This window comes from Taudactylus pleione, unplaced genomic scaffold (assembly GCF_031769625.1).
Source record: "Taudactylus pleione unplaced genomic scaffold, aTauple2 ptg000435l, whole genome shotgun sequence".
Lineage (NCBI taxonomy): Eukaryota > Metazoa > Chordata > Amphibia > Anura > Myobatrachidae > Taudactylus > Taudactylus pleione.
In genome coordinates this window covers 2,537,836-2,654,265 of record NW_028284837.1, presented here as the reverse complement: position 1 = coordinate 2,654,265, position 116,430 = coordinate 2,537,836, and the positions used below count along the sequence as shown (strand labels likewise).

Below are 116,430 nucleotides of genomic sequence, written 5' to 3'. Positions count from 1 at the left end.
CAGTCGTGGCTGTCCTTGTGTGTTTTTTTCCTCAGTAGCATCTGTGACACTGCCATAAGACTCGACATCCATGTGTGCCTATTTACCCACCGCCTGTTACTTCTCAGTCGCTGCCCAGGAACCACCCAATATATTTCACGTTGCTGCGCAAGAACCCTGTAGGCACTCAAATGTTCACACAGTAATTCCAAATTAATTAAAAATAGTAATTCCAAATTAATTAAAAAAATGTTTTATTTAAATTTGAAGTGGATTTTTTTCTCATTAAACTCATAAGGCACTACTTCAGTTATAATAAAGAGCAAAAATTGTTTTCTTACAAGTGTCCCTTTTAATGCTCAAAGAAAGAGAAAAAAAGTATTCCTGTAATTGGGCCATACTACTGCTATAATGATTAAATTAATTTAAATAAGTAATTCCAAATTAATAAAAAAAATGTTTTATGTAAATTTAAAGTGGATTTGCTTCTCATTAAACTCATTATAAGACACTACTTCAGTTATAATAAAGAGCAAAAATAGTTTTCTTACAAATGTCCCTTTTTATGCTCAAAGAAAGAGAAAAAAAGTACTCCTGTAATTGGGGCACACTACTGCTATAATGATTAAATTAATTTAAAAAAGTAATTCCAAATTAATAAAAAAAATATTTTATGTAAATTCAAAGTGGATTTTTTTCTCATTAAACTCATTATAAGGCACTACTTCAGTTATAATAATTAGCAAAAAAATTTTCTTACAAGTGTTCCTTTTTATGCACAAAGAGAAAAAAAAGTACTTTTGTAATTGGGGCCCACTACTGCTATAATGATAAAAAAAATGACCTTTATTCATTTAAAAAAAAAACAGATGTACACATGAGCACAGAAATTAATTACAAATATGTGAAACATCCCCCTAAGCTTATGCCATATATAATTGGCTATTTGATACCTGATTCATGTTAGTAAAGAAAGACACAGGGCCAAATGTAATAGGGTGTGAGTTTAATCGCACATATGGAATCGCACCTCCTCGTGCCTTTAAAAGTTTCGAGCATGACTCTAAATTCACATATGTAACAGGTTGCGATATTTCAGCTACCTACGCAGTTCGCATGTGGCAAACTCACAGGAAAAGGCGCAAATTTTAGACCAACTGGAATGCGATTTGCATTTCTCCAAGCATACTGACACAAACAGATTCACCCATTGGCTGGGCAAAGTCCCATGACTTAAATATCCTGCACACATACTATATAAGCCCCTGACACACCATTTTGGGCTTTGATAGGGAGTAAGGAGCTGGATGCATGACAGGAGACAGGAGGAATTGTGATACATTATATGCAGCATGGCAGGCAGGAGAGCTGGGGGAGCTCAGCAGAGGCTGGAGGAGGAGGAGGATCATGAGGTGATTGTCATGCAGAGTCACAGTCAGGAGCTGGGGCACCGAGAGAGGGGGGAGCGGGTACTATTTACCCGGGTCTGGGCTTCCTGAGTTGCCCAGCGGGGGCCTGAGTCCGGCGCCAACCCCCCCTCCCTCACAGCAGCCCAGCACACAGCGCACACTGTACCACCCTGGCCAGAAAAAAACAAATGTGGCATGGCATCACGGATGCTGTTAATGCTGCCAGTAGCTGCAAACGTGACATTTACAATGTGAAGAAGCTTTTCAACAATAGAAAATGTGTGTTAAAGGGCAAAATGGCAGATGAAGTGAAGCAGTCCCGCATGACCGGTGGTGGGCATCACATCACCATACACTACACATCTTACGAACAAGAGTTCAAACAAATCATTCCCACAGAGATCCTTTCCGGGACCAGGGCCGAAACTAGGATTTTTGTCACCAGGGGCAAGACAGTAATTTGGCGCCCCCCATGTAATTCCCCCTGCAGTAGTGCCCATATTGTAATGCCCCCATAGTAATGCCCATATGTTAATACCCCCATAGTAATGCCCCTGTAGTGCCCACCATACAGTAATGCCCCTGTAGTGCCCATGCTCCCATATTAATGCCCCTGTAGTGCCCATGCTTTCATAGTAATGCCCCTGTAGTGCCCATGCTCTCATAGTAATGCCCCTGTATTGTCCATGCCCCCATAGTAATATCCCTGTAGTGCCCTTACAGTAATGCCCCTGTAGTGCTCATGCCCCCACAGTAATGCCCCTGTGGTAATGCCCCTGTAGTGCCCATGCCCCAATAGTAATGCCCCTGTAGTGCTCATGCCCCATTAGTAATGCCCCTTATTGCCTATGCCCCCATAGTAATGCCCCTGTGGTAATGCCCCTGCCCCCATAATAATGCCCCTGTAGTGCAGCTTATTAAAAAAAAAATACTTACCTTGAACCCCGCTCCTGCATCCAGCGTTGCGTCCGGTCCGCCGGCTGCTCCTTGGAACTATGGGGGAGATGTCATGACGTCTCCCCCATAGTGCCCGTGGGGAGAGCCGGAAGCTGGAGTTCGGGAGAGAACTCCAGCCTCCGGCTCCAGCTACACCGCGTCGCTGCAGAGAAGGAGCCGGGCGCCCGCTGGTAATAAATATTACCAGCGGACGTCCGGCTTGGAGCCTCTCTGCAGCGCCGGGCTGGAGGTCACTGGCACCAGGTACAGCGGCTCACCCGGTGCACGTGCACCTCCAGCCCCCCCCCTAGTTGCGGCCCTGCCGGGACTCATATTGAGGATACAGACAGACCTCCAAACCCGGCCCCTATTGGTGAGTAACATAACAATACTCATATTACATACTTGTACATGCTTATTTTTCTTTGCTCTTTGTACTGCTCTATCTCTGTACAATCATCTGCTGAAATAGAACAGCACATAGCAGTATGCTGTTTAGAATGTAAGCTCTTATGAGCAGGGCCCTCTACCCTCTTCTTCTTCTTATCCCCCCACTAGGGCACCTAACACTTGGTTACTTTGCTTTGTTGCTTATCCGGGTGTTATGGTCGCTAATGTAGCAATGTATATTATTTCATGTTCCTTGTCCTGTACTGTATAGTACTATAAGTCACTGGTCAACCTATTTGTTTATGTACTATGTAAGGCGCTGCAGAATACTTGTGGCGCCATATAAATAAATAATAATAATAATAGATTGCACTGAGTACAAATGTTGGAATGTTTGGCCATGCTGGGATGTGTTGTGCAACATTTTTTATTTTTTAATAAATAAAGTAAAAAATTGTAACATTTGCAACAATATTGCTAGGAAGTGTAAATAGTTTGTAACTTAGTATTAATATGTTTGTGAGATTAGTTAGCTCAGAAGGGCCATTGCAATCTATCATTCAAAACCAGAGTTTTTTTAGTGTCCTTCCCTTTTGTTGGGTTCAGTGTTGTCAAAATTTAAGATGTACATGATATTGTCCAAATAATAATGTCTTAAATTGTTCCACAGGTGCTCCAGGGAGGAAACATTCGTCTTCAAAAAGGCCTCATGCATGTGTGGAAGAACATGCTGCAGGTATGTGCTGAAATAGAAATGCAGGAAAGCCAACACATTAGTATGTACCTTAGTATGTATTGAGGAATTAGCCCCAAAGCAAAACACACTTTCTACAGGCGACTAGAATAAGATGTAAATCATCTAAACATTACACATGTACCTCATGTCGCCACAATCAGAACCTAATTCTGGAGCGAAAAAGCTGTGTAGCCCCCAACCAAAATTTCAAACAGTAAAATAATAATCCTTACCTTTATTTTAGGTCCATCACGTCCACATCCACCAACTTCTCAACAACATCGTCTAGAGGAAGATGATGATCACGAAATTGTTTTAGTCACAGAAGATCCCGTCATGGTGGATGAAAATACAGAAGTGGTTAATAACAACAACCAGCAAATTACCGGTACAACAACAGAGGCTACACCTCCACCTCCAAAACCCCCTTCTGTTGATGAGATAGCTTTGTCCATTGACAGTTTTAGAACAAAGCAGGTTTTTTTTATGGACAGACAAACAGAACAAATGGAAACTATTAAATATGTGCTTAAAAAATGTCAAATGCTAACAGAGTGGCAGAGGGCACACGCATTTAAGGCTTCTTGACCTTACTTAGGTGGGTTCGGTATGAATGACCACCGGACCTATGTCCAGTGGTTCCAATCCAGATGCCGGAAGATCGGCACCACTGAAAATCCCAATCAGTAAGTACACTAACTACCCTAACCCTCTCCCCCCCTAACCCTCCCTTAGGGGTGCCTAACCCTAACCTCCCCCCCTAGTGCCTAACCCTACTCCCCCTATGTGCCTAAACCTAACCCTCCCATCCCCGCAGCCTAAACCTAACCCTCCCAGGGGGGTGCCTAACCTTACCTGCCCCCGGGGGTGACTAACCTTAACCCACTCTTCCCCTAGCCTAGCCCTAACCCTTCCAGGGGGTGCCTAACCCTAAGATCTCAGGGAGCCCCTAACTTAACCCTCCCCCCCGTGGCTTTCCATGCCCACCACCCGTCTTACCTTCATCTAGTATGCCGGGCGTCAGGCTCCCGGCGAAGGGATAATGATAGGCATTGGGATTTTGATGCCTATCATTTGTCCCCTGTCAGGATTGCACAGTCAAGAAGCCGGCAGTCGGCATTTCGACCGTCGGCTTCCTGACTGCATACCACTCAGGCTATTCGGCCACAGACTGAGGCACTTATAAACCTTCACACAGAATTAGTAGCACAGAGGGCCCTAATGAAGCCTACATCAGGTTCCACTATTAGTAGTGTGTGTACGACTTCACTAAGCCCATCACCTACCACTCCACCCAGGCGCAGTCTACACACATGTGGTTGTGTAGTTAAAGGTAAAGTTAGGTGCAGTTTGTTCAGTGGACAAAAAGTACATTTTTACTTATGTTACACTATGTTTACAAATCAGGTTTTGCGCTTTTGACTGTAATTGACAATTTGTTTATATTAAAAAATAAATAAATAAATATATATATGAAGATTTGATTGAAAATGTCAATGTTCACAGTGATCCGAGTTGAAAAATATTATTGCAATGTTGCAATATTGTTGTATCTGCAAATAAAAACATGTTATAGTACATTACCTGTGACAGAGGCTACTATTTTGGATCCCCTAATCCTAAACAAAAAAACCCCAACAATATTGTAATGTTGTTTGAAACTTTAAAACAAAAACACTTACCAGACACTCATGGGCAAAAAAGAAGGTATGTCATGCGGCTTTTCCACCGGCTCCAGCTCAGACCCCTGTGTAATGTACATACATTTGAATTAATGTGTTTGTAGGCATACAACTTTTACACATCTATACACATACACATTCTCTTACACTGTGTCCTCAAAAACTTATGTGAAAAATACTGCTGTATGATCCTCTGTCGAACCTCATTCCCGCCCTCTGTATTGACAATGCCCTCTGATGGGAAAGGGTGTCCGGCTCCTCCACAACTGCTGCAATGTCCCCAAGGTCATCATGGCCTTCCCCAAGGGCCATGTTATGGAGCATGCAGCACGACTGGATGATGTCACTCACTTTACGCACATCGTAAAGGAGGATGCCAGCCGACTGGCCCAAACAGCTAAACCTGCTTTTCAACACCCCAAAGGTACGCTCTATTACTGACCTTGTAGCAATGTGTACATTGTACCGGTACTGTGAAGGGCCTTGTGGTGGTCATGAGCCAAGTTTGACACCCATATCCTGAGTCACCTAAATGAAGAAAGAGGGAGTAAAATTACTTAATTTCAACATAAAAAAATAGTATTGTAACAAGACAAACACTTTGAATACATGTAAAGTAAAACACAGTAATAATTGCATTACTGGCCTTTTTGGGATCAAAAACCCATGCTAACACATACTATGAGTACAGCAATAGAGAGAAACACGCACCAATTCCAAATTTTGTGTAAAGTAATAGTAACTTGACAAATAACATACCAAGTAGCCAGCCCTCCGGCATGTGTCATTTTTGAAACCTCTCTCACAGGGCTGACTGGAGCAGGATATAGGTATCATGGCAAGACCCAGGGTAACCTGTAACCACACTGAGAATCGTGAGGTTAGCATCACAGACCACCTGCACATTAAAGGAGTGGTAGCCATGTTTATTTACATAGAGATACCCCCTCAAGTGCGGCGATCTGATGCCAATGTGGGTGCAGTCTATGGCTCCCGGCAATGCTGAGAGCCAATAGAAAGCTACCTTAAGGTCCAGCCACTCTGACTCACAATGTGGTAATGAGATATATGTGCGCCACAACTTCTTCAGGGCAGATAATACTTGAGATAAATGTCTAGAGAAAGTGGCTTGTGTAATCCCAAGCACTGACCGATATGAGCCAGTGCCAAAAAAATGCAGGGCATTAATTTATGCAGCCCAGGCACCGCATAGTTGCTACCAGCCAAAGGCTCCAAATCATCTCTCACCTGCTCATATAGAGGTTTGTGCGGTTCAATCTAAATAACTGAACCACCTCATGATCTGAGAGGGAGTCCAGGTCCATCCTTAGTCAATAATCAGTGGTTCAGGTCCATCCTTAGTCAATAATCAGTGGTTCAGGTCCATCCTTAGTCAATAATCAGTGGTTCAGGTCCATCCTTAGTCAGTCCAGGTCCATCCTTAGTCAATAATCTCACCTGGCACAAAGCACGATGGGGACCTGGATCTGGTGATGCTCCTGCGCCCTCCTCCTGTGCAGCTCCTCCATAGAAAGCAGCCCACAAGCAAACAGCTCCAAAGAAGACAGTACAAACTTCATTTCTCTAACCCTCACGGGCGCAATGGCTGTAGGTGTGGTTTATATAGACATGTGATGATGATTTATTGTCTTCACACGGGTTAATTAGCCACTTATTTTTTTTGGGGGGGGGGGAATGTCATTAAACTCGCCTATCTGTACCTGGTCTAAAGTTCTGGTGAAGTTTAGTCAAGTTTGGGTTGCGAGTTTGAAAATCCGAACTTATTACATTTGGAGAGCTGTAAGTTTAGAACTGGAAAACATCTGGATACGACTTTGAAATTTATGTTTTGGGGGGAAAAGTGAAAAATGAGAAAAAGTCTGTTCTTACACTCTATTACATTTGTGATTAGCCAAAACATGGGAATTTACTGTCAAACGCGCAAAAAAAAATTGTGACCTATTACATTTGGCGCACAGTGTGATAGACTGGTATAGTATGGACCATCATTTGTCATCATAGTCTGCAGGTGAGTACACAGATGAAAATAGTTTGGAGTCATTGTAAACAAACCTAGGGTAATATTATTTTTTAGCCTTCCTTTATATTAAAGGATACATAGCACAGCACTTTATATTGACTTGGGCACAATAGCCTTAGCACTGTATTTATACTTGTTTTATTTTTTTATTATTTTCTTTCATTTTTTTACAGTTTCGTAATTGATTAATATAAATATTCAGAGCCCAGTGTTAAAAAACATAAGCCAATGCTATTATCACTTTTTCATTGATATAAAATATGACCTACATTATTATGTCTAGTCCAGTATTCCAGTGTGTTTTTCCAAGAATATATAAGTGGTGTCATACACTATACATAATCACAAACATTCAGTAAAGGATAACTAGTAGCATTGATACTCTAGTGTTAAAAATAAAATAGGTGGTAGGACATGTATTGTACAGTAAAAAAGCTGTTAGAACAGTACTTAGATAATTAACACTAAAATATTATTTTAAAGGCGCACACACAACGATTTAGCAAATTAATGATTTTAGTAAACGATTTTTGATAATTTTTTCAAGGGAATATTTGGCATATTTAAAAAACAAAATAATTGCTTTCCAAAATCATTGAATACAGTCAAACAATATAAAAGGAAAATAAACCTAAATTCTATAATATTATCACATACATCTATTCTCAATACTCCATGCAGTGCGACATGCCTGGCGTGAGTGAGCCGCAAGCAACTCTGATAGTGTTGGGCATTTTTTTTTCTTCTGCAAATGCGTCTAATGGTGCGTACACATGGGGACGATCGACAACGATAACGATATCGTTGTACGATCTCCTGGGTGTGCTGGATAATCGATATTCATCATCTAGCACACCACCAACTCACCAGTGACTGTATCGACCAGGTTGGCCTGCATACACTGGTCTACATTCACCGTGCATCGCAGGTCATTGGGCACCGAAAAATGCACAATATGAACGATAACGATATGATCGATATCGTTATCGTTCATATCATCCATTTTATTTGTACCGTGTGTACGCACCTTTAGGCCCGTATTCAATTTGAGCTGAGCCACGATACTTTTTTGCCTCCCGGACTTTTCGCTTACTTCGCCTTTTTGGCAGGTGGAAAAGTATAGCGCGCATGCCCGCGTATCGCCGCATTCAATTTGAAAGTAGGCGGAAACGGGACCCGGCGAAACTTAAACAAGTGGAAAGTACTGTCAGATTTGGAGAAATCAGCCTGACACCCCCCAAAAGATGCTCTGACATGGGGGTGGGGGTTAGCTATGGTACCCCCCCCCCCCCCGATTTGGCTTGCTGATTGTATTTGGTGTTTCTAAATGGGCACAATAGCTGCTAAATAGCATTTTGTATAAGTGATGCAGAATAGTAGTCAGGAGTTTATTTTGCAGAAAATAACTTATCCCAGCAAATTTGGGGTACTTGAAAATGGGGGTCAGCATATTTTAAAGTTGCTAAAGTTAAGTTGAAAAAATCATGAAAAATCCACCTGCCGCAAGCACCGGCAATGAAAAAAACATCTGAGGCATACTTGGGGACCCCCCCAGAGTCAAGTTCACTAGTTTTTAACTTTGTCCCCCAACATTTTTTTTTTTTCGCCCCCAAATTCCAAGTGATTTTTTTGGGTGTTCTTAAGTCTTTTTTTAAATTTTTTGACACAGTTTACCTTTGGGGGACAGTCTGAAGGCTGCACGGGGGTTCCGGCAACGTTGCACCCCAAAACCCCAATTCTGCACTTTTTTCCGCCTCCCATTCATAGGCGAAACTTTTCTGCCTAGGTGAACAGTATTCCAAATTGAATATGGAGTAAAATCAAAACAGGCGAAAATTACATCATCGGCGAAAACTTTTTGCCAAAAACACGCGAAAACTGCTTTTTGGTCCAAATTGAATACAGGCAATGCAATGCAACTACTGTAGGATGCACCAGGAGACTGTGCTGATTAATTTGATATGTGACACTTGTAAATCTGTGTACTACTGAGTCTGTATACGAAACTCGGCGTGGAAAAAACCCGCAGCCGCTGCATTGTATCATTTCTCTAATTCAGACACTTAGTCGCACACAGATATACCTGTACAAGTTTTGCAATATCAAATTAATCAGCACTGTCCGCTGGTGCGTCCTAGTCATATCACATTGTGACTTGGGGCATATTTGAGGCGAAAAGTCCAAGAGGACGGACATTTCGCCATCATCGCCGTTTTTTCCTGGGATAAAATATCGGGCGCGTGCCCGCTTGTCCCCATATTCAATTAGGAATCAGCGAAAACGGGACCCGGCGGATAGGTAAGTTTCGAAAAGTCCTGTCACTTTTGGGGAAATCAGCCTGTCACCCCCTAGAAGATGGTCTGACATGGGGGAATCACTATGGGTACCCCTGATTTGGCCTGCTGAAGGTAATTGGGGTTTTTAAACAGCCGCAGGCAGGTGCATAAATGCAGCTTTGAAGAAGTGGTGAAGAATAGCGTTTTTTTTTGGAAAAAATAACTAGTCCCATCAAATTTGGGGTACATGAAAATGGGTGCAAGCATAATTTTAAGTCCCTAAAGTGATTTATTTAAAATTCTTCAAAAATCCACCTGCCGCAACTATCCGCATTCTAGAAAACACCAGCTGCATTCTAGGGAACCCCTCCGGAATCAATTTCCTAGATTAGAAGTTTGTCCCCCATTTTATTTATCGCCCCCAAAAAGAAAGTCCCTTTTTTGGGGTGTCCAGAAGAAAGTTTTACAAAGTTTTTACAAAATACCATTGGGGGACATTCCAAGGGGTGTAGGCTACATTTTTAAAGTCTGCACCCCAAAACCCCAATTCTGCACTTTTTTTCGCCACCTATTCAATGGTGAAAACTTATCCCTGTTTTTTTACAAAGACTTTTCGCACCTGTGAAAAGTTTTTGTAATTGAATATGGGGATAAGTGAAACAGGCGAAAATGACGTCATCGGCGAACTGACTTTTCGCCTCTAATTAAATATGGCCCTAAGATGCAATTTCGGCAAAAAAAGATGCAAAAAAGGCACCTGGAGCTAGCACGGTCGCATGGGAAATGGTGCACCGAGAGGGGCTGTTGGGCATGATTGCAGCAAATTTGTGCAAGGACACATCGGTATGAGTTTTCTTTTCTGCAATTATATATTCCTAATCTGGTTAGAGTAATGTTAATATAATTAAATAAATACAGTAGTAGTAATAATAACATAATTCAATTATGTAATTAAGTATTTAAAGTGAGTTAAATAAATAGTTTATTGATGTAATAAACACAAAGGATGTAGTTGGGATGTACACATTTGTGGCCATAATAAGTATAATAATATGGCATAATAAGGATACAGAGCTCTGTGTAAAACATATAATATATATATATATATATACTGTGATAGTGTAGAGTCTACGTTTGCCATAATCAGTCGCATACCAGTTACCAGCATCTCATACTTACCATGCCACAATTTGTCTTAATTACGTACAGTGCTGAATTTCCATTTTATAAAGGGATCACTGGGTAATTCACAGTATAAATTAACTATATATAGCCTTTGTCCTTCCATTCCAGAGCACTTTGTGGATATTTTGTTTACTTCTATGAAAGAGTTAAAAATAATTCTCTATGGGCTATTCATTTTAAACATAAGATCTGTCACCACTGTTTTCCTGGGAGTAAAATTATTTTCTTCCTGGTACAGATGAGGGCCTCCCAGTTGCATAATTCATAATAAATATTTTACGTCCGCTGGAGAGCACATGTACATAATGTATTTCCAGTCAGGGATCTAAATGAGATGAGTCAAAGAAAGTAAATTATTTTATTCTTTATTCAACTTTCAGACAATGATTTATTATTATTAATGCCTGGTCCTGTTACAATTCTCACATGTGTGCTGTAGATTATTGTACTACAGTATGAGAAAGAATAGTAAAGCATATTTGTGTTTCCTGCAAATACTGTGTTATTGTGATATCTAATCGTTGTCTGATCGCTCCATGTGTCCGGAGCTTAACAGTTGATACAGAAGTAAGAAAATAAATTAATACATAAATATGAAAAGACTTGCATCCTCTCCATCCTTTATGTATTTATTAAAACATCAAGGCCAGAATCAAATTAACCGGCCCAAAATTTTTAAGTGGGAAAAACAAGAGTTTTTTGCGATTTTGCTCAACGTTTTTTTTTTTAGGCTACCCAATTACTGTGGCTTCCATTTTTCTAGCCTGGAAAATGTCTAATTTTGGCCCAAAACACATAGATTTTGTGATAAGTTCACTGCATGCACTGGTTCCTATTTTTTGCAATAATAGCTGCCAGATGGGTGACTGTGCTGTAAGTAGATTTTTACACTTCCCATTAAGTTCTCAGTGCAGTGAAAAAATCAGTAACCACATTGAGCATGGTCAGGAAGCATGTAAAAAAATATCACAATGTGTTGTAGGAGGACTTAGGGCCTCATTCATGAATGAGTTTATCACTCACAACAAGTGATAAAACTCACTGCATATGATAGATGGTGCTCAAGCCAATCAGCTTCCAACTGTCATTTTTCAAACAGATGGCAGTTGGGAGCCGATTGACTTGAATAACATTTATCAAATGCAGCAAGTTTTATCACTTGTTGTGAGTGACAGGGCTGTAACTAGGGTGGTGTGACCAGGGCACTGCAGGGCAGGGGGCGCTGTTTGGGCCTGTCAGTTTTCTGTTTATTATCATTCCCTCATGTAGCTTCCTCTTCTTTTATCCCCAGCATCTCCTGGCCTCTACTATCTCTTCCCTGGTTTTCCCCATGAGGCCATGGCCCTTTTTCGGTTGGTTGTGCATCTTATGTCCCTATTTCAAAAATGAGGAGGGGGATGCCAATTCTTTTTCTGGCACAGGGCACCAAAAAGTCTAGTTACGGCTCTGGTAAGTGATATAACTCATTGATAAATGAGGCCCTTATACTGGTATTACAAGTAAACATAATAATGTTTTAGGGTGAGATAAATCAAATGTAAAGAAAAAATGCAGTAAATCCTCAGAAAATGTCAGTTTTCTAAGATTTACAGCATATATACAGCACTGTGCAAAAGTTTCAGGCAGGTGTGGAAAAAATGCTGTAAAGTGAGAATGCTTTAAAAAATTGAAGTGTTAATAGTTTAGTTTTATCAATTTACAAAATGCAAAGTGAATGAACAGAAGATAAATCTAAATCAAATCAATATGTGGTGTGGCCACCCTTTGCCTTCAAAACAGCATCAATTCTTCTAGGTACACTTGCACACAGATCTTGAAGGAACTCAGCAGGGAGGTTGTTCCAAACGGGTGTAGTAGGTATTAGGTTCAAATCCTGATAGCGGAAGCTTGGCATGGGTGAAGATCCTGATCGCTAATTTAGGTAGGTACCGCTAACCTAATTCCCTACCCTAACCCTCTTTAAGGGTGTCTAACCTGACCCCTAGTGCCTAACCCTAACCCCCTTCCCCACAGCCTAAACTTAAGTCTCCCAAGCTGGTGCCTAAACCAAACCTCCCCCCGGTTGTGCCTAACCCTAACCATCCCTTCCCCTAGCCTAACCCTAACCCTCCCGGGTGGTTACTAACCCTAAGTACCCCCCAGGAGCCCTAAAACCTAACCCTCCCCCCCGTGGCTGTCTGTGCCCAGCGCTCGGCTTACCTTCATTCGTTATGCTGGGCGTCGGGCACTCGGCGTAGGTCTAATGACAGGCGTCAGGATTTCAACGCCTGTCATTAGTACCTTCCAGGGATTAGACAGTCGGCAAGCCGGCGGTTGGCATTTAGACCATCGGCTTCCTGACTACATCCCACTCCAAACATCTTGGAGAACTAACTACAGATCTTCTGTGGATGTAGGCTTGCTCAAATCCTTTTGTCTCCTTATGTAATCCCAGACAGACTCAATGATGATGAGATCAGGGCTCTGTGGGGGCCATATTATCACTTCCAGGACTCCTTGTTCTTCTTTACACTGAAGAATGTTCTTAATGACATTGGTTGTATGTTTGAGGTTGTTGTCCTGCTGCAGAATAAATTTGAAGCCAATCAGACGCCTCCCTGATGGTATTGTATGATTGATAAGTACCTGCCTGTATTTCTCAGCATTGAGGACACCATTAATCCTGACAAATTCCCAATTCCATTTGCTGAAATGTTATTCTGATAAGCAAATGTACTGATGAATTAGTAAACATGACCAAAATACATAAATGTATATGTTTAAATGTTTTAACTACAGTACACGGCTAAATACTATTTTTTAATTATGTGTTGTTGTATTGTATACTGGGTTGAGTATGAAATCCTGGCAGCTGAATAGCCCAATGCTGCAAGCCGGAACAAGCAAGATACGGACAAGGGCGATATTTATTATTATTACACACAAGAAAAACAGTTAATAGTAATACAAAACAATGCAGGACAAGGTATATAAACATAGCTGCATAGCACAAGCAGGGCATCAGCAACCAAGTGCCAATTGGGGAGTTAGGAGTAAATAATAGTATAAGTAGGGAGAAGAGAAGCACATGAGGGCCGAGGGCCCTGCTCGTGAGAGCTTACATTCTAAAGGGGAGGGGCAGACAGACAGGGGTGACACAAATGGGGTAGATAGTGAGGAAGGAGCATGGAGCAGTGGGTTAGGATATGTGCTGCAGAATGTGTGTGTGACCTGATGTTATGTCAAAATTAAGGGCCTGATTCAGAGCCAGACGCAATTAGCGCTCGCTCGTCCCGAAAATAGGGGTGGCTATTCAAATGAACCGTTCGCTCTTTGCGGTCTGTTCACGCCTCTAGGTCTGAACGAGCGAACAAAACTTGTGGTCGTTTTTTTGAAAAATATGCCCCCTGGCTGCTCGCATCCTACGTCATGTCCGCTATTTATTAGATTAATCGAGTACATCGACCAGTGTATAAACTGCTCGCTATTCTTGTGGTTGGTTTTTGCTACCACAATCTTGCAAGCAGTTCTGGCTATAAAATAACCCAGTGACGTGGTCAATGACGCTGCTGTTTTAATTATGCACACCCATAAAACGCCCGTTTTGACCTTTAAGCACGCCTGCGTTTTCAAGCACCTTCCCCTGTTACCACCCACATACGCCTCATTCTGTCACTCATATTAGCAGGCATTCGCTATTTTGCGAGCACATGAATTTCGACCGCACTGACTGGTTCGCGCATGCGTATAACGATCCGTACGCATGCGCAGTTGGGCAAACATCACTCGGAGCGAACGAGAGGCCGCTTACGAGCGGCTCTGAATCAGGCCCTAAGTCCTTTGTTCATCTGTCTCTATGACAAAAATTAGATTTTGTTTATGTGTTATTTACATGAGAGATGTACAAAATAAAGTTGTAGCACTTTAATTTTTGTCTGTTACATTTTAGCATCTAATTACAGTGCATCCAGCTGAAAATGCAGCAATTATGGGACTGTCCCACCATCCTAATAGTGAATACTTTAGTCCAAGCTGCTGGGTGCTATGCCATGCTCCTGTGAGTGGGTGCTATGCCACGCTCCAGTGAGCGGGTGCTTCTCACATGCTAGACCCACCCACAAATGGGTGCAGCCATGCCCAACATGCTGTAGTCCCACAGTATGTTGCTATAGCTGGACCCAGAATTTCTCATGGCAGCCCTGGAGATGACAGGCAGAACCAGGAGGGAATGGGGCTTAGTGATGGGGTAACAAGGCCATGGAGGGAGGGAGGGAGGTGAGAGTGGAGGAACAGGAAAGGCGGGGGATAGAAGCAGAGGGCTGGAAGGGAAACTGATGAGAGAAAATAGGGGGAACAGCAAGTGGAGAAGACAAGAGTGGGAGGATAGGGATGGATAAAGTAGGGGATTATGTGGACACTGAATATGTGTTTGAAGTAAGGGTGTTCATGCTGTGGATGAGGTAATAAGTGAGATGAAAACTGGAGTGGAGGCTGTGTGATGTGGAGACAGTGTGATGTGGAGGCTGTGTGATGTGGAGACTGTGTGATGTAGAGACAGTGTGATGTGGAGGCAGTGTGATGTGGAGGCTGTGTGATGTAGAGACAGTGTGATATGGAGGCTGTGTGATGTAGAGACAGTGTGATGTAGGGACAGTGTGATGTGGAGGCTGTGTGATGTAGGGACAGTGTGATGTGGAGACAGTGTGATATAGAGACAGTGTGATGTAGAGACAGTGTGATGTGGAGGCTGTGTGATGTAGAGACAGTGTGATGTAGGGACAGTGTGATGTAGGGACAGTGTGATGTGGAGACAGTGTGATATAGAGACAGTGTGATGTAGAGACATTGTGATATAGAGACAGTGTGATGTAGGGACAGTGTGATGAAGAGACAGTGTGATGTAGAGACAGTGTGATGTAGAGACAGTGTGATGTGGAGGCTGTGTGATGTAGGGACAGTGTGATGTGGAGGCTGTGTGATGTAGAGACACAGTGATGTAGAGACAGTGTGATGTGGAGGCTGTGTGATGTAGAGACAGTGTGATGTAGAGACAGTGTGATGTGGAGGCTGTGTGATGTAGAGACAGTGTGATGTGGAGGCTGTGTGATGTAGAGACAGTGTGATGTGGAGGCTGTGTGATGTAGAGACAGTGTGATATAGAGACAGTGTGATGTAGAGATAGTGTGATGTGGAGGCTGTGTGATGTAGGGACAGTGTGATATAGAGACGGTGTGATGTAGAGACAGTGTGATGTGGAGGCTATGTGATGTAGAGACAGTGTGATATACAGGACAGTTTCTAGGGTCTGAGGCTCCCAGTGCGAGCAGTCAAAATGCAGTAATATTGTGGAGTGGACGTGTCATCATCGTGAGGGGGTGTGGTATCACAGTAAGGGAGCGTGATCTAGAAAGACCACAGAATGACAGCCACCGTGACTACTGAATACTGGGGTGTCTAACCTGTCAGAGGCAAAGTGCTGAAAAATATATGTAGCTAAACAAAAGATAGACAGCATGCGTGTGATGTGGAGGCTGTGTGATGTGGAGACTGTGTGATGTAGAGACAGTGTGATGTGGAGGCTGTGTGATGTGGAGGCTGTGTGATGTAGAGACAGTGTGATATGGAGGCTGTGTGATGTAGAGACAGTGTGATGTAGGGACAGTGTGATGTGGAGGCTGTGTGATGTAGGGACAGTGTGATGTGGAGACAGTGTGATATAGAGACAGTGTGATGTAGAGACAGTGTGATGTGGAGGCTGTGTGATGTAGAGACAGTGTGATGTAGGAACAGTGTGATGTAGGGACAGTGTGATGTGGAGACTGTGATATTGAGACAGTGTGATGTAGAGACATTGTGATATAGAGACAGTGTGATGTAGGGACAGTGTGATGAAGAGACAGTGTGATGTAGAGACAGTGTGATGTAGAGACAGTGTGATGTGGAGGCTGTGTGATGTAGGGACAGTGTGATGTGGAGGCTGTGTGATGTAGAGACACAGTGATGTAGAGACAGTGTGATGTGGAGGCTGTGTGATGTAGAGACAGTGTGATGTAGAGACAGTGTGATGTGGAGGCTGTGTGATGTAGAGACAGTGTGATGTGGAGGCTGTGTGATGTAGTGACAGTGTGATATAGAGACAGTGTGATGTAGAGATAGTGTGATGTGGAGGCTGTGTGATGTAGGGACAGTGTGATATAGAGACAGTGTGATGTAGAGACAGTGTGTTGTGGAGGCTGTGTGATGTAGAGACAGTGTGATATACAGGGCAGTTTCTAGGGTCTGAGGCTCCCAGTGCGAGCAGTCAAAATGCAGTAATATTGTGGAGTGGACGTGTCATCATCGTGAGGAGGTGTGGTATCACAGTAAGGGAGCGTGATCTAGAAAGACCACAGAATGACAGCCACCGTGACTACTGAGTACTGGGGTGTCTAACCTGTCAGAGGCAAAGCGCTGAAAAATATATGTAGCTAAACAAAAGATAGACAGCATGCGTGTGATGTGGAGGCTGTGTGATGTGGAGACTGTGTGATGTAGAGACAGTGTGATGTGGAGGCTGTGTGATGTGGAGGCTGTGTGATGTAGAGACAGTGTGATATGGAGGCTGTGTGATGTAGAGACAGTGTGATGTAGGGACAGTGTGATGTGGAGGCTGTGTGATGTAGGGACAGTGTGATGTGGAGACAGTGTGATATAGAGACAGTGTGATGTAGAGACAGTGTGATGTGGAGGCTGTGTGATGTAGAGACAGTGTGATGTAGGAACAGTGTGATGTAGGGACAGTGTGATGTGGAGACAGTGTGATATTGAGACAGTGTGATGTAGAGACATTGTTATATAGAGACAGTGTGATGTAGGGACAGTGTGATGAAGAGACAGTGTGATGTAGAGACAGTGTGATGTAGAGACAGTGTGATGTGGAGGCTGTGTGATGTAGGGACAGTGTGATGTGGAGGCTGTGTGATGTAGAGACACAGTGATGTAGAGACAGTGTGATGTGGAGGCTGTGTGATGTAGAGACAGTGTGATGTAGAGACAGTGTGATGTGGAGGCTGTGTGATGTAGAGACAGTGTGATGTGGAGGCTGTGTGATGTAGTGACAGTGTGATATAGAGACAGTGTGATGTAGAGATAGTGTGATGTGGAGGCTGTGTGATGTAGGGACAGTGTGATATAGAGACAGTGTGATGTAGAGACAGTGTGTTGTGGAGGCTGTGTGATGTAGAGACAGTGTGATATACAGGGCAGTTTCTAGGGTCTGAGGCTCCCAGTGCGAGCAGTCAAAATGCAGTAATATTGTGGAGTGGACGTGTCATCATCGTGAGGGGGTGTGGTATCACAGTAAGGGAGCGTGATCTAGAAAGACCACAGAATGACAGCCACCGTGACTACTGAGTACTGGGGTGTCTAACCTGTCAGAGGCAAAGCGTTGAAAAATATATGTAGCTAAACAAAAGATAGACAGCATGCGCGCGCCTCTGGCGCGCGCTCAAAAAATGGGGTGTGGCCTAGCTGTCACAAGCCCACGCCGCATTTCTGTGTGCATGCCTTTGGTGTGACATTTGCAGAAGTATGACCTTGCATCACACCCGGTTTTAGTCGCGTTGGGAGCGAGCCCAGCACATTGAAAATAAAAGCCAGATCCACATATAATACACTGCAACAAATGACTGCCACATAAAATATATGGGAAAAGCCAGAGGCACATAAACTACGTTTTAAAACCACATCCACCTCAAATACATTATTAAATCCAGAACCACATAAAACACATTGAAAAAACAAGATTCACATAATACCCACTTCATTCCAGCCCCCTCCCTTACCATTCCAGCCCCCTCCCTTACCATTCCAGCCCCCTCCCTTACCATTCCAACCCCCTCCCTTACCATTCCAGCCCCCTCCCTTACCATTCCAACCCCCTCCCTTACCATTCCAACCCCCTCCCTTACCATTCCAGCCCCCTCCCTTGCCATTCCATCCTGACAGGTCTTAGGCTCCCCCCCACTGGCTCTCAGGCAAATGTGCCCATTATGCAGTGCCCCCTGTAGTTGTCCCCATATGCAGTGTCCCCTGTATTTATGCCCCTTATGCAGTGCCCACAGTGGTAGTGTAACTTATGCAGAGCCCCCATTAGTAGTGCCCCCTGTAGTCATGTCCCCTGTAGTCATGCCCCCATCAGTAATGCCCCCAATAGTAATGGTCCCTGTTGTAGTGCCCCAGTAGTAGTGTCCCCAGTTGTATTGCCCCCAATAGTAATGCCCCCTGTAGTAGTGTCCCCTTTATAAATTTCCCAGTATTAATGCCCCTGTATTAGTGCCCCCAATAGTAATGCTCCCTTTGTAGTAGTGCCCCAAGTAGAAAAGCCCCAAGTAGTGCCCCCAGTAGAAGTGACCCTGGCCCCTGAGTAATGCACCCAGTAGTGGTGCCTCCTAAGCAATAACCCCAGTAGAAGTGCCCCCCGAGTAATGTCCCCAGTAGAAGTGCCCGGGTGCCCCCAGTAGTGGTGTCTCCCCCAGTAGAAGTGCCCCCTGAGTAATGTCCCTAGTAGAAGTGCCCGGGTGCCCCCAGTAGTGGTGTCTCCCCCAGTAGAAGTGCCCCTGGCCCCTGAGTAATGCACCCAGTAGTGGTGCCTCCTAAGCAATAACCCCAGTAGAAGTGCCCCCCGAGTAATGTCCCCAGTAGAAGTGCCCGGGTGCCCCCAGTAGTGGTGTCTCCCCCAGTAGAAGTGCCCCCAGAGTAATGTCCCTAGTAGCTGTGCCCAGGTGCCCCCAGTAGTGGTGGTTCCCCCAGCAGAAGTACCCCCAGTAGTAGTGCCTCCCCCCAAGTAATGTCCAGGCTGCCTGCACACACAAAAAAAAAAAACCAGTAACACTTACCTTCAGCCCCGCTCTGGCCCCCGCTCTGGCGTATGCTCCGCTCGGCTGCTCCTCTCTCTGCACTATGGGAAAGACGTCATGACGTCCTCCCATAGTGCACATTGTGGGAGTCGGAAGCCGGAAGCAGGAGCCTCCGTCTCCGGCTGCTCTGCTCTGCCGGGCATCCGCTGGTAACTAAATCTCAGTGGGCGCCCGGCAGTTAACATGCTGTTTTTACAGCAGGGGTAGGAGGCAGCACGCCCCGTGCGATTGCACGGGTCGCCTGCCCCTAGAAACGGCCCTGGTGATATAGAGACAGTGTGATGTGGAGGATGTGTGATGTAGGGACAGTGTGATGTAGGGACAGTGTGATGTGGAGACAGTGTGATGTAGAGACAGTGTGATGTGGAGGCTGTGTGATGTAGGGACAGTGTGATGTAGAGGCAGTGTGATATAGAGACAGTGTGATGTGGAGGCAGTGTGATATAGAGACAGTGTAATGTGGAGACAGTGTGATGTAGAGACAGTGTGATGTAGAGACAGTGTGATGTAGGGAAAGTGTGATGTAGGGACAGTGTGATGTAGAGACAGTGTGATGTAGAGACAGTGTGATGTAGAGACAGTGTGATGTAGAGACAGTGAGATATGGAGACAGTGTGATGTGGAGACAGTGTGATGTAGGGACAGTGTGATGTAGGGACAGTGCGATGTGGAGATAGTGTGATGTAGAGACAGTGTGATGTAGAGACACTGTGATATAGAGAAAGTGTGATGTAGAGACAGTGTGATGTAGAGACAGTGTGATGTAGAGACAGTGTGATGTACAGGCAGTGTGATATAGAGACAGTGTGATGTGGAGACAGTGTGATGTAGGGACAGTGTGATGTGGAGACAGTGTGATGTAGAGACAGTGTGATGTAGAGAGTGTGATATAGAGACAGTGTGATGTAAGGACAGTGTGATATAGGGACAGTGTGATGTAGGGACAGTGTGATGTAGAGACAGTGTGATGTAGAGACAGTGTGATGTAGGGACAGTGTGATGTGGAGACAGTGTGATGTAGAGACAGTGTGATGTAGAGACAGTGTGATGTAGAGACAGTGTGATGTAGGGACAGTGTGATGTAGGGACAGTGTGATGTAGAGACAGTGTGATGTAGAGACAGTGTGATGTAGAGACAGTGAGATATAGAGACAGTGTGATGTAGAGACAGTGTGATGTAGGGACAGTGTGATATAGAGACAGTGTGATGTAGAGACAGTGTGATGTAGAGACAGTGAGATATAGAGACAGTGTGATGTAGAGACAGTGTGATGTAGGGACAGTGTGATATAGAGACAGTGTGATATAGAGACAGTGTGATGTAGAGACAGTGTGATATAGAGACAGTGTGATGTAGGGACAGTGTGATGTAGGGACAGTGTGATATAGAGACAGTGTGATGTAGAGACAGTGTGATATAGAGACAGTGTGATGTAGAGACAGTGTGATGTAGGGACAGTGTGATGTAGAGACAGTGTGATATAGAGACAGTGTGATGTAGAGACAGTGTGATGTAGAGACAGTGTGATGTAGAGACAGTGTGATGTAGGGACAGTGTGATGTAGAGACAGTGTGATGTAGGGACAGTGTGATGTAGAGACAGTGTGATGTAGAGACAGTGTGATATGGAGACAGTGTGATGTGGAGACAGTGTGATGTAGGGACAGTGTGATGTAGAGACAGTGTGATGTGGAGACAGTGTGATGTAGGGACAGTGTAATATAGAGACAGTGTGATGTAGAGACAGTGTGATGTGGAGACAGTGTGATGTAGAGACAGTGTGATGTAGGGACAGTGTGATGTAGGGACAGTGTGAAGTAGGGACAGTGTGATATAGAGACAGTGTGATGTAGGGACAGTGTGATGTGGCGACTGTGTGATGTAGGGACAGTGTGATGTAGGGACAGTGTGATGTAGGGACAGTGTGATATAGAGACAGTGTGATGTAGGGACAGTGTGATGTGGCGACTGTGTGATGTAGGGACAGTGTGATGTAGGGACAGTGTGATGTGGAGACTGTTTGATGTAGGGATAGTGTGATATAGAGACAGTGTGATGTAGAGACAATGTGATGTAGAGACAGTGTGATGTAGGGACAGTGTGATATAGAGACAGTGCGATGTGGAGGCTGTGTGATGTGGAGACAGTGTGATGTAGGGACAGTGTGATGTAGGGACAGTGCGATGTAGAGACAGTGCGATGTGGAGGCTGTGTGATGTGGAGACAGTGTGATGTAGAGACAGTGTGATGTAGGGACAGTGTGATGTAGAGACAGTGTGATGTAGAGACAGTGTGATGTAGGGACAGTGTGATGTAGAGACAATGTGATGTGGAGGCTGTGTGATATAAAAACAGTGTCGTTAAAAGTTGTTAAATGTTCAAAAATACAGATAAAAGAATAGTGCTGCTAATGTATGAGCACAGCTCCGAAAGTGAAATATAAAGGAAGTGTGTGAGTAGTGGGTGCAGGAATTAGTTATAAAAATAAAGAATGAATAAAGTGGACAGATGTGATGCAATGGAAAAAGGCAATACAGTAGAAACAGGATTTTCTATAGTATGAAGGCATTACATACAATGTATAGAGCCAATCTAGTCAGAGGTGTTTTGAACAACAAGATCAATCAACAAAAGCAGCAGCAGACAGGGAAGTACTTGTAATGTCCAAGCTGCGAGTGCAGTAAGGAGTTTCCTGGATATGCATATTAGTGACGGTGAATTAGCTAATTCACGTAAGTATAGGCCCCCATACATCTGCGACGGATTGCTGGCCCAGCTACCCGGCACTGCAGGATCGGTGAAATATGATTGTGATTGCCACATCGGTGAAATTTAACATTGTGGACTTCACCTACCCTACGTCAGATCATGGAACATTGGGTCTCATTCAGACCCGCTCGCTAGCGCTGTACGCTCGCAAGCGGGTCGATGTTACCCAAATGCGCATGCGCACAACGGAGGCGCCTCCGTTGGGTGCATGCGCGAGGCCCGGCAAGCGACGGGGAAGCCGTCGCTCGGGGTCTCGCACCAAAGGGGGCATGCTGTCGATGGTGATTGACAGCATGCCCCCTTTGGTGGGCGTGCCGGGGGCATGGCTGCCCAGACGGAGGCATTCCCATGGAAACGCCTACCGTCTGGGTCTGGCCTCACTGACATCACTAGTAATGTCAGTGGGAGTGTTTTTGGCTCTGATAGAGCCAAAAGCACTCCGGACGTGCGGAAGACAAGACCCTACCACAATGGTCTCGTCGCAAGCCCGATGGTTGCAATGGTCGTGACCATCGTGACCATCTTTTTGGCCGCTCGCATAAGCTGTGGGAGGCCGCTCCATTTTAAGCTAGGCCGGTCCTGATTCAGAGCGAGCGCTCTGGTCAGAGCGTCCAGCTCTGAATCAGGCCCATTGATGGCAACTGGTCGGCATTTCTGACCAACAGATCAGCATTTCCGATCTAATTGCAGGATCGCGCAATCCTACAGCAGATGTATGGGGCCTTCCCCCCATGGCTAACACCTTACAGGGCCTTGGTTACCTTCATTTGGGATTTTGGCGTCGACCTAAAGATAGGCATCAGGATTTCAATGCCTATCTTTAGTCCTGGGTCGGTCTTCCACTGTCGGGATTCAGACGACCGGCTTCCTGGCAGCCGGTAAATTCACTACATCCTGGTATACTGCATCTCTTTGCATCTACTTGTTATGTTCTGACTCACTTGTCTCAACTATGGGTAGATATTGCCTCCTAGAGGTTCTTTGATGGTGTGAGGTTCTGAATTTGTTGTGGACCCGGGGTGGTGATAGGAGCAGACGCAAAAGCAGACTTAAATGAAAAAGTGGAGTTTTTAATAAGTGACTGAGAAGACATTGGAATGGCAAATAAAAAGTCCAGGTATAGCACTAAAGTGCACTTGATAACTGTAGTGGGGGTTAATGAGAAAATGTCAAGATAGGGACAGGCAGGAACAGTCCAGTATACAAGTATGGTGAGCTGAAAACAGAATGCAGGTATGGGGAGCTGTAACTGAATGCAGGTATGGGGAGCTGTAACTGATGCAGACAGAGGTAGTGAAGTCCAGCTGGGAGTGAAATGAAGCAAGGTGCAGGGAAACAGCAGGTTCAGGTACTCAGGCAGGTGAGAAGGTATATGGAGGGTGCAGGGTAAGTCCAGCAGGTGGAGCAGGCAAGGTTCAGGCTAGGAATGTATACAAGCAGGCATATAAGGCACAGGTACTCTCTGTCAGCTGCAGCTGACTGGCTGGAATGAGCACATGACCTTCCAGGATTGGGCAGCTGCAATCACAGGGCAGCATGCAAGATGGCGGCGGCCATGCCAATGGAATGGAAACACTACCAGACCTCACCAGGCCTAGTGACAATGTGCCCACACAGAACTACGCGCAGCCAATACCCCTTCGCCAAACACCAGCACCGCTGCCAGAGACCACCCCGCCATAATGACCTCACAGGTAATACCCGGTGACTACCATGCCGAGAAACTCTGGCCGTGACAGTACCCCCCCCTTATGGGTGGCCTCAGGACACTCACCAGGCTTCTCCGGATGGGCAGCATGGAACCTCTTGATGAGTGCAGGAGCATGGACGTTTCGGGCATAAAACCAACAATGTTCCTCTGGGCCATAGCCCCTCCAGTCCAGTAGGTACTGCAAATGTCCTCTGCAGAGATGGGAATCCAAGACCTGGGAGACCTCAAACTCTATGCCCCTTTCAGTCTGGACACGGGGATAAGCAGGCAGGACTGGCACACTGGGAACCCCAAAGACACATTTCTCCAGTTTGCAGTAAAGGTGGTTCTTTCTTAGATGGGACAATACTTCCTTCACATATTCATGATGTTTTATTACAGAAGACGAAAAAATCAATATATCATCCAGGTAAACTATAAACAAGATGTACAACAGGTCCTGGAAAATCTCATTAACAAAGCCCTGAAACACGGCAGGGGCATTGCACAACCCAAAGGGCATCACAAGGTATTCAAAGTGTCCATCTCTAGTATTAAAGGTGGTCTTCCATTCATCGCCAGCACGAATGCGGATGAGATTATAAGCCCCTCTCAGATCCAGCTTTGAGAATATGATGGACCCTTTAACTCTGTCAAACAATTCTGTGATCAAGGGAAGAGGATACCGGTTCTAAATTGTTATATCATTGAGGCCCCGGTAATCTATACAAGGTCTTAGGCCTCTGTCTTTCTTGGCAACGAAAAAGAAGCCGGCTCCAGCGGGAGAGGTGGACCGTCGAATAAATCCTTTTGCTAGGTTGTCCTGGATGTACTTTGACATGGCTTGAGTCTCAGGCATGGATAGAGGATAGGTGCGACCAAGGGGTGGCATCTTGTCAGGCAGCAGCTCGATAGGACAGTCCCATTCTCTGTGGGGAGGTAATACATTCACCTGTTGCTCGGAAAAAACATCAGAGAACATCTGGTACTCCTCAGGTATAGCTGGAGATGGTAACGAAGCTGTCATTCTTACAGGTTGTATTTTGGGAAGACAGGATTTCTGACAGTCAGATCTCCGTGAAAGAATCTGCATTGAGCACCAGTCTATCCTGGGATTATGTTGGCGTAACCAGGGTTGTCCTAAAATGATTTCTTGAGAAGCCTCTGGTATCACTAAGAACTTTAAAGACTCGGAGAGGAGTGCCCAAACTTGAACTAATACTGGTTGAGTTTCCTTGGTGACCACTCTTTTAGCTAGAGGACGTCCATCTACAGAAGTCAGGGAAATTGCTTGCTTGAGAGATGAACAAGAAATCTGTAGTTTATCAACTAGGCTGGAAGTCATGAAGTTTCCGCCTGCTCCAGAGTCTAATAGAGCAGAGACAAAGACAGGGTTGGGCTTGAGATCCAAAGCTAAGGAAATCTTGAAATCTTTAGTATTTTGGGATGGGTAAATAACTCCTAACTTGATGTCCCCAAGGTCAGTTAGGAATGGGCATTTCCCGACTTGCGGGAGCAGGAGGCCACCAGGTGACCCAAATCTCCGCAGTACAGACAGAGGTTTTTTAGCATCCTTCTCTGATGTTAATCTTTGGAGAGATGGGTTTGGTTCACCTGCTTGGGCTCTTCATCTATAGGAGGATGGGGTGGATGAGTAGGCAAGGGAGACATAAATGACCTTTGCCGGTCAGTTCTGTGCTTTTCAGCCAGATGTTCTCTGAAGCATAGGTCAATTTTGTTGCATAGTGAGATCATATCGTTTAATTTGGTAGGAAGCTCACGGGTAATCAGATCATGTTTTGATCGGTCGGACAGACCATGCCAAAAGGCTGAGGTGAGGGCCTCCTCATTCCTCTTAAGCTCTGATGCCAAGATTTGAAACTGTATGGCATATTGGCTGACAGGATGGGTTCCTTGTCTCAGGGTCATGATGCTGGACGATGCTGACACTGTGCATCCAGGTTCATCGAAAATCCTCCTGAATGAAGATACAAAGTCTGTATAGTTATCCAGCAGCAAGTCTGAATGCTCCCAGAGTGGGGAGGCCCAATCCAGAGCCGAGCCGGTCAGCAAGGACACGATGTATGCCACTTTGGTTCTAGTGGTGGAGAATTTATCATGCTGTAACGTAAAGTGTATATCACACTGATTAAAAAACCACAACAGAGCTTAGGATTACCGTCAAATTTGCTTGGCATGGGTAGATGTAGACAAGGTAATATACTGGTCCCTGTATTACCAGGCACAGGAGGAGGTGAAGTTGCTGATACCCCAGGGGTGATTAATGAGGTTTGCAGAGTATCTTGGCGTTTAGACATCTCCTGTTGGAACTGGGCCATTTGATGTTGCATAGCTTCCAGGTTTTCTAAACGACCAGCAATACAGCAAATTAAATCCACTCCAGACTCTTGTTCTGTGGCCGGATCCATGGGGCCAGTGCAAACTGTGAAGTTCTGAATTTGATGTGGAGCTGGGGTGGTGATAGGAGCAGACACAGAAGCAGACTTAAATGAAAAAGTGGAGTTTTTAATAAGTGACTTAGAAAACATGGGAATGGCAAATGAAAAAGTCCAGGTATAGCACTAAAGTGCACTTGATAACTGTAGTGGGGGTTAATGAGAAAATGTCCAGATAGGGACAGGCAGGAACAGTCCAGTGAGCTGAAAACAGAATGCAGGCTTGATAAGCTGTAACTAAATGCAGGCTTGATGAGCTGTAACTGATGCAGGCAGAGATAGTGAAGTCCAGCTGGGAGTGAAATGAAGCAAGGTGCAGGGAAATAACAGGTTCAGGTACTCAGGCAGGTAAGAAGGTATATGGAGGGTGCAGGGTAAGTCCAGCAGGTTGGAGCAGGCAAGGTTCAGGCTAGGAGCATATACAAGCAGGCAGATAAGGCACAGGTACTCTCTCTCAGCCGCAGCTGAGAAACACGTTGCACTGGCAAAGGAAGGAAGGCTCTGGACCTTCCTAAATACTCAGTGCCGCGCTATGACTGGCTGGAATGAGCACATGACCTACCAGGATTGGGCAGCCGGAATCACATGGCCGCAGGCAAGATGGCAGTGCCCATGCCAATGGAACAGAAACACCGCCAGACCTCACCAGGCCTAGTGACAATGTGCCCGCACAGAACCACACGCAGCCAATGCACCTCGCCAAACACCAGCACCGCTGCCAGAGACCCCCTGCCATAATGACCTCACAGGTAATACCCGGTGACTACCATGCCGAGAAACCCTGGCCGTGACAGATGGAATGTTAGTCTGAATGCTCCTTGATTCTTTGACAGCCAGAATGTGTATAGATCAGATCAGATTAGACAGTGTTTTTGTGGTTGGTTGTCTTTGTATTTAGTTATATATTTATATTTATCTATTTAGATAGATACCTATCTCAAGGAGATATGTTATTTAAGTGGAGTTAATATTCATTTTAGAAGACATCCGTCTCAGGGAGATACAGTTATGTCCTCATACACTGTGGCTTCAGTCAAATCCAACAGCCCCTCTCAGTGCACCCTGGGCCTGATTCAGAGCCGGACGCTCTGAATCAGGGCGTTTTTTTTTTTTTTTTTGGTGCATCCTCCTGGACGCTCGCATAGCTGTGGGTTACCACCCACAGCTTATGCGAGCATCCATGATGATGGTCGCGATGGTCAAGACCATCGCGACCATGGAGCTTGTGATGAGACCCTGCAGTAGGGTCTCGGTGACTGCAAGCCCTGGAGTGATTTTGGCTCTATCAGAGCCAAAATCACTCCCACTGACATCACTAGTGATGTCAGTGGGGCCGGACCTAGACGGTAGGCGTTCCCATGGGAACACCTCTGTCTGGCAGCCACGCCCCCGGCACACCCACCAAAGGGGGCGTGCTGTCAATCACCATCGACAGCACGCCCCCTTTGGTGCGAGACCCAGAGCGATAGCTTCCCCGTCGCTAGTCGGGTCTCGCGCATGCCCATGACGGAGCTCCCTCCGTCGTGCGCATGCGCACTAGGGCACCATCGACCCGCTTACGAGCGCTCAGCGCTCGCGAGCGGGTCTGAATCAGGCCCCCAGTCCCAGGCGACTCTGTCCCATTGAGTGTATTTTCTATCAAAACGTGTCTCTTTTTCACACATATCAAACAACTGGAAGTGACAAAACTACTCTGCTGGATTGCACTGATCAATTTGATGTTTGACATTTGTACATCTGTTTGTGAATGAGTCCGAATACGTTTACAAAGTGCTACCAAGCAGCGGCCACAGCTTTTTCTCACGCCAGATTCCATTGTGCATTATCTGCGACTTTGTACATGTTTAAAAAGAATTCCTGTGTCATTAAAGTCGCAGCTCAGGATCTCTAGTACACTGTGAGTGGAGTTTTACTGTATCTGTGATGCAAATAAGATATATAATTTAAAGAAAAAGATGGTGCACTTCTCCTCTCAATGTGTCACAGACCAATTAATATAGAGGCAACCCAGCACAGTCTACTTCTGCGGACAATCCTCTGTGACATAAATACCTGGCAAGAAATTGTCAACACATTATCTTCCTATTGAGTGTTTAATTATATAAGGGCTAAATAAAAACATTTATAGAGGGTTGAAGAACCACAGCAAGAAATTAGTATCTTCCTATTATGTGTCTAACTGGAGTGTAGATGGTAAAATAGCTATTTATTATATTAAATATATCAAAATTATATCCTTGTTTTGTGTGACAGTTAAACTGTTACATTGTATATTTTTTATGAACACAGATCTGCCCTAGGAGTAAAGGTGCCTACACACTAGACGACTTTCAAAAGGTGTAATGTCATCAATGATTTCCCTTGAACTCCCCGGGCAACTCCCCAGCACTCCAGGACAAAAAATATCTTGTATAAACTGTGCAATCTCACAAACAATCTGACCAATGACCTTAATCTCATTAACGAGATTACCAGATTTTACATGCTGTAGGGAAGATCTGAGGATAAGATTGATGATGCACGGTATGCGCATCGGTACCAGTATCATTCATGGACACTACATGATTTGCACAGATTTTCATGATTTATCATTCCGATATGTCAAAATCGGCCAAATCGTGCAACACATCGTCTAGTGTGTAGGCACCATAAGACACACACAATTGGATGAGTTTATTGAACATTTATGAATAACGACAGCACACAGCCTTGTTTTTAATGTTCTTTCTATTACACATAATTTTATTTTCTTTATCACTTTATATTTATACAATTCATTTCATTTTATATTGTGCTTTACAGTACATGACCCTATTTAGGGACAAATGGATATAATTTAATATAATATTGAAAAAAATACAGCAATAAGTAGCATTTTTCTCATCACACAAGAAATCTGTGTTTTAAAGTATACTTAATAAAGATTTGTTTTTTTAATTTATAAGTACTAGTGAGGGATCGAGTGCATCTATAGTGAAACTGATTCCTTTTTCTGTACTGATTTTGTTTGTGTATTTGAATCAGTAGGTTGCATCTACATCATATCTGTAGGACCAAAATTTGTCCTATAGGGAAAATATTAGATGTAATATTCATTTACTGCCATCATTACTTGTTCTAAAAACTTGGTGTGGGGTATCCTCTTTCTAATTTTACATTAGTAAGAGGTCACAAATGGGCATGAGCTTCTCATTACAGGAAACATGGTTTGAATGCAGTCACATTTATGAGAAGGTAGAATAGAAAAACTCAGCTTAGTGTCGCTTTGGACCAAGGTATTTTAGAGTCATTGCGAAATGTGCTGGGCAAAGATGTGAATGAATTGAAAGTATATGTTAGCTGGTTACAAGAAGCACATAATTTGTTCCCCCTCAATATGTGGCCTAAACTGTGGTAGTTATAGAAGAGCAGAAATGAGAGAAAAATCTTAGAATGAGAAACTGTATCTTTCTATACTAAATTCCCCAGAAGAGGATCTTATTCCTGTATTGGCTGCAATAAATTGCCTAATCCTTTTTTTAGGTTATGCCAAGGTGATGTCACAAATGGAACATACAGCAGAAATTGAGCAGGTGGGGCATTCACCAAAAAGAGAGGAATATAGATATTGTATGTTTCCTTAACCCTGTATGTTTAACCAGACCCCGACTCTGTATACACAGTCTCAAGCCTCCAGCCTCACTTTTAAGCCCTGAGTGGCGGAACAATTTGTCTCATACTGTATACCTGAAGTGTATCCCCCTAGCCCCATTTCAAGTCAATTGGATCTTTATCACTCTTATGATGCAGCTAGATTTACATGTCTTAGTATTAACCTTGATGGTACTAAAATAAATCATAGACCGCCTAGGTTTTTTTCACCAAGTCTGACACAAACAGTGAGGAGAATGTTCTGGGATGAGTTTCATCCTAAGTACATTAATCCTTCAACATTGGGCTTCCTGTTAATACCTAGTTATGTGCAGTCACTGAAGCAACAGGAGATGAGTGAGCAAAGGCAGATAAGTGGACTGTACAATACATTTTTTTTGGTCTGCCACTGAACTCTGTGCTATCATGCAGTACTGTCTTTCATACAAGATAGATCCCCTTGGTTGCACTGTATACTTGGATAGAACATATCATATTCACAAGCCTGTTATGTTGATTTACTACAACTCATAGCAGTTTTCACAAAAGTAGATGCAGAAGCAGTGATACAATTGTTAATATGGTCTCCTGATTCTAAAGATGTTATATTAGAAAGGATTTGCATGGGGGATGTGGTTAAGATACTGCCACCCAGAATGCCACCCATTGGAATCCCAATGCCTATCTCAAACCCCACGAAGAAATCCTGATGCCTGGCATCACGAATTAAGGTAAGCCAGGGCTTTCTAGCTGTTAGCCACATGGGGGAGGGTTAGGTTTAGGCACCCCCAGGGGGATGTAAGGTAAGGCACCCCCTGGGGAAGGTTAGGCTAGGAGAAGGTGGGGTTAGGCACTACTTGGGGGAGGTCAGAGTTAGGCGATACCCTGAGAGGGTTAGGTTTAGGGTGCAGGAAGGGGGGTTAGGCACCACTGAGGGAAGGTTAGGGCTAGACACCACTGGGGAGAGGTTAGGGTTAGGCACCATAAAGGGAGGGTTAGGGAGGAGAGGGTAGGGTTAGGGTACTTATCAGGCCTAGTCGGATCTTCACTTTTCGGGCTTCCAGCATCGGTATTTCATCCGCCGGGAATAGATCACACAAGCATTACATACCGATTCCACATGGGGCATGGACAGCATATACATGAGTGAGAAAACATTTATTTCCTTCTAAAAGTAATTGAGTAAAAATAATAATCACACCAAAATATTAATGAGACCATTAATGGGTATTATTCTCATTTTGCAAATTTAGTTGAGGGGTTTTCCAGATGTACAATATTTGGCAAAATGCAACCTTTAATAGTTACAGGCTTTGTGGAGGGATTAAGACCACCAATTAAAAATAGTTTTAAATATTTAAACCCCTGCATGTAAAGTGTTAGATTAAAAAAACTCCTTCTGAAATTGCAAAAAAAATCAGGAGGCTTATGTTGAAACAAAGAAAGAAAACACTACTACTAACATAATGCAAAGGCAGCTTAGGGCAATAGAAGCCACTTGTAATATGTTTCTCACATCTAAAAAAAATCATTAACTGAGGCTCCAACACTATATGGGCATGTCCAATTAACAAATCTCAGTGAGAAAATTATTACTTTTTGGAAAATAGGAAAAAAAAGCTGTTTTTTAAACAGTGGAGTGGAATAGACTGCACCAGTAATTTTGGGAGGGATGGACACTGGTTTGGCAACATTGACAAAATAAGAACTCCCAAGGTAAGAATGGTGCAAACTGTTCTTATGTGCATGGACTTGTTCTCTGGGTGGGTGGAAGCTTACTTTATAGCCTCACAGACAGCTAGTATAACAGCTAAAAAAAACTGAAATAAAAATGTGTGTGCAGATATGAAATACCTCAGGTAATTTCCTCTGACCAAGGTTCACATTTTACTGGACTTGTATTTAAGAAAATTTGTGACCTGTTAGGTATTAGGCAACTGTTGCAGACACCTTACCATCTGCAAGTCAAAGGTAAAGTGAAGAGATTTAATAGAATTAACAAATAAGCTGGCAAAAATTACTCTACAGACTGGCTTGTTGTGGACGGAATCCTTGACCTTGTCTTGCATACCATTAGGACCACCCCAATAAGCCCTTTGCACATTTCCCTTTATGAGATAATGTTTGTAAAACTCCCTAACTTAATGTTGAGTCCTTTAACAGACGTATCTGTTGCTTAGATTGTGACTGTGAACTGTTTGATAAAAATGACTTATCATGTAAAGTTGACACACAATTGGAGCAATTAAAAAGGCAAGTAAAGTGGACCTTGAAGGAAGAAAGGAAGAGAGAAGATTCTGGGGTAGAGTTTTGAAGGAGTAGATGGGAGAGACAGAAGGACTTCCAAGCCACAACCTAGCCAAACATCAGGTCGAGGTTGTGGATAGATGAGAGACTCCTGAGAGAGTAGCAGAATGTGTGATGTAAGCTATGTTTTAGTGAGAGCCAGAATGTTAAAGGAGTTGAAAAAAAACTAGTAATGGATGGGGTTAGTTTGTAACAAACAGATCTGGCATTCAAGATTGCATAGGAGAAAAGCATAAACTGAAGAGCAGGACATGGATGAGGGGAGAGGGTGAGGGAGTAGCAAAGGGTGAGGGAGTAGGTGCAGAAAGCTGGTGGGGTAGTATGGAGAGTGGGTAGAGGGAAGAGAGGCAGGGAACTAGGGGACTGTATCCATTACACAATATATGCTGGGGAGATTTCATATAAAAAAATAACCACATAGTGACAGTGCTCTTAGGAAAGAGGAACCTATCTTAACTAATACCATGGCTAAAATGTAATGTACAAATTTGAAGTTAAATAGTGACTTCCACAGAACTGCTTTTAACATTTGTTATGGTACCCTGTAAGGAAATACATGTGTATGCCCATGTTCAGATCATGGGTGTTCACATTCATGTACAGATGTGTCCTCATACACCTAACATCTATACACCATAGACATCTGGGGTGACAGAGGCAAACCAACTAATTCTTTAAATTTTGCATCTTCTTCGCATTGCAGATGCAGCAAAGGCACTCACAGTGTACCAGAGATGCTGGGCTATAACTGTAAGCACACTGGAATTAGTTTTACACATGTACAAAAGTCACAGATGAAGCCCAATGGAATGCACCATGAGAAAAAGCTGCGGTGTCTAATTCAGAGTCCTTTTCACACAGATTCAGACTCAGTCACACACAGAGGTACAAATGTCACACATCATATTGGTGAGTGTAATCTAGCAATGAAGTTTTATTGCTCCCATTTGTTTCATTTATGCAAATAAGATGGAAATTTCAAACAAGAAAGACTTTCAGCGTGGCTGAGTGGCCCGGGACCTGGCGCACGGAGAAGGGCTGTTTGGTGCAACTAAAGTCTCAGTGTAAGAGGACACATCTGTGAGATACTCTGTACAAATAGGCACATGTTCAATTCTACATCAGCCATTATACATTATTTCCTGCTTCTGTTCTCCATTGTATTTTCCATCTTGCTCTTTTGATTTGTTCTGGACAACTGTACTGCTGAAGTCACACTGTTTCGCACAGTCTGTGCCTCAAGGGAAGAACTAGGTCTTGCTGTCTGGGTAGGTACCATCTAGAATTAATCAAAAACTTCCTAAACTTTTCTTGTTAAATATATTTGCCCCATTCTATATTTAGCTGGATACATTTCACTGGTGGAATTTGGTCCTATGAATTTCCAGTCGTACCCTAACTTCATAACCAAGCAAAATTAATTGACTGTCATCATCTCAGTTCTGTTCATTCCACAAAATATGAATACACATGAGACAGGAATGCAAAAGTGCAATGCAAACACTGTAACATCAGTACTTTTGCCAAACGTGCTTAATGCAATGCCTGTAGAGAGAGGTCATAAAACTGATAATTAGACATTATTTACTGGTTCTTGAAATTCTTTATGTTGACTGTTGAATTATCTGCATTGATTGATGATATTAATGTCATAACCTGCTTTGCAGCAATCCTTACCATAATGTTGGTACTATGGTAGAGAAGCTGCCATACAATCGATATAAACTGTATGAGCAAATGTACAGGGAAATAATTGTATGGAATCATTTGTAAATGTAAAGCTTTGCTATTTTTTGTACAGTACTATTCATCAGTAGTATTAAAATTCTACTTTCTATTTTTGTGTAATCTTATCCTACTGATCTCTTTCTCTGCCCTTAAGATTTGCTTTGGAGTTCAAATTGGGTCTAAATAACATAATAAAACATTTAGGAAGAAACATACAGATCACCAGAGCCCAACTGGAGGCCAAGATGGCAAATATCTCCATGGCCATGGTGTATTTTCCCTGAGCACTGAGGGAGGCTGGGATAAAGGAGACCCAGACACTGAGGAAGGCCAACATGCTGAAAGTGATAAACTGGGCCTCATTGAACCTGTCAGGAAGTCTCCGAGTCAGGAAGGCAACAATGAAACTAATGGTGGCCAAAAGAAACAGATAACCCAGCATAGTCCAGAATGCAATGGTGGAACCCTCATTACACTCAACAATGATGAATACCTGTTTGGTTTGAGTGTTGTATTGTGGGAAAGGAGGGGCGAGTGACAGCCAAGTGACACATAAGACTAATTGTAGAATGAAACAAGTAAAAATGATCATGTAGGACACTCGAGTATTGGTCCATCTCCTAAGACTGCTGCCCGGTCTGGTGGTCATGAAAGCGAACACCACCATGACAGTTTTAGCCAAAATGCAAGAGATGCAGAGGGTAAAAACCAGGCCAAATGTAGCTTGACGGAGCAGACATTTCTCAGGTAGGGGGTAACCAATGAAAGCCAGAGGGCAGAGGAAGCAGAAGGACAGTGACATCAGAAGAAGGCAACTTAGAGAGTAGTTGTTGGCTTTTACTATAGGAGTGGATTTGTATTGAATGAAAAGCCTTAAAATGATGTTTGGAATGAAGAAGGACAAGATGGATGTAGTGGTTAAAGTAGCTCCCAATGGATCATCATAGGAGAGGAACTCCATCTGTTTCTCCAGGCATCTGGACTTCTGTGCATTTGGCCACTGATTCCATGGACACGTGATGCAATCAACAGAATCTGAAATATAATAATAATACAATAACTTCCAAACATATGAGTTGAGTACAGGATGCTGGCACTCAGGATCCCGGTGGTCAGAATCCCAAAGCCGGCACGTATCCTAAACCTGCCCCTCTTCCAACCCTCAACCCTCCTCGCACTCTAAACCTAACCTCCCTCGCTAGTGCCTACACTTAGCCCTCCCCCTATTTCCATACCCTAACCCCTAACTCTATCCCTCTCCCTTACCCCAGTACTTACCATCAGGATACCAGCACCAGCATTCTGAGTGTCAGTATCCCAACAGCCAGCATTTCAACTACCTCCCAAACATACATCGTGTCTTTACTCCATACAGTGTGAGACAACCAACATGACTAAGACATAACGCATCATATTTTGCACCTTTATCGTATCACAGATGCAGTGAAAAGCCGCTCACAGGGTACCAGAAATGCTGGGCTGTGCCTGTAACCGCACAGGAATTGGTGTAACACACTTATAATGAGTGTGAGGAAAAGCTGTGGCCGCTCACATTGGAGCCCTTTTTACCCAGATTCAGGCTCAGTTTCACACAGATATACAAATATTGCAAACCCCAGTGGTCAGTGGGCCTGATTCAGACCCGCTCGCAACCGCTATGCGCTCGCAAGTGGGTCGATAGCCGGGCAGTGCGCACGCGAGCCCTGGAGCGAGAGAGAAATTACTCACTCCCGGGGCTCACAACAAAACGGGGCTGCTGTCGATGTCGATCGACAGCTCGCCCCATTTTGTAGGCAGGGAGGGGGGTGGCTGGCCAAACGGAGGTGTTCCCAAAGGAACACCTGCCATCTGAGGGCGGCCCTACTGACACCACTCGTGATGTCAGTAGTTGAGCTTCCTGCTCTATTAGAGCAGGAAGCTCACTAGGGCTTGCGGGAATGAGACCCTACCACAAGGGTCTCGTCGCAAGCCCAATGGTTGCGATGGTTGTGACCATCGCAACCATCACCTGGCCACTCGCAAAAGGTGTGGGTGGTCACCCACAGTTATGCGAGTGGCAAGGTGGCCGGCTCCAAAAAAAAAAAAAAAATGCCCTGATTCAGAGCGAGCGCTCACAAAGAGCGTCCGGCTCTGAATCAGGGCCTGTGTACACTAGCGGTGCCATTTTGTTGCTTCCTGTCATTATTATTTACGAGCAAGTAACGTGCACAAAAAGATGCACTGAGTGGCCGAGTGGCCCAGGATCTGTCATGCGGGGGTAGGGGGGTTTGGGGACCTGAGCCATAGTGTAAAAGGACACATCTGTACCCTGGGAAAAATCTACAAACAGTAAAACCATTGTATCACTAGTTATCTGATTGTCTCTCAGTCATGGAATGTTAGATGGCCACGTCTCTATGTGATATAAGATCAATGACATGCTATCAAATATTACTTTGATTACACCTCTTACCTGTGTGGTTGGAGATCTCCCCCTGTGGGCAGGGGACACACTGGAAGCAACAAGTGGGTTGTCCTCTCCTAGCTGCCTTTCTGAATCCTGGGGAACAACTCTCAGAGCAAACTGACACTGGCACCTGGGGAGATTGCAGACAGACTAGATAGTATTAATCTCTATTGAAGGTTATTTAGTTTATTAAGTTTAGTTTCTATAACTGAATTGTAATATAAAACACAGGATAAAGTGTGATTAACATGTACAATAAATATTATGATAATAATTGCAATCAATATATACTGTATAACTAGCCATTCACTGGGTAAAAGTGTATGTCTCCATTGCTTAATCTCTCTCACTCTCTCCCTCTCAAATCTTAGCCGCAAATTCGCATGCACCCGGTTGATTGTTTCACACTGCGCATGCCTACGTGATGCAGTGCGCAAACCAGTTGCTGCACTCGGGTAGCGATCGCTGGGAGCACGCAGTCTCATCACACATTGATTGACAGGAAGTGACCATTTGGGTGTGGCGAGGAGGGGTGGTCAGTGAAACGCAGGCGTGACACTGCGTTCGAATGCCGTTACAGGGGAGTGCATAATTAAGTCCCTGTGATGGAAGGCGCAGCCAGAGCTTTAGATGCACACAGGAAGTTTAGCAGTTTGTGAGTGAGGGTCAGCTCAACTACAATTGTGCCTATGGGTCTGACTGTTCTCGATGTTACCGATGTTTTCACAGTCTTGAGAGGTATTGTGTCTGCTTATTGTACTGCGGAGTCATTGCGATTGGGTTCATTAGCATATTTTGGCAGCGGTCGAATGCGTCCGTGTGCAAGCTCGCGATCCGTGCTGAACGAGGCCCTAAGCCTTAAAGAGAGAAAGTGAACGGAGATAAAGTACCAACCAATCAGCTGCTGTCAGACTGTCTCCATCCACTTTATCTCTTTCCAAGCTTTAGTGCAGCACATATATCCCACAGCTTGTAAAATGACATAGGAGCTGATTGGATGGTACTTTTATCTCTCCAAGATTTGACACGCCTCTCTCTCGCTCTCGACTGCATTGCATATAGAAGTTAAATTGTTGTTTCCTCTTACCGCCTGCTTTAAACTACAATTTGTGGGAGTCGGCGCGATTCCAAGGAGATAATCTAGTCGCCATATATAAAGTGGCAGTTAGTTTATACCGGTGGTTCTGAACCCCAGTCATCAAGTTTTCCTAACAGCTCAGGCTTTGAGGATTTCTATCTGGAGAAGCAGGCAGGATAATTATGACCAAGTTAAATGCAGTAACTCAACTGTGCATGATTAAAGAAATACAGAAAACATGGCCTGTTTGTGGTACATGAGGACTGGAGTTGAGATCCTCTGGTTTAAAAGCGAAACCATATCAGTTTTGCCACTTCAGAGCTAGGGCCTATCTCGCCAGAATTGTGCCGGCTCCCACAAATTGCTGGTTATTAACCCAAAAAATCTTGCTTTGTAGTGAGAGCATTTATTTCTAGAGAATGTGACATGTGATGGAATTACTACATAAGAATGCATTTTAGGCAAAGAAAATACCTAATAATGAGTGAGATAGACTAGAGGTTCCCAAAATCTGCCATTGCAGTCCAAGTTTTAAGGATATCCATCCTTGAGTTCAAATGGTTAAATCAAATTGACTGAGGTAATAATTAGGTCACCTGTGCTCAAGCATGGGTATCCTTAAAACATGGACTGTAATGGTGCAGTTTGGGTACCTCTAATGTAGACATTATTAATGGGTCATTCCACAGATGGTGCCCGGAATTATGCACAGTGTGTTTCTGGACGATGACAACTCAAATAATAATTTAACATTAAAACAGAGGGAAGGCTAAATAAACAGCTAGCTCTCCTAATATTCTACATAACAATAGAAAATAGCTACATTATCATTTAAATTGTAAAATGATGCCTTAGTGCCTTTTACTTTTCTTAGGGGTAAATATACTAATATTCGTGTTGGTCCGAGATGTCAATTACGGGTGTGTTTGGCCATTAATTACCACTCGCAAATTTACTAAAGGCAAACTCAGGTGAGAAATCATGTAACTCTCTGCAAAATAAGGGTGAAAACACAAATAAAGCTAAATACACCATTGTCTAAAGATGGCAATACATTCCATAGACAGCAATACAACTTGGGAATTTACCAAGAATCGTGATTATACAGTAGGGGAAATTTAAGCAAACTGGGTCAAAAAATAGAAGTTTTAAATAGACGCCCTCCTGAGCAGTGTGTCTTGCTGAAACATAAGTGTCATCCGTGAATGTTTCTGCCTCAAATTAATTAAATAAAGTATATATAGTTTTTTAAATGGCGTGTGGTTCCCCCACCTAAAGCATAACCAGCCCCAGGCTCTATGAACTGGTCCTGGTTCTAAAAATACGGGGGATAAAACATGGAGGCGTCCTCCATATTTAATGACCCAGGACTGGGTTCTGTGAGCCAGTCATGGTTTTAAAAAAATGGGGTATAAATGGCGTAAGGTTCCCCATATTTTTAAAACCAACACCGGACTCATACTAGCCAGAGTGTAATGCCACAGCCAATGGATCCTTTCACCGGGTCCCCTGGCCAAAGCATTAACACCACAAAATAGTGAGCCCAGGCTGGGTAACTCAGGGGTGTTTGGGACCCCCCCAATAAAGGTTATGTTTTTTGGGGAACACTGCACCATTTTTTTTCTAACAATAACCATTTATTTACACATTAATACACATAGGAATCCTGGATGTATCCAGGGTTGGACTGGCCCACAGGGGTACAGGGGAAATCCCCGGTGGGTCCCACTGTCTGAGGGCCCCATCCCCTCCTCTAAGGGTCAGTAACATGGTAGAGCAGGATCATGGATGAATTTTGGTACTTGTTTTGTTTGTATGGAGACCAAGATTAGTCCTCCTGCCAGTCAATGTAGTTGTCCTGACACACCCCTGTACCCTCCTTTATAAAGGGCCCCTGCTCTTTGAATGTATTATCCAATGGTTATCTAAGTTCCTCTTTGGTGGCTGGCCACACCCTTTAATCTAGGGCCCCTACCACTGCATTTCCCGGTGGGCCCTTCATGCCCCAGTGAGACACTGGATGTATCTTACTGATAAGTGTAAGTTGCATATTTGGGAGTGTTGGGCTAGGGGAACATGGGTAGGAATGATCACATACATACACCATCGGAAAAACAATCCAGTTAAACATGGGAGCTTAGTAAATTCACTGATTTCATTTAAAGAAAACTCCTACCATTTTGAATCGTTCCTACAGTATCTGTTTTTAAACCGGGCAATCTTGGACCAGACGCGATACTTAGTAAATTTACCCTTTATAGTTTACACAAGGGGCTACATACTGCGAAAATATATTCTCTTGTTTCCACCTGTTTGTCTTCGGTAGCCCAAAGCAAAAGACTTGAGTTGATGGTGAAAACTTGACCAAGAGGTGCCGCGGTGTCGTAAGTGCCGACCTTGACTTGCCGTATGGCACCATTTGGACCCAGCTGCCAATTCACAATGTCATAGACTGCAGGTGGGTCTCCATTCTCATCAAAGTAAAGTTCTCTCCCACTATTCAGTTTTACCCTAACCCTCTTAATATAGTGCAGTAGCTGTAGAGGGATAGACATTTAAAACATGAGCTCAGTTTATAAGATGGCTTCAAGTGAAATTTTAAAAACTATTTTTTGTGGGTATATTTTATTCTATCAATTCCATACATTCCCACCACACTGCTTCCGAGACTGGTCTCCTGACTTTTCTATTAATATTGTATATGGTGCAAATTTAGGATGTTCAGGCCAATATACATTATTAGCAGTGGCAGCTGCATAGGTGGGACTGCAGCGAGATCCAAAATTCAAATTGGGGAGCCACACCAACTGCCAGTGATTCCCAGCCATCTATGTTTGGCATTGTTTGAAATGGTTGGTATGGCTCCCCTATTTGAATTTTGGACTGCTCTATAGACCCACCTCTGGATGAAGGTGATGAAGCGGATGGGCAGACAAAATGCATCTCAATTACTACTGACTGACTAGTCGTAACTGGGCTGCAATATGGCATTCTCACATAGACAAAGTTCAGAGAGGGCGTATAGATGGAATTGATCACATATGCATATGAAGAGTTGTGTGTACTTATGATTACACCTTTTTTTAATGGATCTCTAGCACCAAGGATCCAGCTGGTTCAAGGAAGCAGAGATAATGATGATGGTTCTGAAACTGAGCATGTGGATATGAGTCAGTCTGGCCACAGAGATGCATTAAACACTGCATATGGGTGGGATCAATTACAGCCAACTTGCTTTCAACTCTGCATAAGCACCAGAATTTTATTTTGTAATCTTTGAATATTTTTGGAGAGAAACACAGTAGTGCTAAATGTGAAACAAACATTTTGAATACAAATAACCCAGGCAATGATGAGCACATCTGTTGAATGTAAATATAATTTATGAATTGTGTAAACAAATGTCCAGCATGTAGTCTATTGGGGATAGTGAGGCCCCAGCAATGTCCGACTACCGTGACTCCTGTGCCAAGTCCAGATCAAGAATCAGCAATTCCTAGATGACCAAAGTAGCCATATGTCATTATAACAGAGAATCACCTTACTGTGTTTTAGTTGTGAGCTAATTGGTCAATGGATTGCAACTGTAACAAGTACAGATAGCCAATGAATATATAGCATTTTGGGGCTTAAGTTAGAAGTTGGCATGGCAACTAAAACAGAAAATGACATTGCATCCTTCTACTATTACCTGCCTATGATCTCATGTTTTTAATAAAAATCAAGGTAGCATTATGTTATACCACTGTCTAATGTATGACAGTAATAAGTTCACATAGTGCAATCTACTATAATATACAGTACTTCTTTGTGAAATTATGCAGGAAAAATTGTAATATATTTGGGACAAAGTAACAAAACAGTTTACAGTATATAGATGTATTTAATAAACCAATTTTCCTTTGTTCCCCACTTACCAGCCATGGAGTGAAATTCCATGTATGTGGACAGCTATCTTGCGAAAATTGACATTGTCCTTTACCGTATTCTCTAAGATCTTTCAAGCCATTGGCCACCACATAAACAGCAGTGTAGATATTATTGGAAACCCTTAAATTGGAGACATCATTGTAACTGTTCTGGATGCTGTTTACACTTTCTTCTCCTGTACATACTTTGTCCTGGATTGCCAAGCTTTTCTCATTTGGAAATGTACAATTGAAAGCTTCCGTCCAAAATGACTTCACCAAATTTCCTCCTAGAGTCATGTTAGGGTGGATATTATTAAGAAATTCTCCAAATCCAGGAATCAACCCACTGTAAAAAGCTAAACCGACTGTGCCAAGCAGCAGATGAGAGAAGCGATCCATATATTGTAGAGTAGTTGTAGACCACCCTTCACTAGCCACAAATGAGATGCCCTTAATGTTTTGTTTCATCATTTCATCCAAGATAGGGAGCAAATCGAGTCCTGTGGAGAAGACGACCACAGTTCTAGCTGTTGACTCCTTAATGACTTTAATTATGTGTGGAGCATTACGATCTTTTTTGCTAGTTAAAATATTCTCCATGAAGGCTACACATGCTCCAGCCTTGATGATCACTTGTCTGACTACCTGAATTCCCTGTTGCCCATAATCATTATCAGCAGCCAGTAGACCGACCCAGGTCCAACGGAAGTGTAACACCAGCTTTGCAAGCCCTACTGACTGGAATGCATCACTAGGGACAGTCCTGAAGAAAGAGGGAAATCTTATCTTATCACTTAGAATGGAGCTTGTGGAATAATGGCTGACCTGTTGAAAAAATGCAATGATATAGTAAAAGGGAACAACATGTGAAGGACAAGTCACAGTTTTGTCTTTGTGCATGGTGCAAAGTATCTCAGCTCTCACACTACAGAGCAATCCTCCTTGAGCTTTATTTAAGTAATAATGAGCTTTGATGTTCCTGTAGAGCAGGGGTTCTCAACCATAGTTCTCAAGGCACACTAACAGTCCAGGTTTTAAAGACAGCTATACTTCAGTATAGGTGACTTAATTAGTATCTCAGTTATTTTGATTTGCCCATCTGTGCTTGTGAGGATACGGGATTCTCTCAATTACCCAGACACCGAGCAGATGAAACCAAAGTGATGGTTTATTTTTCCACAGCACACAGAAATAGATAATATGTCAGGACAAGTGGTAAATACAGTGAACAGGCAATAAACAGGTAGCAGTCCGGACAGAGGCAGTCCCAGTAGAATATAACGTCCCAGAACAATTCCACAAAATTGCTAGAGACCCTCAGTCCCCACAGTAGAAACTATCACTGATCACACCGCAGTGAATAGTGTATAAGTCCCCTCAAGCATTTCCCCCACACATAGAAACTATCAGATATCACACAGCAGTGATAGTCGCTAGGTCCAACCAAGCGTTTCCAAGATCCTATACTGTAGAAGATAATCACAGAACACTCAGCAGTGAATAGCGTATAGGTCCTTGAAGAATTTCCAAAGTATAAATCCACACAGAACTGGTGATGTGTTCCTTGGCATAGCGAGACCTCTTAGCCAAAGTCAGCGACTATCATGTGGCATTGCCTTCAGTGACCTCTTTTGAAACCTCCAAATTTCCCACAATATTGTGACCACCCAGGGGATTTGCCCAGTTACCTGATTGGTGCGCATCCCTTAACTCCTACCCCCCCAGATATTACTTCCCTGATGAACACCTGCTAGATTGGCTCCGTGGAGTCTGCCAGGCTCCTGTGAAGCACAGAAGCAGGCAAATGCAAGGAGGAGTAAATCCTGAGCGTCCCCTGTGGAGGTGGGAATTAACTTAGAGGGTGAATTGTTCTGGGAGGTGTTATATTGCTCTACTGGTTATTAATAAACAGACATATGGACAATGGGTAGACAAAGGCTAAACATCAAGGGCTAGACAGTAATAAACATTACATTTCCTGCCATTCTTACAGTAAATAATATACCTGCTAATGGAAATGTGTGTCCTGAGAATGATCACACATACACTAGGAGACAGGTGGGGGAACACAAAAAGGCTAAAAAGTTAATAAATCGCTGCAACGACTGAGATGCTGCAAATACATTTTTAATACACATCTCATGTCCTCGCAGTGCTCAAACATGGACATCACTAAAACCTGGACTGTTAATGTGCCTCTAGGACCGAGGTTGGGAAACACTGTAAAGTTTAGAAGCTATAAAACAGGAAATCCAGGTGTCACCTGATTCTTCTGTAGTTACATCTCCTTTGTCAATTCAAGAAGTGTATTAATTAAACCAAGCCTAAAAGATGTATGAAAAGAACAATCAGTAATTCCAGATAATTCTACCTTGACGGTTTCTATTATTTTCTGACTTACAAATGTTTTTTGACCTATAGTAAACCTGAATCACAAAGCTGTCTTTTTTAAAGCTTAAGCTCAATATTAGTCATACAGTACTCATATAGTATGCTATATTATAATACAGTTTATAAGTTTGACACTGTTCACCACAACCTATTCTTCCAAACTCTCTACTCCATTTGGTTTTATGACTCAACTCTTTCATGGTTCACCTCCTACTTGTCCAACCAATCTGTCTCTATCACTACACCCACCTCTTGCTCCACCCTGTTTTCCCTTTCATTGGTGTTCACCAAGGTTCTTTTCTGAGCCTGATTCTCTTCTGCATGTATGTTTTTTTCTTTCCAACTTTATGCTGATCATACCCTTATTTACCTCTCTTCACTTGACCACTCTCTCTTTCTGCCCTCTCCCATTTCACCTCCTCTCTGTCAGCTATCTCATCCTGGATGGCACAATGCATCCTGAAGCTCAACATTTGAAAAACTGAACTCATCTTCTTTCCCTCACTACTATGTTGATAACATCTTCTCCTTGGTTCCCAAAGTACAATGTCTAGGTGTCACCCTTGACTCTGCTAATGTTAATCCTACCATTTTCATCTCAATAATATTTCTAGAATGAACCTACTCAACCTTAATGCTATTGAAACTATTTATTAGTTCTTTATTTGTTATAACTTCCGTATTACAAAAATATATCAGAGAAATTACAATGCAAACTCAAAACCCAACAAATTACTAACATACGACAATCTTAAAAATGTACGGTTACAATCATAGATGGGAAAAAAACTATTCTGTAATCTGCTAGTACGGCACCCAAGACATCTATAATATTTCTTTGATAGCAACAAGGAGAAGAGAGAGAGTCACGGGTGGCCAGAATCAGTGATAATCCTATTTGCTTTTGATAAACACCTTCAACCAAAAATATCCTCCAGCTTTTACAGAGATTGTCCGATGACTCTCAGCTGCTTTAACCACCCTGGCTAAGGATCTATGGTCAGAACATTTAGAGTTTCCATACCACACAGTTATGGAGTAAGTTTGGAGACTTTCAATTACGCAATAGTAAAAGATTTCAAGAATACACCTAGTTAACCCTGTTGCCTGAAGTCTACTTAGGTAAAAAAATTTAATTGCTGAGCCTTTATAACCACAGCTGAGATATGCGAAGACTATTTATTTATGTGGAACAATTTACGAGATTCAGACTATATACGTGTTAATAATTAAAGACATGAGATAACACATCTGTTTTGAAGATTATTTAATTACATATTAAAGACATAGGACCTCATTGAGAGGTGGTCGTTAGATGCAAGCAGTCGCTCTGAATGAATGCGGCCGCTTGCATCTTGTAGTGCCGCCTCTTGGTCGATCGCTAAGCTGTGGGTTACCACCCACAGCTCTAGCGACCGACCAGGGTGATGGTCGTGATGGTGAAGACCATCGCCACCATCGGGGCTTGCGACGAGACCCTAAGGTTGGGTCATGGCACTCGCAAGCCCCAGGGAGCTTCCTGCTCTGATTGAGCAGGAAGCTCCCCACTGACATCACTGCTGATGTCAGTGGGGCCGCCCCCAAATGGCAGGCGCTCCTTCAGGAACGCATCCATTTTTCCGGCCACACCCCCTGCCTGCCTCCCAAATGGGGTGAGCTGTCACTCAACATCGACAGCTCGCCCCCTTTGGTGCGAGACCCCTAGCGACGGAGCGCCCGTCGCTAGCCGGGTCTCACGCATGTGCACTTCGGAGCCAGCTCCGACGTGCGCATGCTCAGTGGGGGAACATCGACCCGGTTGCGAGCTATCAATGCTTGCAACCGGGTCTGAATGACCCCCATAGAGTGAAGGCATTACACACAGTGGGCCTGATTCAGATGCACTCGCTAGTTGCGAACGCTCGCATCCTACGTATGCAAATTTTCCAAATTGACATCATGGGATGCGATCGCTCGCCAAGGCATAAGCACACACACTTTGGCTGTGCGATTGATCGCTCTGCGTATGCAGAGACGCCCACTAGCGCACTTCATCTCCAGGAAGTGTGTTTAAACATTGGTACATCGAGCACCATCGGGAGTGATGACAGCGCTTGTGGTTGCCTTAGCCTACCGCAAGCACTGTGAGGACTTCAAAGTAAAAAATAGGCAAGTGATGTGGACTATAATGCTGCCTGTTAATTATGCACGCCTTAAAAACGGCGTTTAAATACTCAGGAACGCCTGCGTTTGCACCTCCACTCCCCGGTTTTTAATGGACTGCCCATGTTACCACCCGCAAACGGCCTCTCCTGTCACTCACTCTGCTGGGCTGTCTTTGCTGGGCGAGTGAGCAGTATGCGATCGCAATGAGTAGTTCACGCACGCGCATTGCGATGCTTGCACATACGTGTACGCAGACCATCGGGCCGCTTGTGAGAGTACGCATCTAGCGAGTGGGTCTGAATCAAGTCCAGTGTTGTTTAATCATTTATTATTCTTTTCTTTCACTTTTTATTTTACCCACATTTTTGCTTTTGTATCCATGTGTACATATTAAAATGTTTTCATTAAAAGTTATATTTTAACTATTAGTGCACCACAGCACCACATTTCACTCTTCCAATCTTGTTCTATTATCGTTTGCTTATACTTTATCTGTCAGTGGAAGCACCCCCCATTATGATTTGGAGTCATTACTAGATATAGGAGGTTGATGCTATTACTAGTATTCATTAACTTATCATGTGTGACTGGATCCCATTTGATTATATATTTCCAGAAAGACACACTTATTGATGAGCTTAGTTATCCTCATTGTGGTACGCATAATACAGGTTGAGTCTCCCATATCCAAATATTCTGAAATATGGAATATTTCGAAATATGGAATTTTTTTTAGCATTACTGAGAGAGAGAAACCTTTCATTTCTGATGGTTTACTGTACACAAAAGTTTGTTTTAACACAATAATAATTATTAATAATTTTGTGCGTTAATGACCTTCAGGCTGTGTGTATAAGGCGTATATGAAACATACATGATTTTCATGCATGTACACACTCTTTGTTTGATGCACAAAATTATTAAAAATATTGTGTCAAATTACCTACAGGCAGTGTGTATAAGGTGTATTTGAACCATAAATGCATTCTGGGCCAAATGTAATAGGTAGTCTGTTTTGGTAAATTGCGAGTTTGGTGCTAAACTCGCAATTTTTCACAACTCTCCAATGTAATAGGGGGTCTGTTCACTAAAACTCGCATTTTTCAGAGTTACTAAAACACCCCATTCTCAAACTCGCATCCAGATGTTTTCACATTGAAAACAATCAACTCGCCCAATGTAATAGAGTGTCTGTTTCAGACTCGCAAAAAAAAGATAACCAAAACTTCCCAAATAATAGACCTGCTTCAGGCTAGCGAGTATATCCTGAGCAGGTCAGATTAACACAGAAACATGCACATATCCATGAGATATGTACATGTTTCTGTGTGTACTTATGTAAAATGTTATTAAATAAAAAAAAAATGACATGCACCACCTCCCCAAAAGCATAACCAGCCCCGGGCTTTATAAAGCCTGTTCTGGTTCTAAAAATACAGGGGCCAAAATGCGTAGGGGACCCCTGTATATTAAGAACCAGCACAGGGCTTTGTTGAGCTTGTCCTGGTTCTGGAAAATCAGGGGACAAAACGAGTAGGGGTCCCCTGAAAATTCCAGAACCAGCACCGAACTCTTTCTAGCGGGGGGATAATGCCACAGCCAGGGAAAACTTTTCACCGGTTTCCTCGGCCAAAGCATTATCCCTGACCGCTAGTCCGTCAGGCCGGGTATCCCTGGGGAGTTGAGGACCCCCCCAATAAAGGGGCCCCCCTTTCCAGGGCACCCCAAGCCTAGACTGATAGCCCGGGGCTATCCCCGGCACCCTATGCCCATGGGTGCCGGGTTGATAGTGTTAGTGTAAAGTTTTAAAATAAAGTTTCCATATTGTCTTTATTTGTAGAACCACAAGTACCAGCAAGCCTCCCCTGCATGCTGGTATTTGGAGAACCACAAATACCAGCATGCGGGGCATTACGGGCCCGCTGGCACTTGTAGTTCCACAACTAAAGAAATAAACATACACCGTGAATGTAAAATTTTAATAAAACATACATGCACACTCACACATACTCACCTAGTATCCAAAGTAATCCATAGGGGTGTACCTGAAAAAAAAAATCCATACTCACCTCTCCTATGCGTAGATCACATCCACTGGCAATCCAGGGGTTAAAATAAAAAAATGCAAAAACCCAATCCATGCGGACTGAGCAAAGGTATGTGTGTACACATACCTTTGCTCCGCGTAAATGACCGAGGCACACGTGTGCCCCGTCAGTGAAGGGGCCGCCAGCCAATCAGGGAGCATCTCCATCGGAGCAGCTCCCTGATTAGCTGAATGCGACCAGCCTGTGTCTCCCATAGACTTCTATGGTGAGAAATCCCCATAGAAGTCTATGGTGGGAACAACTACATTGTAGCCGCAAGATTAATTGAGGTTAATCTTGTGGTTACATCAATGATACAATGTTTTTTTTAGAGGGAAGGGGCGTTTCTGTGTTTGTAAATTGTGTGGGCTGTAGCCGCACGTTCATCAACAAAGGAGCAGCACCAAGTGTGTGCCTGTGTCATAAGTAAAGGGCCGGCTGGCTCATCTCTTAAAGGGTGGTGTAACCCCCAAAGTGCACTCCAAATTTTTTTTAAAATTCTTCTTTTCTGTGTTGTGAATTGTATGTGCTGTAGCCGCACGTGCATCAACAAAGGAGCAGAGCCAAGCATGCACCTGTGTCATAAGTCTGTTAAAGGGTGGTGTAACGCCCAAAGTGCAATCCAAAAATAAATTAAAAATTCTTCTTTTCTGTGTTTGTGAATTGTGTGGGCTGTAGCCGCACATGCATCAACAAAGGAGCAGTGCCAAGCGTGCGCCTGTGTCATAAGTAAAGGGCTGGCTGGCTCATCTCTTAAAGGGTGGTGTAACCCCCAAAGTGCACTACAAAAAAATTTTAAAAATCTTCTTTTCTGTGTTTGTGTGCGCCTTTGCCGCACGTATATATCAATATAACATAAATGGAGGACCAAACTTTGTCCAATAAAAATAAAATAGGGATAGATCAAGTACCACTTCCTCCTAGTGCTGAAGTTGCTGCCACTAGTCATGACATAGACGATAAAATGCCATCAACGTCGTATGCCAAGACCGATGCCCAATGTAGAGGGCATATAAAATCCCAAATGACAAAGTTCAGGAAAATGTACTTAAATCATCTGAGGGGAAACGTAAACTTGCCAATATGCCATTTACGATACGGAGTGGCAAGGAATGGCTAAGGTCTTTCCCTATGTTAATGACTAGAGGTTCAGCTTCACATGATGATGGAAGCGCTCCTCCTGCTACAAAAATCAAAACAGTTAAGCTGGCAAAAGCAAAGCAAAGAACTGTGCATTCTAAGAAGATATCACAAATCCCCAAGGAGAGTCCAAGCGTGGCGGCGGTTGTGATGCCTGACCTTCCCAACACTGGACAGGAAGAGGTGGTTCTTTCCACCATTTGCATACCCTCTGCAAGTGCTGGAAGGAGCACCCACAGTCCACTTGCTGATATTCAAATTGAAGATGTCACTGTTGAAGTACAACAGGATGAAGATACTGGTGCAGCTGGCACTGAGGAGGAAGTTGATGAGGAGGATTCTGAGGGTGATATGGTTTGTTTAAATCAGGCTCTGGGGGAGACAGTTGTTGTCCGTGGGATGAAAAAGCCCATCACGGTTATGCCTGGGCAGAAGACCAAACATTCCATCTCTTTGGTCTGGCAATAATTCTATCCAAATCCGGGCAAAAACTGTCTTGCCATATGTGCCATATGCAAAGGTGAAATAAGTAGGGGTAGGGACGTTAACCAATTTGGAACATCCTCCCTTATACGTCACCTGCAGTGCGTTCATAAAAAGTTACTGTCAAGTTCAGAAACTTTGGCTAAGACCGTAAGCAGTCCATGGACACCTAAATCCCTTTGTCCTGTTGTATCCAAGCACCTGCAAACCACACCGTCAACTCCCTCCTTGTCAATTTCCTCCTTAGCATGGAGGATGCAGTACGACAGCAGTCATCCTGAAGCAAAACGGTTAACTGAGGCCTTGACTGATGTGTTGGTGTTAGACGTGCATCCCATATCCGCCATTAGTGCAGTGGGATTTAGACAATTGATGGAGGTAGTGTGTCAAAAGTACCAAATCCCATCTAGATTCCATTTCACTAGGCAGGCAATACCAAGAATTTACAGAGACGTCAGAAAAAGTGTCCTCAGTGTCCTAAAAAATGCGGTTTTACCCAATGTCCACTTAACAATGGACATGTGGACAAGTGGAACAGGGCAGACCAAGGACTATATGACTGTGACAGCCCACTGGGTAGATGTATCACCTTACGCAGCAACAACAGCAGCGTCACCAGTTGCATCAGCTCAGAAACGCCAGCTCGTGATAAGGCAGGCTACGCTGTGTATCACCGGTTTCAGTAAGAGGCACACCGCCAACAACCTCTTAGAGAAACAGAGGGAAATCATCGCCCAGTGGCTTACCCCTACTTAGACTCTCCTGGGGATTTGTGATATCTGACAACGCCACCAGTATTGTGCAGGCATTACATCTGGGCAAATTCCAGCATGACCCATGTTTTGCTCACACAATAAATTTGGTGGTGCAGAATTTTCAGAAAAACGACAGGGGCGTGCAGGAGACGCTTTGGGTGGCCCGAAAAATTTCTGCCCACTTTCGCCATTCAGTGACTGCGTGCCGAAGACTGGAGCGCCAGCAAACACTCTTGAACCTGCCCCGCCATCACCTGAAGCAAGAGGTTGTGATGCAGTGGAACTCAACCCTCTATATGCTTCAGAGGATGGAGGAGCAGCAAAAGGCCATTCAAACCTATACATCCACCTATGACATAGGCAAAGGAGGGGGTATGCACCTGACTCAAGCACAGTGGAGAATGATTTCCGTGTTGTGCAAGGTTCTCCAGCTCTTCGAACTTGTCACACGTGAAGTCAGTTCAGACACTGCCAGCTTGAGTCAGGTCATTCCCCTCATCAGACTTTTGCAGAAGCAGCTGGAGAAAGTGAAGGATGAGCTAAGACAGAGCGATTCCGCTCGGCATGTGGGACTTGTGGATGAAGCCCTTCATTCGCTTTGCCAGGATTCGAGGGTGGTCAATCTGTTGAAATCAGACCACAACATTTTGGCCACCATGCTCGATCCTAGGTTTAAAGCCTAGGTGGTGTCTCTCTTTCCAGCTGACACAAGCCTGCAGAGGTGCAAAGACCTGCTGGTGAAAACACTGTCAGCTGAAGCGGAACGTGACACGTCAACAGCTCCTTCTTCACTTTCTCCCGCAACTGGGGCTGCCAGGAAAAAACTTAGGTATCCTAAGCAACCCGCTGGTGGTGATGCAGGGCAGGCAGGACCAAGTTTGGACATCTGACCTGGACAGAAGGACCTGGCAACAATTTCTGACATGTCTTCTGTCACTGCATATGATACTGTCACCATTGACAGAATGGTGGAGGATTACTTCGGTGACAGCATCCAAATAGGCATGTCAGACAGTCCGTACCTGTACTGGCAGGAAAAAGAGGCAATTTGGAGGTCCCTGTACAAACTGGCTCTATTTTCCCTATGTTGCCCCCCCTCCAGTGTAAACTCCGAAAGAGTGTTTAGTGCAGCCGGGAACCTTGTCAGCGAAAGGTGTAGGAGGTTGCTTCCACAAAATGTGGAGAAGATGATGTTCATCAAAATGAAATATCAATTCTTCCAGGGAGACCAGCCTCCAGAACGTACAGAGGGACCTGTGGTGGTGGATTCCAGTGGGGATGAATTAATACTCTGTGAGGATGAGCATGTATACAACACAGAAGAGGGTGAGGAATCGGTGGATGAGGAGGATGAGGACGACATCTTGCCTCCGTAGAGCCAGTTTGTGCAGGGACAGATTAATTGCCAGCTTGTTTTTGCTCAAATGAACCAATCATTTCAGCCACAGTCATGTGGCAGACCCTGGCGCTGAAATGATTGGTTTTTAAAGTGTGCATGTCCTGTTTATACAACATAAGGGTGGGTGTGAGGGCCCAAGGACAACTCCATCTTGCACCTCTTTTTTTTCTTTGCATTATGTACTGTTTGGGGCCTAGTTTTTCAAACTGCCATCCTGTCTGCCACTGCAGTGTCACTCCTAGATGGGTCACGTGTTTGTGCCGCCCACTCGTGTCGCTTAGCATAGTCATCCAGCTACCCCGGTGCAACCTTTTGGACTAAAAACAATATTGTGAGGTGTGAGGTGTTCAGAATAGACTGGAAATGAGTGGAAATTAAGGTTATTGAGGTTAATAATAGCATAGGAGCAGAGAAACCAACAAATTCTGTGATTTTAGCTGTTTTTATGCTTTTTTAAAAAAAAAAAAAGATCCAAAACACAAAACCCGGGAACCCAAAACACGGAAGGGTGGCTTTGGCAAAACCAATCAAGATCCAAAACACGAAGAAAGATCCAGATTCAAAACCAAAACACAAAACATGAAAAGTGGCCGGTGCACACCCCTAATATATATAAATATCTAAATATATATATATATATATATATATATACACAGTATATATATACATATAAATATATATATATATATAAATAGATAGAAATATTAAAGGTATGATGTAGATAGATAGATAGATAGATAGATATGAGATAGATAGATAGACAGACAGACAGATAGATAGAAAGATAGATAGATAGAGAGAGATAGAGAAATATGAGATAGATAGATATGAGATAGAAAGATAAATAGTCAAATAGAGAGAAATGAGATAGATAGATAGATAAATAGATAGATAGATAGATAGATAGAGATATATGAGATAGATAGATAGATATGAGATAGATAGATATGAGATAGATAGATATAATGATAAATAGATAGATAGTTATGATATAGATAGATAGATAGATATATAAATAGATAGATAGATAGATAGATAGATATGAGATAGATAGTTATGATATAGATTGATAGATAGATAGATATGAGATAGATAGATAGATATGAGATATATAGATGAGATAAAAAGATAGATAGATAGATGGATAGATAGATATGAGACAGATATATAGATAGTTAGATAAATATATAGATATGAGATAGATAGATAGATATGAGATATATATATATGAGATAGATAGATAGATAGATAGATAGATAGATAGATAGATAGATATGAGATAGGTAAATATGAGATAGATAGATAAATAAATAGATATGAGATAGATAAATAAATAGATAGGAGATAGATAGATAGATAGATAGATAGATAGATAGATATGAGATAGCTATATAAATAAATAGATAGATATGATATAGATGGATAGATAGATATATAGAGAGACATATAGTTATGAGATAGATAGATAGATAGATATGATATAGATCGATAGATAGATATATAGAGAGACATATAGTTATGAGATAGATAGATAGATAGATAGATAGAAATTAGATAGATATATAGATAGATATGAGATAGATAGATAGATAGATATGAGACAGATAGATAGATAGATAGATAGATAGATATGAGAAAGATAGATATGAGATAGATAGATAGTTAGATATGAGATAGATAGATATGAGATAGATAGCTATATATATATATATATATATATATATGAAAAGCTGATGATGCCCGGCACTCTGTGGTAGCTCCAGTAGTGCTGCGGTGCCCTCTCAGGATGATCACATCCAATGCATAAAAGTACAGGAATGAGCGGCACTCAGCAGACTAAGTTATGTGATGAAATAAAAGTCCTTTATTCCTACGGCGTTACGGGGCTATGCCCCCGTCTTCAGGGACAGACAGTATAAACTACATACACAGACAAGAACATATATATACCATGAAACACTTAACCATGATAAACAATCATTGTACTCACCTGGAAGGCACCGTCCGATCCCGCCAACGCCGCACACGCCAAACAAGCTCTGTACTGTCGCGGTGACGTCACCGGGCGGCGCCAACCCAGGAAGTAAGGTAAAAACTGTGGATGCGTTGTCATGGCAACACCAATGCTGGAAAAGACAAATAAACAAACAAACGGGCATGAGCAAAACTAATAAACATTAAGGAATACCTATGGTACACACAAATGAATAATACTTAGTCAGGTAAGTTCAAAAAACTTTTTCCTAAACATGACTGGCCAAAAGCCTTAGACTGTTCATAAATAGAGGTACAACACTATGAACTAGTATAACAGAATTTACCTTATATCTATATAACAAAAAATGAATAATTCTAGTTGGATATACATAACTGGCAGGACAAACATTAAAGAAAACATTGCAATCCCAACGATTCGTTGAGCCCTTTAGGGGCCAGTGTATTCAATAGATGAATCCATTTACATTCTTTACGTAAAAGTGTCTTATTACGATTGCCACCCCGCATAGAAGAAGGAACATGGTCTATAATAATAGACCGTATGCTAGCAATGCTGTGTTTAGCAGTAAGGCAGTGACGTGCCACTGGCTGATCACTGTGGCCAGATGTCAGTGCGCTACGAATGGCACTACGATGTAGAGCCATGCGTTCGCGGAATTGCCGTTGTGTCTTCCCAATGTAAGACAACCCGCATGGACAAGTTAACATATAGACTACATATGTGGTAGTGCAAGTAACTGCATGTTGAATGAAAAATCTCTTCCCGGTGTGGGGATGACAAAAATATTTCCCCACTGATAAAGAACGGCAGGTGACACATCCCAGACAGCGGTGACATCCTCGTCGGTGACTAAGAAAATGTGAAGGCTGAGAGCTCCCCATGCCTGTAACATCCAATTTTACCACATGGTCCCGTATAATCCATCCTTCTGTAAAAAATGGATCAGTATTTTGAATAAATGCTCAATGGATTTATTACTGCTTGTCATAGAAGAATCCACTAGGGAACTTAACATCTATAAAGAAAAAATATTGGATTTTGAAAAAATCCACAAACCCATTTTGATAGCAGACACCAGTAACCCATGGATTGAAAAATTACAAACCCAGATGGATACTTATAAACGTGAACTGATAGTCTTTAAGAAAGAAAAACTGCGGAAGGTACAGTTGGACTATCAGCAACATCGTGTATACAACTGGATACATCACTCTAATACTAGAGATGCTAGATCATTGCAACCTTATGTATTTACCCGTAAACAGAGAGCCCATTTACGATATCAACACGATTCCAGTACCTCCATGAGTGACCCTGAATCTACTTTATCACTATCTACTACCTCAGTACCCCCTTTAGGGTTACAAACCCGGTCTACTTTTTATCACACTCCCACAGGAGGACGAGGAGGGCGCGGCAGAACAGGAGGCAACAGCCGAAGACCGCCCCGCCAACCAAGGAATTAGTATTTAATTTGTCATCTAAACCTCTCACTGAATTTGAGACACAGGTGCTTTCTAAGGGCCTATCTTTTGTACCTACAGTCCGTATGGATCCCTTTCAATGGAAGGTAGACACTTATCGTCTTAACAGGACATTACGTATTAAGGAATATTTTGATTCATCACCGACTATACCACCTAACCAGGACACTGATGATATTCCTCCTCAACTTAAATCAATTAAACCTAGATCATCGTTTGATCCCACCACACATAATGCCTCGATCAAATCTTTTACCAGATTGTTGAATAATTTAGGACAAGAGCCTTCCCCCAATACAGTTCGCCCTATGAACTTGTCTAAAAATGAAATGATGGCGCTTAAGTCACTCTCGCAACGAACAGACATTGTTATCAGGGGTGCGGACAAGGGGGGTGCCACAGTAGTCCAAGATTTGTCCAAGTATCGTCATGAATGTCAGCGACAGTTGTCAGATACATCCATTTATTGTTTATTATCTCATGATCCTACTAGCACGTTTAAAGTAGAATTGGATGCAGTTATTGGTCAAGCTATTAATGACAAGTTGATCTCTAAAGCATTAGGTCTGTCATTATGTACAGAATTTCCTGTTGTTCCTTTGTTTTATGTGGTACCCAAGATCCACAAATCACTTGTGGACCCACCGGGGCGCCCCATAATTTCATCACGTGGCTCTTTATTTCATCCAGTATCTGTATACTTGGATGCTTTACTGAATCCATGTGTCCAAAATATTCCATCATACGTCAAGGACACTACATCCTTGTTGTTATTATTGGACTCTTTGGGGCCTTTACCTGAAGCTACCCTACTTTGCAGTGCCGATGTCACAAGCCTCTACACAGTCATTCCCCATGATCAGGGTGTGGAGGCTGTGAGATCTTTGATTTCTGATAATCCCCTTTATAAGGGTCCTAGTGTTGAGCTGTTTATCCAATTATTGTTATTAGTGCTTACCAGAAATTACTTTCTGTACGATGGTCGATACTATATTCAATGCTCTGGATGCGCTATGGGGTCAGCCGTGGCCCCCTCCTATGCGAATGCTTTCATGTACCGCATAGAGCAAAATTTACTATATAAAGACGGGAGCTTGTTAAGTGACATAATCCTTTATCGGCGATACATCGATGACCTCCTGATTTTTTGGTCAGGCACTGAATCAGCGCTGTCAGCACTATTGGATAATGTCAATCAGAGTAAGGGAGTAGTTAAATTGACCTTTAATATCAATTCTAAATCTATTCAGTATTTGGATATTGATATTAATTTGTCAAATCACTTTATTACCACCTCATTATATGTTAAAAGTACGGATAGAAATACTATCCTCAGGAATGATAGTTTTCACCCAGCCCCCTTACGTAAGGGTCTTCCTTTCTCACAGCTCCTACGAGTCAGACGCATTACCTCTGATCCTTGTCAGGTTGAACCAGCGCTTGATGATATGGTCAACAAATTTGTGGCTCGGGGCTACAATAGATCTGAGCTGAACATGCTAAAACAGAAAGTAATGAACACCCCGCGAGCTAAGACTCTTGAGCCCAGTCACAAATCCAGAGCCACTTTACCTTTTAACCGTATTCCTTGGGTTAATAAGTTTAATACCAACAGCTTGTATACTAGTAAACTAGCGAAACAATGGTGGCCCATAGTAAACAGTGACCCTGATCTTCCCTCTTTACTCAATAAACGTCTCATGCCTAGCTATACTAGGGGGAGAAACATACGGGACCATGTGGTAAAATTGGATGTTACAGGCATGGGGAGCTCTCAGCCTTCACATTTTCTTAGTCACCGACGAGGATGTCACCGCTGTCTGGGATGTGTCACCTGCCGTTCTTTATCAGTGGGGAAATATTTTTGTCATCCCCACACCGGGAAGAGATTTTTCATTCAACATGCAGTTACTTGCACTACCACATATGTAGTCTATATGTTAACTTGTCCATGCGGGTTGTCTTACATTGGGAAGACACAACGGCAATTCCGCGAACGCATGGCTCTACATCGTAGTGCCATTCGTAGCGCACTGACATCTGGCCACAGTGATCAGCCAGTGGCACGTCACTGCCTTACTGCTAAACACAGCATTGCTAGCATACGGTCTATTATTATAGACCATGTTCCTTCTTCTATGCGGGGTGGCAATCGTAATAAGACACTTTTACGTAAAGAATGTAAATGGATTCATCTATTGAATACACTGGCCCCTAAAGGGCTCAACGAATCGTTGGGATTGCAATGTTTTCTTTAATGTTTGTCCTGCCAGTTATGTATATCCAACTAGAATTATTCATTTTTTGTTATATAGATATAAGGTAAATTCTGTTATACTAGTTCATAGTGTTGTACCTCTATTTATGAACAGTCTAAGGCTTTTGGCCAGTCATGTTTAGGAAAAAGTTTTTTGAACTTACCTGACTAAGTATTATTCATTTGTGTGTACCATAGGTATTCCTTAATGTTTATTAGTTTTGCTCATGCCCGTTTGTTTGTTTATTTGTCTTTTCCAGCATTGGTGTTGCCATGACAACGCATCCACAGTTTTTACCTTACTTCCTGGGTTGGCGCCGCCCGGTGACGTCACCGCGACAGTACAGAGCTTGTTTGGCGTGTGCGGCGTTGGCGGGATCGGACGGTGCCTTCCAGGTGAGTACAATGATTGTTTATCATGGTTAAGTGTTTCATGGTATATATATGTTCTTGTCTGTGTATGTAGTTTATACTGTCTGTCCCTGAAGACGGGGGCATAGCCCCGTAACGCCGTAGGAATAAAGGACTTTTATTTCATCACATAACTTAGTCTGCTGAGTGCCGCTCATTCCTGTACTTTTATATATATATATATATATATATAGACATATAGTTATGAGATAGATAGATAGATATATAGATAGATATGAGATATATATGAGACAGATAGATATGAGATATATAGATATATAGCTATGAGATAGATAAAGAGATTTGAGATAGATAGATATTAGATAGATAGATAGACAGACAGATAGATAGGTATGAGATAAATAGAGAGGTATGATATAGATAGATAGATAGATAGATAGATAGATAGACAGATTGATTGATAGATAGAGATATATGAGATAGAGAGATAGATATGAGATAGAGAGATAGATAGATATGAGATAGAGAGATAGATAGATATGAGATAGATAGATAGATAGATGAATAGATAGATATGAAATAGATAGATAGATAGATAGGTATGATATAGATAGACAGATAGTTAGATAGATATATAGATATGAGATAGATAGATAGATATGAGATAGATATAGATAGATAGATAGATAGATAGATAGATAGATAGATAGATATCAGATAGATATATATGAGATAGATATATATGAGATAGATAGATAGATAGATATGAGATAGATAGATAGATAAATATGAGATAGATAATAAATAGATAGATATGAGATTGATAGATAGATAGATATGAGATAGATTGATAGAGATATGAGATAGATAGATAGATTGATAGAAATGAGATAGATTGATAGATAGATAGATTGATAAATATATATATAGATAGATAGGTAGATAGATAGATCTGAGATAGATAGATAAATAAATAGATATGAGATAGATAGATAAATAGATAGATATGAGATAGGTAGATAGATATGAGATAGCTATATAAATAAATAGATAGAAATGAGATAGATAGATAGTTAGATAGATAGATATATATGATATAGATAGATAGATTGATAGATATAAAGATAGACATATAGTTATGAGATAGATGGATAAATAGATAGATAGAAATGAGAAAGATATATAGATAGATATGAGATAGATAGATATGAGACAGATAGATAGATAGATATGAGAATGATAGATATGAGATAGATAGATAGATAGTTAGATATGAGATAGATAGATATATATAGATAGACATATAGTTATGAGATAGATAGATAGATAGATAGATAGATAGATAGATAGATAGATAGATAGATATGAGATAGATAGATAGATAGATAGATAGATATGAGATAGATATATAGATATGAGATAGATAAAGAGATATGAGATAGATAGAGAGATAGAAATGAGATAGATAGATAGATAGATAGGTAGGTAGATAGATATGAGATAGATAGAGAGGTATGATATAGATAGATAGATAGATAGATGGATAGACAGATAGATAAATTGATAGAGATATATGAGATAGAGAGATAGATAAATATGAGATAGATAGATAGATAGATGAATAGATAGATATGAAATAGATAGACAGATAGATAGGTATGATATAGATAGATAGTTAGATAGATATATAGATATGAGATAGATTGATAGATAGATAGAAAGATAGATAGACAGATATGAGATATATAGATGAGATAGAAAGATAGAGAGATAGAGAGATATGAGATAAATAGATAGATAGACATGAGATAGATAGATATCAGATAGATATATATGAGGTAGATATATATATGAGATAGATAGATAGATAGATAGATAGATATGAGATAGATATGAGATAGATAAATATGAGATAGATAATAAATAGATAGATATGAGATTGATAGATAGATAGATAGATAGATAGAGATATATGAGATAGATAGATTGATAGAAATGAGATAGATTAATAGATAGATTGATAAATATATAGATAGATAGGTAGATAGATAGATAGATAGATCTGAGATAGATAGATTGATATGAGATAGATAGATATGAGATAGATAGATAGATAGATAGATATGAGATATATAGATGACATTGAAAGATAGATAGATAGATAGATAGATATGAGATAGATAGATATGAGATAGATAGATAAACAGATATGAGATAGATAGATAGATAGATAGATAGATAGATAGATACAAATGAGATAGATAGATAGATATGAGATAGATATATATATATATATATATATATATATATATATATATGAGATAGATAGATGTGAGATAGATAGATAAATAGATAGATAGTAGATAGATATGATATAAATAGATAGATAGATAGATAGATAGATCGATAGATAGATATGAGATTGATTGATAGATAGGTATGATATAGATAAATAGATAGTTAGATAGATAGATCAATAGATAGGAGATAGATAGATAGATATGATATAGATAGATAGACAGATAGATAGAATGAAATGAGATAGATAGATAGATAGATAGATAGATAGATAGATAGATAGATAGATATGAGATAGATATATGTGAGATAGATAGATATGAGATAGATAGATATGAGATAGACAGATAGTTATATAGATAGATAGATAGCCATGAGATAGATATGAGATAGATAGATAAATAAATAGATAGATAGATATGAGATAGATAGATAGATAGATAAATATATATATATATATATATATGAGATAGATAGATAGATAGATATGAGATAGATAGATATATATATATATAAATATATATATATATATTAGGGGTGAGCGGGTTCGGATTTCTGAAATCCGAACCCCCCCGAGCCCCCCCGATCCGAGTCCGATCCGAGTCAGGCTCGACTTTTCCCGCCTGACTCGGATTCTGAAATCGAGGCAAAACGTCATCTTCCCGCCTTCCGAGTCTCGCGGGTTTTGGATCCTATATAAGGTACCCACGTCGGCGCCATTTTCTCACTCGGCTGTGGACAGTGAAGAGGGAGGGTGGGAGTTAGGGCTGTGTAGTGTAGTGTAGTGTAGTGCTGCTGTTGTCCACTACTTCAAAGTCCATAGGGGCTGGCTGTGTTGTGCTGTGCTGCTGTTGTTAATAGGGGCTGTGTCCACTACTTCAAAGTCCATAGGGGCTGGCTGGACTGTGTTGTGCAGTCAGTTCTCCATAGGGGCTGTGTCCACTCCAAAGTCCTGTGCAGTGTCCCAGTCCTAAAGGAGTGCTGTAGTGTTGACCAGGGGGTGCTCTGTCCATCAGGGGTGCTCCCCCCAAGTGCTAAAAAAATAATATATTTTCTGTGTTTGTGAATTGTGTGCGCAGTAGCCGCACGTGCATCAACAAAGTAGTGCCAAGCGTGCGCCTGTGTCATAAGTAAAGGGCCGGCTGGCTTGACCGTTAAGGGTGCTGTAACCCCCGAAAGTACACTCCAGTCCAAACCAAAAAAAAAATTATTTTCTGTGTTTGTGAATTGTGTGCGCAGTAGCCGCACGTGCATCAACAAAGTAGTGCCAAGCATGCGCCTGTGTCATAAGTAAAGGGCCGGCTGGCTTGACCATTAAGGGTGCTGTAACCCCCGAAAGTACACTCCAGTCCAAACCAAAAAAAAAATAATTTTCTGTGTTTGTGAATTGTGTGCGCAGTAGCCGCACGTGCATCAACAAAGTAGTGCCAAGCATGCGCCTGTGTCATAAGTAAAGGGCCGGCTGGCTTGACCGTTAAAGGGTGCTGTAACCCCCAAAGTACACTCCAGTCCAAACCAAAAAAAAAATTATTTTCTGTGTTTGTGAATTGTGTGCGCAGTAGCCGCACGTGCATCAACAAAGTAGTGCCAAGCGTGCGCCTGTGTCATAAGTAAAGGGCCGGCTGGCTTGACCGTTAAAGGGTGCTGTAACCCCCGAAAGTACACTCCAGTCCAAACCAAAAAAAAAATTATTTTCTGTGCTTGTGAATTGTGTGCGCAGTAGCCGCACGTGCATCAACAAAGTAGTGCCAAGCGTGCGCCTGTGTCATAAGTAAAGGGCCGGCTGGCTTGACCGTTAAGGGTGCTGTAACCCCCAAAGTACACTCCAGTCCAAACCAAAAAAAAAATTATTTTCTGTGTTTGTGAATTGTGTGCGCAGTAGCCGCACGTGCATCAACAAATTAGTGCCAAGCGTGCGCCTGTGTCGTAAGTAAAGGGCCGGCTGGCTTGACCGTTAAAGGGTGCTGTAACCCCCGAAAGTACACTCCAGTCCAAACCAAAAAAAAAAATATTTTCTGTGTTTGTGAATTGTGTGCGCAGTAGCCGCACGTGCATCAACAAAGTAGTGCCAAGCGTGCGCCTGTGTCATAAGTAAAGGGCCGGCTGGCTTGACCGTTAAGGGTGCTGTAACCCCCGAAAGTACACTCCAGTCCAAACCAAAAAAAAAATAATTTTCTGTGTTTGTGAATTGTGTGCGCAGTAGCCGCACGTGCATCAACAAAGTAGTGCCAAGCGTGCGCCTGTGTCATAAGTAAAGGGCCGGCTGGCTTGACTGTTAAGGGTGCTGTAACCCCCGAAAGTACACTCCAGTCCAAACCAAAAAAAAAATTATTTTCTGTGTTTGTGAATTGTGTGCGCAGTAGCCGCACGTGCATCAACAAAGTAGTGCCAAGCGTGCGCCTGTGTCATAAGTAAAGGGCCGGCTGGCTTGACCGTTAAGGGTGCTGTAACCCCCGAAAGTACACTCCAGTCCAAACCAAAAAAAAAATTATTTTCTGTGTTTGTGAATTGCGTGCGCAGTAGCCGCACGTGCATCAACAAAGTAGTGCCAAGCGTGCGCCTGTGTCATAAGTAAAGGGCCGGCTGGCTTGACCGTTAAGGGTGCTGTAACCCCTGAAAGTACACTCCAGTCCAAACCAAAAAAAAAATTATTTTCTGTGTTTGTGAATTGTGTGCGCAGTAGCCGCACGTGCATCAACAAAGTAGTGCCAAGCATGCGCCTGTGTCATAAGTAAAGGGCCGGCTGGCTTGACCATTAAAGGGTGCTGTAACCCCCGAAAGTACACTCCAGTCCAAACCAAAAAAAAAATTATTTTCTGTGCTTGTGAATTGTGTGCGCAGTAGCCGCACGTGCATCAACAAAGTAGTGCCAAGCGTGCGCCTGTGTCATAAGTAAAGGGCCGGCTGGCTTGACTGTTAAGGGTGCTGTAACCCCCAAAGTACACTCCAGTCCAAACCAAAAAAAAACTTATTTTCTGTGTTTGTGAATTGTGTGCGCAGTAGCCGCACGTGCATCAACAAAGTAGTGCCAAGCGTGCGCCTGTGTCATAAGTAAAGGGCCAGCTGGCTTGACCGTTAAAGGGTGCTGTAACCCCCGAAAGTACACTCCAGTCCAAACCAAAAAAAAAAATATTTTCTGTGTTTGTGAATTGTGTGCGCAGTAGCCGCACGTGCATCAACAAAGTAGTGCCAAGCGTGCGCCTGTGTCATAAGTAAAGGGCCGGCTGGCTTGACCGTTAAGGGTGCTGTAACCCCCGAAAGTACACTCCAGTCCAAACCAAAAAAAAAATTATTTTCTGTGTTTGTGAATTGTGTGCGCAGTAGCCGCACGTGCATCAACAAAGTAGTGCCAAGCGTGCACCTGTGTCATAAGTAAAGGGCCGGCTGGCTTGACCATTAAAGGGTGCTGTAACCCACAAAGTACACTCCAGTCCAAACCAAAAAAAAAATTATTTTCTGTGTTTAGCCGCACGTATATATCAAATCGATATAACATAAATGGAGGACCAAACTTTCTCCGATAAAAATAAAATAGAGAAAGATCAAGAACCACTTCCTCCTAGTGCTGAAGCTGCTGCCACTAGTCATGACATAGACGATAACATGCCATCAACATCGTCTGCCAAGGCCGATGCCCAATGTCATAGTAGAGGGCACATACAATCCCAAATGGCAAAGTTCAGGAAAATGACCTTGAAAAAGACATTTAAATCAGCTGAAGAGAAACGTAAACTTGCCAATATGCCATTTACGACACGGAGTGGCAAGGAACGGCTAAGGTCGATCCCTAGTATGTTCATGACTAGTGGTTCAGCTTCACATGACGATGGAAGCCCTCCTCCCACTAAAAAAATCAAAAGAGTTAAGCTGGCAAAAGCACAGCGAAGAACTGTGCTTTCTAAGAAGATATCACAAATCCCCAAGGAGAGTCCAAGTGTGGTGGTGGTTGCGATGCCTGACCTTCCCAGCACTGGACGGGAAGAGGTGGCTCTTTCCACCATTTTCACGCCCCCTGCAAGTGCTGAAAGGAGCACCCACAGTCCACTTGCTGATATGCAAATTGAAGATGTCACTGTTGAAGTACAACAGGATGAGGATACTGGTGTAGCTGGCGCTGAGGAGGAAGTTGGCGAGGAGGATTCTGATGGTGATGAGGTTTGTTTAAATCAGGCTCTGGGGGAGACAGTTGTTGTCCGTGGGATGAAAAAGCCCATCACGGTCATGCCTGGGCAGAAGACCAAACATTCCACCTCTTTGGTCTGGCAATATTTCTATCCAAATCCGGACAACAACTGTCTTGCCATATGTACCATATGTAAAGGTGAAATAAGTAGGGGTAGGGACGTCAACCACCTAGGAACATCCTCCCTTATACGGCACCTGCAGCGCGTTCATAAAAAGTTACTGTCAAGTTCAGAAACTTTGGCTAAGACCGTAAGCAGTCCAGGGACACCTAAATCCCGTTGTCCTGTTGTATCCAAGAGCCTGCAAACCACACCGTCAACTCCCTCCTCGTCAATTTCCTCCTTAGTCAGGATCGGAAGTAGTCCTGCAGGCCATGTCACTGGCATGACTGACTCTCCTATCCGGGATTCCTCTGGAGGATCCTGCATTGCTACGCCTACTGCTGCCGCTGCTGCTGTTGCTGCTGCTGGGAGTCGTTCATCATCCCAGAGAGGAAGTAGGAACACCACTACTTTTACTAAACAATTGACCCTCCAACAGTCCTTAGCGAGGAGGATGAAGTACGACAGCAGTCATCCTGAAGCAAAACGTATAACTGAGGCCTTGACTGCTATGTTGGTGTTAGACGTGCGTCCGGTATCCGCCATTAGTGCAGTGGGATTTAGACAATTGATGGAGGTAGTGTGTCCCCGGTTCCAAATCCCGTCTAGATTCCACTTCACTAGGCAGGCGATACCGAGACTGTACAGAAACGTCAGAAAAAGTGTCCTCAGTGTCCTGAAAAATGCCGTTGTACACAATGTCCACTTAACCACGGACATGTGGACAAGTGGAACAGGGCAGACTAAGGACTATATGACTGTGACAGCCCACTGGGTAGATGTATCACCTTACGCAGCAACAGCAGCAGCGTCACCAGTAGCAGCATCTCAGAAACGCCAGCTCGTTACAAGGCAGGCTACGCTGTGTATCACCGGTTTCAGTAAGAGGCACACCGCCGACAACCTCTTAGAGAAACTGAGGGAAATCATCGCCCAGTGGCTTACCCCACTTAGACTCTCCTGGGGATTTGTGATATCTGACAACGCCACCAATATTGTGCGGGCATTACATCTGGGCAAATTCCAGCACGTCCCATGTTTTGCTCACACAATAAACTTGGTGGTGCAGAATTTTCTGAAAAGCGACAGGGGCGTGCAGGAGACGCTTTGGGTGGCCCGAAAAATTTCTGGCCACTTTCGCCATTCAGCGACTGCGTGCCGAAGACTGGAGCGCCAGCAAACACTCTTGAACCTGCCCCGCCATCACCTGAAGCAAGAGGTTGTGACGCGGTGGAACTCAACCCTCTATATGCTTCAGAGGATGGAGGAGCAGCAAAAGGCCATACAAGCCTATACATCCACCTATGACATAGGCAAAGGAGGGGGTATGCACCTGACTCAAGCGCAGTGGAGAATGATTTCCGTGTTGTGCAAGGTTCTCCAGCCCTTCGAACTTGCCACACGTGAAGTCAGTTCAGACACAGCCAGCTTGAGTCAGGTCATTCCCCTCATCAGGCTTTTGCAGAAGCAGCTGGAGAAAGTGAAGGAGGAGCTAAGACGGAGCGATTCCGCTCGGCATGTGGGACTTGTGGATGAAGCCCTTCATTCGCTTTGCCAGGATTCCAGGGTGGTCAATCTGTTGAAATCAGACCACTACATTTTGGCCACCGTGCTTGATCCTAGGTTTAAAGCCTATGTGGTGTCTCTCTTTCCGGCCGACACAAGCCTGCAGAGGTGCAAAGACCTGCTGGTGAACACACTGTCAGCTGAAGCGGAACGTGACACGTCAACGGCTCCTTCTTCATTTTCTCCAGCAACTGGGGCTGCCAGGAAAAAACTTAGGTATCCTAAGCAACCCGCTGGCGGTGATGCAGGGCAGGCAGGACCAAGTTTGGACATCTGGTACGGACTGAAGGACCTGGCAACAATTTCTGACATGTCTACTGTCACTGCATATGATACTGTCACCATTGACAGAATGGTGGAGGATTACATCGGTGACAGCATCCAAGTAGGCATGTCAGACAGTCCATACCTGTACTGGCAGGAAAAAGAGGCAATTTGGAGGCCCCTGTACAAGCTGGCTCTATTTTACCTGAGTTGCCCCCCCTCCAGTGTGTACTCCGAAAGAGTGTTTAGTGCAGCCGGGAACCTTGTCAGCGAAAGGCGTAGGAGGTTGCTTCCACAGAATGTGGAGAAGATGATGTTCATCAATATGAATTATCAGCTCTTCCAGGGAGACCAGCCTCCAGAAGGTACAGAGGGACCTGTGGTGGTGGATTCAAGTGGGGACGAGTTAATACTTTGTGAGGATGAGGATGTACACACTGAAGAGGGTGAGGAATCGGTGGATGAGGAGGATGAGGATGACATCTTGCCTCCGTAGAGCCAGTTTGCGCAGGGACACATTAATTGCCAGCTTGTTTTGTGGGGGCCCAAACGAACCAATCATTTCAGCCACAGTTGTGTGGCAGACCCTGGCGCTGAAATGATTGATTTGTTAAAGTGTGCATGTCCTGTTTATACAACATAAGGGTGGGTGGGAGGGCCCAAGGACAATTCCATCTTGCATTTCTTTTTTTTCTTTGCATTATGTACAGTTTGGGGCCTAGTTTTTCTAACTGCCATCCTGTCTGCCACTGCAGTGTCACTCCTAGATGGGTCACGTGTTTGTGCCGCCCACTCGTGTCGCTTAGCATAGTCATCCAGCTACCTCGGTGCAACCTTTTGGACATAAAAACACTATTGTGAGGTGTGAGGTGTTCAGAATAGACTGGAAATGAGTGGAAATTAAGGTTATTGAGGTTAATAATAGCATAGGAGCAGAGAAACCAACAAATTCTGTGATTTTAGCTGTTTTTATGCTTTTTTAAAAAAAAATACAGATCCAAAACACAAAACCCAGAACCCAAAACACGGAAGGGTGGTTTTGGCAAAACCAATCCAGATCCAAAACACGAAGAAAGATCCAGATCCAAAACCAAAACACAAAACACGAAAAGTGGCCGGTGCACACCCCTAATATATATATATATATATATATATATATAGATAGAAATGAGATAGATAGATAGATAGATAGATAGAAAGTTAGATAGATAGATAGATATGAGATAGATAAATAGATAGCTATATATAGATAGACATATAGTTATGAGATAGATAGATAGATTGATAGAAATGAAATAGATATATAGATAGATATGAGATAGATAGATATGAGATAGATAGATAGATATGAGATAGATAGATAGATAGATATGAGATAGATAGATAGATAGAGATAGATCGATATGAGATAGATGGATAGATATGAGATACATAGATATGAGATAGATCGATATGAGATAGATATGAGATAGATAGATAGATAGATAGATAGATATGAGATAGATAGATAGATATGAGATAGATAGATAGATAGATAGATAGATAGATAGATAGATAGATGACATTTTAGATAATGTAGTAGTTTTTAAAAAAATATTCAAAGATTGTACCTGAGGGCATCGGTAGAGTCCCAGAATATTGGCGATAGATATAGAGTGCGTGGAAAATGAGGACCCAATTAAAGCACTGAGGGGAACATTGCGAAGACACCGATAGTTGGGGATGGCCGTACCATGTCCTGATAACACTTGTAGAGTCGCTGCTGTATTCATTGTTATCACCCCACAAGAGTCATACCACTGAGCTCCCAGGGTTAGATTAGGTAATAACCTCCCATCTTTGTTTATCTCATGTACAGCAAATAAGAAAGCTTGAATTTGTTGAAAATAGGCAAAGGGAAACCTTGAGAAGAGATACAATTGTCAATTAATAATTTCTTATATAGGCAGATTATATATATATACACATATATGTGTGGACATTGTACTTCAATCACTTAAAATAATATTTTCTATCACTTCTTTTAATTGATTGGATTATAGAAATGAAAGGAGAAGGATGGCAAAATATGTAGAAGTACTGGATCTAGAGGTATGCATTCAGTCATATATTGTATACTGTAATAATACATTCACAGTGAGAATTTTTGTATGTTAGTCAATATGTGGTAGTACTGTTACTGGTCATTTTGTGCAGGAGTATATCTATATTATAAAATGTTTTTGGTGTAGATGATTATGGCTAAACACTACGTGGGGTTTACCCCTACTAACTAATCAGGAAGGCTTTGTCCAGCTTTGACCATTCTTAGTACAGTATCTCTGTAGGTCACAATGCTATTTACATCGGCCCTTTTGACACAAATGCAGACAGCTTTAAATGTCATTAATATTTACTCACTATTGTTCCATAAATTCACTCTCAGACATAGTGGAGCCCTATAAAGGAGCAGGCAACAGATGTGGCAAGGTGGGTGTTAACAGTAGCAACTGGAAAATCAGTTAGCAACAACAAGCACGCAATAAGGAAACCAGTCCCCAGTGGAGGAGGTGTGGGAAAAAGTCCCAGTTTGAAAATGCAGACTCTGGGAAAACTGGTTTGGGTGGAGAATTATGTTCCCATTAGAATAGGGTTTGTGGTGGCCTTGAAAGAACACAGAGAACAAGTGCTTAGCATTATTCTTGCCAATTGTGTCTGCATTAAGCAATGAGACTCTAGGACTTGGGTTTTGCCTAATTGCTAGTTCCTAATAATGTTCAGGTATCCAATTACCTTATTTTCTAGTCCCTAGCAAGGGGTCTGTATGGGTTGAAGGACCTAATCTCAGTGGTATATTGAGGGTACACCTGTCTAGTAGGAACCCAGGACTGTCCTTTGTCTTTCTTTAAAAAGACCAATAGAGTAAGCAGAACTCAAGACTGTCTTTATTTGTTTGACGATTACACATTTGAAGCATTTCTCAAGCTATAATTAACATTAGAGTATAAATTGTACCTAGATTATATAAAAGATGTCCCATTAAAGGTAATGGCTGATGTTCATGCTCATTCTCTAGAACATGCAGTGACATGCATAAAAATATTCTCATTATACTAGAGCACCCCCTAGACTAAGGGTGGGCAAAAATCTGCCCCTTCAGATGTTGTAAAACTACACATCCCAGCATGCTAAAAATGTTGCGATGCATGCTAGGATTTGTAGTTCATCAACAGCTGGAGGGCCGCTTATTGCCAACCCTTGCCCCAGACTCTCTACACAGTGATTGCTCTTATAGTGCCCTCAGTTTCCCAGTTCCTTATCACAGAAGCATCAAACTTGTTACAGTAACTTCATATCTGTACCCTTGACACTTTAAATGCATACTTCAGACATCACAAATAATAAAATAATTTTTTTTTGATCACACTGTACATTTATTTTTTATTTATTTATTTATTAACAGTTTCTTATATAGCGCAGCATATTCCGTTGCGCTTTACAATTGGAAACAATTGTAAAGCGCAATTTTGAATAGTGGTGAAGACCCATTAATGAATTTCAAGCTGTCTATTAATGATACCTACTGCGGCACCACTTACATTGTACAAGTGGTCAGTGGGGGTCTTTCAGCAAAAGTAGGATACTGGTAAACATCAGCAATGCGAACTGGTAACACAGCCCCTAGTATTACATCTCCAGGCTGTAAAATCCCCTTAAGCTCTGTAGTCTCCAGATGACATGGGTGGTCTACATTATGGAAAGATGAATTGATTGAGGTTAGGAGGAAGATCCACACTGAGAAGTATAAAGTAGCCATCATTGCGAATTACCTGTGAAAGCAAGTAACACTGCACAATTACTTAACATACAAGACAATATTAAATAAATTATACAATAATGTATTATACAAAGTTTGGGTAAAGTTTTTTTTAGTCATGTTGATATTCCATAAGCTTTAAAAATGTTTTACTTTATATAAGGCTTTAAACAACAGTCAACAGTATTTGAACTGTAATTTAGCACCTGCTTCCGGCTCTTGGAGGAACTAGAGCAAGCAATTTGGATAAAAGAGATCTAACTGACGTGGAAGACGTTCGCAGAGATTTATATGCACAAATAAAGTAATCCTAAATTAATAAAAATGGATTGCAGGACACTACTTGATTAAAAAAAAAAATGGAAACATGTCTTAATACTTTTGCTTTTTACTATAATGAATAATTAAATAATTTATTTTTATTATTTATTACATTTAATTAATTATCTTTAAATATTAAAATTAATCTATATTATCTTTATCCTTCCATGGAAATTGTACAAGATTTCTAATACCTTGCCTAGAACAGACCAGTAAATATGCACATTTGTTTATATGAACTGTCCCATGCACATGTGTAGCCACCTACAATTTAATTAGAAATAAAGCAGCTTTGAGGCCTCTGTGCCAAAGTACTTGCAAGTGAAATAGGAGATTGGTCATAAACTGTACTATAACAAAGGCAAAATAACAATTGCTAGACTCTGAAAGACAAATTAAATAGTGCAAAACTTTGAATAGTAGTTAGTATAGTATAAAAAGTTATTATAACATTAATATATAACTTGAAACAATGTTTAACATTGACAACAACTTGTATAAGACTTAAGCTTAAATATATTGAAAAAAATACTAAATATGTAGCAGCATAAAAAAAAATATAACAATTTGATCATCTCCAACAGTGATTATATCCAAAATGTAAATATCTGAAATAAAAAAATTATAATTACAAATTTTACTGTTTGTCTTAATTTAGCTTAATCTTAATGCTAAAATGAAGCATGTCTTTAGTAAGATTGTCATATAGTTTTTTTTCTCTTTTATTTTTTCCCTTCATGTTTCTCAAAACACTTTAAGTTGCATAGACACAAAAATTGATGCAACTAAAATAAATTTAAAGTTCAATAGTTGAAACATGTAGTAAAAATAACATAGCTAATAACAGAATAGGAATATGAATAATGTACAATACTTTTATGTAAAATGCTTATGCTGCATGTAGTTTTAATATTTGCAGTTGTGTTGCATCATGTGAATATGCAGTATCACAAAGAAATGCAATTAATTAAGTAGTGATATTTGGAAGATAACTATGTAATTAAATCTTTAAAGGAACTTAAAAATAAATATTGTATTGATAAAATTATAAACAAATAAATCTGGCAAATTTTTTACTTGAATAATAATGCATGAAAGATGAATATAAGGACATTCGGTGATAATGTGATGTGCACCTACAGTACATGTGACTGTTCGGTACAATAAGTCACAGAACTTTATCCCAGAGTACCATACTTACTGTGCAATAATTTTTTCCTATGTGAGCTGTGCAGAATTGCTGAATTTTCATTTTATAGAGAAACTGTTGGGCAATAAACAGCATTAATTACTAATGTGCATTCTGTTTGCCTTAAGGACTTTTTCCATTGCAAGAAGTTAAGATGTATTTCCTGAAGGGTTATTTCCACATGAGATTTGCTATAATTATTTTCCTTGGAGAAAAATTATAAATATTCTGGGCACAGATGTCGCATGTCTTCCCTGCATAATTCATGATAAATATACTGTATAGTATAAAAATTGTACGGATCACACGCATAGGGCCGTATTCAATTAGCAGCAAAAAGTCTGTTATGATGTCATTTTCGCCATTTTCACTTATCCCCATATTCAGTTACAAAGACTTTTCGCAGGTGCAAAAAGTCTTTGCCAAAAAACGGGAATAAGTTTTCACAATGGAATAGGTGGCGAAAAAAAGCGCAGAATTGGGGTTTTGGGGTGCAGGCTTTAAAAAAGTACCCTGCAACCCTTAATGTCCCCTAATAGTTATCTGTGTCAAATTTTTTTTAAAAAGTAGCATAGGACACCCCCAAAAAAGTGGTTTGGTTTTGGGGGCAAAAAAAAAAAAGTTGGGGGCCAAATTTAAAAACTAGCTAAATAGACTCAGGGGGGGGGTCCCCCAAGTATGCAGCAGGTATTTTCTAGAATGTGTTTGGTTGTGGCAGGTGGATTTTTTAAGAATTTTAAAAGTTCACTTTAGGGACTTCAAAATATGCTTGCACCAATTTTCATGTACCCCAAATTTGATGGGACTAATTGTTTTCCAAAAGAATGTTGCTAAATGCTATTCTTCACTACCTTTACAAAGACGGATAAAAACACCTGGCGGGTGCCTGAGGGATGCACAATGTTAGTGCACTGACAGTTGTCAGAGCTAGCAAATCACTTTTGATTGGATTACTGTTGATTAACCTCTCAAGATGAAAAAGCTTCATTTATTTTATGTCTATATTATATGCTATAGTATAATTGTTAGTGTGCATTTTAGCAGGACTTATATGCAACTTTCCTTTCTACACAATAAGTCCAAAGATCAAATCTCTTAACTTCATACATTGTCAGTAGGCACACACAGAGAAGCTCTCTTTCTTGTAAAACCATTTATGTAATAAACTGGTTTGGATATAACCGCATATAGACATGACAAGTTAACATGAACAATAGCAAAAAATCACCATCTTCTTCTGAAATATGCCTTCAAAAATAAAAACTAGTATAACTTTAATACTGGACATAGTGATAACACGCCAATATATTTTGCAACAGTGCCACCTGCTGTCCCTCCACTGCATTCATCCAAGAATATCCTTCGATCATGTCCACCAGCAGCCCATGTTTTCTCTTCCTGCTTGCAGCCCAACCAGTGTAAATGTCTTGTTGTCATGTATGTATTTCATTTCTTCCTTTGTTGCCTCAATCCATCTGTCTGCCTTCCCTTCTGGCAAGTAAGATACTTTCTCCCAGGATGTGGGTTTATGCATCTTGACTTTATATGAGAGGTGCACAGGTGCTTTACCTTTGCTTTCTCTGGTTGAGAGCTTTACTTCATCTGCCATGCACTCCTGTATATCTTCAGTATATAGTTTGCAGCTGATTTCAATCTCTTACTTAATGGCTGCCTTGCTGGTGCCTTTGAAGTTAGTGTTCTCTTCTTTATCCAGATTTGCTGAGATCATAATTTAATTTCTCAGTTCCTCAATAAATGTCACATTATTGCTTATAACAACTTTTTCTGCAGTGACATCACAAGGGGTCTGCAGGCCGAACCTGGTAGTTACTCGCCGAGGGGTGACACCAAAGTGCCGACTCCTCTTCAGTGACAGGACCCAGGAGCTGCACTGTAGCATTACGTGAAACACTCAGCTCCTGACACAGTGAGGGAGCTGGCACTGCACACAGTGGTCCCCGGGGGCAGTCTGCACTTTGGAACCCCAATAGAGATTACAAAGGGGGTTTGGGCCACAAGGCCATGCCCCCTGTCCAAGAGGCCACACACCAATAGAACAAGACCACTCCCTGTTTAACCTTACATTCCTACCCACAGCAGATGTCACCGTGGGGAGGGACGCCACTATTTTTCTGTTTTTGGATTTATGATTTCGTATCCTTTTCTGCACCCAACAAGAATCCCTTCCACTGCCTGGTTCTGCAGTTTACTGCATCTTTCTGTGGGAATGTATACAGATACTTTACATCTGAAAACTCTTGTATGTTTCATACTGGGTTTCTTGCCATGACATAATTTATATAACAGTTTCTCCACAGTTCTGTAGAATAGTCTATTCTATAAACAAGTGGCTGTCATTGTGGCTTCTCCCCAATATTTTTCAGATAGTCCTGAACCTGTTAACATGCATTTGACCATTTCAGTCAGTGTTATGTTCTTTCTTTCAGCTACCCCATTCTGTTCTGGTGTGTAGAGTACCATCTTGTGGTGTTCTATGCCGAGATGGCTTAGGAAGTGTTCTACTTTGTGTCCCTTGAATTCGCCTCCATTGTCTCTGCAAAATGCAAGTAGGTTTCTTTGAAAGTTGAAACGTATTTCTAGTCTTTGTCACATAATCACGTAAGTTGTACAGTATTTCATTTCTGCTTTGAATCAGGTAAGTGACTGTATCTCTGGAGTAGTCATTAGTGAAGGTCACTATATATCTGTTACCTCCTGGTGTGCACACTTTTATTGGGCTACACATGTACTGTGTATGAGATCAAGTGGTCTCAATTAGAGATGTGTGGTTCGGTTCTCCAGAATTCTGAAGCCACCCGAATTTCGTGAATCCGGTTCTAATATCCTGAGGAAATCCGGGTAAATCCGGGTCGTGGTTCTGATCTCTTTGCGGTTCGGAATTCGGATTTTAAATCCGAATTTTGGGTTTTGGATTGCATAAATTACATGATTTTAGCTCTTTTTAAAACTTTTTATCTATTTTTTATTTAAAAAATCCAGATCCAAAAAACTTGAGGGTGGTTTGCAAAACCAAATCCACATCCAAAACTTTGAAGGAGATACAGATCCAAAAGAAAAAACAAAATACGGAGGTCTTCGCAAACCCCTAGTCTCAAAGCTCTGCTCTCACTTTGTTTTGGGATTGTTATTCTTGTGGCTTTTGCTTTGATACAGGATTCACACCTCATAATTTATTTTTAAAAATTGTGTTATGTTTTTAAAATAAAGAAAATAAACAGCAGCCTATCGCTGCACTTATATAACAGGGCCAAGTCCCCTGCCCCAAAAAATCCAAGAAAATCAAGAAAAAATAAGTGTGCTGTTTAGGAAGCTGTGTATATGTAACAAATTAGTTTATTATATAATACATATCAATGGATCAATAAAGTGCATACACAATTTAAAATAGATAATAAAAAAATGGCTAATCCACATATACCCTAATGCAATCTACAAAGGAACCTATAGCCACAGGATCTTAATATCATCAGCATGCTTTTCAATCATCTGGCAATTAGATATGTAGCAATTAAAAAATAAAAATAAAGTATTTTGTGAAAAGAATCCAGGGAGTCAGTCAAGCAAGATAGCAGCAATAGTTCAATAGCAAGATAAAGTGCAATCTCCAGCAGCCCATCTCTATGCTCTTGCATAATTCTTCTTTGCTAAGTCTCATCTGGTACAGTTTTCTTAGCAGGAATCACTTGCTGTTTAAACTGGTTCATTCATGTAGTTTCTGCAGTGCATCCCACATAGAAACATAGAATTTGACGGCAGATAAGAACCACTTGGCCCATCTAGTCTGCCCCTTTTCATTTATCCTTTTGGCAACTTCTACCTTATTTGTTCCTTAGGTCTCTCTTAAGGATATTCTTATGCCTATTCCAAGCATGTTTAAATTATTTCACAGTCTTAGCTTCAACCACCTCTTATGGGAGGCTATTCCACTTATCCACTACCCTTTCTGTGAAGTAGTAATTTTTCCTTAAATTTCCTCTGAGCCTACCTCCCTCCAGTCTCAGTGCATGTCCTCGTGTTCTTGTACATCTCTTCCTTTGAAGAATGCTTCCCTCCTGTGCCTTATTAATACCCTTGATGTATTTAATTGAAAGTTTCTATCATGTCCCCTCTTTCCCTTCTCTGTTCCAAACTATACATATTAAGATCTTTTAGTCTTTCTGGGTAAGTTCTCTGCTGTAGGCCATGCACCATTTTAGATGCCCTTCTTTGTACCATGTCTATTAAATATATATACTTCTGGAGATATGGCTTCCATAACGGAAAAAGTATTCTAGACGAGGACGTACCAATGATCTATACAGTGGCATTATCACTTCTTTTTTTCCTACCACTTATTCCTCTCCCTAGGTAACCAATCATCTGACTTGCCTTCCTCAATGCTTTGTTGCATTGTCTGCCTGCCTTCAAGTAATCTGAAATGGTTGACTCCTTGAATCCCTTTCCTTATCTGTATTTTGTATCATAGTAGCATTAATGCTGTTTTTCACATACATAGCTACTCCTCCACCAATCCTCCCCATTCTGTCCTTTCAAAATAGAGTATAGCCTGGTACAGCTATATCCCAGTCATGATTTTCATTACACCATGATTCTATAATTGCTACAATATCTAGTTCATCCCTTGTCATTATTGCACTTAGTTCTGAGATTTTATCAGCTATGCTCCTGGCATTTGCACACATAGCTCTAAAGGTGCCTATCCACATGCCAACAATGAAGGACTGAATGATAACGATATCATTATGGTTCAGTCGTTCATTATACTCTGCAGTGCCCACACTGAATGATATATCATTCAGTGCAGGCACCCTTCCTCATCCCTGAACATGCTCAACCTGATGATACTGTCAGGTTGACCGTCATGTTTGGGTGATGAGCAATACCGACAACGACCAGCGGGGAGCGCGCAATGCTGGTCATTGCCGGCATATACACTGCACAATTAATGAATGACTGAACGATAACGATGTCATTATCATTCAATCGTCCAATTATATCGGCAAGTGGAAACGCGTCTTAAGAATTTTGCTTGTGCATCTTTTTATTCTAGACATGATCAGACTGTGTATTAGAAAATGACAATGTTTCAGATGAATTTTGGAATTACCTGGTCTCAGATGTTGTTCAATGTTTGTTCAACTGTTTTTTAACTGTTATTTAAAAAATTTCCTCACTTTCTAATTTCCTCACTTTGTATATTTCCAAACTCAGACAACTGCCCCCTTAACTGAATGCAAATATATAGTAGATCTGATTCAGAAAAGCTACAGCTGAAACAGGGCCAAAACTAGGATTTTTGTAACCCGGGGCAAGAGAGTAATTTGGCGCCCCCCTGGTAATTCCCCCATAGTAATGCCCCCTGCAGCAGTGCCCCTATAGTAATGCCCCCTTCAGCAGTGCACCTATAGTATTGCCCCCTGAGGTATTGCCCCTGTAGTAGTGTCCATATAGTAATGCCCCCATAGTGATGCCCCTGTAGTAGTGCCCATATTGTAATGCCCCTGTAGTAGTGCCCATATAGTAATGCCCCCATAGTAATGCCCCTGTAGTGGTTCCCATATGGTAATGCCCCCATAGTAGTGCCCAAAAAATAATGCCCCTGTAGTAGTGCCCATATAGTAATGCCCCTCTAGTAGTGCCCATATAGTAATGCCCCGATAGTAAGGCCCCTGTATTAGTGCCCATATAGTAATGCCCCTGTAGTAGTTCTGTGCCCATATAGTAATATCCCTGTAGTAGTGCCCATATGTTAATGCCCCTGTAGTGCCGCTTACAGAAAAAATAAAAACATTGCTTACCTTAAACCCCACTCTGACATCCGGTCTGCCTGGTTGCTCCTCAAAACTATGGGAGAGACATCAAGATGTCTCTCCCATAGTGCCCGTGGGGAGAGCCGGAAGCTGGAGCAGAAGAGAACTACAGCCTCTGGCTACCGCGGCGCTGCAGAGATTGAGCCTGGCACCTGCTAGTAATTAAATCTCAGCGGGCATCCGGCTGGGAGCCTCCCGGCGGCACCAGGTTGGAGGATACTGGCTGCGGGTGCAGCGGCGCCCTTGGTGCACGTGCATCTCCAGCCCCCCCTAGTTGCAGCCCTGGCTTAAGCCACATCACCATCTAATCAAAGGCGTTGAATTACCCAGTGTTAAGTAAACACTAGGCCATCAATGACACTTCAATGAACAACATCTTCAAAACAAGCAATACCAATGACAAGCATGTACTAATATTATACACATACTTTTACATACACAGCTGATTTTATATAGATAAGAATTTGTAGTTTGCAGGATAGCAAGGAAATTCACATACTGTACCTGAGATGAAAAGAAACAGATTATAAATCCATATTCACTGAGATTCAGGCAGCACTGACAGTTTTTTTAACTGTTTAAAAATGTTCACACTTTATATCCTCACTTCGTATATTTCCAAACTCAGACAACTGCCCCCTCAAACAACTGCCCCTTCAGACAACTACCACCTCAGACAACTGCCCCCTCAGACAACTGCCACCTCAGACAACTGCCCCCTCAGATATCCAGTGGCAAAAGCAGGATTTCTAGAGGGGGGTTTCAAATGCTTGATTTTAGAGCAGTCGTGGCCAGTCCATGAGGAGGGCAGAATTAGCACTTATCCAGCTTTTATATGTTACATACAAAGTGTATTGTGTGTCATAATTCCAGCATATACAGGACCAGCGATCACAGTGCGCCATTAGATGCGGCAGTAGGTCCATCCTGTCTGAGCAGAATGTTTTTCTTCAGATGTGGGCACCATTCCTGAGCATTGGAGCAAGTCTGGGAGTCTGGGGGAGCAGCAGAAGAACCTAGCACTGCCCTGGACATATATGTACATACTGGACACCTTATGTACTGGATAGTGTATTATTATACAGTATTAATAATTTACCCTATTGATGGTCTATAGCAGTGCACCCGTAACAGTGCATGTTTTCCAGATCTCCTAGTTGGTGCACAGGTTTATTTATTACTAGCTGACACATTTTAAAAGATCCACAGTTGGTGCTGATCATTTCATTTGTGATACTGAGAAGAACATGCAGCGCTAGTAACATTCTATTATATTACTATTTCTATTGTGGTCATGGTGTGTGCTGGGGAGGGGGGTTTCCAGGCAGATGGAAACCCCCCCTGCGTTTGCCTATGGACAACAGCCCCTTCAGACAACTGCCCCCTCAGACAACTGCCCCCTCAGACAACTGTCCCCTTAACTGAAAGCAAATATATAGAAGTATTCTCATATCTTATATGAATTAGCGATAATTTTAAGGAATAAGCTTATGGTAGCACATGCCTGTTGGTTTCTCTTGTCCCATTTTTGATTATTAATCTCTGGACTGATTATAGTTATTAATTCCCACAAATCATCTGTAGACAACAGCACTTCAACATTAAATTTCCAAAGTTTACAGTTATCATTAGCTTGGTTACTGCTTGTATAAGCCCTGTGCTGCTTGCCATTTCTTCTCTTTGTATGTCTTTGGGCCTGATTCAGCATGGTTAGCAATTTTACTCACGCACACACCTGTCCACTGCAAAATGATGCTAATGAATCCCCCCACAGTACAATAAGCTGACACCCAGCACTACATAAGGCCGCTAGAGATGAGTGGGTCGGGTTCTCAGAGAACCGGACCCATACGAACATTGCAATTCTGAGTCAGATCCAAAACCAGCTCAGGGTTTCCCGCATGACTCAGATCCAAAATGGGTCAAAACGCGTCATCCTCCCGCTTTTGTATTCTGGCGGGTTTTACACTTACTGGCTGTGGATAGTGTACAGGGCAGACGTGCTCTGTTCTTCTTGGGTGCAGTCAGTGTTGTGTGTTGTCAGTGACTTGTCACTATTTGTTCAAGGGTGCAGTGTTGTCAGGCTGGGGCTGCAGAACATAAAGTGGGAGGTGCTGCTGTGCCACTCACTGTTGTCCTGTCAATCAAGGGACAGGGGCTGCAGTACATAAACGGCTGCTGCTGTGTTGCCAATAAAGGGGCAGGGGCTGCAGTACATAAACGGCTGCTGCTGTGTTGCCAATAAAGGGGCAGGGGCTGCAGTACATAAAGGGGTGCTGCTATATTGTCCATAAAGGGGCAGCGGCTGCAGTACATAAGGGCTGCTGCTGTGTTGTCCATAAAGGGGCAGGGGCTGCAGTACATAAACGGCTGCTGCTGTGTTGCCAATAAAGGGGTAGGGGCTGCAGTACATAAACGTCTGCTGCTGTGCTGCCAATAAAGGGGCAGGGGCTGCAGTACATAAAGGGGTGCTGCTATGTTGTCCATAAAGGGGCTTGGGCTGCAGTACATAAAGGGCTGCTGCTATGTTGTCCATAAAGGGGCTAGGGCTGCAGTACATAAAGGGGTGCTGCTGTGTTGTCCATAAAGGGGGTTGGGCTGCAGTACATAAAGGGGTGCTGCTGTCTTGTCCTGTCCATCAAGGGGCTAGGGCTGCAGTTCATAGAGGGGTGCTGTGTCATCTAGGGGTGCTCTGTCAATCCAGGGGTGCTCTTCCCCAGTGTAACAAAAATAAAAGTTAAATAAAATTATCATTCCACAAAAAAAGATCTGTTTTGATTATTTTTCGATTTGTTCTACTGTAGCTAGTAGCTATGCTATTATTGTTCAGTGTCACTGCCAGCCATCCACGTATTGTGACACTATAAGTCGTAGCACAGTGTGTTATTATTATTCATAAAAATATTATGACACTGTAAGTGGTAGCGCAGTGTAATATTCAACTTTTCATTTCTTTCCTCAATCGTTAATAAATGATTAGTCTACACGCTGACTACAAGACAACAAAATGCTAAATAACATGCGTAATATATAAAACATAATGGCATCACTGTAAGTGGCAGCGCAGTGTGCTTTTTTCTTCTTATTTATAAATAATGTAGGTCATTGATACCTCAATGTAGTATTTAAACTTGGTACAAATTGACATGTGTGCTGTACTCCACTTCATTCGTGTTTGTTGATATGGAGAACGAACAGTTGAGAGGAGAGCAGGAACCACATACTAGTGCTGGAGCTGCTGCCTGTGCCACCAGTCATGACAATACTAATCCATCTACATCATCTACTGAAGCCAATACCCAAGGGCATACAGGGCTTAAGTCAAGGCATCTAAAATCAAGAACCAATCTTTTACAGTGGTAAAGAAAAAACATCAAAGGGAAAGTTAGCTGCAGAAAGATATTTAAATTTGTCAATATGCCTTTCACCACACGAAGTGGCAAGGAAAGGCTAAGGCCTTGGCCTTTATTTATGACTAGTGGTTCTGCCTCTTATGATAATGTAAGCACAAGTGAATATGCTGACATAGAAATCGAGGATGCTTCTGTGGAAGTGCACCAGGATGAGCAGGATATTTGTGTAGCTGATGCTAATAAGGATGTTGATGATGAGGATGTTGATGATGAGGATGTTGTTGATGAGGATGTTGTTTGTGTAAATCAGGCACAAGTGGAAGAAACAGTAGTTGCCCATGATAAGGAAAAGCCCATTGTCATGCATGGGCACAAGACTAAAAAATGTGTGGTATTATTTCTACCCAAATCAAGACAACAATTGTCAAGCCATCTGTACCCATTGTAAAGCCAGAGTAAGTAGAGGTAGGAACCTTAGCCACCTAGGAACCACCTACCTGTTACCTCATCTGCAGCACATCCATCCAATAAGTTTTTTCAAAATTCAGAAAGTTTTGCTAAAAAAGTACCAACAAGCAGCCCAGCGTCAGCTCGCTCCCTTCCCAAGTACCTGCCATCTTCACCACCATCACCTTCATCAACAATATCAATCATGAAATGATTGGTTAGTTTGGGCCCCATAAAACAAGCTACCAATTGGCAGCTGACATTGCTGGCAATGATCTCTATGTGCACAAACTGGCTTTACAGAGGCAAGATGTTGTTGCCATCATCATCCAATTCCTCACCCTTATCAGTGTGTACATCATCTTCACACAATATTAATTTGTCCTCACTTGAATCCATCATTGCAGGTGCCTCTGTAATTTTTGAATGTTATTGGCATAGAATTTGTAGTTCATTTTGATGGACATCATCTTTTCCACAATTGAGGAAGTAGCCTCCTATGTCAATCACTGACAAGGTTCCTGGCTGTGCTGAAAACTTTCTGAGTACACACTGGAGGGTGGGCAGCTCAAGTAAAGCAAAGCCAGTTTGTGCAAGGGCCTCCAAATTGCCATTTTTTTCCTGCCTGTAGTCAAACGGACTATCTGACATGCCTATTTAAAAGCTACTGTAGGTCAATTTTGGTCGATTCTGGGTTTTTGGTGTATTTATAGGTGATTTTAAGTTAATTTTGCAAATCAGGGATTTATTAAAAGCTAAATTCACTTTAAACTCAAATATACAGTAAAATCAAATCTCTACCTCAATCAACCCTTGACCAAACCTTGGTACTTTCACATATCCTACTACAGGATACCCTCATTTACTAACAGTCAGTTTGGAAATCAGCTAAAAATCAACTACAAAACCAACAGAGAAATCCTTAAAATATAGCTACTAAACACCATTCTATTAGTAGGAACTTAAGTATAATGCCTATGAAAGGAGACACAAGCATGTGGTGCACTGTGGCTATAGGAATTATGGCAATACAAGGCTATGGGATGATGTCCAGCTAACTGTGGTATGCAAATCCCCACCTGACTGAAGAGACACAGGAGGAAGAATTAGAGGTACTGCAGCAGCTTCTTGAGGTACCCCAGAGCCTATACAGGCCTAGATTCTTCCGTGGTTCATTAAACCTCAATACATTGTCTACTGGCGAGGTTATACAGATGTTCTGCATCACACGTTCCAACCTACTGATGCTGTATGACCTTGAACCAGACACTGACGCAAGTTTGCGCTTTAAATGCACAGTCAGTTTCTAATGCAGAGACCTATCTCTCAGATAAAGCCCACTACCAATTGCTGGTCATGAGAAATCACTATAGTTTCCTAGTCTGGGACAGCACCGACATTGATGCAAGTTTGCACTTTAAAGTAGGTACTGTAATACAGACATCCCACTTTCGCTGCGTTTGACTCCTGACCCACTGTGCATGCGCAGTGCTGTGATCTTCCATACGCTATGGCATACTGTAGTGCTACATGGTGTACTGTTTGGCTTGGCTCCAATGGGCATGTGCCAGAAATCCCATTGCAACCCCTCCACTAGGCATGTGCCAGAGATTCAATTTGTAACCCCTCGGAGCTGGCTGACAGCCACCACAGCGCCAATTGTGCAGACATTGACGCAAGTTTGCACTTTAAATGCACAGTCAGTTTGTAATACAGAGACCTCTCTCTCAAACAGAGTCCACTACCAGTTACTTACTGGTCATGAGAAATCACTATAGTGTCCAAGTCTGGGACAGCACCGCCATTGACGCAACTGTGTGCTTTAAACGCAAAGTCAGTATGTACTGTAAAATAGACATCTCACTTTCGCTGTGTTTGACTCCCAACACACTGGGCATGCACAGTAGAAATAGACTCGAAATGTCATACAGTAGCGCGACTAGCTTTGTGCTATGTGGATACTATATTGGAGCACCATAAACCCCTTTCTTGAGCACACAGTGGCATAAAGTAGCATAGAAATGCCAGGTGGTGGGAAGTTGTGGATAATGTATTGAATACTGAATAAGTGAAGATTTAAAAAAAAAAAATTCTATATTTTCAAGGTCTCGAACCCACGGGACAAGAAGATGGGAGAAGCAGTGAGACTAGGCATTAGCCCCCTAGGCCAAATGCCTGATCCCATTACTACAGTAGTTCCTACAGTAATGAAATCATTACAATGTCTAAGTCTGGGACAGTGCCAACAGTACTTACATTGGTGCAAGTGTGCAATTTCAACCGCACAGTCAGTGTGTAATACAGAGCTTAATGATTTCAAACTTTATTAGACATTCTTCTACCGCTTTATTATACATTCCTGATTCCATGTGGAAAATGCTATACTACTGTATAGTGTACCAAATCACCACTTCTGTCAGCCAATCATCAGGCTGTGATGCAGAACATGCATTGGAAATCAGACGCATGCGCTGTGTAGTTTAGGAAAAGTGACACCTGGTCGACAAAAAGTTGTATTACACATTATGACTTTTTCCAGCGCTACGCTACATTACGAAACTTTCTGTGTGGCACGACTCATGGCGTGGTGTGTGGCGCCTTGCGTGGCGCGCTACATAGCGTATGGAGTAACAAACTAGCTGGGCACATCTGTACAAAAGTAAAATTGCCACAATACTGTGCATTTTAAATTGTAATGCAAAGTCAGTGTATTTTAATTTTCATATAGTTTCCACAAGGGGCTACATCATGCTATTGCATGTTAAATCAAGATGTGCACCGACCCCCGTGTTTTGGTTTTGCATCTGGATTAATCTCCATGTTTTGATCTTGCTTTTGCAAAACTACCCTCATGTGTTTTGAGTTTGGATCTGTATTTTAAAAAAAACAGCTACAATTATGTAAATTTGACCTGTTTACAGTACATTACAATCCAAAACCCGAGTTTGGTTTTTAAATCCGAGTTTTGAACCTGCAAAAAGATCCGTACCGGGACTCGGTACGACTCAATACCCCAAAGTGATTCAGAATTCTAACTCGGTTCAACTCGAAACCCCTAATTTTGATTGTTGTCAGTTCTCTAGGAACCGTACTCTCACATCTCTAATTTTAAACTAGGGAATGCCTTGACCTGCTCTATACATAAAGTTTTTATTTTAAGTGCCTATGGCAGTTAATTTGACTGAAATACACTAATGATAAATGTGCCCTGTTTCCAAGCAAACAAATGTCATTGCAAAAATGAATAAAAAAAATATGACAAGCCTATGGAATCAGTTTAACACATATCTGGAAAGTGTATTTGCTAGTGTGGATCCACCCAGAAAACTATAATCTCTTGATTCCAGCTGTTTGTCTTAAGTAGCCCAATGCAACATACTTGAGTTGATAGTGAAAACTTGACCAAGAGGTGCCTTGGTGTCGTAACTGCCGACCTTGACTTACCGTTTGGCACCATTTGGACCCAGCTGCCAATGAACAATGTCATAGACTGCAGGTGGGTCTCCATTCTCATCAAAGTAAAGTTCTCTCCGACTACTGAGTTTTACCTTCACCCTCTTCATATAGTGCAGGAGCTGTGAAGTAAAGGACATTTAACACAAGTTCGGTTTATTAAATGGCATCTGCTGATGGAAATTTATAAAACTTTTTTTTAGAAGCCGACCACACTCCATCAGGGACCGGTCCCCCGTCATTTCTATTAATATTGTATATGGTACAAATTTAGGATGTACATGCCAATATACAGTATTAACACTATTTATGCCTCATTTTTGTGCCTTAGGTCCCATAGCTGCTCATTTGAGTGTATCATGTACGTTTTCACATAACCATGCTCCATAAATAAGCATGTGTGACTTTTGGTGATGGAGACTCATGGGCAGACAAAACTCATCTCACCTGCTTCTGAATGGTTGAAACTAGGCAACAATAAGGCACTCTCACATAGGCAAAGTTCAGAGAGGGCGTGTAAATGGAATTACGGCATATGCAAAGTTATGTGTACTCATATTTACACTTATTTTTTCCAAAGGATCTCTAGAACCAAGGCTCCGGCTGGTGCAAGGGAGCACTGATAATCATGATGGTTCTGATACTGAGTATGCGGATAGGGGTGATCTGGCCGCAGAGATACACAGAATAGAATATGGGTGAGATCCATTATGACCAGCTTGCTTTCAACTACCTAATTCTCAGAAACTATGAAACTACTTTAAACAAACTATTGGGCTTTTGTAACTCCATCAAACACATACAGCTGCTTTCTCCATAACCTGGACCATCCACACTGAAATACCTAAATTGACATTACAAAGAATTACTGCTTTGCTTGCTGGAATTACTGAGGTTTTATGTAATTTACCCCATACAACAAATGATTGTTGAAAATGTTCCTATACCATAGTAATTTACACATCTGCAAATCTTACCTGCATTGCCATTGTTTTTTTTACCATTCATCAATCTCTACTTCTAAATGACTGATTTGATAGAACAAATTTCAGTTAGCAAAATCTCCAAAAACAAACACCTGCTGCCAGCATGACCTGGACACTGTTACACTGAGCTCCCTGCTTGGAAACTTCAAAAATTTACCATGGACCTTGCATCTATATGTGCTGGTTTTTTGTTTTTGTTTTCAAATCATTTCACTGCAGATCTGTATTTGGTACTAATGTCAATTTGCCTTTACACTCTTGAAAGTCCTGTGTAAATTGCCATCACTCTGTAACCTAGCCTCATATCTTCTCACTTCTAATATTGTCTGATTTAGATTTGAATTTCTGCACCCATAAATTCACCAGAGCTCTTAGGCTCAATAACTCACTGTACTTTCACCTACATTGAAGCAAATTGACTGCACTGTCTCATACAGCCTCAATTCCTACTTCCAATTTTCCTCTCCCTATTTCTTTCATCCACACAATGACCACATTATCTTCAACTCCCCCTTCACTCAGTATCCACATGATTCTTTACTCCACCACCTATTCCCACCTCTATCCTCAACCAATAGTCTCCTCCACCTCCTTCTTCTCCACCTTTCCCCCATCCTCTGTCTTTCTGCCACCCCTCTGCTTTCCTCCCCACCTTTCCTGTTCCTCCTTCATTATCTTCTCCCCCACTATGGTCCTACTACCCCACTGTTAAGCCCTGCTTCCTCCCTCCTCTCCCTATCACCCCATTGCACGTCCATCCACACTAAACTCCCTTCCTGCCCACCACCTGCAGCTTCCCTTCCTAGCTCAGCCCTGGGCTGCATAATTAGTAATGAAAAGAAATTCATTGGTGCAGCCCCTGGCTGTAAAATTGCTAATAAATTAATTAAAAAACAATTCATTGGTGCAGCCCCAACCTGAATAATTAATAATTTTATGAAAAAAGTAAAAAACAATTCATTGGGTGCAGCCCCTGGCTGAATAATCCTAGCTGCATAATTAATAACCAGAAATTCATTGGTACAGCGCCTTGGCTGTAAAATTGATAATAAATTAATTTAAAAACAAATCATTGGTTCCTAAACCAACCATAACATTAATTTAAAATGTCAGGCAGCAATGTCCCAACCAGCACATAATGGAAAGGAAAAAGGTACAAGATGGAATAGTCCTTGGAATTATGTTGTATATGAAACAGGATATTCACAGTTTAACAAACCAATCATTTCAGCGACAAGGACTGTAATTGTTGGTAGAGGTCTTCCTCATGGAAATTGTAATTAATTTTAATGAACATCATCTTTTACACATTTTGAGGAAGTAACCTCCTATGCCAATAACTGACAAGGTTGCCAGCTGCACTGAAACTCTTTCGGAGTACTGGGCAACTTAAGTAATGCAAAGCCAGTTTGTGTATGGGACTCCAAATTGCCACTTTTCCTGCCAGTACTGAAAGGGACTGTCTAAAATGCCTATTAGGATGTAATCTCTGATATAGTCCTCCACCATTCTGTGAATGGAGACTGTATCACACATAGTCACGGTAGACATATCACTAGTAGGCAGTTCACTCAGGCCCAACCAGATGTCATTTTTTGTTGAAGGATTTGCATGACCAGCAGGCATTCTGTAAGGAAAATTTAGTTTTTTCCTGGCAGCTGCAGAAACTGAAGGAGGAGATGATGGCGTTTTACGTGCAGCTGCAGCTGACAATTTGTTTACCAACAGCTCTTTGCATAGTTTTAGATTTTAGTCTGTTGGAAAAAAACTCACAAGGTAGGGCTTAAACCTAAGATCCAAAATGGTCGCCAAAATATGTTTTTCAGATTTCAATAGATTGACGACTTTTGGATCCTGGTGAAGTGAATCAAGGGCTTGATCCACCAGTCCAACATACCTTGCACAATTCCTCCATTTCAGCTCCTCCTTCAGTTTCTCCAGCTGTTTTTGCAAAAGTCTAATGAGGGGAATGACCTAACTCAAGCTGGCAGTGTCTAAACTATCTTCATGTGTGGCAAGTTCAAAGGGTTTGAGAACCTTGCACAACACGGAAATTATGCTCCACTGCACGTGAGTAAAGTGCATTCCCCCTCCATAGCCTATGTCATAGGCCGTTGTATAGCCCTAGATGGCCCTTTGCTGTTCCTCCATCCGCTGAAGTATATAGAGGGTAGAATTCCACCGAGTTACTACCTCTTGCTTCAGCTGATGGCATGGCAAGTTTAACAGTACCTGCTGGTCATGCAATCTTCGACAAGCAGTTGCCGAATGTCTAAAATGTCCGTATATTTTGCGGGCAACTGAGAGCATCTCCTGCATGCCCCTGTCATTTTTAATAAAATGTTGCACCACCAAATTAATGGTGTGTGCAAAACAAGGGATGTGTTGGAATTCGCCCACATGTAATGCTCTCACAATATTGGTGGCATTGTCCAAAATCACAAATCCCAAGGAGAGTCCAAGTGGGGCAATCCATTTAGCATTGATTTACCTGAGTTTTTCTAAGAGGTTCTCAGCAGGATGCCTCTTAGTGAAACCAGTTATACAAAGAATAGCCTGCCTCTGTATCAGCTGTCTTTTGGTAGATGTTGCTGCTGCTGTTGCTGTTGCAGGCAATACACCTACCCAGTGGGCTGTCACAGTTATGTAATCCTTAGTTTGCCCTTTCCCACTTGTCCACATATCAGTGGTCAAGTGGACAATGGGTACAATGGCATTTCTGAGGACATTAATAAGTTTTTTTTAATGTCCTTGTACAGACTTGGAATTGCTGTTCTAGCGATGTGGAATCTAGAAAAGAACTGGTAGCGAGGACACAGGACCTCAATTAACTGTTGAAAACCCACTGCAGTAATGGCGGATACTGGACGCACACCTAATACCAGCATAGCTGTTATGGCGTCAGTAATCCGCTGTGCAACTGGGTGATTGCTGTCATACTTCTTTGCCCTTGCAAACGATTGTTTGACAGTTAGTTGTTTTTTGGAGGATACGTTACAAGTAGTCTTCCTCCTGGTCCCTTTCTGGGATGAAGATCCACTTGCAGCAACAACAACAGGCATAGTCATCAACGATCCTTCTAAGGAATCAAGGATAGGAGAGGAGTCAATCATGCTTCGAATAACAACATTGGATGCAGCAGGACTACTCCCAATGAAAAATGAGGATGTTGATGATGCAGGTGTTGGTGGTGGAGATCAAAGGTGCTTGGATCCTACAGAGAGGGAGCAGGTAGGTGACACACTGGACTTGTTACGTTTTGAGTTTTGGAACTTGGCGACATACACTTTGATATTTGATGAATGCGCTCCATAGTGTAACAAGGAGGAGGTTCCTAGGTGGTTTAGGTCCCTCCCTCTACTCACTCTTGCTTGGCAATGGTTACATATGGCTTGACAATTGTTGTCCGGATTGGGGTGGAAATAATTCCACATATGAGAAGTGGATATTTTTGTCTTTTGCCCTGGCATGACAACAATGGGCTTTGGCTTTTCCAATCCATGGGCAACAGCTGTTGCCTTACTTACACAAGGACATCCTTGGCATCAACATCCTCATCATCCTTAGCGCCTTCAACTACCAAAATATCCTCCTCCTCCATGTGCAATTCCACAGAAGCATCCTCACTGACTACGTCTGCAAGATGTTGACTGCCCTTCCCCACATTTACAGAGGGCACACAAATGTTTGAACTTGATAGATCCTCAAGTATACTAGTATTTAGGTCTGGCTCACACATGGCAACCGCGGACACACTTGAACTCTCCTCGGGGATTTGTGATTTCGATTTCTCAGGGAACAAAGTTGTTTTTTCCAGAGCTGTCTTACTCTTCTTAACAGGTGTGACAGAAATTATTGCCGGCCGCATGGCTGATGGTTCAATTTGTCTAAATGCCGGCGGTCGGCTTCCTGACTACATTTCTTCTTAACAACTTTAAATTTTCTAATGGTACCACCACCACTATTACTACAAGCAGAAGGGCTATCAGAACTAGCAGTCATCATAAATAAAGGCCAAGGCCTTCTCCTTTCCTTGCCACTTCATGTAGTGAATGGCATATTGCCAATTTTTTGTTTATCTAAAGGCAACTTGCCTTTCGATTTTTTTTTCTTTACTACAGTAAAAGTAGCTTAACCATATCCATGGTGTGACATAAGCCCTGGGGCATGGGCCTTCATAGAGGATGAGGAAGTTGATGGCCTTGCATCATCATGATGACTGCTGGCAGCAGCTACAACATGTGGTTCTTGGCCTTGCTCTCCTGTCATGTGACAGCCCCCCATATTTTCTGCTGTCTTGAAGCAGTGTCACAAGCACCAATAGTGTAAGCAAGGTGCGGTTACAAAATTCACACACGTGCAGTCGTGCACACACAGAAAAAAATTATACAAAAGACAATCGGTTTTTTTTTCGGGTCCAGAACTTGGGCCCAGAGCACCGATTAATGACGATTGGAGTCGGGCAGCACTATGTTGCATCTTGCGTTGCTGGCTGTATCTTGTTCTTGTGCGGCTAAGCCTAACACGCGCACACAGAAAAAACTTAGACAAAAAAAAGACACTATTTATTTATTTATTTTTTTCAGGTCCACAACTTGGGCCCAGAGCACAGATTGATGACGACTGGAGTCAGGCAGCACTAGGTTGCGTTTCTGTATCTTGTGCAGCTAAGCCTAACATGCACACACAGAAAAAAATAGACAAAATACACTATTTTTTTTTTTCGGGTCCAGCACAGATTGATGACGACTGGAGTCGGGCAGCACTTGGTTGCAACTTGCGTTGCTGCTGTATCTTGTGTGGCTAGAGGGGTTGGGAGCGGGTACTAATTACCTGGGCCCGGGCTTGCTAGAGGGGCTCGGTGGGGGCCCAGGTCCGGGATCTACAACTGTGAAAAAGAAGAATGAACATAGACTCATTTGGACACAGGATTATACTGCTTTGAGTGGTGAATTAATGCAGTCAGCCAAAGAACTTTGGCCCATCTTGACAGAAGATGATTCGCTGTTAATGCTGAAAGGTTCCACGATCATGCCTGCCTACAGACGAGGCAAAAACATTAAAGATTACGTTGTCCACAATGATATCACCACATTTAAACCCCTTCGGCCTTCCCATTTATTTAGCCAGAAAGCCGACAATTTTCGCTGTACAAGGTGCACTACGTGCAGTTATTTGGAGGTACGAGATTCTTTTGTACACCCCAGATCAGGTAGAAAATTCAGTATTAAATTAACGATTTGTAGTGTACTTCATCAGGTGCCCCTGTGGTCTTCTGTATGTAGGGAAGACAACCAGACAGCTCAAGGAGCGCATGGCACTTCACAGGCCGTGCATCTGAGCTGCCATTGATGGTAAGCCATCGGATTTACCTGTAGCAAGACATTTTCGGGATTTCAAGCATGGACTGAGTACATTAAGATACAAGATGATTGACTGGGTTCCTCCCAGTATCAGGGGTGGTGATCGAGGCAGAACTTTGCTAAAAAAGAAGCAAGGTGGATCCACCTGCTCAATACGGTGCAGCCTTTTGGCTTAAATTAATTTGTCTCATATACATGTTTTTTATGATGTCGTATTTGTGATTTATATTTATGTGTAATTTATAGGTTTACAGGTTTGCTAGTCATGTACATTGCATGTTTATATCAGCTGATTTATTTGCCAGCTCGTGGCGATTGCCCACTTTATGTATATTTAGCGCATACTATTTTCTTCACACCACAAGTATTTGTCAGTCTGTACCATTCATGCGCTTTCTATCCATTTCTAGTAGCCTGCTTTAGCTGACATATTGTATTTTATTATGAGTAACATGTATATTTATTATGAGTAACATGTATTGCCTCTACTTGAGTTTCCTTCTCTCCCTGTTCAGCCTATTTTGCTCATTGTAACATTTTCTCTGCAATTTAGGGTTGTCATGGTGATGGGACACTGTCGGTTAGCCACGCCTTCTGTAGATAGCCAGGAAGCCAGAGGGCGGCTGCTAGTGATGATGTCACCGGTGCTGAACGGGAGGTGCATGGACTAGTGGTGCACAATGGTGAGTAGTTATTTATATGTGTGTTTTGTATCTGTAAATTTGATGATGTCTTGATAAAAGAGGGTCAGCCTCTGAAACATTTACTTCCATCACCATGTGGTCTGCATTATTTATCATTTATTTAACCGGAGTGCCATCCAAGTTGTTTTGGGGAAATCAGAACGCTGGGATCTACACATGGTGATGGGGATGGGCTATATATAGATGAGTGGTTATGTTATATTTGTATACTGAAGACATAATACTCTATAAACTGAAATGTTGATATATACTTGCCTCGCATCTTATTGTTTATATCTGAGTGCTGCATCTATAGAGAACTATACATGGACTTTTTGTGGAGGCACCGGATCAAGGTATATGCTTTTTTAAAGAGTGCCGGACTCTGGGACTATATATATATATATATATTGATAGTAGCACTGGAGAAGTATGGGATGGCATATATGTGTGTCCCAGATACCTATCATATGTGTTTTAAAAACCCCAGGTAAAGTCTGTTATGCCAAACAGACCAGAGGTGTCGGCTTTTGGTAAAAAACGGATAGTGGGTCCTAGGGGTGTGGAGAAGAGAAGAGAAGGGAGGGCTCCATCCACAGGCCATTCCAGGTGTTGGGCCTTTCAGTCTGAGAGCAGGCTGATTAGTAGTTGCACGTGGAAGTAGCTCAGATAAAGTTGTGTTAGGTTTTGGTTCAGTGTCTCACATACCCTGGGGAGAAACAGACACTGAGGTTTGTTCAGAGACGTGATATTTGAAAGCGCTGTGTTTGTGTTTGTGGTAAGGCAGTAGGCCTTGCCACTTGTAGAGAGGGAATAACCTGTCTAGTTAGTGCCCAGATGGGATAGGATTTATTTTTATGTTTTGTTTATTTTGTTGTGTATATTGCACAATAAAACTGGTCATGACCAGCTTGCACGAAAACCCTGATGTGTCCATCTACCCCAGGAGAGGGACCCCCTACCCCAACTATATTACAATATATATTAGAGATGAACGGGTACGGATGTCAGAGATTCGAGCCCACCCGAATTTAGCAGTTCCTAGTCGGATCCAAGCAGGCTCGATTTTTCCTGCCTGACTCGGATCTCAAACTGAGGAAAAACTATAGAGTCTGAAATCTTGCGGTTTGCAAGCTTTCGTCTCTATGATCAATGTAGTATATAAGGGACCACGCAATGGACTCCATTTCACTCTGGCTGTGGAGACTGAACAGGGTGGGTGGGTAGTGTAGGGCTGGGAGAGGTGATGGTGCCATCTGCTGTGTCCTGGGCTGGTGCTCATCCATTCTGGCTGGGCTGGTGCTGTTACTATGCTGTCTGCTGTGTCCATCTGGGCTGTTGCTTATCCATCTGGGCTGTCTGTGCTGTCTGCTGTGTCCTGGGCTGGTGCTGCTGATCCATTCTGGGCTGGTGCTTTGCTGTCTGCTGTGTCCATCTGGGCTGGTGCTGTGTCCATCTGGGCCCAAGTTCTGGACTCAAAAAAAAAAAAAAAATAGTAAAAAAAAAATCAAAGTGTCTTTTATATTTTTCTGTGTGTTAGGATTAACTGAAGTACCGCACAAGATCCAGCCAGCAATGCAAGTTGTAACCTAGTGCTGCCTGACTCCAGTCGTGATCAATCTGTGCTCTGGGCCCAAGTTCTGGAGCTGACAAAAAATAAAAATCAGTTGTCTTTGTTTTGATCTTTAACTTTAACTGTCTGTGTGTGTGTGTGTGTGTGTGTATCAAGCCAGCAACGCAAGTTACAACCTAGTGCTGCCCAACTCCAGTCGTGATCAATCGGTGCTCTGGGCCCAAGTTCTGGAGCATAAAAAAAATAAAAATTGTTTTGTGTGCATGTGAGCCACACCTGGCTGTCACTGTCATCGGCGTAGGTGCGCACGAGTGCTATGCTCCTGTCTGTTGAGGGGCTGCTGCCCAAAATAATAAATAAATTTTATTGTGTGCATGTTAGCCACACCAGTCATTGGTGTAGCTGCGCAGAGGTGCTGTGTTGCTGTCTGTCAAGGGGCTGCATGAATATTGCAATGAAAACTTTTTTTTGAAGCTACTGGGTTACAAAAAGTAGTTTTTTTAATCTTAAACATAACAGAAATGTTATCCTAACAGCTTATAAAGTTATATGCTCTAAAAAACTAAAGCCTATATTTATTTACAAACCTATATAGAGTAGACATCCTAAATTCTAAAACTGTTCTATTCAAAAACTTAAACAAAAGTCAGGAGAGGCCTTGGAGAACATGAAAAAAGATGCTCTAGGTGCTGAACTTCAAAGGATTTCTCCGTCATGTTCTGCAGTGTGGAAAGGTTTCATTCGCATGTTTTCTGTAAAGCAGTTCAAAGTTACAGCCTTCAAAGTGTCTGGCTATAACACCCACCTTTGCCAGGTATTACCAAAGATTATTACAAGCAAAGGATTCATATGTCCAGAATCTGTCTAGGAATTCATGGATCGTATTTGGCCTGAATGCACTAAGACATCCAGTGATTCTGTCACTGTGTTCTGTAGCCGACTTTATTCCAACTGTACCTGAATCGCAAACTGAAATATGGAATAGTAAGCACAGACAACACGGAGGCCTTTGTTATTCCGCTGCCTGCATGCCAACCAATACCTCCCAGACTACACCCACTGGGGGGACCAGGTCTTGATAATGACCATCCCCATCTGTTGCTAGGCCTTCTTTTTCCAAATCATCCATCCTGAACTTCCTGTCCAAAAAGGGTGAGCAGGGTACAGAAAGAGGAGCTAGATATCACCGATTACATTTTTTTTCATCTATAATAGATGATGTGGAGAGATAAGAGCTTCAGATGTTGGAACAGGGGATCCCACCTATTTGGCTTCCATCCAGAGAACAGAGCTCTGTTCCTCAGGAAGTGTCTATGCCTAAACTGATAGTTAGGTAGTCTCTGTCTATTGGTAAACACCCTTCAGGAGATGGCAACCCAAAATAACAACAACTATAATAATGGGTCCACTGATAACCAGCCTGATCCCTTAACAGCAACATACCCCATATGGCCAACTCATAACATGACACCCAGTTCGCCATGGTTGCTATGTGTGGTCCACCCAATTTTTGGCCTTCTAACATATTCACATATCTAAGAAGTGGACAGTGGGAACAATGGCAATTTGAAGGCCACTAACTTACTGTTTTTTTTAATGTCCCTGTACAGGATGGGAAATTATGATACAGAAAGGAAGGTTTGCAAAGGATTATTTAAGTCAATTGTTAATTTATTTTTGGAAAGCACGCTTCCTGGTACCCTTCTGGGATAAAAAAGATCCACTACCAGCAAGCAGGCATGGCGCTCAAGAAAGAATTCCCAAGAAAGACACAACATAAGACTTAAACCTTAAATCTGAAATGTTGCATTTGCTGCTCTGTTCCGCTTGTTCAAATATCTCATATGGTTAAGTGGACAGTGGGAACAATGGCAGTTTGAAGGCCACTAACTATGTTTTTTTTATGTCCCTGTACAGGTTGGGAAATGCCTTTATAGAAGATTTGCAAAGCATTATTTAAGTCAGTTGTTTCTTCCTGGTCCCCTTCTGGGATGAGAAAATCAACTGCCAGCAGCAGCAGCCATGCTCAAGGATTCTTCTGTGGCAAGGACTGATGTAAATGTACTGTATCACATTTTTTTGTAAATGCCTCCTCCCCTCCCTTTCTCCCTCATAAATTTTCTTTTGAATCAAAAAACAAAATTAAATTTACTACCAATCAACCCTTCCTGTCCCTGCCTTACCTTCAACTACATACATACTCCAACTCCCTCAGGCCTCTCTTGAATAATAAAAGTGTTTCCTGATGTGCCATGTTTGAAGTTGAACTGCCATGTGTTTGTGCCGCCCACTGCTGCAGCTTAGCTTAGTCAGCCAGCTATCTTGGTGCAAATTTTGGGCCTAAACTAGATGAACAAATCAATATTGTGAGCTGTGAGGTGGTCAAAATTGACTGGAAATGAGTGGAAATAAATGTTATTGAGGGTATTAATACTGTAGGACCAAAAAAAAGGCCAATTTTATGTGATTTTAGCTGTTTTTTTATTTTTTAAGAAAAACTCTAGATCCAAAACACGAAAAAAATACACAGAGGTGAGGTTCTGGCAAAACTAATCCAGATCCAAAACCAGGGGAGATCCAGATCCAAAACCAAAACACAGGGGTCGGCGCTCATCTCTAAAATATATAGTTGTACATAGATGTTTACTTTGGAACGACTGGCTAGTTGATTATAAATAATTTAATTAAAATGTCAATTGCTATATACACGCAGAGGCGCCGAGAGCCGAGAGGGGGGGCGGGTACAAATTATCCAGGCCCGCGCTTCCTGAGAGACCCGGCGGGGGCCCAGGTCTGGCGCCGCTCCCCCTCCCTTACAGCAACCTACAGTGAGAGACTGCTCGTGGCTGCTGAACAGCCGTCTCCTATGCCTGTGGGGGGAGCAATCACACTGATCGCACCCTCCCTGGCTTTGAGCCGGGTTGAGGGGGTTCGGAGCACCCCCCGTACCAGCGTGCAGCGCCGCTTCATGATTAGACCATGCCCCCTGTTACCAGGCTCGCCGCGGTTCTTGGCAGGCCTGTATACACACACATATATATATATATATATATACACATATTTATAGTGTGTGAAAACAAAAGTGCTATATGTGCAAAGTTAGTGGAAAATTGTGTAATTTCCTAAGTAATGTGTATAAATACACGAATAAAGTGCAAAAACTGTTAGAATAAATATATAGTTTAAAACACTCCACTCATTATATCAAAGTTTATAACGTGTAAAAACCAGCAAAGATTTCTGTGCACAATAAAAATGAAAATATAAACAAAATTTAATATAGCAATATATGTGTACAAGGCTGTAACTGGCACTATATATATATTTATATCGCTGTACTGGCTATATATGTGTACAAGGCTGTAACTGGCAGTATATATATATTTATATCGCTGTATTGGCTATGTATGTGTACAAGGCTGTAACTGGCACTATACTGTATATATATTTATATCGCTGTACTGGCTATATATGTGTACAAGGCTGTAACTGGCAGTATATATATATTTATATCACTGTACTGGCTATATATGAATACAAGGCTGTAACTGGCACTATATATATATTTATATCGCTGTACTGGCTATATATGTGTACAAGGCTGTAACTGGCAGTATATATATATTTATATCGCTGTATTGGCTATATATGTGGACAAGGCTGTAACTGACACTATATATATATTTATATCACTGTACTGGCTATATATGTGTACAAGGCTGTGACTGGCACTATATATACATTTATATCGCTGTACTGGCTATATATGTGTACAAGGCTGTGACTAGCACTATATATATATTTATATCGCTGTACTAGCTATATATGTGTACAAGGCTGTGACTAGCTCTATATATATATATATTTATATCGCTGTACTAGCTATATATGTGTACAAGGCTGTAACTGGCACTATATATACATTTATATCGCTGTACTGGCTATATATGTGTACAAGGCTGTAACTGGCAGTATATATATATTTATATCGCTGTACTGGCTATATATGTGGACAAGGCTGTAACTGACACTATATATATATTTATATCACTGTACTGGCTATATATGTGTACAAGGCTGTAACTGGCACTATATATATATATATATTTATATCGCTGTACTAGCTATATATGTGTACAAGGCTGTGACTAGCTCTATATATATATATATTTATATCGCTGTACTAGCTATATATGTGTACAAGGCTGTAACTGGCAGTATATATATATTTATATCACTGTACTGGCTATATATGTGTACAAGGCTGTAACTGGCAGTATATATATATTTATATCACTGTACTGGCTATATATGTGTACAAGGCTGTAACTGACACTATATATATATATTTATATCACTGTACTGGCTATATATGTGTACAAGGCTGTAACTGGCAGTATATATATATTTATATCGCTGTATTGGCTATATATGTGTACAAGGCTGTAACTGGCAGTATATATATATTTATATCGCTGTACTGGCTATATATGTGGACAAGGCTGTAACTGGCAGTATATATATATTTATATCACTGTACTGGCTATATATGTGTACAAGGCTGTAACTGGCAGTATATATATATATATATTTATATCGCTGTACTGGCTATATATGTGTACAAGGCTGTAACTGGCAGTATGTATATATTTATATCGCTGTATTGGCTATATATGTGTACAAGGCTGTAACTGGCAGTATATATATATTTATATCGCTGTACTGGCTATATATGTGGACAAGGCTGTAACTGACACTATATATATATTTATATCACTGTACTGGCTATATATGTGTACAAGGCTGTGACTAGCTCTCTATATATATATATTTATATCGCTGTACTAGCTATATATGTGTACAAGGCTGTAACTGGCACTATATATACATTTATATCGCTGTACTGGCTATATATGTGTACAAGGCTGTAACTGGCAGTATATATATATTTATATCACTGTACTGGCTATATATGTGTACAAGGCTGTAACTGGCACTATATATACATTTATATCGCTGTACTGGCTATATATGTGTACAAGGCTGTGACTAGCTCTATATATATATATATTTATATCGCTGTACTAGCTATATATGTGTACAAGGCTGTAACTGGCACTATATATATATTTATATCGCTGTACAGGCTATATATGTGTACAAGGCTGTAACTGGCAGTATATATATATTTATATCGCTGTACTGGCTATATATGTGTACAAGGCTGTAACTGGCACTATATATATATTTATATCGCTGTACTGGCTATATATGTGTACAAGGCTGTAACTGGCAGTATATATATATTTATATCGCTGTACTGGCTATATATGTGGACAAGGCTGTAACTGACACTATATATATATTTATATCACTGTACTGGCTATATATGTGTTCAAGGCTGTAACTGGCACTATATATATATTTATATCGCTGTACTGGCTATATATGTGTACAAGGCTGTAACTGGCACTATATATATATTTATATCGCTGTACTGGCTATATATGTGTACAAGGCTGTAACTGGCACTATATATATATTTATATCGCTGTACTGGCTATATATGTGTACAAGGCTGTAACTGGCACTATATATATATATATATATATATATTTATATCGCTGTACTGGCTATATATGTGTACAAGGCTGTAACTGGCACTATATATATATTAGGGGTGAGCGGGTTCGGATTTCTGAAATCCGAACCCCCCCGAGCCCCCCCGATCCGAGTCCGATCCGAGTCAGGCTCGACTTTTCCCGCCTGACTCGGATCTGACATCGAGGCAAAACGTCATCATCCCGCCTTCCGAGTCTCGCGGGTTTTGGATCCTATATAAGGTACCCGCGTCGGCGCCATTTTCTCACTCGGCTGTGGACAGTGAAGAGGGAGGGTGGGAGTTAGTGCTGTGTAGTGTAGTGTAGTGTAGTGCTGCTGTTGTCCACTACTTCAAAGTCCATAGGGGCTGGCTGTGTTGTGCTGTGCTGCTGTTGTTAATAGGGGCTGTGTCCACTACTTCAAAGTCCATAGGGGCTGGCTGGACTGTGTTGTGCAGTCAGTTCTCCATAGGGGCTGTGTCCACTCCAAAGTCCTGTGCAGTGTCCCAGTCCTAAAGGGGTGCTGTAGTGTTGTCCAGGGGGTGCTCTGTCCATCAGGGGTGCTCCCCCCAAGTGCTAAAAAAATAATATATTTTCTGTGTTTGTGAATTGTGTGCGCAGTAGCCGCACGTGCATCAACAAAGTAGTGCCAAGCATGCGCCTGTGTCATAAGTAAAGGGCCGGCTGGCTTGACCGTTAATGGTGCTGTAACCCCCGAAAGTACACTCCAGTCCAAACCAAAAAAAAAATTATTTTCTGTGTTTGTGAATTGTGTGCGCAGTAGCCGCACGTGCATCAACAAAGTAGTGCCAAGCGTGCGCCTGTGTCATAAGTAAAGGGCCGGCTGGCTTGACCGTTAAGGGTGCTGTAACCCCCGAAAGTACACTCCAGTCCAAACCAAAAAAAAAATTATTTTCTGTGTTTGTGAATTGTGTGCGCAGTAGCCGCACGTGCATCAACAAAGTAGTGCCAAGCGTGCGCCTGTGTCATAAGTAAAGGGCCGGCTGGCTTGACCGTTAAGGGTGCTGTAACCCCCGAAAGTACACTCCAGTCCAAACCTAAAAAAAAATTATTTTCTGTGTTTGTGAATTGTGTGCGCAGTAGCCGCACGTGCATCAACAAAGTAGTGCCAAGCGTGCGCCTGTGTCATAAGTAAAGGGCCGGCTGGCTTGACCGTTAAAGGGTGCTGTAACCCCCGAAAGTACACTCCAGTCCAAACCAAAAAAAAATTATTTTCTGTGTTTGTGAATTGTGTGCGCAGTAGCCGCACGTGCATCAACAAAGTAGTGCCAAGCGTGCGCCTGTGTCATAAGTAAAGGGCCGGCTGGCTTGACCGTTAAGGGTGCTGTAACCCCCGAAAGTACACTCCAGTCCAAACCTAAAAAAAAATTATTTTCTGTGTTTGTGAATTGTGTGCGCAGTAGCCGCACGTGCATCAACAAAGTAGTGCCAAGAGTGCCCCTGTGTCATAAGTAAAGGGCCGGCTGGCTTGACCGTTAAAGGGTGCTGTAACCCCCGAAAGTACACTCCAGTCCAAACCAAAAAAAAATTATTTTCTGTGTTTGTGAATTGTGTGCGCAGTAGCCGCACGTGCATCAACAAAGTAGTGCCAAGCGTGCGCCTGTGTCATAAGTAAAGGGCCGGCTGGCTTGACCGTTAAAGGGTGCTGTAACCCCTGAAAGTACACTCCAGTCCAAACCAAAAAAAAATTATTTTCTGTGTTTGTGAATTGTGTGCGCAGTAGCCGCACGTGCATCAACAAAGTAGTGTCAAGCGTTCGCCTGTGTCATAAGTAAAGGGCCGGCTGGCTTGACCGTTAAGGGTGCTGTAACCCCCGAAAGTACACTCCAGTCCAAACCAAAAAAAAAATTATTTTCTGTGTTTGTGAATTGTGTGCGCAGTAGCCGCACGTGCATCAACAAAGTAGTGCCAAGCGTGCGCCTGTGTCATAAGTAAAGGGCCGGCTGGCTTGACCGTTAAGGGTGCTGTAACCCCCGAAAGTACACTCCAGTCCAAACCAAAAAAAAAATTATTTTCTGTGTTTGTGAATTGTGTGCGCAGTAGCCGCACGTGCATCAACAAAGTAGTGCCAAGCGTGCGCCTGTGTCATAAGTAAAGGGCCGGCTGGCTTGACCGTTAAGGGTGCTGTAACCCCCGAAAGTACACTCCAGTCCAAACCTAAAAAAAAATTATTTTCTGTGTTTGTGAATTGTGTGCGCAGTAGCCGCACGTGCATCAACAAAGTAGTGCCAAGCGTGCGCCTGTGTCATAAGTAAAGGGCCGGCTGGCTTGACCGTTAAAGGGTGCTGTAACCCCCGAAAGTACACTCCAGTCCAAACCAAAAAAAAATTATTTTCTGTGTTTGTGAATTGTGTGCGCAGTAGCCGCACGTGCATCAACAAAGTAGTGCCAAGCGTGCGCCTGTGTCATAAGTAAAGGGCCGGCTGGCTTGACCGTTAAGGGTGCTGTAACCCCCGAAAGTACACTCCAGTCCAAACCTAAAAAAAAATTATTTTCTGTGTTTGTGAATTGTGTGCGCAGTAGCCGCACGTGCATCAACAAAGTAGTGCCAAGAGTGCCCCTGTGTCATAAGTAAAGGGCCGGCTGGCTTGAACGTTAAAGGGTGCTGTAACCCCCGAAAGTACACTCCAGTCCAAACCAAAAAAAAATTATTTTCTGTGTTTGTGAATTGTGTGCGCAGTAGCCGCACGTGCATCAACAAAGTAGTGCCAAGCGTGCGCCTGTGTCATAAGTAAAGGGCCGGCTGGCTTGACCGTTAAAGGGTGCTGTAACCCCTGAAAGTACACTCCAGTCCAAACCCAAAAAAAATTATTTTCTGTGTTTGTGAATTGTGTGCGCAGTAGCCGCACGTGCATCAACAAAGTAGTGTCAAGCGTGCGCCTGTGTCATAAGTAAAGGGCCGGCTGGCTTGACCGTTAAGGGTGCTGTAACCCCCGAAAGTACACTCCAGTCCAAACCAAAAAAAAAATTATTTTCTGTGTTTGTGAATTGTGTGCGCAGTAGCCGCACGTGCATCAACAAAGTAGTGCCAAGCGTGCGCCTGTGTCATAAGTAAAGGGCCGGCTGGCTTGACCGTTAAGGGTGCTGTAACCCCCGAAAGTACACTCCAGTCCAAACCAAAAAAAAAATTATTTTCTGTGTTTGTGAATTGTGTGCGCAGTAGCCGCACGTGCATCAACAAAGTAGTGCCAAGCGTGCGCCTGTGTCATAAGTAAAGGGCCGGCTGGCTTGACCGTTAAGGGTGCTGTAACCCCCGAAAGTACACTCCAGTCCAAACCTAAAAAAAAATTATTTTCTGTGTTTGTGAATTGTGTGCGCAGTAGCCGCACGTGCATCAACAAAGTAGTGCCAAGCGTGCGCCTGTGTCATAAGTAAAGGGCCGGCTGGCTTGACCGTTAAAGGGTGCTGTAACCCCCGAAAGTACACTCCAGTCCAAACCAAAAAAAAATTATTTTCTGTGTTTGTGAATTGTGTGCGCAGTAGCCGCACGTGCATCAACAAAGTAGTGCCAAGCGTGCGCCTGTGTCATAAGTAAAGGGCCGGCTGGCTTGACCGTTAAGGGTGCTGTAACCCCCGAAAGTACACTCCAGTCCAAACCAAAAAAAAATTATTTTCTGTGTTTGTGAATTGTGTGCGCAGTAGCCGCACGTGCATCAACAAAGTAGTGCCAAGCGTGCGCCTGTGTCATAAGTAAAGGGCCGGCTGGCTTGACCGTTAAAGGGTGCTGTAACCCCCAAAGTACACTCCAGTCCAAACCAAAAAAAAATTATTTTCTGTGTTTGTGAATTGTGTGCGCAGTAGCCGCACGTGCATCAACAAAGTAGTGCCAAGAGTGCGCCTGTGTCATAAGTAAAGGGCCGGCTGGCTTGACCGTTAAAGGGTGCTGTAACCCACAAAGTACACTCCAGTCCGAACCAAAAAAAAATTTATTTTCTGTGTTTAGCCGCACGTATATATCAAATCGATATAACATAAATGGAGGACCAAACTTTCTCCGATAAAAATAAAATAGAGAAAGATCAAGAACCACTTCCTCCTAGTGCTGAAGCTGCTGCCACTAGTCATGACATAGACGATAACATGCCATCAACGTCGTCTGCCAAGGCCGATGCCCAATGTCATAGTAGAGGGCACATACAATCCCAAATGGCAAAGTTCAGGAAAATGACCTTGAAAAAGACATTTAAATCAGCTGAAGAGAAACGTAAACTTGCCAATATGCCATTTACGACACGGAGTGGCAAGGAACGGCTAAGGTCGATCCCTAGTATGTTCATGACTAGTGGTTCAGCTTCACATGACGATGGAAGCACTCCTCCCACTAAAAAAATCAAAAGAGTTAAGCTGGCAAAAGCACAGCGAAGAACTGTGCTTTCTAAGAAGATATCACAAATCCCCAAAGAGAGTCCAAGTGTGGTGGTGGTTGCGATGCCTGACCTTCCCAGCACTGGACGGGAAGAGGTGGCTCTTTCCACCATTTGCACGCCCCCTGCAAGTGCTGAAAGGAGCACCCACAGTCCACTTGCTGATATGCAAATTGAAGATGTCACTGTTGAAGTACAACAGGATGAGGATACTGGTGTAGCTGGCGCTGAGGAGGAAGTTGGCGAGGAGGATTCTGATGGTGATGTGGTTTGTTTAAATCAGGCTCCGGGGGAGACAGTTGTTGTCCGTGGGATGAAAAAGCCCATCACGGTCATGCCTGGGCAGAAGACCAAACATTCCACCTCTTTGGTCTGGCAATATTTCTATCCAAATCCGGACAACAACTGTCTTGCCATATGTACCATATGTAAAGGTGAAATAAGTAGGGGTAGGGACGTCAACCACCTAGGAACATCCTCCCTTATACGGCACCTGCAGCGCGTTCATAAAAAGTTACTGTCAAGTTCAGAAACTTTGGCTCAGACCGTAAGCAGTCCAGGGACACCTAAATCCCGTTGTCCTGTTGTATCCAAGCGCCTGCAAACCACACCGTCAACTCCCTCCTCGTCAATTTCCTCCTTAGTCAGGATCGGAAGTAGTCCTGCAGGCCATATCACTGGCATGACTGACTCTCCTATCCGGGATTCCTCCGGAGGATCCTGCATTGCTACGCCTACTGCTGCCGCTGCTGCTGTTGCTGCTGCTGCTGGGAGTCGTTCATCATCCCAGAGAGGAAGTAGGAACACCACTACTTTTACTAAACAATTGACCCTCCAACAGTCCTTAGCGAGGAGGATGAAGTACGACAGCAGTCATCCTGAAGCAAAACGTATAACTGAGGCCTTGACTGCTATGTTGGTGTTAGACGTGCGTCCGGTATCCGCCATTAGTGCAGTGGGATTTAGACAATTGATGGAGGTAGTGTGTCCCCGGTTCCAAATCCCGTCTAGATTCCACTTCACTAGGCAGGCGATACCGAGACTGTACAGAAACGTCAGAAAAAGTGTCCTCAGTGTCCTGAAAAATGCCGTTGTACACAATGTCCACTTAACCACGGACATGTGGACAAGTGGAACAGGGCAGACTAAGGACTATATGACTGTGACAGCCCACTGGGTAGATGTATCACCTTACGCAGCAACAGCAGCAGCGTCACCAGTAGCAGCATCTCAGAAACGCCAGCTCGTTACAAGGCAGGCTACGCTGTGTATCACCGGTTTCAGTAAGAGGCACACCGCCGACAACCTCTTAGAGAAACTGAGGGAAATCATCGCCCAGTGGCTTACCCCACTTAGACTCTCCTGGGGATTTGTGATATCTGACAACGCCACCAATATTGTGCGGGCATTACATCTGGGCAAATTCCAGCACGTCCCATGTTTTGCTCACACAATAAACTTGGTGGTGCAGAATTTTCTGAAAAGCGACAGGGGCGTGCAGGAGACGCTTTGGGTGGCCCGAAAAATTTCTGGCCACTTTCGCCATTCAGCGACTGCGTGCCGAAGACTGGAGCGCCAGCAAACACTCTTGAACCTGCCCCGCCATCACCTGAAGCAAGAGGTTGTGACGCGGTGGAACTCAACCCTCTATATGCTTCAGAGGATGGAGGAGCAGCAAAAGGCCATACAAGCCTATACATCCACCTATGACATAGGCAAAGGAGGGGGTATGCACCTGACTCAAGCGCAGTGGAGAATGATTTCCGTGTTGTGCAAGGTTCTTCAGCCCTTCGAACTTGCCACACGTGAAGTCAGTTCAGACACTGCCAGCTTGAGTCAGGTCATTCCCCTCATCAGGCTTTTGCAGAAGCAGCTGGAGAAAGTGAAGGAGGAGCTAAGACGGAGCGATTCCGCTCGGCATGTGGGACTTGTGGATGAAGCCCTTCATTCGCTTTGCCAGGATTCCAGGGTGGTCAATCTGTTGAAATCAGACCACTACATTTTGGCCACCGTGCTCGATCCTAGGTTTAAAGCCTATGTGGTGTCTCTCTTTCCGGCCGACACAAGCCTGCAGAGGTGCAAAGACCTGCTGGTGAACACACTGTCAGCTGAAGCGGAACGTGACACGTCAACGGCTCCTTCTTCATTTTCTCCCGCAACTGGGGCTGCCAGGAAAAAACTTAGGTATCCTAAGCAACCCGCTGGCGGTGATGCAGGGCAGGCAGGACCAAGTTTGGACATCTGGTCTGGACTGAAGGACCTGGCAACAATTTCTGACATGTCTACTGTCACTGCATATGATACTGTCACCATTGACAGAATGGTGGAGGATTACATCGGTGACAGCATCCAAGTAGGCATGTCAGACAGTCCATACCTGTACTGGCAGGAAAAAGAGGCAATTTGGAGGCCCCTGTACAAACTGGCTCTATTTTACCTGAGTTGCCCCCCCTCCAGTGTGTACTCCGAAAGAGTGTTTAGTGCAGCCGGGAACCTTGTCAGCGAAAGGCGTAGGAGGTTGCTTCCACAGAATGTGGAGAAGATGATGTTCATCAAAATGAATTATCAGCTCTTCCAGGGAGACCAGCCTCCAGAAGGTACAGAGGGACCTGTGGTGGTGGATTCAAGTGGGGACGAGTTAATACTTTGTGAGGATGAGGATGTACACACTGAAGAGGGTGAGGAATCGGTGGATGAGGAGGATGAGGATGACATCTTGCCTCCGTAGAGCCAGTTTGTGCAGGGACACATTAATTGCCAGCTTGTTTTGTGGGGGCCCAAACGAACCAATCATTTCAGCCACAGTTGTGTGGCAGACCCTGGCGCTGAAATGATTGATTTGTTAAAGTGTGCATGTCCTGTTTATACAACATAAGGGTGGGTGGGAGGGCCCAAGGACAATTCCATCTTGCACCTCTTTTTTTCTTTGCATTATGTACAGTTTGGGGCCTAGTTTTTCTAACTGCCATCCTGCCTGCCACTGCAATGTCACTCCTAGATGGGTCACGTGTTTGTGCCGCCCACTCGTGTCGCTTAGCATAGTCATCCAGCTACCTCGGTGCAACCTTTTGGACATAAAAACACTATTGTGAGGTGTGAGGTGTTCAGAATAGACTGGAAATGAGTGGAAATTAAGGTTATTGAGGTTAATAATAGCATAGGAGCAGAAAAACCTACAAATTCTGTGATTTTAGCTGTTTTTATGCTTTTTTTCAAAAAAATACAGATCCAAAACACAAAACCCAGAACCCAAAACACGGAAGGGTGGTTTTGGCAAAACCAATCCAGATCCAAAACACGAAGAAAGATCCAGATCCAAAACCAAAACACAAAACACGAAAAGTGGCCGGTGCACACCCCTAATATATATATATATATATATATATATATTTATATCGCTGTACTGGCCATATATGTGTACAAGGCTGTAACTGGCACTATATATATATATATATATATATATATATATATATATATATATATATATTTATATCGCTGTACTGGCTATATATGTGTACAAGGCTGTGACTAGCACTATATATATATATTTATATCGCTGTACTAGCTATATATGTGTACAAGGCTGTGACTAGCACTATATATATATATATATATATATTTATATCGCTGTATTGGCTATATATGTGTACAAGGCTGTAACTGGCACTATATATATATTTATATAGCTGTACTGACTATATATGTGGACAAGGCTGTAACTGACACTATATATATATTTATATCACTGTACTGGCTATATATGTGTACAAGGCTGTAACTGGCACTATATATATATATTTATATCGCTGTACTGGCTATATATGTGTACAAGGCTGTGACTGGCACTATATATATATTTATATCGCTGTACTAGCTATATATGTGTACAAGGCTGTGACTAGCTCTATATATATATATATTTATATCGCTGTACTAGCTATATATGTGTACAAGGCTGTAACTGGCACTATATATACATTTATATCGCTGTACTGGCTATATATGTGTACAAGGCTGTAACTGGCAGTATATATATATTTATATCACTGTACTGGCTATATATGTGTACAAGGCTGTAACTGGCAGTATATATATATATATATATTTATATCGCTGTACTGGCTATATATGTGTACAAGGCTGTAACTGGCACTATATATATATTTATATCGCTGTACTGGCTATATATGTGTACAAGGCTGTAACTGGCAGTATATATATATTTATATCGCTGTATTGGCTATATATGTGGACAAGGCTGTAACTGACACTATATATATATTTATATCACTGTACTGGCTATATATGTGTACAAGGCTGTGACTAGCTCTATATATATATATATATTTATATCACTGTACTGGCTATATATGTGTACAAGGCTGTGACTAGCTCTATATATATATACATTTATATCGCTGTACTGGCTATATATGTGTACAAGGCTGTAACTGGCACTATATATACATTTATATCGCTGTACTGGCTATATATGTGTACAAGGCTGTAACTGGCACTATATATATATTTATATCACTGTACTGGCTATATATGTGTACAAGGCTGTAACTGGCACTATATATATATATATTTATATCGCTGTACTAGCTATATAAGTGTACAAGGCTGTGACTAGCTCTATATATATATATATATTTATATCGCTGTACTAGCTATATATGTGTACAAGGCTGTAACTGGCACTATATATACATTTATATCGCTGTACTGGCTATATATGTGTACAAGGCTGTAACTGGCAGTATATATATATTTATATCACTGTACTGGCTATATATGTGTACAAGGCTGTAACTGGCAGTATATATATATATATATTTATATCGCTGTACTGGCTATATATGTGTACAAGGCTGTAACTGGCAGTATATATATATTTATATCGCTGTACTGGCTATATATGTGGACAAGGCTGTAACTGACACTATATATATATTTATATCACTGTACTGGCTATATATGTGTACAAGGCTGTGACTAGCTCTATATATATATATATTTATATCGCTGTACTAGCTATATATGTGTACAAGGCTGTAACTGGCACTATATATACATTTATATCGCTGTACTGGCTATATATGTGTACAAGGCTGTAACTGGCAGTATATATACATTTATATCGCTGTACTAGCTATATATGTGTACAAGGCTGTAACTGGCACTATATATATATTTATATCGCTGTACAGGCTATATATGTGTACAAGGCTGTAACTGGCAGTATATATATATTTATATCGCTGTACTGGCTATATATGTGTACAAGGCTGTAACTGGCACTATATATATATTTATATCGCTGTACTGGCTATATATGTGTACAAGGCTGTAACTGGCAGTATATATATATTTATATCACTGTACTGGCTATATATGTGGACAAGGCTGTAACTGACACTATATATATATTTATATCACTGTACTGGCTATGTATGTATACAAGGCTGTAACTGGCACTATATATATATTTATATATATATATATATATTTATATCGCTGTACTGGCTATATATGTGTACAAGGCTGTAACTGGCACTATATATATATATATGTATATATATATTAGGGGTGAGCGGGTTCGGATTTCTGAAATCCGAACCCCCCCGAGCCCCCCCGATCCGAGTCCGATCCGAGTCAGGCTCGACTTTTCCCGCCTGACTCGGATCTGAAATCGAGGCAAAACGTCATCATCCCGCCTTCCGAGTCTCGCGGGTTTTGGATCCTATATAAGGTACCCGCGTCGGCGCCATTTTCTCACTCGGCTGTGGACAGTGAAGAGGGAGGGTGGGAGTTAGGGCTGTGTAGTGTAGTGTAGTGCTGCTGTTGTCCACTACTTCAATGTCCATAGGGGCTGGCTGTGTTGTGCTGTGCTGCTGTTGTTAATAGGGGCTGTGTCCACTACTTCAAAGTCCATAGGGGCTGGCTGGACTGTGTTGTGCAGTCAGTTCTCCATAGGGGCTGTGTCCACTCCAAAGTCCTGTGCAGTGTCCCAGTCCTAAAGGAGTGCTGTAGTGTTGTCCAGGGGGTGCTCTGTCCATCAGGGGTGCTCCCCCCAAGTGCTAAAAAAATAATATATTTTCTGTGTTTGTGAATTGTGTGCGCAGTAGCCGCACGTGCATCAACAAAGTAGTGCCAAGCGTGCGCCTGTGTCACAAGTAAAGGGCCGGCTGGCTTGACCGTTAAAGGGTGCTGTAACCCCCGAAAGTACACTCCAGTCCAAACCAAAAAAAAATTATTTTCTGTGTTTGTGAATTGTGTGCGCAGTAGCCGCACGTGCATCAACAAAGTAGTGCCAAGCGTGCGCCTGTGTCATAAGTAAAGGGCCGGCTGGCTTGACCGTTAAGGGTGCTGTAACCCCCGAAAGTACACTCCAGTCCAAACCAAAAAAAAAATTATTTTCTGTGTTTGTGAATTGTGTGCGCAGTAGCCGCACGTGCATCAACAAAGTAGTGCCAAGCGTGCACCTGTGTCATAAGTAAAGGGCCGGCTGGCTTGACTGTTAAGGGTGCTGTAACCCCCGAAAGTACACTCCAGTCCAAACCAAAAAAAAAATAATTTTCTGTGTTTGTGAATTGTGTGCGCAGTAGCCGCACGTGCATCAACAAAGTAGTGCCAAGCGTGCGCCTGTGTCATAAGTAAAGGGCCGGCTGGCTTGACCGTTAAAGGGTGCTGTAACCCCCAAAGTACACTCCAGTCCAAACCAAAAAAAAAATTATTTTCTGTGTTTGTGAATTGTGTGCGCAGTAGCCGCACGTGCATCAACAAAGTAGTGCCAAGCGTGCGCCTGTGTCATAAGTAAAGGGCCGGCTGGCTTGACCGTTAAAGGGTGCTGTAACCCCCGAAAGTACACTCCAGTCCAAACCAAAAAAAAATTATTTTCTGTGTTTGTGAATTGTGTGCGCAGTAGCCGCACGTGCATCAACAAAGTAGTGCCAAGCGTGCGCCTGTGTCATAAGTAAAGGGCCGGCTGGCTTGACCGTTAAGGGTGCTGTAACCCCCGAAAGTACACTCCAGTCCAAACCAAAAAAAAAATTATTTTCTGTGTTTGTGAATTGTGTGCGCAGTAGCCGCACGTGCATCAACAAAGTAGTGCCAAGCGTGCGCCTGTGTCATAAGTAAAGGGCCGGCTGGCTTGACCGTTAAGGGTGCTGTAACCCCCGAGAGTACACTCCAGTCCAAACCAAAAAAAAAATTATTTTCTGTGTTTGTGAATTGTGTGCGCAGTAGCCGCACGTGCATCAACAAAGTAGTGCCAAGCGTGCGCCTGTGTCATAAGTAAAGGGCCGGCTGGCTTGACCGTTAAGGGTGCTGTAACCCCCGAAAGTACACTCCAGTCCAAACCAAAAAAAAAATTATTTTCTGTGTTTGTGAATTGTGTGCGCAGTAGCCGCACGTGCATCAACAAAGTAGTGCCAAGAGTGCGCCTGTGTCATAAGTAAAGGGCCGGCTGGCTTGACCGTTAAAGGGTGCTGTAACCCCCAAAGTACACTCCAGTCCAAACCAAAAAAAAAATTATTTTCTGTGTTTGTGAATTGTGTGCGCAGTAGCCGCACGTGCATCAACAAAGTAGTGCCAAGCGTGCGCCTGTGTCATAAGTAAAGGGCCGGCTGGCTTGACCGTTAAAGGGTGCTGTAACCCCCGAAAGTACACTCCAGTCCAAACCAAAAAAAAATTATTTTCTGTGTTTGTGAATTGTGTGCGCAGTAGCCGCACGTGCATCAACAAAGTAGTGCCAAGCGTGCGCCTGTGTCATAAGTAAAGGGCCAGCTGGCTTGACCGTTAAGGGTGCTGTAACCCCCGAAAGTACACTAAAGTCCAAACCAAAAAAAAAATTATTTTCTGTGTTTGTGAATTGTGTGCGCAGTAGCCGCACGTGCATCAACAAAGTAGTGCCAAGCGTGCGCCTGTGTCATAAGTAAAGGGCCGGCTGGCTTGACCGTTAAAGGGTGCTGTAACCCCCAAAGTACACTCCAGTCCAAACCAAAAAAAAAATTATTTTCTGTGTTTGTGAATTGTGTGCGCAGTAGCCGCACGTGCATCAACAAAGTAGTGCCAAGCATGCGCCTGTGTCATAAGTAAAGGGCCGGCTGGCTTGACCGTTAAAGGGTGCTGTAACCCCCGAAAGTACACTCCAGTCCAAACCAAAAAAAAATTATTTTCTGTGTTTGTGAATTGTGTGCGCAGTAGCCGCACGTGCATCAACAAAGTAGTGCCAAGCGTGCGCCTGTGTCATAAGTAAAGGGCCGGCTGGCTTGACCGTTAAGGGTGCTGTAACCCCCGAAAGTACACTCCAGTCCAAACCAAAAAAAAAATTATTTTCTGTGTTTGTGAATTGTGTGCGCAGTAGCCGCACGTGCATCAACAAAGTAGTGCCAAGCGTGCACCTGTGTCATAAGTAAAGGGCCGGCTGGCTTGACCGTTAAGGGTGCTGTAACCCCCGAGAGTACACTCCAGTCCAAACCAAAAAAAAAATTATTTTCTGTGTTTGTGAATTGTGTGCGCAGTAGCCGCACGTGCATCAACAAAGTAGTGCCAAGCGTGCGCCTGTGTCATAAGTAAAGGGCCGGCTGGCTTGACCGTTAAAGGGTGCTGTAACCCCCAAAGTACACTCCAGTCCAAACCAAAAAAAAAATTATTTTCTGTGTTTGTGAATTGTGTGCGCAGTAGCCGCACGTGCATCAACAAAGTAGTGCCAAGCGTGCGGCTGTGTCATAAGTAAAGGGCCGGCTGGCTTGACCGTTAAGGGTGCTGTAACCCCCGAGAGTACACTCCAGTCCAAACCAAAAAAAAAATTATTTTCTGTGTTTGTGAATTGTGTGCGCAGTAGCCGCACGTGCATCAACAAAGTAGTGCCAAGCGTGCGCCTGTGTCATAAGTAAAGGGCCGGCTGGCTTGACCGTTAAGGGTGCTGTAACCCCCGAGAGTACACTCCAGTCCAAACCAAAATAAAAATTATTTTCTGTGTTTGTGAATTGTGTGCGCAGTAGCCGCACGTGCATCAACAAAGTAGTGCCAAGAGTGCGCCTGTGTCATAAGGGCCGGCTGGCTTGACCGTTAAAGGGTGCTGTAACCCCCAAAGTACACTCCAGTCCAAACCAAAAAAATATATATTTTCTGTGTTTAGCCGCACGTATATATCAAATCGATATAACATAAATGGAGGACCAAACTTTCTCCGATAAAAATAAAATAGAGAAAGATCAAGAACCACTTCCTCCTAGTGCTGAAGCTGCTGCCACTAGTCATGACATAGACGATAACATGCCATCAACGTCGTCTGCCAAGGCCGATGCCCAATGTCATAGTAGAGGGCACATACAATCCCAAATGGCAAAGTTCAGGAAAATGACCTTGAAAAAGACATTTAAATCAGCTGAAGAGAAACGTAAACTTGCCAATATGCCATTTACGACACGGAGTGGCAAGGAACGGCTAAGGTCGATCCCTAGTATGTTCATGACTAGTGGTTCAGCTTCACATGACGATGGAAGCCCTCCTCCCACTAAAAAAATCAAAAGAGTTAAGCTGGCAAAAGCACAGCGAAGAACTGTGCTTTCTAAGAAGATATCACAAATCCCCAAGGAGAGTCCAAGTGTGGTGGTGGTTGCGATGCCTGACCTTCCCAGCACTGGACGGGAAGAGGTGGCTCTTTCCACCATTTGCACGCCCCCTGCAAGTGCTGAAAGGAGCACCCACAGTCCACTTGCTGATATGCAAATTGAAGATGTCACTGTTGAAGTACAACAGGATGAGGATACTGGTGTAGCTGGCGCTGAGGAGGATGTTGGCGAGGAGGATTCTGATGGTGATGTGGTTTGTTTAAATCAGGCTCCGGGGGAGACAGTTGTTGTCCGTGGGATGAAAAAGCCCATCACGGTCATGCCTGGGCAGAAGACCAAACATTCCACCTCTTTGGTCTGGCAGTATTTCTATCCAAATCCGGACAACAACTGTCTTGCCATATGTACCCATATGTAAAGGTGAAATAAGTAGGGGTAGGGACGTCAACCACCTAGGAACATCCTCCCTTATACGGCACCTGCAGCGCGTTCATAAAAAGTTACTGTCAAGTTCAGAAACTTTGGCTAAGACCGTAAGCAGTCCAGGGACACCTAAATCCCGTTGTCCTGTTGTATCCAAGCGCCTGCAAACCACACCGTCAACTCCCTCCTCGTCAATTTCCTCCTTAGTCAGGATCGGAAGTAGTCCTGCAGGCCATGTCACTGGCATGACTGACTCTCCTATCCGGGATTCCTCCGGAGGATCCTGCATTGCTACGCCTACTGCTGCCGCTGCTGCTGTTGCTGCTGCTGCTGGGAGTCGTTCATCATCCCAGAGAGGAAGTAGGAACACCACTACTTTTACTAAACAATTGACCCTCCAACAGTCCTTAGCGAGGAGGATGAAGTACGACAGCAGTCATCCTGAAGCAAAACGTATAACTGAGGCCTTGACTGCTATGTTGGTGTTAGACGTGCGTCCGGTATCCGCCATTAGTGCAGTGGGATTTAGACAATTGATGGAGGTAGTGTGTCCCCGGTTCCAAATCCCGTCTAGATTCCACTTCACTAGGCAGGCGATACCGAGACTGTACAGAAACGTCAGAAAAAGTGTCCTCAGTGTCCTGAAAAATGCCGTTGTACACAATGTCCACTTAACCACGGACATGTGGACAAGTGGAACAGGGCAGACTAAGGACTATATGACTGTGACAGCCCACTGGGTAGATGTATCACCTTACGCAGCAACAGCAGCAGCGTCACCAGTAGCAGCATCTCAGAAACGCCAGCTCGTTACAAGGCAGGCTACGCTGTGTATCACCGGTTTCAGTAAGAGGCACACCGCCGACAACCTCTTAGAGAAACTGAGGGAAATCATCGCCCAGTGGCTTACCCCACTTAGACTCTCCTGGGGATTTGTGATATCTGACAACGCCACCAATATTGTGCGGGCATTACATCTGGGCAAATTCCAGCACGTCCCATGTTTTGCTCACACAATAAACTTGGTGGTGCAGAATTTTCTGAAAAGCGACAGGGGCGTGCAGGAGACGCTTTGGGTGGCCCGAAAAATTTCTGCCCACTTTCGCCATTCAGCGACTGCGTGCCGAAGACTGGAGCGCCAGCAAACACTCTTGAACCTGCCCCGCCATCACCTGAAGCAAGAGGTTGTGACGCGGTGGAACTCAACCCTCTATATGCTTCAGAGGATGGAGGAGCAGCAAAAGGCCATACAAGCCTATACATCCACCTATGACATAGGCAAAGGAGGGGTATGCACCTGACTCAAGCGCAGTGGAGAATGATTTCCGTGTTGTGCAAGGTTCTCCAGCCCTTCGAACTTGCCACACGTGAAGTCAGTTCAGACACAGCCAGCTTAAGTCAGGTCATTCCCCTCATCAGGCTTTTGCAGAAGCAGCTGGAGAAAGTGAAGGAGGAGCTAAGACGGAGCGATTCCGCTCGGCATGTGGGACTTGTGGATGAAGCCCTTCATTCGCTTTGCCAGGATTCCAGGGTGGTCAATCTGTTGAAATCAGACCACTACATTTTGGCCACCGTGCTTGATCCTAGGTTTAAAAGCCTATGTGGTGTCTCTCTTTCCGGCCGACACAAGCCTGCAGAGGTGCAAAGACCTGCTGGTGAACACACTGTCAGCTGAAGCGGAACGTGACACGTCAATGGCTCCTTCTTCATTTTCTCCCGCAACTGGGGCTGCCAGGAAAAAACTTAGGTATCCTAAGCAACCCGCTGGCGGTGATGCAGGGCAGGCAGGACCAAGTTTGGACATCTGGTCCGGACTGAAGGACCTGGCAACAATTTCTGACATGTCTACTGTCACTGCATATGATACTGTCACCATTGACAGAATGGTGGAGGATTACATCGGTGACAGCATCCAAGTAGGCATGTCAGACAGTCCATACCTGTACTGGCAGGAAAAAGAGGCAATTTTGGAGGCCCCTGTACAAGCTGGCTCTATTTTACCTGAGTTGCCCCCCCCTCCAGTGTGTACTCCGAAAGAGTGTTTAGTGCAGCCGGGAACCTTGTCAGCGAAAGGCGTAGGAGGTTGCTTCCACAGAATGTGGAGAAGATGATGTTCATCAAAATGAATTATCAGCTCTTCCAGGCAGACCAGCCTCCAGAAGGTACAGAGGGACCTGTGGTGGTGGATTCAAGTGGGGACGAGTTAATACTTTGTGAGGATGAGGATGTACACACTGAAGAGGGTGAGGAATCGGTGGATGAGGAGGATGAGGATGACATCTTGCCTCCGTAGAGCCAGTTTGTGCAGGGACACATTAATTGCCAGCTTGTTTTGTGGGGGCCCAAACGAACCAATCATTTCCACAGTTGTGTGGCAGACCCTGGCGCTGAAATGATTGATTTGTTAAAGTGTGCATGTCCTGTTTATACAACATAAGGGTGGGTGGGAGGGCCCAAGGACAATTCCATCTTGCACTTCTTTTTTTTCTTTGCATTATGTACAGTTTGGGGCCTAGTTTTTCTAACTGCCATCCTGTCTGCCACTGCAGTGTCACTCCTAGATGGGTCACGTGTTTGTGCCACCCACTCGTGTCGCTTAGCATAGTCATCCAGCTACCTCGGTGCAACCTTTTGGACATGAAAAAACTATTGTGAGGTGTGAGGTGTTCAGAATAGACTGGAAATGAGTGGAAATTAAGGTTATTGAGGTTAATAATAGCATAGGAGCAGAGAAACCAACAAATTCTGTGATTTTAGCTGTTTTTATGCTTTTAAAAAAAAAATACAGATCCAAAACACAAAACCCAGAACCCAAAACACGGAAGGGTGGTTTTGGCAAAACCAATCCAGATCCAAAACACGAAGAAAGATCCAGATCCAAAACCAAAACACAAAACACGAAAAGTGGCCGGTGCACACCCCTAATATATATATATATATTTATATCGCTGTACTGGCTATATATGTGTACAAGGCTGTGACTAGCACTATA

The 116,430-nt window shown here is 42.7% G+C and overlaps 1 protein-coding gene across 1 annotated transcript; it reads right to left on the bottom strand.

The window, feature by feature from the left end:
* Positions 1–34,217: 34,217 nt before the first annotated feature.
* LOC148505897 (extracellular calcium-sensing receptor-like) lies at positions 34,218–86,358 on the bottom strand. The gene is made up of 7 exons (XM_088447609.1): positions 86,278–86,358; positions 84,833–84,963; positions 68,062–68,353; positions 41,532–42,350; positions 39,924–40,151; positions 36,543–36,666; positions 34,218–35,125 (listed from the first exon to the last, which is right to left on the bottom strand). Exons 1-7 carry the CDS (start codon positions 86,356–86,358, stop codon positions 34,218–34,220), a joined length of 2,583 nt encoding a protein of 860 aa, XP_088303735.1.
* Between the last annotated feature and the right edge of the window lie 30,072 nt (positions 86,359–116,430).

Bases quoted from the DNA above. Each gene is read 5' to 3' on its own strand.
- LOC148505897 (XM_088447609.1), bottom strand. From the start codon at position 86,358: ATGTGGATACTGAGTGAAGGGGGAGTTGAAGATAATGTGGTCATTGTG. The intron at 84,964-86,277 runs GTAGGAATTGAG...TTTACTTCACAG, and splicing joins TAGGGAGAGGAAAATTGGAA to CTCCTGCACTATATGAAGAG. The intron at 36,667-39,923 runs GTGGAAACAAGA...CAATCTCCCCAG, and splicing joins GGGCTACCGAAGACAAACAG to GTGCCAGTGTCAGTTTGCTC.